The 144179-nt window shown below is 41.2% G+C and overlaps 1 protein-coding gene across 7 annotated transcripts; it reads left to right on the plus strand.

The window, feature by feature from the left end:
- The first annotated feature begins 2568 nt into the window (after positions 1-2568).
- Positions 2569-96138, plus strand: IFT81 (intraflagellar transport 81). Of its 7 annotated transcripts, none has more exons than XM_054526461.2 (20): positions 2610-2721; positions 5691-5855; positions 6377-6480; positions 7272-7452; positions 10850-10939; positions 13244-13309; positions 13623-13733; positions 15065-15149; positions 16737-16859; positions 21521-21684; positions 25082-25177; positions 40593-40739; positions 58027-58176; positions 68523-68651; positions 70228-70317; positions 81509-81595; positions 83100-83171; positions 83252-83337; positions 86855-86900; positions 95391-96138. In XM_054526461.2, exons 2-20 carry the CDS (start codon positions 5712-5714, stop codon positions 95571-95573), a joined length of 2154 nt encoding a protein of 717 aa, XP_054382436.1. In that variant the 5' UTR covers positions 2610-2721; positions 5691-5711; the 3' UTR covers positions 95574-96138.
- The last annotated feature ends 48041 nt before the right edge of the window (positions 96139-144179 follow it).

The following is a 144179-nucleotide window of genomic DNA, read 5'->3' on the forward strand; positions in this document are numbered from 1 at the left end:
CCAAGTAGCTGGGATTACAGGCATGCACCACCACGCTCAGCTAATTTTTGTATTTTTGATAGAGATGAGGTTTCACCTTGTTGGCCAGGCTGGTCTTGAACTCCTGACCTCAAGTGATTGGCCCATCTCAGCCTCCCAAAGTGCTGGGATTACAGGCGTGAGCCATTGTGTCTGGCAAAACATCTTATTTTTAAAGTTTTATTTAAAAATTTTTTTTACTTCTTTTTTTTTTCTTTTTTCTTTTCTTTTTTTAAAGATGGGGTCTCACTATGTTGCTCAGGCTGGACTTGAACTCCTGGGCTCAGGCTATCCTCCCACCTCAGCCTCCCAAAGTGCTGAGATTACAGGCATGAGCCACCATGTACATGCCTCATTTTTTTAAAAAGAAAAAACATAAATGTCTTCAGTGCTTCCCAATGTTGGGCTCTGTTATAATCACTTTACCTGTATCAACTCCCTTAATCCTCATGTCAACCCTATTGAGGAAGGTTTTATTATAGCCACGTTTTACAGATGAGGAACGTTTAGCAAGATAAAGAGAGGGTACACAATGGCAGATGCAGAATTCAAACCCAGGTAGCCAGGGATGTCTCCTAACACACCCAACAGGATCAATGAATTATATAATCCCTTCTACAAATCTTGTATTGTTTCTCTCAGTATTATGTAAGTTATTTAATTTTTTGAGGTTTTGAGTGTTGCCTCCCCTAATTGGTTGTGGGGTGGGGCCAGTTTTAGTTTCTCTCCAAGAGCTCTGCAGGGTACGCTTGATATTTCAACAGTCAGAGGGCAGCCAACAAAGGGACTGGTCTTGGAATGTTGTGTTGCCTCTGCCCAAAACACTCTCCCTTTTCCTGTTTGGCTAATTTTTACTGATCCTTTTTAAGAGATGGGGGTCTCATTCTGTTGCCCAGCCTGGAGTGCAGTGGTGCCACCCCTGACCAATTTTTGCTTTTAATTTTTTGTAGAGAAAGGGTCTTGCTCTGTTACCCAGGCTGATCCTGAACTCCTGGGCTCAAAGTTATCTTGTTGCCTTGGCTTCTCAAAGTGCTGAGATTACAGGTGTGAGCCATGGTGCCAGGCCTAATTTTTACTGATCCTTAAACATCACTCCATTTGACAGAAATTTTCCTGATGGTATGGCCCCTTTGGCATCACCCTCCCCAGATAAACTTGAGGCCCTTAATCTGGGCTCCTAATCATTGGCTTCTCTTGTTACAGCATTTATCTCAATTGTATTGGTGTTGCCCCTTTAATAATCTCTGCCGGCACTAGACTGTCAGCTCCATGAGGGCAGGGGCCAGGTATGTCCTGCCCTTTTGCATTCCCAGCAGCCCGTACAGTACAGGGCATATAGGAAATGCCTAATACGTAATCTGTTATTTTTTGTTGTGGTAAGTCTGATGCTAAAGCTATAGTTGGTTTCTCCTATGCTGTTTGAGCAGGCAACTAAGTTTTCAAGGTATCAATAATTTGATTTTTTTTTCCTTCTCTTTCTTTCATTGCCAGCTGATATCACTAAGTATCGTGGTCTCTAGTCTAATAGGGGTTGGTTCAAAATACCATTTGCCAACTAAGGTCTCCCACAAACCAGCTAGTGCAAATTCCAGTAGACTTTTAAACCTCATCAGTGACTGGGCACAAAGATCTCCCTGCCTCCTGCATGGGATGTGAACTCCATGAAGACCACAAGGAGGATTTAATTTATTTCTGCAGGGACCTAAAGAGAGCCCACTCAGACGCCAACGGAACCTTAGGACACTTAGTTCTCCCACACCCCCTTTCAGGCTCTCAGCATACTCAAAACGTATTGGGTTTAAAAAAATTTAATTCCCAGTACAGGCAATGTGGCCCAGTAATGTGACACAGAAGCTGAAATCTCTATGATGAATGCGTCTTCTTTTAATCCTGCCAGAGCCTCACTACAATTGTTCCTATGCATAACCTAATTTGGAGATACTTATGTCAAAAACCTAAATTTGAAGCACAGGCCAAATGCTTGCTCATCCCAACCCCCCTACCACCCAGCCCTGCCTCAAAAACAAACAAAAATCATCACCCACGTTTGGCGCATGAATGCATGCATGCATGCATGAATGAATGAATGAATGAAACATCACACGCATTTAACATAGGTTAATCATGCAGACAGTATTTTGTAAACTGCGAAGTGCAGGACTTTCGGGAAGGTTATTGTAGCGCGTCTAAGTCGGAATAACAGTCCCAAATGCCCTCGGCTCTCTGCAGTAGCTCAGCACGTGGGCCCGCTTTGCAAGTAAGCCCGGCACCCTTCCGCGCCGCCCCGCCCCGTCCGCGCCGCCCCGCCCCGTCCGCGCCGCCCCGCCCCGTCCGCGCCGCCCCGCCCCGTCCGCGCCGCCCCGCCCCGTCCGCACCGCCCCCGCCCCGTCCGCCCCGCCCCCGCCCCGTCCGCCCCGCCCCCGCCCCGTCCGCCCCGCCCCCGCCCCGTCCGCCCCGCCCCCGCCCCGCCCGCCCCGCCCCGCCCCGCCCCGTCCGCCCCGCCCCGCCCCGTCCGCCCCGCCCCGCCCCGCCCCGCCCCGCCCCGCCCCCAGCTCATGCGCGCGCGCGCGCGCGCGCCCGCTCCCCCGGAAGTTACGTGACCACGGCCTAGCAACCGTTGCCAAGGAGCTCGACTCTAGGAGCGGTCTAGAGCCCGGGCGCCTCCTGGGGGGTGGGGAAACGGTTTCGTGAGGAGAATTTGAGGTAACCTCGCCAACTCGCGGTCGGAAGCTCCTCTGAACCCCGAAATAGGAGAGAGCTCCCGTCCTCTCTCGGTCCTGATGCAGCACCTCGCAAGTGGAAGGGGTCTTCGCGGTTAAGCCTCCGGATAGGGGATCGGGCCCCTGCTGGGATTCGCGGGCATCCAGGCCGCTCCCTGGCGGGATGAACTGTCGAGGGGCCCAGGGCAGCCCCCGCTAGAGGCCTGGTCGGGTGTGGGGTCCCCTGTCCCCTGTCCCGAGCCCGGGGAGGGGGACACTATTTCTGGTACTCCCAGGAGGCTGCGGGTCGACGCTCGTGCCAGCCTGGGACCCAGGCAGCACGGTTTCTGTCCCAAATTGTGCCAGAGAACACGCACGTCCTGGTTTTCATTGTTCCCCGCCCCCTGCGACTCGTTTGTGGGTGAGTGCTTGGGAATTAGCGCGGCGACTTCGCGCTAGAAGAGGGACAGTAATTGCTTTTGCTAATTTTAGAGCGCAGAGCCCGCTGGGCACAGACAGCCTGCCTGTTCAGTACATCTTTGTCCTTATCGAGTGACCATTTTTGCAGGCTGGTGGGCGACTTGGGGGGAACCCAACTAGTTTATTTTGCCTTCCTGGAAACGTTGTACTAGTTTATCCAGATTTTTTTTTTAAGGGAAAAAAGAATAGACCTATAGATAATTTCTAAATCATTTAAAATGAAATATATATTTCTGCACGCAAAGGTTATGACGTGGACTTTTACTTAAAATACTTTAAACAATGGAAAACTTGCACTTCCAATATGGATTTAAAAAAAAAAACTTACGTAAAGGTTTTCCTTTTATAGCTTAAAGGAAACCTCAGATTTATTATAAGCCATGGTGGTTATCCTTCCTATCCTCTTTTGACTTATTTCTTAGCAATAATAATTATTTGTGCATAACTTTTCATCATTGTGGAGAAATTATCATATATATATATATATATATATATTTTTTTTTTTTTTTTTTTTCTTCTGTTGAGACGGAGTCTCTCTCTGTCCCCAGGCTGGATGGAGTGCAGTGGCACGATCTCGGCTCACTGCAACCTCCGCCTCCCGGGTTCAAGCAATTCTCCTGCCTCAGCCTCCCGAGTAGCTGGGACTACCGGCGCCCACCACCACACCTGGCTAATTTTTGTATTTTTAGTAGAGACCGGGTTTCACCATGTTGGCCAGGCTGGCTTCGAACTCCTGACCTCAAGTGATCTGCCTGCCTCGGCCTCCCAAAGTACTGGGATTACAGGAGAGAACGACAGCTCCCGGCAGCAATTCACTTTTTAATTCATTTTTAATCCTTAAAGTTAAAGCATTTACCTAGGTAAAGCTGTTTCAGCAGTTAAGAAATCAGATATTCAATTTTTTAAAAAGTTATGATCTTTCTCACTGCCAGCCTGATTTCCTTTAGATTTAGGCTTATGTTGTACTTGTGCCTGTGGACAAGTTCATTCAACCTAGTGGAAGGAATCACTGTTTTAGCCACAATGGATGTTCAAAAATGGAATTGGACACAGATACGGAATTTACAGTTTAGCAGGGAAGAGAAGATGCATACCTAAAGAACTAGCACAAGATCGGCCGGGCGCGGTGGCTCACGCCTGTAATTCCAGCACTTTGGGAGGCCAAGGCGGGCGGATCACAATGTCAGGAGATCAAGACCATCCTGGCTAACACGGTGAAACCCCGTCTCTACTAAAAATACAAAAAATTAGCCAGGCGTGGTGGCAGGCGCCTGTAGTCCCAGCTACTTGGGAGGCTGAGGCAGAATGGCGTGAACCCGGGAGGCGGAGCTTGCATGCAGTGAGCCAAGATCGCGCCACTGCACTCCAGCCTGGGCGACAGGGCAAAGCTCCGTCTCAAAACAAAAACAAAAACACAAGATCAAAAGTAGTGCTAGGAGAGAAGCACAGATAAAGTGTGGTCACCTATGAAGGACAGGTGTTGGCACTGCTGCAGAACTTGGAGGATAGCTTGAGAAAGGTTTCCTGGAGGAACTGGCATTTGGTGGGCATGGCTTGAAAGATGGTTGGGGGGTTTGCACCTCTTGAGATAAAGGAGCGGTGCACAGTCATTTTAGGCAGAGAAAGCAACATTAACTAAAGGCAGAGTGATAGAAAAACTAAGGAGCAGTGACTGTTTCAATAGGCTGAAGTTTGAAGGGGTAGAAAGGTGACAATTTGGAAATAAAGTTGGAAAGGGATAAGTTGTGCCAGGTCATAAAGAGTCTGGAAATCCAAGAAGTTTGAGCTGTATTTTGTGCGCAATAAGGAGCCTACAGATGATTTGGAATGGGGAGAGGTGGAGACCAGAGAACAGGAGGCTGTGGCCTCATTGAAGGCCAAAGGAAATGAAGGCCTGAATTACTGTACGGCGGCAGAGTGGATGCCTACCGGCTACACCAATAACAGAAATGGAAGAAGGATACTTGAAGTGTGCAGCCTCTACTCAGCTGCAGTTGGTTGTGGGCATGCACAAATGTGGGCCCACGGTTGCCAGATCTGATTTTCAAGAGAAACTGGAAATATAGATTTTAAAGTAAAAATCTCTCAATGTTTTTTGGGAGATTTGGGAGAAACATCTGTTAGGCTTGCAGACAGGCTCCTAAAAATTAGGAGCATGTTTAATTCCTGGGTAGAAATTATGCACTGGCATGGGAGAGATGTTAATGTAGGGAGGATTTATTATTCATTTGTCCACATTAATTCAGATGATTACTGTTACACCAGATGCATATACAAAGCATTTGACGTTAAAATTAACAGTATATACTGCAGTTTTCATAATAAAGCCATTATACTTGGATTTCTTTCAACAAAATAACCCTTTTCACAGCATTTTGTATGCCATGTAAAATTATGCTTTTCATGCCCACGTTGTATGAACTTAATTCTGGTTTTTACCCAGGACTTTTGTTGCCAGTATTAAGGATTTTTTTTTCTATTTTTACTCTTTAGTTAAAATTATAAGACCTAATTATGAGTGATCAAATTAAATTCATTATGGACAGTCTCAATAAGGAGCCCTTTAGGAAGAACTATAATTTAATCACGTTTGATTCCTTGGAGCCAATGCAACTATTACAAGTTCTCAGTGATGTTCTGGCTGAGATTGACCCAAAGGTAAGAGTTTTCTCTTTCTTTTTCATGGGTAGCAGAAAGCCAGTTTCTGCCTCTAAATAGCTGTGAGTCTTGGGCACATTATTTAACCTCTCTGAGCCTTATTTTCCATGTCTGTAAAGTAATAGTAAATGATGCATAACATTTCTCTGCTAGCCCAAAAATAAATTATCTATTAGTACCTTATTTAGAAATTATTTCTCCACTTCCAGACATAAATAGGTTTGGTGAGGGAATGAAAATTCTTTTACAAAAAGTTTTATTGTATTGCGAGTTAGTTCATGTCTCTCATACACTGGTCCATTCCACTGGATACTTTTTTTGAAGCTTAATATTCTTAATATGAATCTTGATCTGACTTGGGTGTACCCTTACTTGGAATCTGGGGGCCTCCATCCTTAATCTGTTTTATGAAGAGACCATTGTGCTGTTAAGCTCTAGCAGAACAATTTTGTCAGTGAGTTTAAATATTGTCCTTTGTTACATATACAACAATAACATGTTTTTTTCAATTTCTTTGTTAGCAACTTGTGGATATCAGAGAGGAGATGCCAGAGCAGACAGCCAAACGAATGTTGAGCCTTCTTGGTATTCTTAAGTACAAACCTTCAGGAAATGCCACAGATATGTAAGAATCTGATCACGTATTGAGTTTTTAAACTTATGCTTTAATATCCAAACCTTCATATACTGCAATCAATCTTTTTAGGTAATACCTGGTTTCCCTCATTTGATGGCCTGAGAACATCACTGAGTTTCAAAATAATCTTAAACCTTCTATAAACAAACTCAGAAGTCTTAAGTGGGTCAGTTCTTTGCCTTAATCAAACTGTCTGGTAAATCCACTATACCATTTTATCCTTTATCTGTCATCCTAGATAAAAACAGCTTAAACACAACTTCCTTGGATATGCCAATGATATACTGAGGGCCTAATTTTTCTAATTTTCTAACTAATGTACAGACTGACTTTAGAATAGCCTTGGGGCCAGGCATGGTAGCTCACGCCTGTAATCCTAGCACTTTGAGATGCCAAGGTGAGAGGATCGCTTGAGCTCAGGAGTTTGAGACCAGCCAGGGCAACATGGTGAAACGCTGCCTCTACAAAAAATACAAAAACAAAAAATCAGCTGGGCATGGTGGTCGGTGCCTCTAGTCCCAGCTACTTGGGAGGCTAAGGTGGGAGGATCACCTGAGCCAGGAGGTTAAGGCTTTGGTGAGCTGTGTTGTGCTCAAGCCTGGGCGATAAAGTGAGACCCTGTCTCAAAAAAAAAAAAAAAAAGATTCCTTGGGTTTATCTTTTTTAAAAAGTTATAGAAAGCAATTTGGACATTGTAAATCAGATTTTGAGAAAATGCTGTCTCTCTTCAAAGTTTACCGTTAAGTGCGTGTGTGTTTGTGTGTGTGTTTCTCTCTTAGGAGTACTTTTCGTCAGGGTTTGGTGATTGGAAGTAAACCTGTAATTTACCCAGTGCTCCACTGGCTTCTTCAGAGGACTAATGAACTGAAGAAAAGAGCATATTTAGCTCGTTTTTTAATAAAACTTGAGGTACCAAGTGAGTTTCTTCAGGATGAAACTGTGGCTGACACCAATAAACAGGTAAACAATACATAAATGGTACATTGAAACTGTAATGGATTTCAAGGTGTATATATTCAAATACATGTTACTCTTTTTTTATTTGCTGTCTTTGTAGTTCCAAGTGGCACAAGAAGATAAAACTGTATCAGCTAATGTTCAGCTATGGCCACATCTCAAGATAATGGCTTTTGCACACAAATACTATTTTAGTGATAGGAGTATGTGAATAGAAAAAAAAAAACCTGATACTAAGATTTTAGAATAATTTATTACTTAGCAATTGTGGGTAAATAGAATCCTGGGTTAAGTCTGCACAGCACTTTGTTCATCAGTTAGGTGACTACATAGTTTTTTATCCAAATTTGAGAGAAACAGACTATCATAACATTTAAACACCAAGACAAATGGTTTAAATTGACACTATCCCAGGCAAATTGGGACATGTGAGGTCCTGGAAAGAAGCAGGCAAAGAACCTAGACTTGCAGTCTCAAAGGACTTCCCAATCAGACAAAGGGTAGAGATAGATTCCGGAGTTTGAAATCTCAGTGCACCTTTCTTGCCAGGGTTTTGGAGTAACATTGGGCTCTGGCATAAGGTCTTAAAGCTCTTGAGTACTGAGGATTCTGGCTGGTCTGGCTTCTGATCCTGAGATCCCTAAGCACATTGCTGGCCAAAGACTGGAGAGAAAGAAACTAGACTCGGATTTAAAAGGACTTTGAATTTTTTTTTTTAAAAAGTGCTTCTGTTCAGTGTCTCACACTTTTATTCCATAGCACTTACATAGACTGATTTGTGCCAAATTGTGAATAGTTTGTCAATCTGTCTTTCCCAATAAATTCTGAGGCCCATAGAGACAGGTGTCATGTCTTATCAATCTTTATTTTCTTCCAGATTTTGTATAGTCACTTCTAATGTTAGCTAAATATTTGGATTGAATCGCAGTAACCAACTGAATATTTTTATTTTTATCCATATATTTTGCTATTTGGGGTAGACATGGCAGTAACTCAAAATAGAGTCAATATTGATCTCTTAAGACAGTATTTATGCAAATAATTATGTCAGATGTCATAGTAGATGCCATCGGAGAAGCACAGCAGAATGAGACCACCTGTCCTTACCTTTGAATATTTTACACAATGTGGGAAATAGAGAAGTGTAAATGTGTACTTTCTCCTTCCTAGGCTCCCACCATCAATAAATCTGATAAAAATTAATTTATCTAGAGGAAGTTGATTAAGTCTTTTTTTTTTTTTTCTGAGACAGAGTCTTGCTCTGTTGCCCAGGCTGGATGGAGTGCAGTGGTGCAATCTCGGCTCACTGCAACCTCCGCCTCCTGGGTTCAAGTGATTCTCCTGCCTCAGCCTCCCGAGTAGCTGGGATTACAGGTGCCCACCACCACACCCAGCTAATTTTTGTATTTTTAGCAGAGATGGGGTTTCATGATGTTGGCCAGGCTAGTCTCGAACTCCTGACCTCATGATCCACCCACCTCGGGTTCCAAAGTGCTGGGATTACAGGCGTGAGCCACGGTGCCTGACCTGATTAAGTCTTTGCTAAATATGCTCAGCTAGTTAATGAAAGAATTAATGGTAATTAAGACATACTTGTTCTTGAAGCATATCTGACAGGTATCTCTCTCTCTCTATATATATATACACATATACATATATATATAAAAAATGAGAAAGAGATATACACACACACAATGATTTACATTATATAATGATTTACACATTTAGCCAGTCATTTCAGGAATCCTAATAAAAATACATATTATCTTTCAGAATGAAGAGTCTTATAATTAATAATTTGTAGATTTAAGATATGATCAATCAAGAAAAATATTATTCTGTCATTCCCCATCAAAATAACTTTTTGGCCAGGCACAGTGTCTCATGCCTTTAATCCTAGCACTTTGGGAGGCCAAGGTGGGCAGATTGCTTGAGCTCATGAGTTCGAGACCAGCCTGGGCAACATGGTGAAACCCATCTCTACAAAAAATAAAAAAATTAGCCCAGCATGGTGACATAAGCTTGTAGTCCCAATTACTTGGGAAGCTGAGGTGGGAGGATCACCTAAGCCCAGGGAGGTCGAGGCTGCAATGAGCGGTGATCACACCACTGCACTCCAGCCAGGGTGACAGAGTGAGACCCTGTCTCAAAAACAACAACAAAAAACTATTTAAAAAAATTTTTAGGTAACAGGATTTTTTTCATTCATTCAATTACTTTTTTTTTGTTTGAGACAGAGTCTCGCTTTGTCACCCAGGCTGGAGTGCAGTGGTGTGATCTCGGCTCACTGGAACCTCCACTTCCCAGGTTCAAGCAATTCTCCTGCCTCAGGCTCCTGAGTAGCTGGGATTACAGGTGTGCGCCACCATGCCCAGCTAATTTTTTGTATTTTTAGTAGAGACAGGGTTTCACCATGTTGGCCAGGCTGGTCTCGAACTCCTGACCTCAAGTGATCCATCTGCCTCAGCATCCCAAAGTGCTAGGATTACAGGTGTGAGCCACCGCACCTGGCCCATTCAACTACTTTATATTAAACATCTCCATGGGTTATGCACTGTGCTAGGCCCCAGGGATACAAGGGTGTACACAATGAATATGATTCTTTTCCTCTTGGCTCTCACTATATGATGGAGGGAGACAGACAGGAAATTATAATAGTCAGTTATAATTGTACATGATATCTACTCTGATAGGATAGATAAAGGGCCAGAGAAGGCTTCTCTGAGAATAGTAGAATCTATGTGAAGACTTGAAGGATGAATAGGAGTTGCTTAAGTTACGGGTGAGGGAGTCACAGATTTATAAGCTGGATGCAAGAGCATGGAATGTTCAGGAACTCAGACATCAACATAGCTAGAGTGTAGAGTGTGAAGTAGGAAAGTAACCAGAAATGAAGATAGAGAAGTATTTAGTGTTAAGATGGTAGAGATGTACTTTTTTGTACCCTATATAAATGTATAAGGATGTGTTTTTGTGTTTTTAATGCTGTTCTTACAATGACTTAAGTAATCGCTGTAAGTTAATAGATAACCTGATTAAGAAAACTCTATGGCTAGGCGCGGTGGCTCACGCCTGTAATCCCAGCACTTTGGAAGGCCAAAGCGGATGGATCATGAGGTCAGGAGTTTGAGACCAGCCTGACCAACATGGCGAAACCCTGTCTCTACTAAAAATACAAAAATTAGCCAGGCGTGGTGGCGTGCGCATGTAATCCCAGGTACTCAGGAGGCTGAGGCAGGAGAATCGCTTGAACCCGGGAGGCGGAAGTTGTAGTGAGCCGAGATCGTGCCACTGCATTCCAGGCTGGGCGACAGAGCAAGAGTCTGTCTCAAAAAAAAAAAAAAAGAAAACTCTACTGGATCTAGTTATTAGTTTATAATTTATTAACTTATTCTTCTAGTATGAAGAGTTAATGGAAGCCTTTAAAACTTTGCATAAAGAATATGAGCAGCTCAAGACATCTGGATTTTCTACAGCAGAAATAAGAAAGGTAAAGGAAAGAAAACATAGTAACAATTTTTTTGGGATTTGAATAATATTGGATTTAGCATTTTATTAATTCAGTATGAGTCTTAAGACTATATGGAGATTAGTGATAGCAAATGGCACATTTTACTTTGTTGGACCTTTGGTAGTTCCTTACTGATGAAACTGATGAGACTGGGGTAAATTCACAATGAGTAGTTACTTATAGTACGGAAGAAGAGAAGAGTGATATATGTCCGTCTACTATTCCTCCATTATGTCCTGTAAGTAAACCAGAATAATGACAAAAACCTAGAGTCTATATTTTAATTTCATTCATTATTACTAAACCTTTCTCTCTCTTTTTTTTTTTTTTTTTTTTGAGACAGGGTCTCACTCTGTCATCCAGACTGAGTGATCACAGCTCACTGCAGTCTTGGCATCCCAGGTTCAAATGATCCACATGCCTGAGCCTCCTGAGTAGCTGGGACTACAGGCATGCACCACCATGCCCAGCTAATTTTTGTATTTTTTTGTAGAGACAGGATTTTGCCATGTTGCCCGGGTTGGTCTTGACCTCCTGCGCTCAAGCTATCCTCCCACCTTGGCCTCTCAAAGTACTGGGATTATAGGCATGAGCCACTGCTGCACCTAGCCTTTATTTCTTGTTTAATCATATTTTCTAAATTTTCTACAAAGCATGTGTTCAAGAATACTTTAGTAGGCCAGGCATGGTAGCTCACGCCTGTAATCCAAACACTTTGGGTGGCTGAGGCTGGAGGATCATTTGAGCCCACGAGTTTGAGACCAGCCCGGGCAAGATGGCAAGATTCTGTCTCCAGAAAAAAAAAACAGATTAGCCAGGCATGGTGGTGCACGCCTGTAGCCCCAGCCACTTAGGAAGCTGAGGCAGGAGGATCACTTGAGCCTGAGAGTTCAAGGCTGCAGTGAGCTGTGATCATACCATTGCACTCTAGCTGGGTGACAGAGTGAGAACTTGTCTCAAAAAAATAAAAGAAAAGAAAAAATAATTCACTCATAATCTCGTTCTCTAGAGAAAACTATGGTTGACATTTTGATAAATATATTTAAATCATTTTCTTGGTATTCTGTAGATAAATGTTGTAATCTGCCTCTTTCAATTAATGTCATATCATGACTTTTTCTCATGTCATTAAACATTCTTCTGCATAATTTTTAATGACTTTCATTGTATTATGTGGTGATTTATTTAACAATCCTTATACATTTTGGTCATTTCCAAATTGTAGATGTAACTTGCATTGATGAGAATCTTTACAGAGGATGTCTTTTCATGAATGTTTTATTCGGACAAATCATCAGATATAAAATTACTGGGCTAGAAGGGATGAGCATTTATTTTAAGATTTTTTTTTTTGAGACGGAGTCTCACTTTGTCGCCCAGGGTGGAGTGCAATGGCACAATCTTGGCTCACTGCAACCTCCACCTCCTGGGTTCAAGCAATTCTCCTGCCTTAGCCTCCCAAGTAGCTGGGATTACAGGCACTTGCCACCACGCCTGGCTAGTTTTGTATTTTTAGTAGAGACAAAATTTCAACATGTTGGCCAGGCTATATTTTAAGACTTTTGATATTGTTCTTCAGTACAGTGCTATCGGTAATGAGTAAGAGTGCCCATTTTTCCAAATTCTATCAATACTGACTACCATGTATATTTTACCTTTACTATTACTGTGATAATTAAGCTATTAGTTTTTTAGATTTAGGAGGGAGTTTTTTTTATTTGTTTGTTTTTATAACAAAATACTATGAAGCTGGTTAACAGGAAGGAAGTTTATTTTTGAAGTCTTTATTTTCAGAGAGGGAATTGGTTCATTGGAAAAACCAGGCACAAACTTATGTCATGAAAATACCATAGCCTTAAAAACAATTTTGATGGAAAATTGGCAAAATATATGACTTGGTATTTAACAGAACAGATGGGATGTCAGCAGCTGTTGTTCATGTATTTAGACCTGCACACTTTCCATTATAGAAAATTTTTCAAAAATCATGTGCCCATATTTGGAATCAGAACACAAATGTGCTGGTTGGCAGCTTTACCTTGCTGCATTATAACTGGTTTTTGTTGCATTTTTGGATGAACACCAAGCTGCCAAAAAAATTACCCTGCATAAGAAGCCCTGGGGGAAAAATAGAAATGACCTTCATCCAAAAGAGGATCTTGGTTGTTAATGCTGTGGTTATAAATGATGAAAATGTTAGATGCATAATGAAAATAAAACCTTATCTGTTTCCTACAGACTGAGAATACTTTTTCTTATAAGGTCTTCTTTGCCACTTTTTAGGATATCAGTGCAATGGAAGAAGAAAAGGATCAGCTCATTAAGAGAGTTGAACATTTGAAGAAAAGGGTAAGGCAGAATTAGTACTGTAAGACTTTGGCCCCAAGTCCCAAGGACTTGCAAAGATTTAGGAATGCAAATAAAGATTCAGCCAAGCATGAGTGTACATCTGAGGATGGACTCAAATAACATTGACGAAAAGGGAGTCTCTCTAGGCAGTAGCCCAGCACTTTCAAGGACCTGGAGCCTAGAGCTTTACTGTCATCTCTAGGGAGTACTGTTTACCAAAAGGAAATGATAAGTGGATGTCTGAGTCACATGACATGCTAATTTTTTTCTTCAAACCTGACAGTAACATGTGCTACTTATTCCCTTACTGTAGGTGGAGACAGCCCAGAATCATCAATGGATGCTTAAAATAGCAAGGCAACTTCGAGTTGAAAAAGAGAAAGAAGAATATCTTGCACAACAGAAACAGGAACAAAAGAATCAGGTATCCACATAAGAGTTTATATTCTCAGTATGAAGGAAATAGTTCCTTCTTATAATCCAAATGTAAAGAAAAGAGTTTTAAAATTGTAGACGTTCACGTTCCTTTTGCTAACATAATGGAATACTCTTTTAATTAAGATAAATATTTCAGGCTGGGTGCGGTGGCTAATGCCTGTAATCCCAGCACTTTGGGAGGCTGAGGCAGGCGGATCAGGAGGTCAGGAGTTCAAGACCAGCCTGGCCAGCACAGTGAAACCCTGTCTGTACTAAAAATACAAAAATTAGCTGGGCATGGTGGCACATGCCTGTAGTCCCAGCTACTCGGGAGGCTGAGGCAATCACTTGAACCCAGGAGGTGGAGGTTGAGGTGAGCTGAGATCACGCCATCGCACTCCAGCTTAGGCAACAGAGTGAGACTTTGTCTGGAAAAAAAAAAAAAAAAAGATAAATATTTTGTGGCAACAACAGTACAACTTTTTGGGTTTTATACTCTGAATTGTATCTATACACTGTCTTTTGGCCTATGCTGACCTCATGTTGTTCCAACATTACAGAAGAGTCATTGTAATGTTAACAGTAAGATTAACTGCTAATAAAACTTCTAGAATCTCTACAGGATGCCTTTAGATTCCAGGGCTATGAGACCATTCTTTTTATTCCAGTGATCACAGTACCCTCTGCAGTTTACTACAATGGCAAATAAGTCATGAAAAGGCTCAAAATCACCTATACTCCATGTTTTTAAACTTTGCCTTAAAGAAAAAATAATTTGCTCAGAAATTATTACTTTTACTTATTAAAAATCTATTTTAAAATCTGAGTAGACTTATACATTAAAATATATTTCACATAAGCTTCATTTACTACTAAATCAGCAGTTTAAATGTTTGATTCTGCTGGCACTTGACTTGGCATTGAAGTAGTTTCACTGCAGCAGTAAGCTGCATCACCTAAGCCCTGAATGGTTACTTGGCGTTGGTTTGTGATTCTGAAACATCACTGTATCAATGTTAACATTACTTGGCCTTAAGAAAACCATGTATAACAAGAAAAATCTGGTGTGTGTGTTTCTTTGATAAGTATTTTTCCTTAAACCGCAAATTCAGTAAATAACTAAAGAAAAATTTCTGAAAACTTCCTTAAAAAATGTATGTGAAAAGGTATTGAGAGACAGTTACATTTTGGGTTTAATATGGGAATTTTCTGAGTTCTTATTATTTGTTCCTTTTATATCATAAGAATTATATGGAACTTGTATTTTCCATTGCTTGCCTAAGTAACAGGTAAGCTTTGGTAGACTAAGCAAGTAATCTGTTTAATTGTATTTTAAAGCTATTTCATGCAGTGCAAAGATTGCAAAGAGTAGAAAACCAGCTGAAAAGCATGCGCCAAGCTGCAGCAGATGCAAAGCCTGAAAGTAAGTGGAAATTATTATATGGTATAGGTGATTAGAAAATATTGATTTAAATCAAGATCTTCCTAAAAAATCAATTTGTGAGAATTAGTTATCATCAAGTGATGTCTCAGCATTTTGGAACATCATTTCCTAGCTGGAGAAGGAGAGCCCTGATGAAGACATCCCTGGGTTTTCACCAGATGTTTTTAAAAATTCCTAACCAGATGGCCGGGTGCAGTGGCTCATGCCTATAATCCTAGCACTTTGGGAGCCCGAGGTGGTGAGAGGTCAGGAGTTCGAGACCAGCCTAGCCAACATGGCGAAACCCCATCTCTACTAAACATACAAAAATTAGCAGAGCGTGGTGGTGGACGCCTGTAATCCCAGCTACTCAGGAGGCTGAGGCAGGAGAATCGCTTGAATCTGGGAGGCGGAGGTTGCGGTGAGCCGAGACCACGCCACTGCAGCCCAGCCTGGGCGACAGAGTAAGACTCCATCTTAACAGCAACAACAAACAATTCCTAACCAGTTTTTCACGTCAGAGAGTGAAGATAATGAAAACAATTGTGGAGGGAGGCTATCTGGTTTGTGCTTGTATAAAGGACTTAGCATGGCTGGGCGTGGTAGCTCACACTTATAATCCCAGCACTTTAGGAGGCTGAGGCGGGTGGATCACTTGAGGTCAGGAGTTCGAGACCAACCTGGCCAACATGGTGAAACCCTGTTTCTACTAAAAGTACAAAAAAATTAGCTGGGCGTGATGGCGTGTGCCTATAATCTCAGCTACTCGGGATGCTGTGGCAGGAGAATTGCTTGAACCTGGAAGGCAGAGGTTGCAGTGAGCCGAGATTGCGCCATTGTACTGCAGCCTGGGCGACAGACCAAGACTCTGTCTCAAGAAAATAAATAAATAAATAAATAAAGGACTTAGCATGGATGTCGTGAAAATAATGGTTGGAAAAATTATGAATCATTGTTTTAAAGCCAGGGCTATAAAGAAAAACAATAGAATGCTGGATCCTTAAAACCGAGTGTTTTTCATATTTTGATTTGTAGAATAACAGTGCTAATGACGTAGGTATCTCTGGCTCTGTTCTTACATTAGCTTAACACAGAGGATAAACTGTCCTAACAGCCCAGATTACACCACCAGATCCATCCTAGGCATTTTACAAAGCATTTTTACTTGTCAGAAGAAAGACCATGCAAACTGAAAGAGCAGCGGAAAGCTCTCACTTGTACTGGAGAACTATCCCAAGGTAAATAGCTGATAGAGGGTTAATTCATCTTTCTGTAGTAATCTATGAAATTCTACAAGAGCAGGGAGCAGGAGGTTAAGGAGTTCCTACTTCGTTGACATCTTTCTGGGAAGTGGAAAGTGATCTGTTCACAGCCTAGGAAAAGGGTAGATTAAACATATTTAATTGATCCAGGTATTTTAGTTTAATAAGCTCTAACTTTTCCGTAACAAAAAAGGCTTACAAAAGCTAATGTTTACTTAAATAACAAAAAGTACTTTTAGTATGACAGTGTAATTTGTCTTTTTGCAGAGTAACAGCTATATTATAAAACATGCACTGAGGTTAATCTTTTTTTTTTTTTTTTGAGATGGAGTTCCACTCTTGTTGCCCAGGCTGGAGTGCAGTGGCGCAATCTCAGCTCACTGCAGCCTCCGCCTCCCGGGTTCAAGCGATTCTCCTGCCTCAGCCTCTGGAGTAGCTGGGATTACAGGTATGCGCCACCACACCCGGCTAATTTTTGTGTTTTTAGTAGAGACGGGGTTTCTCCATGTTGGTCAGGCTGGTCTTGAACTCCCGACCTCAGGTGATCCGCCCGCCTCAGCCTCCCAAAGTGTTAGGATTATAGGCATAAGCCACTGGGCCCGACTGAGGCTAATCATCGTTATACTCCACACGTTTGTGAGATTTATTACATAAAAGAAGACACTCATTTGATTATAGTAGGATCAGTGAGATGTTTTCAAAGGGTTTTTAATATAAAAGTTTGCTGACATCTTAGTGACCTTGTATTTAATTTACCCAGGATTTTGAAAGATAATGCTTTTAAAACTTTTCATAGAAACATATGACTAGGTTTCAAGGTCTAAGTTAAATTTTTTAAGAGAGTAATTTAAAATTTGATGGAAACTTGTTTTTTATGTTTTAAACAGCTTTATTGAGGTAAAATCGACATATAATAAACCACACAAACCCTGGGGCAGTGGTTCACGCCTGTAATCCCAACATTTTAGGAGGCAAAGGCGAGCAGATCACTTGATCCCAGGAGTTCAAGACCAGCCTGGGCAACATGGCAAAACCCTGTCTCTACAAAGAAATACAAAAATTAGCCAGGTGTGGTGGTGCATGCTTGTAGTCCCAGCTACTTTGGGAGGCTGAGGTGGGAGGATCACTTGAGCTCGGGAGGTGGAAGTTGCAGTGAACTGAGATTGTGCCACTGCACTCCAGCCTGGACAACAGAGGGAGACTCTGTCTCAAAAAAAAAAAAGAAAAAAGAAAAGAAAAAGCTGCATATATTTGGTGCGGTTCAGCGACTCACACCTATAATCATACTCGTTTGGGAGGCCAAGGTAAGAGGATCACTTGAGCCCAGGAGTTTGAGACCAGCCTGGGCAACATAGCAAGACCCTATCTCTACAAAAAATAAAAAATTATTTGGGAGGCCAAGGCGGGTGGATCACAAGGTCAGGAGAGCAAGACCATCCTGGCTAACATGGTGAAACCCTGTCTCTACTAAAAAAATATAAAAAATTAGCCGGGCATGGTGGCGGGTGCCTGTAGTCCCAGCTACTCGGGAGGCTGAGGCAGGAGAATGGTGTGAACCCGGGAGGCAGAGCTTGCAGTGAGCTGAGATCGCGCCACTGCACTCCAGCCTAGGCGACAGAGCGAGACTCCATCTCCAAATACATACATACATACATACATACATAAAATAAAAAATAAAAAATTAGCTGGGCATGGTGGTACATGCCTATATTCCTAGCTATCCAGGAGCCTGAAGCAGGAAGATCACTTGAGCCCAAGAATTTGAGGTTAAAGTGAGCTATGATGGTGCCACTGCACTCCAGCCTAGGTGACAGAGTAAGACTTTGTCTCAATAAATAAATAAATAGCACATATTTAAAATGTGTTTAAAAAATTTTTTTTTTAATTTTACTTTAAGTTTTGGGTTACATGTGCTGAATGTGCAGGTTTGCTACATAAGTATACATGTGCCATGGTGGTTTGCTGCACCTATCAACCTGTCATCTAGGTTTTAAGCTCCGCATGCATTAAGTATTTGTCCAAATGCTCTTCTTCCCCTTTCCTCCCATGCCCTAAAGTGTATTCTTGATTACTTTTGACATACACTTGCACTGGTGAAACCATCAGCTTTTAATCAAGATCACAGACCTATCCATCACCCCCAAACATTTCCAGTGACTCTTTTTAATGTCTCACTCTTGCCCCATTCTGCCTTTCTGTCCCTCCCCAGGCAGCTATGGATTTGCTTTCTGTCACTATAAATCAGTTTATATTTTCTAGAATTAGAAACTTTTTTTTAAATAGAGAAAATATTATTGGATAATTTTAAATCTTTAAAAACATTTTAGTCTTTGATTCCATGCATCTCTAATTACATGGGGTACGTTTAAGAACCTGAGGATAGAAAAGCTGGTCATCTAACAGACAAAGAAGCCAGGATGTAGATTTAATCGAAAATCACATAGGAATGACTGACTAATTACAGTGTGATTTATTTATTTTTATTATTTATTTACTTATTTATTTTTTTTTTTTTTTGAGATGGAGTTTTGCTCCTGTTGCCCAGGCTGGAGTGCAATGGCGTGATCTTGGCTCACTACAACCTCCGCCTCCCAGGTTCAAGCCATTCTGCTGCCTCAGCCTCCCAAGTAGCTGGGATTACAGGCATATGCCACCATGCCCAGCTAATTTTGTATTTTTTTTTAGTAGAGACGGGGTTTCTCCATGTTGGTCAAGCTGGTCTCAAACTCCCGACCTCAAGTGATCTGCCCACCTCAGCCTCCCAAAGTGCTGGGATTACAGGCGTGAGCTACCACGCCTGGCCTATTTTTTATTTTCTGAGATGGAGTTTTGCTCTTGTTGCCCAGGCTAGAGTGCAATGGCATGATCTCGGCTCACCGCAACCTCTACCTCCCGGGTTCAAGCGATTCTCCTGCCTCAAGCATCTCTACAGCCTCCGGAGTAGCTGGGATTACAGGCATGAGTCACCATGCCCAGCTAATTTTTTGTATATTTAGTAGAGATGGGGTTTCTCCATGTTGGTCAGACTGGTCTCAAACTCCCAACCTCAGGTGATTCACCTGCCTTGGCCTCTCAAAGTGCTGGGATTACAGATGTGAGGCACCACGCCCAGCCTACAGTGTGATTTATTAAACACTTTCTCTTCTCTTCCTTTCTCTAATCCTGAAAAAAGAAGGAATAGTGAAGTAATGAATGGAAAACTTAGAATTTGCAGTTAATAAAATTTTACATGTTAATATATGGTTAGCACAATGGAACTAAAAATAGTTTTAAGGCTTTGGGCCAGATGTATTATGCAATTTATGTACACAGATTACTTAAACCAGAAACCCCGTGTGTTAAAAATTCGAGCCAGGCCAGACGCAGTGGCTCACGCATGTAATCCCAGCACTTTGGGAGGCCCAGGCAGGCGGATCACTTGAGGTCAGGTGTTGCAGACCAGCCTGGCCTTAACATGATGAAACCCTGTCTCTACTAAAAATACAAAAAATTAGCCGAGCTGGTAGTGTGTGACTAATTCCAGCTACTCAGGAGGCTGAGGCAGCAGAATTGCTTGAACCCAGGAGGCAGACAGAGGATGCAGTGAACCCACAATGCACACTGCACTCCAGCCTGAGTGACAGAGCAAGATTTCATCTAAAACAAAAAACAAAAAACATTCAAGTCAGAATTTATAAATGTGTGAATGGAAAGATCTGAAATAAACTTTGTAGATCTCTCTAGGCTGGGAATTTAAAACAAGACCGTTATTCACTGAAAATCTGTATGTATAGTTGCCCATCTGCAAAAATAAGAAAACTAAAATCTTGAAAATATAAATTGCCACTTAACTGTAAACTAATAATACTTTACAAAATAAAAAATACCAAAACATGGAAAACTTAAAACATTTATGTGTAGGTAGATACTTTGTTTCTTTTTTCTTTTCTTTTTTTGAGACAGAGTCTCCCTCTGTCCCCCAGGCTGAAGTGCAGTGAGGGTGACACGATCTTGGCTCACTGCATCCTCTTCCTCCCAGGTTCAAGCGATCCTTGTTCCTCAGCCTCCCAAGTAGCTGGGACTACAGGCATGTGCCACCATGCCCGGCTAATTTTTGTATTGTTAGTAGAGACAGGGTTTTGCCATGTTGCCCAGGCTGCTCTCGAACTCTTGACCTAGGTGGTCCACCCACCTCGGCCTCCCAAAGTGCTGGAATTACAGGCGTGAGCCACTGCACCTGGCCTGTTACTCTTTTTTTGGATTTTAACTTGTGGTGCTTTTAGTAATGTCTTCATTGGCTTGAAGCTGACAAATGATAATGAATTACCTTTTATGAACTGTTACAATAGAAATATAAATTGTTCTGGGTACAGTGGCTCACACCTGTAATCCCAGCACTTTGAGAGGCTGAGGCGGGTGACTGCTCAAGCCCAGGAGTTAGAGACCAACCTGGGCAACATGGCAAAACCTCGTCTCTACAAAAAAATACAAAAATTACCTAGGCGTGGTGACGTACACCTGTGGTGCCAGCTACTTCCAGTTACTCAGGAGGCTAAGGTGGGAGGATCACTTGAGCTGTGGAGGTTTAGGTTGCAGTGAGCTGAGATAGTGCCACTGCACTCTAGCCTGAGTGACACAGCAAGACCCTGTCTCAAAAAAAAAATATATATATATATATATATATCATCAAAAGTATTCCAAAAGAAAAAAAATACATGATCATCTGTATAAAAGAGCACCTGGGTTAGATTTTATTTGTGTTATCATTTGGTTCATGGGTCTCTTAAATGCTTAGAAGGTAAAATATGACCCAACAATATATCTGGCTCTGCACATGTTATTTTTGCATATTGTAGGATATAAAAGAATTAGGTTATAATTTGAAAAGGTCATAATAACACTTTTTCTATAATTATTTAAATATTCTTCCATGTAAATTATGTTTCTTCATTTTCATTGTAATTAACAATAAAATATTTCAATGGCCAATCTTTTATTGTACTATGCTAGATATTATACAGATTGTTTTCAACAGATATGCCCTATCCAGGTCTTATATTTAAAATAGTATACAGAATATCACTGTACCTACTCTTTTGGGCTGAATATTTATTTATTTTATTTTTAAAGGTTTAATGAAGAGGCTAGAGGAGGAGATAAAATTTAATTTATATATGGTAACTGAAAAATTTCCTAAAGAATTAGAAAATAAGAAAAAGGAATTACATTTTTTACAAAAAGTAGTTTCAGAGCCAGCTATGGGCCATTCTGATCTTCTTGAACTTGAATCTAAAGTAAGTGAGAATCATCTTTTTATAGCTCTCAATTTTATCTGATCCCCAGTCCTATAAAATTATGTGAACTGCTTTCTGTAGTATCCTCTATTGACTCTTAAATTAACCTGTGCTAAGAGTTGACAACTCTTATGAGGAATTGTCTTTTATGAGGAATTATAGAATGTTATGCTATTACTTAATACACATGATGTTATGAAAACATAATCAATTGATTAGCAAATGAAGTAACTGAAATATGTAAATTAATGCATATGAATTGACCAGTGGGTTTATGTCTTCATAATATAAGGATTTAGATGGGAAATTTAAAAATATTTTAATTGTCATTATTTTTTATTTCCAAGCAAAATATTATAGCAATTTTATATTTAAAGCTAATATTTTTATTAACCTTGTATACCTGCCTTGGAATTACTAAATGTTGTAATGCTTATTGAAAGCTGGTATCAGGTTATACCTTTTTTTTTTTTTTTTTTTTTGAGACAGTACTTGCACTGTTGCCCAGGCTAGAGTACAGTGGCACAATCTTCTCAGCTCACTGCAACCTCCGCCTCCTGGGTTCAAGTGATTCTCCAGCCTCAGCCTCCCAACTAGCTGGGACTACAGGCACGAACCACCATGCCCGGCTAATTTTTTGGGTTTTTTGTTTTGTTTTGTTTTTTGTTTTTTTTGAGACAGAGTCTTGTTCTGTTGTCCAGGCTGGAGTGCAGTGGTGTGATCTCGGCTCACTGCAACCTCCGCTTCCCAAGTTCAAGCGATTCTCCTGCCTCAGCCTCCTGAGTAGCTGGGATTACAGGCACGCGCCACCACACCTGGCTAATTTTTGTATTTGTAGTAGAGACAGGGTTTCACCATGTTGGTCACGCTGGTCTCGAACTCCTGACCTTGTGATCCACCCATCTCACCCTCCCAGAGTGCTGGGATTACAGGCGTGAGCCACCGCACCAGGCCTTGTTTTGTTTTTTGAGACGGAGTCTTGCTCTGTTGCCTAGACTGGAGTGCAGTGGTGAGATCTCGGCTCCCTGCAGCCTCCACCTCCCGGTTTCAAGCCATTCTCCTGCCTCAGCCTCCCAAGTAGCTGGGACTGCAGATATGTGCCACCATGCCTGGCCAATTTTTTAATTTTTAGTAGAGACGGGGTTTTGCCATTTGTCCAGGGTGGTCTCAAACTTCTGACCTCAGGTGATCTGCCCGCCTCAGCCTCCCAAAGTGCTGGGATTACAGGTGTGAGCCACTGTGCTTGGCCTGATTATACCGTTTTTGTTCCCTAGAATTAAAACGCTAGGTCAGGTGTAGTGCCTTTTTTTTTTTTTTTTTTTTTTTTTGACGGAACTTGCTCTGTTGCCCAGGCTGGAGTGCAGTGGCACAATCTCAGCTCACTGCAATCTCCACCTTCTGGGTTCAAGCGATTCTTCTGCCTCAGCCTCTCGACTAGCTGGGATTACAGGCACATGCCACTATGCCTGTCTAATTTTTTTTTTTTTTTTTTTGACATGGAGTCTCACACTGTTGCCTAGGCTGGAGTTCAGTGACATGATCACAGCTCACTGCAGCCTCCATCTCCCAGGCTCAAGTGATCCTCCCACCTCAGCTTCCCAAGTAGCTGGGACTACAAGGTGCATGCCACCAGTTCTGGCCAATTTTTGAATTTTTTGTACAGACAGGGTCTGGCCATGTTGCCCAGCATGGTCTTGACCTCCCAGATTCAAGAGATCTGCCTGCCTCCGTCCGCCTCAGTCTCCCAAAGTGCAGGAATTACAGGTGTGAGCCATTGCACTCAGCCTAATTGAAATGTTTTGACTTGCTAATTCTTTAATGTGCTTACTATGTGGTTAATAGCCACTACAATTAAATACATAATTCTGACTGGGTTTTTTGTTTTTTTGTTTTTTTGGTTTTTTTTTTGAGATGGAGCGTAGCTCTGTTGCCCAGGCTGGAGTACAGTGGCGCGATCCCGGCTCACTGCAACCTCCGCCTCCTGGATTCAAGTGAATTTTGCCTCAGCCTCCCCAGTAGCTGGAATTACAGGCACCCGCCACCACGCCCAGCTAATTTTTGTATTTTTAGTAGAGATGGGGTTTCACTGTGTTGGCCAGGCTAGTCTCTAACTTCTGACCTTGTGATCCACCCACCTCAGCCTCCCAAAGTGCTGGGATTACAGGTGTGAGCCACCGCGCCCAGGCCTGACTGTTTTATTCTTTTAATTTACTTAGAAAAATTAAATGCCCGAGTCAGATCTGGCTAAAATTTTGTTTTGTTTTGTTTTGTTTTTGAGATGGAGTCTCACTCTGTCACCCAGGCTGGAGTCCAGTGGTGCTATCTCGGCTCACTGCAACCTCCACCTCCTGGGTTCAAGTGATTCTCCTGTCTCAGCCCCTGGAGTAGCCAGGACTACAGGTGCATGCCACCAAGCCCAGTTAATTTTTTGTATTTTTAGTAGAGATGGGGTTTCACCATGTTGGCCAGGCTGGTCTCGACCTCCTGACCTCAGATGATCCACCCGCCTCAGCCTCCCAAAGTGCTTCAATTACAGGCGTGAGCCACTGTGCCTGGCCTAATCTGGCTAAAATTTAATGTCACAGAATTAGGGTTAGGGTTAGAGAGAACTCTAATCTTTCAAAGGATGGATACACTGAAAACCATGGTTTTGATTTGTTGAGGAACTATATGCTTCTGTCAGATTTATTCAGTTTTATTACATTTTGGAAAGATTTAGATTAATGATTAGAATAAATGATAGCTATCGAAGGATCACAGATTATTAGCACAGGAAGGGTGTTATCCCTGTCAACTGTCAGCTGGGTTCATGAATCCTTGTAATAAATCCCTGGTGCATATTTGTTCACATTTGCTTTATCACTTGCAGTGACTTGAAGTCACAACCTAGGTGAGGGGATAACTTCAGATTTTTAGAAAGCATCTTTGTGGTAATGTATAAATATTTCATGTAAAATACTTTAGGATAATTTAGACATAGATGATTAAATCTATATAAGTAATCAAACTGTGTAACTATATATCATGAAATGTAAATTGTTTCTAAAGGTAATCATAACAGGCTCCCCATAACATTAATGGAACTGTTTTGCCAATCAGAGACTTAATGTTAAGAACTGTAAATTCCGGATGGATACCATGGCTCACGTCTGTAATCCCAGCACTTTGGGAGGCCAAGGTGGGAGGATCACTTGAGCCCAGGAATTCAAAATCAGTCTGGGCAACGTAGCAAGACCCCATCTCTTAAAAAAAAATTAGTCTAGGTGAAACTGAGACCTTGTCTCTAAAAAAAAAGAATCATAAATTCAAAGCTGGTTTGGCCAGATGTCACTTAGTTTGTGTACTTATAGGGAAAGTTTTAACTTTTTTTTTTTTTTTTGCTTTCATGCTATTTTAGATAAATGAAATAAACACAGAAATTAACCAGTTGATTGAAAAGAAAATGATGAGAAATGAGCCCATTGAAGGCAAACTCTCACTGTATAGGCAACAGGTAAGAACATTCTTTTGGCTCACATATTTAGATCTGTAAGCATATTCATGAACCACTGGCTGTGTTATCTATAGTCTTAAAGTGAGAAGGAAGTAGAGAATAAATGTTGTTTTGTCACTGCTAATCTCCAGAGTATATCAAAGAATTAGTGGAAAAGCCACAAAAGATGCTTATTCAAGTTTGAAGTTACGATACCCCTAATAATGCTTAGTTTCCTTAGCATGTACAAACTGTGGTAATAGAGTTATTTGTGTTTGTATCTGTGACTGTGGAATTTATTTTTAAAATGAAAACTTACCTTAGGTGGTATAAATAAAAATATTTATAATTTTTAATGAGTTAATAACAGTATGCTTTTTCAAGTTTAAAGTTAGTTTGCAAGTGTAGAATAAATTAAATTTTAGTGCTAAAGCATTTATTATTTTACCCACAACTAAATTGTCACTTAGTTTTTGAGGGTACTTATTTTGTTTTATATTTCTATAAAATATTCAAATGAAGGCCATGGGTTATCTGAAAAGAACTCAGGCAGGAGTTTAGTGTGAAGAGCATTCTACAACCTCAGAAAATACTAAGCTACATAACAAAGCATTATTTAAGGACATTAGAATTTTTTAAAACCTTTATAATGGAAAATTTCAATCAATTACAAAGGTAGAGGCAAATTGTTCAATAAACCCTCATGTGTCCCTGAGCTACAGGACTCATGGCCATTCTTGTTTCCTCTATACTACCAACCCCAACTGTATTATTTTGAAGCATATCTTAGACTTCATCATATCATTTCATCTATAAATGTTTCAGAATATATATCTAAAAGATAAAGGCTTTTTAACTTAACCACAACATACCACATCTGAAAATTTTAATAATTCCTTAATATCAGAAAATATTCAGTTAGCCAGAAAATTAATGACATTTCCTTGTCTCTCTTTTTTTCAATTAAGATCCATATAGGATTCATATATTGCATTTGGCTGATAAGTTATTATTATTATTATTTTTTGCTGTCACCTATCTGTCCCAGAAAGTTTGTCTCTTTTAATCCATATGTTCTCTTCTCATCGATTTATCTATTTAGTGCTTTTTGGCAATATATGTGTTGACAAAACTGGTTCATTTTTCCCATGATATCTCCAACAGTTTGTATTTTACTGATTGCAACCCTATGGTGTTGTTTTACCATGTTCATTTGTTTCCTGTATTTCCTATAAATTAGAACTAGGAGCTTGAACAGATTCTGGTTTGATATTTTTTTGGCAAGAAAAGTTTCTAGGTGGTATTACATACTTTTATTTGGAAGTGATAATGCTTGGTTGTCTCTTATTGTGACATGAGCAGTCACTTACTATTATTACTCATTGTTTATCCATTAATTTTATTATAAATTATAAAATGTTCATATTTTGATTCCTTCTTCCTTTATTAGCTGGACTACTTTTTTTTCTTTTTGAGATGGAGTCTCACTGTCACCCAGGCTGGAGTGCAGTGGTGCGATCTCGGCTCACTGCAACCTCTGCCTCCCAGGTTCAAGCAATTCCCTGCCTCATCCTCCCGAGTAGCTGGGATTACAGGTGCCCGCCACCATGCCTGGCTAATTTTTGTATATTTAGTAGAGATAGGGTTTCACCATCTTGGCCAGGCTGGTCTTGAACTCCTGACCTCATGATCCACCCGCCTTGGCCTCCCAAAGTGCTGGGATTACAGGTGTGAGCCACTGTGCCCGGCCCTGGACTACTTTTATAAAGAGAAAACCTCTCATCAGCTATTTGGTTATCCTGAGTTATAGTTCATATAGGATAGGCAGGGTACATGCTTGGTTTTTATCATTATTTACCAGTTTTCATAATGAATTTGTTTCCTCTAACTCATTTGCATCCTCCAACAGTGAAGTGATCAATTAGGGCTATTTTTTGTTGTTTTTTGTTTATTCAATCTCATTATGAATCCTAGATATTATCATATAAGTTTTAAACAGTATCCTTAATGATGCTCAAATTGTCCCAGTTTTGGCTAATGGGAGGCTTTTCAAGTTAACTTTTGACTTCTTTCCAGATTCTAGTGGTCTTCGATAATTTCCTTGCTTTCGGCATTATTTAAGTCATTTCTAGGCTCATCGTTTACATTTCCTACTCTAGACCTGGAATTAGACTTTCTTCTATGAACCTGATTTGTTTTAGCAGGAAATGGTATTTAGACACTGAAACAGGGAAAGTTCCCTTGTCCCCATCACAGGGCATGCGACAGGGGGAGTGGCTCGCTTCTTCAGTGCCCCACTGCTCAAACCTCTAGAGGAGCGTATAGACAGGCAGGTTGTGGGGCTCTGTCCCCACAGCAGTGTCTAGGGGTGAATGTTTACAGCTGAAGCCCCAGTGGGCATATGTTACAGTGTGCTCTTTTAGTTTAGCCATCCATAGGCAGCTTGTGTTAGTCAGCTCAATTAGACCCCTACCTTATCACAAGGACAGAGGGCTTTCTTTATCCTGGGGTTCTTGTCTTGGTGTACCGGAAGAATCGGATCACGTGTGCTCTTGGAGAATGGGTGTAGGGTTTTATCGAGTGGAAGTAGCTTTCAGCAGATAGGGGAGCCCGAAGGGAGATGGTTTTCCCTTGGAGTCAGGCCGCCGAGTGGCCTGACTCTTCTTCGACCACCCTGACTCTTCTCCCGCTGCCCCATCCTAACTCTGCATCGTTCTGCCAGTCAATGGCCTAGGTCAGTCAGTGGCCTGCTGGTGCCTGTAGGTGTCTCTAGGTGTCAAGCCACTTGTGTCTTCTTCAGCCGATCTGCTCCTCTTGATGTCCAGCCATTTGTGTGTCTGCCTGCTAGGGTCTCGGGGGTTTTTATAGGCACAGGATGGGGGCATGGCAGAACAGGGTGGTCTCAGGAAATGCAACATTTGGGCATGAAGGCAGCAGTGCCTGTCCTCACCTAGGTCCATGGGGACAGACCTGGGGGTAGAGCCCTCACCAGAGACCATGCCCTCCTCTACCCAGCACTTCCCTGCCCCACTTCTGTATCAAAACCACAGTCTGGGTGTTAGGAGTTCTTGTTGATTTTTTGTTTGTTTGTTTTCTTTTCTTTTCTTTTTGAGACAGGGTCTTGCTTTGTCACTCAGCCTGGAGTGCAATGGCACGATCTTGGCTCACTACAACCTCCGCCTCCTGGGTTCAAGCGATTCTCCTGCCTCAGCTTCCCAAGTAGCTGGGATTACAGGCACATGCCACCACGTGCGGCTCATTTTGTATTTTTAGTAGAGACAGGATTTCACCATGTTGGTCAGGCTGGTCTTGAACTCCTGACCTCAAGTGATACACCTGCCTTGGCCTCCCAAAGTGCTAGAATTACAGGTGTGAGCCACCGCACCCCGCCATGTTTTTAGGTAGCCATTGTTTTTAGGTCTTTTCAGTGGACCAGGCTAGGAGGTATTTCTTTCTCTTTCTTTTTCATAAAGTACACCATCAGTGCATACTAATCCTTCCAGTTCAGATTCAGGACTACTTGGTTTTGCTTAGTCTCGTCAATCTCACATCTTTTTCCTTATCCCACGTTGAAAATCTTGGTTCTTAGTAACATCAACATAATTTAATTCATAATTTGCTTTTGTCCAGTGGAACTAACATAAATTTATCATTTGTATAATATTAATCCACATTTTACACAGAACAGTCTCAGAATAAAAGTACCAGTAATACCATCAAGAATATGATTACTACTGAAAATTGGTTTTTAGTTCATTTTGTCTTTGGGGTATATATTCAAATAAGTTTCTAGCATCTATCCCTGTGCTTCCACCCTGTTCTTTCCTTCCCACATAGGTATTTTTTAAATTTCACACTTTATTATTCCATTAGAAATATTATATAGACGTATATACTCATATCTCACTTCCTAGGGAAAGAAGAACATATTAAACACACTCTTCTTCTCCTTGCATTTTTTCTTCTTAACAATATATGCTGGTGATCATTCCATAGTAGAAAAAATTTTGTTCCTTTTTAAAAATACCTTGACTGAGATATAATTCACATACCATATAATTCACCCATTTAAAGTGTACACTTCAATGGTATTTTAGTGTATTTATAGAGTTTGTGCAACCATCACCACAATCAATTTTAGAATGATTTTATCACCCCTAAAATAAACCCCAAACCCATTAGCACCCACTTTCTGTTTCTCCCCTAAACCCCCAATTTCAACTGATTTGAGACAAAATCAGTCTCTATAGATTTGCCTGTCATGCACATTTCATATAAATGGAATATTTTAATATGTTATTCCTTGTCATTGGCTTCTTTCACTTAGCATAACATTTTTAAAGTCCATCCATGTTGTAGTATATGTATCAGTACATCATTCCTTTTTAGTTGCTGACTAATACTCCATTGTATAGCTACATCATGTTTTGTTTATCCATTCATTGGTTGATGGACATTTAGGTTGTTTTCACTTTTTGGCTATTATGAGTAATGCTACTGTGAACATTCTTACACAAGTTTTTGTGTGGATATATGGGATTTTAAAATTATTTTCTAAATTGACAAATACAAATTGTTTATATTTATGGTATACAACATGATGTTTTGAAATATGTATACATCATGGAATGGCTAAATCAAACTAATAAACATATTCATTACCTCACATACTTATTGTTTTGTGGTGAGAACACTTAACATCTATCCTCTTAACAATTTTCAAGTGTTAAGATACATTAACTATAATTATGTTATTAGACAAAGATCTCTTGAATTTATTCCCCCAACTGAAATTTTATATCCTTTGACCAGTATCTTTCCAATCTGTATACCTCCCTAATCCCCTGATAACCACCATTCTACTCTTCTGCTTCCATGAGCTCAACTTTTTAAGATTCCACATATGAGTGAGATCATGCACTATTTGTCTTTCTGTGCCTGGCTTATTTCATTTAACATAGTGTCCTTCAGGCTTATCCATGTTGTTGTAAATGACAGGATTTCCTTCTTTTTTAAGGCTGTATAGTATTCCATTATACATATACCACATTTTCTTTATCTATTCATTCACTGATAGATACATGGGTTGATTCCATATGTTGACCATTGAAATTAATGCTGCAATGACCATGTAAATGCAGATAGCTCTTCAATATACTGATTTTTATTTCCCTTGGATATATACACACTAGTGGGATTGCTGGATTATATGCTAGCTCTATTTTTAATTTTTGAGGAACCTCCATACTGTTTTCTATAATGGCTATACTAATTTACATTCCCATCCACAGTGTACCAGAGTTCCCTTTTCTTCACATCGTCACCACCACTTGTTATCTTGTGTCGTTTTGATAATAGCCATTCTAACAGTTGTGAGGTGATAGCTCATTTTTAAATTTACATTTCCTTGATGATTAGGGATGCTGAGCATTTTTTCACATACCCATTGGCCATTTGTATGTCTTTAATAAATGTCTCTTTAGGTTCTTTGCCCATTGTTTAATCAGGTTATCTGTTTTTTTGATATTGAGTTGAGTTCCTTATGTATTTTGGATATTAACCCCATTTTTGAATTGGGTTGTTTGGTTTTTTGTTGTTGGGTTTTAGGAGTTCTCTGTATATTCTGGATTTTTTTTTTTTTCTTAGAGATAGGATCTCACTCTGTTGCCCAGGCTGGAGTGTGTCATCATAGCTCACTGCAGCCTTGAACTCCTGGGCCCAAGTGATTCTCCCTCCTCAGCCTCCCAAGTAGCTGAGACTACAGGTACCTGCCACTGCACCTGGCTAATTTTTTGTAGAGATGGGATCTTCCTACAGTGCCCAGTCTGGTCTGCAATCCCTTCAAGAGGTCCTCCCGCCTGGACTTCCCAAAGTACTGGGATTACAAGCATCAGCCACCATGCCTGGCTTATTCGGGATGTTAATCCCTTATCAGATATATGATTTGCAAATATTTTCTCCTATTCTGTGTGTTGCCTTTTTACTCTGTTGACAGTGTCTTTTGATGCACAAAAGTTTTAAATTCTCATGAAGTCCAATTTGTCTAATTTTTTCTTTTGTTGCCTGTGCTTTTGGTGTCATATCCAATAAATCATCGCTAAATCCAGTGTTGTGAAACATTTGCCCTATGTTTCCTTCTAACAGTCTTATGCTGTTCCCTAATACTGGCCTCAGAGAATGAGTTAGGAAGTTATGCTACTCTTCAACTTATTGTAAAAGTTTGAGAAAGATTTGGTGTTTTTTCTACTGTTTTATTTTTGAGATGAAGTTTCGCTCTTGTTGCCCAGGCTGGAGTGCAATGGCATGATCTCGGCTCACCGCAACCTCCGCCTCCCGGGTTTAAGTGATTCTCCTGCCTCAGCCTCCCGAGTAGCTGGGATTACAGGCATGCACCACCATGCCAGCTAATTTTTTATTTTTAGTAGACAGGGTTTCTCCATGTCTCTACTAAAGGTCAGGGTGGTCTTGAACTCCCGACCTCAGATGATCCATCTGCCTCGGCCTCCCAAAGTGCTGAGATTACAGGCATGAGCCACCGCGCCCAGCCTGGTATTCGTTAATTTAAGTGTTGGGTGGAATTCACCAGTGAGGCCATCAGGACCAGGGCTTTTCTTTGTTGGGATATTTTCTTTTTTTTTAGATGAAGTCTCACTCTGTCACCTAGGCTGGAGTGCAGTGGCATGATCTCAGCTCACTGCAACCTCCACCTCCTGGGATCAAGCAATTCTCTGCCTCAGCCTTCCAAGTAGCTGAGATTACAGGTGCCTGCCACCACCCTTAGCTAATTTTTCTGTATTTTTAGTAGAGACGGGGTTTCACCATCTTGGCCAGTCTGGTCTTGAACTACTGACCTCATGATACACCTGCCTTGGCCTCCCAAAGTGCTAGGATTACAGAGCTTGCAATGAGCCGAGATCACACCATTGCATTCCAGCCCAGGCAACAGTATGAGACACTATCTCAAAAAAAAAAAAAAAAAAAAAAAGTATTTTTGGCTGGGGGCGGTGACTCACGCCTGTAATCCCAGCACTTTGGGAGGCTGAGGCAGGCAGATCACATGAGGCTAGGAGTTCAAGACCAGCCTGGCCAACATGGTGAAACCCTGTCTCTGTTAAAAACTCGAAAATTAGCCGGGCATGATGGTGCATGTCTGTAATCCCAGCTACTCAGGAGGCTGAGATGGAAAAATCGAACCCAGGAGGTAGAGGTTGCAGTGAGCCAAGATCGTGCCTCTGCATTACAGCCTGGGTGACAGAGCAAGACGCTGTCTCACAAAAAAAAAAAGAAAAAGAAAGAAAAAAAATGTATTTTTAATTTCCACAAATTTGTGAATTTACCAGTTTTATTTCTGTTGATGATTTCTAACTTCATCCTGTTGTAGTCAAATAAGATACTCTGTATGATATCTATCTTTTAAAATCTATTGAAACTTTTTTTTTTGGACACAGTCTCACTCCATCACGCAGGCTGGAGTGCAGTGGCGAGATCTCAGCCTCTACATGTCTCAGTTTTCTCTATGTCTGCTAAATCTAGTTGATTTATTTTGTTGCTTAAGTCTTGTATTTTCTAACTTATATTCTGTTTGTTCTATCCATTATTGAGACTGAATGTTGAAGTCTCAAGCTATTATTATACAATTGTCTTTTTCTGTGTTCAATTCTGTCAGTTTTTGCTTCATATATTTTGATGGTCTGTCATTAGATGTGAAAATGTTTATAATTGCTTATAATCTTGCTGTATTGAACCTTTTATTAATAATGTCCTTCTTTGTCTCGTACTCTTTGAAAATTTAAAGTTATTTCATCTGTTATTAATATAGTCACCCTGTTGTCTTTTGTTTACTATTTGAATGGAGTATCTTCTTCCATCCTTTCACTTTCAGTTTAGTTATGTCTTTGGATCTAAAATGAGTCTCCTGTAGACAGCATTACTTGGATCATGTGGTTTCTTGGGGGGTTTTTTTTTTGAGATGGAGTTTCGCTCCTGTTGCCCATGCTGGAGTACAATGGCGCGATCTCAGCTCACTGCAACCTCCACCTCCCTAGTTCAAGTGATTCTCCTGCCTCAGCCTCCCGAGTAGCTGGGATTACAGGCACTTGCCACCATGCCCAGCTAATTTTTTGTATTTTCAGTAGAGACGGGGTTTCACCACGTTGACCAGGCTGGTCTTGAACTCCTGACCTCAGGTGATCTGCCCACTTCGGCCTCCCAAAGTTCTGGGATTACAGGCGTGAGCCACCGCGCCTGGCCTGGATCACATGTTTTTTGTCCATTCTGCCAATCACTGTTTTTTGATTAGATAGTCAATCTATTTATATTTAAAGTAATTACTGATAAACAGCAACTTCTATCATTTTGCTGTTTGCTTTCTATATGCATTATAGCTTTTTTGTTCCTAATTTCCTGCTTTACTGTCTTTTGTGTTTAGTTGATTTTTTTATGGTGAAATGTTTAAATTCCTTTCTCATTTCCTTTGTGTATATTCTATAGCTATTTTCTTTGTGGTTACCATGGGGATTACATCCTAAAGTTATATCACTGTAATTTGAATTTATACAAGTTTAATTTCAATAACATATAAAAACTCTGCTCCCTTACAGCTCCATCCCCACCCCTTTCAGTTGTTCATGTCACAAAATGACATCTTTACACATTGTGTGCCCCAAAACATAAACTAACAATTCTTTTAAATGCATTAATCTCTTAAATTATATCTTTTACACATTGTATGCCTAAAACATAAACTAATAATTCTTTTAAATGTGTTAATCTCTTAAATTATATACAAAACAAAATGTGGAGATATAAACCAAATTTACAGTAATACTAGCCATTCAGCTATTAATAATAATTGTGTTGTTTTAAATGTATAGTCTCTTAAATTATGTAGAGAACAAAAAGTGTATTTACAGACCATTGTTACACTAATACTAGCTTTCATAATTGCTCATGTATTTGCGTTTATTGAGATCTTTCTTTCTTATACAGCTTTGAGTTACTACCTAGTATCATTTCATTTCACCTTGCAGGACTTATTTGAACATTTCTTCCAAGGCAAGTCTAGTTGTAACAAACTCCCTTAGCTTTTGCTTATCTGGGAATGTAGCTTTTGTTTATCTGGGAATGTCTTAATTTATTCCTTACTTTTTTTTTTTTTTTTTGGAGATGGAGTCTCACTTCATCACCCAGGATGGAATGCAGTGGCATGATCTCCACTCACTGCAATCTCCACCTCCTGGGTTCAAGCAGTTCTCCTGCCTCAGCCTCCCGAGTAGCTGGGACGACAGGTGTACACCACCACGCCCAGCTAATTTTTGTATTTTTAGTAGAGATGGGGTTTTGCCATGTTGGCCAGGCTGGTCTAGAACTCCTGACTTCAAGTGATCTGCCTGCCCCAGCCTCCCAAAGTACCGAGATTATAGGTGTGAGCCACCACACCCAGCCTCTCCCTTACTTTTGAAGGACAATTTTGCCAGATATATGATTCTTGGTTGACAGTTCTTTCTCTCAGCATCTTGATATATTATCCCACTACTTTCTGGCCTCCAAAGTTTCTGATTAGAAATTTGCTGATGATCTTATTGAGGATCTCTTATATGTGACTAGTCAGTCTGTTGATGCCTTCAGAATGTTCTCTTTGCCTTTGGCTTTTGACAGTTTGATTTTTTTTTTTTTTTTTTCAGAGCAGTAGAAGTTTATTTTAAAAGGCCTTAGAGGCCAGGCATGGTGGCTCATGCCTGTAATCCCAGCACTTTGGGAGGCCGAGGCAGGCAGATCATGTGGTCAGGAGCTTGAGACCAGCCTGGCCAATATGGTGAAACAGCATCTCTACCAAAAAATACAAAAATTAGCCGGGGGTGGTGGCGTGTGCCTGTAGTTCCAGCTACTCGGGAGGCTGAGGCAGGAGAATTGCTTGAACCTGGGAGGTGGAGGTTGCCGTGAGCCAAGATCATGCCATTGCACTTCAGCCTGGGCAACAGAATGAGACCCTGTCTCAAAAAAATAAATAACTAAATAAATAATAATCATCATAATAAAAGGCTTTAGAAAAGAAAGGAAGTGCACTTGGAAGAAACCCAAGCAGGCACATGAAGTTTAAAGAGAGAAGATCAAGTGCCAACAGTTTGATTTTAATATGTCTTAGTGTATGTCTCTTTCAGTTCATCTTTCTTGGAGTTTATTCTTCTTCTTAGATGTTTATATTTGTATTTAATCAAATTGATGAAGTTTTCATACATTATTTCTTCATATATTCTATCTGTCCCTTTCTCTTTGTCTTTTCCTTCTGGGACTCCCACAGTGCATATACTGGCCTGCTTAATGGTATCCCACATGTCCCTTAGGCTCTGTTCACTTTTCTTCAATATTTTTCTCTTTCTATTTCTCAGACTTGATAATTTCCATTGTCCTGTCTTCAAGTTCATGGATTCTTTTGTCTGCCTTCCCAAATCTGCCTTTGAATCCCTCTAGTGAATTTTTAATTTCAATATTGCACTTTTTAGCTCCAGGATTTCTTTTTGCTTTCTTTTTAGGTTTTCTCTGTATTGGCATTTCCATTTTGTTAATACATTGTTTTCTTGATGTTCTCCACATCTTCGTGAGTTCTTTGAGCATCTTTAAGACAGTAGTTTTAAAGTCTTTATCTAGTTGATCTGCCATCAGGTCTCTTTCAGAGAATCTCTATTCATTCATTTTTTTCTTTTGTTTTTATTTTTACTTTTATTTTATTTTATTTTTGAGACAGAGTATCACTCCATTGTCCAGGTGGAATGCAGTGGCACGATCTCAATTCACTGCAACCTCCACCTCCTGGGTTCATGCAATTCTCCTGCCTCAGCCTCCTGAGTAGCTGGGATTACAGGCTAATACAAAAATTAGCCATCACACCTGGCTAATTTTTGTATTTTTAGTAGAGACAGGTTTCACCATGTTGGCCAGACTGGTCTTGGAACTCCTGACCTCAAGTGATCCACCTGCTTTGGCCTCCCAAAGTGGTAGGATTACAGGCATGAGCCACTGTGCCTGGCCTGTTTTCAAATTTTTTAAACAATTTTATTCTAAAAAATAGAAACAGGGTCTCATTATGCTGCTCAAACTGGTTTCAAACTCTTGGCCTTAAGGGATCCTTCTGCCTTAGCTTCCCAAAGTGTTGGGATTATAGGTGTGAGCCACTGTGCCTGGCCTCATATTTTTCCTTTAGATGTGTCATATTTTATTGTTTCTTTGTATGCTTTGTGATTTTTTTTTTCTTTTTGAGATGGAGTCTCGCTCTTTCGCCCAGGCCGGACTGCAGTGGCACTATCTCGGCTCACTGCAAGCTCCCCCTCCCAGGTTCACGCCATTCTCCTGCCTCAGCCTCCCGAGCAGCTGGGACTACAGGTGCCCGCCACCACGCCCAGCTAATTTTTTGTATTTTAATTAGAGACAGGGTTTCACCTGTTAGCCAGGATGGTCTCGATCTCCTGACCTCGTGATCCGCCCACCTCGGCCTCCCAAAGTGCTGGCATTACAGGTGTGAGCCACCGCACCTGGCTGTGATTTTTTTGATTGAAAAGTGGACATTGGAATCTCATAATGTAGTAACTCTGGAAATTAGGTTCTCTCTTTTCCCAGGGGTTTACTGTTTTTTGTTATTGTTTTTGTTTTTTTGATTGGTGTAGACTGCACCAAAGAATAGGCTAAAGTGTAAAGTTAAGATAGGCTGGGCACAGTGGCTTATGCCTATAATCTCAGCACTTTGGGAGGCTAAGATGAGTGGTTGAGCTCAGGAGTTTGAGACTAACCTGGGCAACATGGCAAGACCCTGTCTCTACTAAAAATACAGAAATATACCTGGGCGTGATGGTGTGTACCTGTGGTCTCAGCTACTCAGGAGGCTGAGGTGGGCAGATTGCTTGAGCCTGGTAGGTGGAGGTTACAGTGAGCCAAGATTGGGCCACTGCACTCCAGCCTGAGTGACGGAGCCAGACCCTGTCTCAAAAAAATCTCAGGTCTTTTCTGAGCCAGTGCATTTCCCTGGACATGTGTGATCACTTTCTAAATTTTCCCATATATGCAGTTGCTTTTTAATGTCTTAATCTTAAATGTCTGGCTTCCAAAAGGGGAGAATGAGAAAAATTAAAGGGACAGAAAAAAGGATCCGGACCTATAATTCCTCTAGAAGTCACTTCAGTCAGAGGGGGAGGGACTTGCAATAATGGTGGGAGATGCAACAATGGCCTCCCTCTCTTTGTCTGCACCTCTGTGATCAGAAGCAGCACTCAGGGCACAGATCCCCAGTATTGGAGGACTAGGTCTTTTCTGTTCACCCTTGCTCCAGCAAGCTGTGTGCATGCTGCACCAGGAACATGTGTTTGGGGCTGGAGGTGGGGGATGGGACCTGCTATTGTGCTAAGGGCTGAAATTGATTGAAATTAGCCTCACTTTACTGTCCAAGCTTTCCACTGGATGTTGCAAGCACTCAGTATTCCAACAATTACACTGGTAGAATCTGTGTGATGTAATTATTTTGGAACACCAGAGAAACTGTTCACTAGGTGAGGAGACAGATTTCAGGTGCTTACTACTCCACCACCTTCTCAGAATCTCGCCTCCTCAAACGGTTTCGAAACTCTTTTTGTAAAATTTATGCCTACCTATTGTATTAGTCAGGGTTATCCTAATCAACCATATATCCTATTGGTTAGTCAGAAGTAATAGGATATAGGTATATATAAAAGGGAATTTATTATGGAGAATTGGCTCACACAATTACAAGGCAAAGTCTCATGATAGACCATCTGCAAGCTGGAGAAAGAGAAAATCCAGTAGCGGCTCAGTCCAAGGCCAAAAGCCTCAAAACCAAGGAAGACGACAGTGCAGCCTTCAGCCTGCAGCCGAAAGGCCTAAAGCCCCAGGAAGCTGTTGGTGTAAGTCCCAAAAGCTGAAAAACCTGGAGTCTGTTGTCCAAGGACAGGAGGAGAGGAAGCATCCAACATGGGAGGAAGAAAGAGAGCCAGTAGACTCAGCGAGCAAAGCTATCCTACCTTCCTCCCCCTGCCTTGTTCTAGCAGCACTGGAAGCTGATTGGATGGTGCCCACCACATTGAGAGTGGGTCTTTGTCTTCCAGTCCACTGACTCAAATGTCAGTCTCCTCTGGCAATACCCTCACAGACACACCCAGAAAAAATGCTTCACCAGCCACCTAGGCATCCCTCAATCCAGTCAAGTTGACACCTAATAGTAACCATCACACATATTTACTTTCATTTTTGCTTTTATAAATGAGGGCTTTTCTTTCCTTATGTCTTCCGACTGATTTTGTCTATGAAAGCTATTGATTTGGTTTCTGTAGTTTTTCTATTTTGATCTTTTGGAAGCATAATTATATAAACATGCAAATTCCAATTTTTCCTTTCAAATTTTTATGCTTCTAATTGCTTTCTCATGTCTATTAGCTAATACTTTCAATACAGTAATTAAACTATAGTAAAGGTAGTGGGCATTTTTTTCTTGTTTCTGAGTTTAGTGGGAAATACCCTCATATTTCCCTATTAAATAAGACCCTGGTTTGGGGATGAAGTTTATATTTATTTTATCATGTTATTTATTTTATTATTGAAGTATACTATCAATTCTTATAGAGTCTGGTATTCTATCATTCCTTCTTCACCACTTTTTTTTTTTTTTTTTCCTTTTGAGATGGAGTCTCACTCTGTCACCCAGGCTGGAGGGCAGTGGTACAATCTCGGCTCACTGCAGCCTCCGCCTCCCAGGTTCAAGGAATTCTCCTGCCTCAGCCTCTCAAGTATCTAGGACTACAGGTACACGCCACCATGACTGGCTTGGTGTATTTTTTTGTATTTTTAATAGAAACAGCATTTCACTGTGTTGGCCAGGCTGGTCTTGAACTCCTGACCTCAGGTAATCCACCCACCTTAGCCTCCCAAAGTGCTGGGATTACAGGTGTGAGCCACCACGCCTGACCCACTTTTTTTTTTTTTCTTTGAGACAGGGTCTCTGTCACCCAGGCTGGAGTGTAGTGGCATGATCATAGCTCACTACAGCCTCAACCTCTTAAGTTCAAGTGATCCTCCTATCTCAGCCTGCCAAGTAGCTGGGACCACAGGTGTGCATCACAACACCCAGCTATTTTTTTTTTATTTTTATTTTTTGTAGAGTCAGGATCTCACTATGTTGCCTAGGCTGGTCTTGAACTCCTGGGCTCAAGTGATTCTCCCACCTTGGCCTCCCAAAGTGCTGGGATTACAGATGTAAGCCACTGCACCCAGCCTCCTTCATTTTTTAAGCTAGAATAGTTCTATGGAGTAAAACATTCCTTCATGATCACCTGTCTTTTCATTTTCTTAAAAAAAGGACAATAGAATTTTTTTGAGGATTTGTGCTAGAGATTTCGCTCTCCTGTCAAATTTGCTTGAAAAATTATTTGTATCATTTCTCTTAAGACAGTTTGACTAATGTTTTTCTTAAACTAGTACAGCTATGGTTCATTTAAGGAAATCTCCCAAGAGTTACTAGCTAATATAAAATGCTGCTAAGAGTAGCCATTTGCATTTTGTAAACATTTGCCTAATTCTGGTGAGTCAGATGTTTGATTTTGAAACTGCATTTTATTTATTAGAATGGCCCAAATATGATAGATGTTTTAACATTTCATTTTAAAAGTATGGATATTGAATTTAGTAAGATGACCCGTGTTGTAGTTTTGAGAGAAAAGCATTTTTTTTTCTTCCAATAAAGGGAAACCCACCATGTAAAAATACGGTAGACTTGGTGTTACCTTCTATTGACTTGAACTAAGATGTATTTTCATTAGCATTTGAGTGTTATTTGAGAAGACTTTAATATTTTTCTTTTTTTTTTTTTTTTTCCGAGACAGAGTCTTTCTCTGTCACCCAGGCTGGAGTGCAGTGGCGTGATCTCGGCTCACTGCAACCTCCACCTCCCGGGTTCAAGCGATTCTCCTGCCTTAGCCTCCTGAGTAGCTGGGATTACAGGCACACACCACCACACCCAGCTAATTTTTGTATTTCTAGTAGAGATAGGGTTTCACCATGTTGGTCAGGCTGGTCTCGAACTCCTGACCTCATGATCCGCCTGCCTCGGCCTCCCAAAGTGCTGAGATTACAGGTTTGAGCCACCGCGCCTGGCCTAATATTTTTCTTATTAGCACATTTTTGTTTCTCTGCTGATATGTCTTACATTTTCAGAGCTTTGTCTTCCAAAGTGTTTGTAGGTTGGTATTTAATATACATTGTATGTTCATATTCAATATAATTGGTGATGATGACTAGTAGGGCAAGGAGTATTGGTTAGGAGAGGCCAAGTTGATATTGAAAATATAACTTGGTAAAATCTAAAAAATAGATAATTTCACAAGATAATAGAAAGTTGATTGTATATCTTATTATACATTCATATTTAATGCTCAATCAGGCATCTATCATTTCCCGTAAAAAAGAAGCCAAAGCTGAGGAACTTCAGGAGACCAAGGAGAAGTTAGCCAGCCTAGAGAGAGAAGCATCAGTAAAGAGAAATCAGACCCGTGAATTCGATGGTACTGAAGTTTTAAAGGGAGATGAGGTAAGCTGAGCCATCTCATGGGACAAGGGTATGAGTATTGTTTTTATGTGAAACTATTACTGTGTTTGACTTTCTTAGTGTGAATGTTAATATTGGGAAGTTAATCTTATTTTATAAAACATATTTAAAACTGAATAGTCTTTTTGCAATAATACTGAGATTATTTTTTTCTTTTTCTTTTTTTTTCTTTTTGAGATGGAGTTTCACTCTTGTCACCCAGGCTGGGGTGCAATGGCAGGATCTCTGCTCACTGCAACCTTTGCCTACCAGGTTCAAGTGATTCTTCTGTCTCAGCCTCCCACATAGCTGGGATTACAGGTGCCTGCCACCATGCCCAGCTAATTTTTGTATTTTTAGTAGAGACAGGGTTTTACCATGTTGGCCAGGCTGGTCTTGAACTCCCAACCTTGGGTGATCTGCCTACCTTGGCCTCCCAAAGTGCTGGGATTACAGGCGTGAGCCACCACACCTGGCCATACTGAGAATTTCTTGATGTAAAATGGCAGATATGTTAATGATTTTACGAGATATTATATTCCAAATTTTCACTGTTTTTTTTGAGATGGAGTCTTGCTCCATCACCCAGGCTAGAGTGCAGTGGTGCGATCTTGGCTCCCTGCAACCTCTGCCTTTTGGGTTCAAGTGATTCTCCTACCTCAGCCTCCTGAGTAGCTGGGATTACAGGTGGACACCACCAGGCCTGGCTAATTTTTGTATTTTTAGTAGAGACGGGGTTTCACCATGTTGGTCAGGCTGGTCTCAAACTCCTGACCTCATGATCTGCCCACCTCGGCCTCCCAGAGTGCTGGGATTACAGGTGTGAGCCACCACACCCGGCCCCAAATTTTCACTTCTTAATTAAGTGAATTTATATTGGATTTAATTATTTATAAATATTAAATTATAAAAGTGAAAAACATTAGTAGCAAACAGATAATACAAAAATCTATATTTGTTGGTAAATGCATTTCCATAAAGGGCTAAGAAAATACCATTAAGTTATTTTGTCAGTAATGTATACTTGTCTGGTGGGACTGACATGATTAAAATGACCTCATCATAGAAGCTTACAACTTTAAAAAAATATAATTGTATCTCACATTGCTATATACTTTAAATTTTGAACAATGCTTTAACAGCTTTTGTTTCATTTACCCTTCTGTCAGATTCATAAGATTAGTGGGACAAATAATATTTTTTATAGATGGCTAAACTCAAGCACCAAAAATATAATTTTCCATCCTCTTTTCATAAAATTAGCCCAGGAATGAATGAATAAATGAAGTCAAATATCTTAGTTTAGTGCTTTTTTAGCAAAATAAAGTGATAGGTCATATTTTAATTCCTAAACATTGCTTGGACTTTACCAATTTTTACAGGCTTTTAAATTTTGTATTAGCTACTAGATCTCAGCAAAAGCTATCGTGGAAAGCTACTCTTGTCCAAACCTCATTTTTGGCTTTGAAAAGTTATTGAATCCATACTGTTACAAATTGGCAGTGAACCTTCACTGTGCCAAACAAATGAATTGCTCCCATAGTACCACTTTTCTCTGTGGTACTTCAGATTGTACCCTCCCAATGTGCCTTTTAGCTTGTTGGGGAAGTGGTAGATTCAGGAAGTCAACATGTGATTGAAAAATTCCCTTGGCTTTTAACATCCACTTCCAAATTGGTTTAAGACATGGGAGTGTTTTAAACGATATCTGGAAGTCAACAGTGTTATGCTTCATGACATCTTTGCTGTCTGCAGAAAAAAAAAAAAAGATTAATTATGCAGCAGTTTCGCTTTACAAGAGACTATGCCACCTCCTAGCATTTTTATCTTTTCTTAAGAAAATGCTGCCTAAATGACAGGAAATACTAATTGTTACGGCCGTATTTGGCATAAATAGTACTTACAATTCAGTGTTAGATGTTCCCTCTATGCAAATGTGAGGGAAAAAACGTAGTGCCAGGTTATTAGCCTTTATTTTTGAGAAATCATGGTGAATAGGAGAAGGATCTAATGACAGGGAAAAAAAAAAAGTCTTTTTTTTAAGGGGAAAAAGATATCATTTGGAAATGATAACTTAATTTTTGAACAATGTCTGGTTGGAAAAGAACAAATCAAGTAAGGTATTTGGCAGTTACCTAAAAGAACAGAAGGTATCGGAGAACATTAAGCATAATTTTATAAAGAACAAATCTTGGTATACTAATTTTATTTTCTACTATGATAAAGTGATAGGCCATATGGACAAAAGAGAAGAAGTTTCTTATATTTAAAATTATATAATACAGCTGGAGGTATAATTCACTGAGGTATCTGATTTAGTATCACATGGTTCACTGAGGTTTCTGGTTTGATATCACATAGTAATCTCCAAAAAGTCATGCCCTTTGCCCCCCATCTGTTAAACAGGTGGTGAGAAGGTATTGATAATTAGTGGCGTGGTGTTTGGAAAGAACACTATGCCAGGAATCACATGCAAAATGAGGAAAGGGGGACTCACATTTATTGAGCACTTTTTATACAAAGCTCTGTTCCAGGTACTTTGCAAACAGATACTTTTTTACTTCTTGTAAAAGGTGTTGTTATCATTTCCCTTTCACAGTTGAGTGATGCTCGAGGAGATTGCAGTTTCACACAGCTAGTAAGTGGCCAGGCTAAGACCCAGGACCTCTCTAAGGTCTGTTGACCTTGAAGAAATTACTTGACCTCCCTGAGGCTTCTCTGACTGTAAAATGGGGCTGATTGCTCTTTATTATCTCTAGGAAAGGCACATGAAATAATAGATGCTAAAGCTTCTGAGAAACTCAAAGGCTCAGTCAACGTATAACACCTGGCATCTGAAAGTAATCATTCGCATGGGTAGTATGTTAACTATGTGTGTCAGAGGCAGCATGGTGGAGTGTTTAAGAGTGGCTCTAGAACTTGGTTGTTTGAGTGCAAATCCTGGTTTTGCCGCTTACCAGCTGGATGACCTTGGACGAGTTCCTTACCCTCTTTATACTCAGCTGTAAAATGTGAATGTTTGTAGTATGTAACTCCTAGAATTATTTTGAGGATTAATTGAACATGCTTAGAACAGCACTAGGCACATAGTAAATGCTGTGTGTTAGTTCTTAGTATTTGTATATTTTTGTCATTCACTTGGAAGAAGAATTTGAAAGCTAGAAATATAGTTTACAGCTTAAAAGTTGAAACTAGTATTTCCCAGACTGGGAGCAATTTAGTGGAAATAAATATGAAATAGTTTCTGTTTAGGAATAAATAATTTACACAAATTTAAAATGGAATAAGAGCACTAATGAGAATAATTTTAGCTGCCATTCTCTGAGCAGTTACTGCATGCTCAGTCTTGAGCACCTAAAAAATATAGCTTTAGTAATGGTTATACAACAGCAATGTGAATGTACTTAAAGCCGCAGAACTGTATACTTAAAAATGGTTTAAGTGGTAAATTTTATGTTATCTCACAATATACCCTAATTCATCCTCTCAGAAAGCCTCTGAAGTAAATATTACCTCCATTTTTTAACTTAAGAAACAGAGAAATTGAAATAATTTGCCCAAAGTCACACAGTTAGCATGTAAGAGACTATTGCCATCAAATATGAATCCTAAAATTTACCCGTTCCAATAGTGCCTTGGAGATGGCACTATTAGAATGGGTAAATTTTAGGATTCATATTTGACTCTACAGAGGACTACACTGTGAACAATCATTAATTGGAAGTGTATATTTGCCAGAAATTATATGACAGCCATTTGTTTGGATGTAAAACTTTATTCCTTGATTGTCCATATGTAGTTGTTTGATTGATCTTATCTTGGAAAAATTTAGGAACATAATGTGTTAATAAGCATAAATGTAACAAGTTCTAGACATATACAGTGATTTATATTCTTTTGTCATTTTCTTTTTAGAGGTCCATTAGCAATTTTTAGTTTGGTGGTGAAGTATACATTTTGATGCTTCCTACTGCCATTAAAGTTAATATTCCAGATGTTACATACTGTCTAAGAGTTTTAGCTCTTCTGATTGCAGATGCTACAGACATTTTTTCTTTACTAGGCCTTTTTATTGGTATTTCATTGGTTTTCCTTATTAGTAAAAGACGAAGTTTCTGGAAGTACTTCCCCCCATTGTACTTTATCATTTTAACATTTTATTTTCATAAAGTAAGGCAGTACACAGGAATAAGCACAGGCATGTATTTATCTCTTACTCTGCCAGAGTTCTGACATAAGTAGAAATTGCTTGAACAGTTGAAATGATCTTCTCAGTGATAAAAGATACATTTTCCTACCCATCTAGTCAATCTTGATTTCTTTCTCTTCATACCAGTATTTGAAAGATGATAGAAACTACACTCTATTAAATGACTACATTTAGTTTAGAGATTACACCCTGCTAACATAACTGAAAATAAATAGTAATGAATATTTTACTGTTTTTATATCTCAAAGGTTTTTATATTGAATTTTAAGTATATCTTAATATAAATCTGGTTGAATTGATAGTCTCAAAATATTTTGATTGCTGTCATCTCTGAGGAAATGTACACACAAAAAATGCCATGGAGATTTGCCCTTTATCCTGATTTGTTTATTATTATCAATACTTTAGATAAATAATAATTTTTTAATTAGGCAATTACAATGTGCCAGATATCATACTAGGCTTCTTATATACATTATTCTCATTTTTGTCACTGTACAACTCTGTAAGTACAATTTTTTTTTTTAATTTAGGTTTCTTTTTTTTTTTTTTTTTTTTTCAGAGACAGGATCTCACTCTGTCACCCAGGCTGGAGTGCAGTGGTGTGATCATGGCTCACTGCAGCCTGAAACTCCTAGGCTCAAGTGATCCTCTCACCTCAGCCTCCTGAGAAGCTTGGACTACAGGCACGAGCCACCATGCCCAGCTAATTTTCTTTTTTTTGTTTTGTTTTGTAGAGATGTGGTCTCACTGTGTTTCCCAGGCTGGTCTTAAACTCCTGGCCTCAAACAGTCCTCCCACTTCGGCCTCCTGAAGTGTTAGGATTACAGGCGTGAGCCTGCGCCTGGCTGTAATTACTATTCCCAGTTTTTACAGATAAAGGATCTGAGATACGCAGAGGGTTTAAGCTGACTTGCCTGACACCCCATTTAGTAAGTAGTAGAACCAGCAGTTGGATTTAGCAGTCTGGCTGTAGAGTCATCAATAGTTTGCACTTGACAGAAAGCTAGAAGAAATAGTCAACCTGAAACACATGATGGAATTATAATTCAGAATCATCTTGGTAGATAGGGGCACTGTGCTTAAACAAAATGCCGTTAATGGGATTATAATAAATATAATGTGGTAGAATTCAAGTTTTGTTTGCCAATTCAACACATCATCTGTTACTAACGCAGCTTTAAAAAATGCATAAACAATTATACTACATTAATTTTTTAAAAAGTATCCTATTTATGGTCTGATTATGCCTGGAGTATTATTTTATATTTTTGACTTCATGTTTTAAGAGACAGTCATGCCAGAGTCCCACATGAGGGTGACTAAAATGGACAAAAAGTCTGGAAACTTTCATATCAATAATTGATTATATATTAACTGAAACAAAAGACTAGAGAAAGACACAGTGGGAATTGATTATGTATTAACTGAGGAATAAAAGACTGAAGAAAGACATAATAAATAGTTAAAGGATTATGGAAAAGATGGTGTTCAGAAAAAAATTAACATGCAGGCCTGAGACTGCTATCCCTAGAAAGGTCTGCTTGCAAAGTTGGCCCTTGGCTGGCATCTGGGGGAACTTGGTTCTTGGATGGATTCCTGCCATTCACTGATAAGAATGGCTCATCTTGCCTAAAGTATATGAAGAGTGTGCTTTATGTCGAGCTCCTGCTTGCTTGCCTCTTTCTTTCTCTTTCTTTCTTTTCCTTCCTTCTCCTTCCTTCCTTCCTTCCTCTCTTTCTCTCTCTCTCTCTCTCTTTCTTTCTTCTTTCTGGAATTTTGGTACAGGCTAGGCAGAATGTGTCTAGAAGATCAACTCCTAGTAAAAACCTTGGGAACTAAGTCTCTAATGAGCCTCCCTGATCATTTCATGCGTGTTGTTACAACTCATCACTGAAGGAATTAATTATGCCCTCTGTGACTGCAGTGGGAGACAACTTTTAGAAGTTTGCACCTGGTTTCCTCCAAACTTCACCCCATGTGCCTTTTCCCTCTGCTGATTTTGCTTGATATTCAGTGTAATAAATCATAGCTAAGAGTATGACTGTATACTTTGAGTCCTCCCAGTGAATCACTGAATCTAGAGATGGTCTTGGGGACACCTGACACAGATGGATTAGTGTTTTTTTTTGTTTATGAGAAAGCCAAATTAGGACCAATGAATGGTGATTAGAATGAAATATTTGATTGACTTTAGAGAAAAATGTCTACCACTTGAGCTTTCTTCAGTAATGGAGCAGACTGACAGTCTCACTCTGTCACTCAGGCTGGAGTGCACTGACATGATCTCAGCTCACTGCAACCTCCGCCTCCTAGGTTCAAGCGATTCTCATGCCTCAGCCTCCCAAGTGGCTGGGATTACAGGTGCCCACCACCATGCCCGACTAATTTTTGTATGTTTAGTACAGACAGAGTTTCACCATGTTAGCCAGGCTGGTCTTGAACTCCTGACCTCAAGTGATCCACCCACCTCGGCTTCCCAAAGTCCTGGGATCACAGGCTTGAGCCACCTCACCCAGCCCAGATAAGGGACATTTTTGAAGTAATGTGTGCACTAAGTAGAAGAACATTGGATCAGTATTTGGGGTTGGGTTTTTTAATCTTTATTTATTTTATTTATTTATTTTTTGAGATGGAGTCTTGCTCTGTTGCCCAGGCTGGAGTGCAGTGGTGCGATCTTGGCTCACTGCAAGCTCTGCCTCCCGGGTTCACGCCATTCTCCTGCCTCAGCCTCCCGAGTAGCTGGGACTACAGGCGCCCGCCACCATGCCCGGCTAATTTTTTTGTATTTTTAGTAGAGACGGGGTTTCACCATGTTAGCCAGGATGGTCTCGATCTCCTGACCTTGTGATCCGCCCGCCTCAGCCTCCCAAAGTGCTGGGATTACAGGCGTGAGCCACCATGCCTGGCCAGGTTTTTTAATCTTAAAAAATCTGATTATGCCAGGCATGGTGGTTCATGCCTGTATTATTTTTTAAATACCTGGTGAGAAACTTAAATTTGCCATTTAATCTGGTAGCCTTCAGCTACCTCTTTTGGCATGATTTTTGCTGTTTCATAGGCAGCAATCTCAGCTTGAAGACTTTCTCTCATTTACTGGAAGGACAAAGAATAGAACATGTGCCTCTTGTAAGTAGTGCCAGTAGCTAGTGATTTTACCATCTTAGTCACCTTGATCTCTCTGATTCTCTGCTTTCATAATTTGAAAGAGCAAACAAAAAATCAGTCCCAATGATATGCAGTACTAGTACCCTTCCCAGAGTGGTCATTCAGATGAATGCATGCCTTTGGGATCCGAATTTTTTTTATAGCAACAAATGAACCTCCGGTTAAGTTTCCACTGGAACTCATGCAATGAAAGGTCATCCTTGGTTTATGGTGTATGGGTGTATTATAGTCCATTGTGTTTTCTCCCCTGACCATCACAAGAAGCTCAGCTGTTTTGTAGTTACAGCTACTTTTAAAATATGCTTGGTCAAATAATATTTATAAGCAGCTTTAGAAAGGGCCAGCCAATTCATTCTACAGCTACTGACAAATCTTAGAGCTAAATTGGAAAGATTATGAAATCTTCTTTAAATACTTCAAAGAGAAGCACAATGAAGATAAGGGAATCCTGGCAAGATGTGCTGCAGCTGTCAGGTCCTGAAAAATTAGGAATCAAATTTTGACACTTGTAATTGAATCATCCACCCTTCTAAGTGAGCCCAGGCAAACCTGTGATATTTTTAGAACCTTTCAAATCACATTGTACTCTTTAGAGTTCATAGCAGGACCTGAGGCCCCTAAAATTTCCCGAGAAAGAACAAAACAGAATCAAATAAATTGGGCTCAGTTCACTGTAATAGAAGTGTAGTGTATTATGCATGCAATCTAGGTAATGCCACACTTTTAACCCCAAATTTTAAAAGTTTTCATGGATTTTTTTTTTTCTGGAGAATTAACTGCTTGGACAGCAGTGGAAGCACCCGTTAGAGATAGTAACAGCTGTGTGGTGGTGATTTGATTTATAATAGAAGCACAGAGACCTTGGATGGTGTGATTAACTGTGTTCCACAGATGGATGTTCCTGTGTCACAAATTTCATTTAATACAGATTTCTACCCACATATATCATATTGATTATTACAGACTCTCTTAAAAGACTGAGCAGTTAACTAGCCACTACCATATGTAGATAATTACATTGCTTATGCTTGACTTGGTGAGATTTTCTAATTTACAGTTGAAAATGTGCCACTAACAAACAGGTTAGAAAAGGTTAGAATAGTATTTGTAAGTGTATTTATATGGCACTAGTTATGATGCGTGATTTAAAAAGACTGTCATTTTAGCAGATAACAAAGGCTGCTTTGAACATTTTCTTTTGCCTTAAAACAAAGAGCAATTCTGAGACCAGACTTCAGGGAATCCAAATAATTTATTGGAGCGTGACATGATGGCCTTTTCAGGTTTTCTTCAAGTCTGAAGTTCTGTCTAGAGCACAAGACACTGACAAATGAGCAGAAAGACTGTGGGCTTTGTGTATATTCATGCCACTCCTAAACAGTTGGTTCTATCTCATCTCATGCCTAACTCCCTTGGGCCAATTCCTGTAGTTGTCTATGCTTATACATCGTTTGATGAAATAACTGACAAAGATGTGATTTAATTAATAAATGGAAAATAGCATGGATGTTGGACTAGCAGGATTTGAAGACAAAAGTGTTCATTCTAGTTATTTTTTCTAACTTACTCAACTTTGGTAAGTAGTATTAATTTCTCTGTAGGTTTCCTAGTGCTTTTTTATTTTAAAAAATGGTTCTGGCCGGACGCAGTGGCTCACGCCTGTAATCTCAGCACTTTGGGAGGCTGAGGCAGGAGGATCACCTGAGGTCAGGCGTTCTAGACCAGCCTGGCCAACGTGGTGAAACCCTGTCTCCACTAAAAATACAAAAATTAGGCCGGGCACGGTGGCTCACGCCTGTAATCCCAGCACTTCGGGAGGCTGAGGCAGGCGGATCACAAGGTCAGGAGATCGAGACCATCCTGGCTAACACGGTGAAACCCCCTCTCTACTAAAAATACAAAAAAATTAGCCGGGCATGGTGGCGGATGCCTATAGTCCCAGCTACTCGGGAGGCTGAGGCAGGAGAATGGCGTGAACCCGGGAGGCGGGGGCTTGCAGTGAGCCAAGATCGCGCCACTGCACTCCAGCCTGGGCGACAGAGCAAGACTCCATCTCAAAAAAAAAAAAAAAAAAAAAAAAAAAATTCGCCGGTTGTGGTGGCATGCCTGTAATCTCAGCTACTCAGGACGCTGAGGCCAGAGAATCACTTGAACCTGGGAGGCGGAGGTTGCAGTGACCCGAGATTGCGCCATTGCATTCCAGCCTGGGAGACAAGAGCAAGACTCCGTCTCAGAAAAAAAAAAAAAAAATGGCTTTGTGGTTCTTAAACAATGTAAAGTGCTTATTATATGATAGTCTTGTCAAGTCTTCACAGCTAATTACTTTGAAAATCATTTTCATGCCAGATATTGAGGGAGAAAATTTGCAGCAGGAGCAGTAATTCTTGTTTCACATAAATATCTAGAATGATGCCTGGAATCCAATAATTCTTTTGAGTTCCTGATAAGCGAAAAGCATTTATAAATGGTTACATTCTTAGAGAAATAAACTGCCTATCCATTACAAAAGCTAGCCCAGATTCTGATCATTACTGTTAAAGGTTGTAAAACATAGTAAATACGCAAAAGGAAAAAGAACATCTGTCAATTTCCATTTTGATCACAAGGGAGCCGAGTCTTTAAAATTGGTCCTGAAGCCAGAAGCTAGCACTATAAAGCATTAGTCCATTACAAAACCCAAATGCACGCAGAGATAAAGATTAGAGTTTCACACAACTAAGTACTCTCTCAGCACCTGCTGGCATAAACCGTGAAGTATTAATCTTATTTGATCTCAGCATCTAAAATGATAGCTGCTCTTTCATAGAAGACTAATTTAGATTACAAATGTATATGGGTACAAATGATTAGTAATAGCTGCTATAATGGGCTTTCCTGCCCAGTGGCAAGCTTTGTAGTTCACTTTACTGACAAATCCATTTGGTTTACTTGTTATGATACACTATGGGAAGCTTTTTCCTTAATGTTCTAAGGATTTGTTGCTTACCTCCTATGCCTTTAAAAATTATTTTTTTCCTTTATAGCTAAAGATGACTGGCTGAGAGTTCTTTATAATATCTTGCCCAGCTACTGCAAAGGCTGAGTGGATTAATATTTTGGCACACTCACAATATTTGTGGCACGTGTGTGTACCAGAGCATACCCCATTTAGGAAGGTCTGCTCTGGAGCAGTGCTACTCAAAGTGTGGTCTGAAGACTAGTTTCAGTCCAGAGACTGTTAGTTTCTTCTAATCTGCAGCCATATAAATTGAGAGGAAACATTTAGAAACCCTTATAGTCATTTGATCTCAGTATTTTCATTATTTTACAAAAGTATCCGATGCACAAATGTTTAGAAATTTTTTTAAAAACTGGTCCTTTAACAGATAGTTTGAAAAGTCCTGCTACTTGTAAAAGTGGAGTTGGTGAGCCATAGAATATGTACAGTGTCTGCTTCAGTAGACAAGCCAAGTTGTTTTCCAGACCGTTGCTCTAAATTATATATCTCCCTCTCTACTTCCTCCACATCATCACCAACACTTGGTATTGAAAGATTTTTTATTTTTGCCAATTGGGTAGGTGTGAAAATGGTATCTCATTGTTTTATTTATTTATTTATTTTTAGACAGAGTCTCTCTCTGTTGCCCAGTATCTTCTCCGGCTTTGAGAAATTTGGCTCTCTTTTTCTATATTGCATTTATTTATTTGCTCAATCAATAAACTTGCTTGTTTGCTCAATTTAAATAATCTATCAACTACTCCAGCCTCCTTCTTTACACACCAATCCTGTGTCCCCATCCCACCAACCACATTTTCACCCTCTGTGTCTATGTTTCCATGACTCCTCACTCACCCCTCTGTGTCCTCAACTGCCAGGCCTGCTAGCCTATGTCTCTGTGTGTTTCCTCAGCCCCTAATCCCATCATTGCATATCCTTGGCCATTCAGCCTGTTGATCTGTACCTCCATTAACTTCCCCTACTACCCTGTGTCCCCAGTCACCAGCCTCCTGGTCCACACTTCTAATACAACTTCCCAAGCCCCCTCATTTCCCAGTATCCTCGACCTCCGGACCCTGTACCCTGCCATGCCTCTATGCAACCTTACTGGCACCTCCATGCAGCTCTCTATCTACTGCCTACCTCTCCAGCCACCATTTTGACCCCTGTAAACCAGGAATGGAAGGGAAAAGGAGGGCAATTTTTACTCTTATTCTCATCTGAGTGTACAGCAGAGTTTACCAGAGGCTTCACAAATGATCAGGCCATTGCTCTGGCAGCTAATGGAATGAGTACTTGTGTTTTATAAGTCTGAAGATTTAGCTTCAATGTGTTCATCAGTTTTGGTTTTTGTATGACATTGAAGATTCAAAAATAACCTAAAATCGAAATGATAATTAAAAGAAACCACCAATGGAAGAAAAAACATTGATAATGTGTTTTCTTTTTTCTAATTAATTCTGGAATAGTAGAGCCCTTAGAATGCTTTGATGGCCACCTGTTGCTTAATCGTATGTAACTGTGATTGATCTGACCCAGACTACTCTTCCATTAGGTATTATATATAATGAATATCAAATAATAACCAATCAGCATAGAGCACACTCAGTAATTTGTAGGTTTGTTCTTTCATCAAAAACATTTATAGCTTTCAGCTTTTAAAAATAGTTCTGGAGCACAGCAAGATAGAGAAGGGGAAAATTGGCCTCTATATTACAGAGGATAGCAGATGAACAGGGTTGATTTCATTTTGGGCACTTTGCCCAGGACACTTTTAATAGCATATATAGTTACTCTAGGGATTCTGAATCTGTGGTTATGTCAGGCTTACACATTTATTCTTTAAAAGGAAAATTTGCAAGTTATTAGACTTCAGGTACATTAGTATGACTTAAATTTTTAATTTTTAAAGAAGTTTCTATAATGCAGTCATTGAAAATTTGTGGTGTGAGGGCTGGATTCCTTAATATTAAAACTAACCTAATCATGGATAGAAAAATATTTTAAACTGTCTTCTTCTAAAACACAGTGTGTTCCTCAGTTCTTTCAAAGTTTGTTTTTTTTGTTTTGTTTTGTTTTGTTTGAGACAGAATCTCGCTCTGTCACCCAGGCTGGAGTGCAGTGGCACAATCTCGGCTCACCGCAACCTCTGCTTCCCAGATTCAAGCGATTCTCATGCCTCAGCCTCCCTAGTAGCTGGGATTACAGGCACACACCACCACGCCCGGCTAATTTTTTGTATTTTTAGTTGAGACGAGGTTTTGTCATGTTGCCCAGGCTGGTCTCAAACTCCTGAGCTCACGCAGTCCCCCCACCTCAGCCTCCCAAAGTGCTAGGATTACAGGTATGAGCCACCGCACCTGACCAGCTCTTTCAAAGTTTAAGTCAAATTTTAAAAGATGTCTAAACTAGGAATTGGAAGTTTATTTTAACGTGAAGAATTTTTAATCTTAGTATTTTAAAGGAATTTTTGTATACTCAGGAGTCAGGTATTTTAGAAAAAAATTAAATTTTAGAGATGGTGTACTTTCTATTTCACTACTTTATAATTTAGAATTATTAACCTTAGAATTTGCTTTCAAAATTGGAAGGAAAAGCTGGACGCCGTGGCTCATGCCTGTAATCCTAGCACTTTGGGAGGCCAAGGTGGGAGGATCACCTGAGGTCAGGAGTTCGAGACCAGCCTGGCCAACATGGTGAAACCCCATCTCTACTAAAAATACAAAAATTAGCCAGGCATGGTGGTGTGTGCCTGTAATCCCAGCTACCCGGGAGGCTGAGGCAGGAAAATCGCTGGACCGCTGGAGGCAGAGGCTGCAGTGAGCCAAGATCACGCACTGTACTCCAGCCTGGGTGACAGAGCGAGACTCTGTCTCAAAGAAAAAAAAAATTGGAAGGAAAAATATCAATGTGGGCTGGGCACAGTTGCTCATGCCTATAATCCCAGCACTTTGGGAGGCCAAGGTGGGCAGATCACCTGACGTCAGGAGTTCAAGACCAGCCTGGCCAACATGGTGAAACCCCGTCTCTACTAAAAATACAAAAATTAGCCTGGCATGGTAGCAGGCACCTGTAATCCCAGCTACTTGGGAGGCTGAGGCAGGAGATTCGCTTGAACCTGTGAGGTGGAGGTTGCAGTGAGGGGAGATTGTGCAGCTGCACTCCAGCCTTAGAGACAAGAGCAAGACTCCATCTCAAAAAAAAAAAAAGAAAAATACCAATATGGTAATAGAGCTTGTGTTGAGATAGTGGCTTTGAGTGAACTTTTCCTTTTTTCCATTTTCCGAAATTTCAACAATATGTTCATTACTTTTATTATTTATAAAATTATTTATTAACTATCCCCCAAAATTAGCTTTAAGAAGCACTGGACATTAAAAAGGCTAAGATTCTTTTTTTTTTTTGAGACGGAGTCTCACTCTGTCGCCCAGGCTGGAGTGCAGTGGCGCAATCTCGGCTCACTGCAACCTCCACCTCCCGGGTTCAAGCAATTCTCCTACCTCAGCCTCCTGAGTATCTGGGACTACAGGCACATGCCACTACGCCCAGCTAATTTTTTGTATTTTTAGTAGAGATGGGGTTTCACCATGTTAGCCAGGATGGTCTCAATCTCCTGACCTTGTGATCTGCCTGCCTGGGCCTCCCAAAGTGCTGGGATTACAGGTGTGAGCCACTGTGCCCGGGGTAAAAAGGCTGAGATTCTTAAAGAATTATCTCACATTAGGTAATATGGAAGCTTCCCTTTGTTTTGGAGTGATATGTTTAAATATGGTAGGCCAAGTTCTTACTATAGACATTTTCTTTATAATGTATTTAATAAAAAGATTATTAGAGCAGAGAAAATAATTTTATTTTTTGAGACAAGGTCTTGCTTTGTCACCCAGGCTGGAGTACAGTGGCATGATCATAGCTTACTGCAGCCTTGACCTCCTGTGTTTGAGCGCTCCTCCCACCTCAGCCTCTCAAGTAGCTGGGACCACAGGCACGTGCCACCATACCCTACTAATTTTTAAATTTTTTTTGTAGAGATGGAGTTTTGCCATGTTTCCCAGGCTGGTCTTGAATTCCTGGACTCAAGCAATCCCCTGCCTCGGCCTCCCAAAGTGCTGGGATTATAGGCATGAGCCAACTTGCCCAGCCAAAATTATTTTATATAGTACAAAAATCTGGAAATTATTAGTACTCTTAATACATAAGAGGAGGTGATTTTTTAAGTATTATGTTCTGTTTCAGAAATATCAGAAATTTCTGGCATTTTCTTCTGGCATTTGCTTCTTACATTGAGCAATACTGTACAGTCATACATTGCTTAATGACAAGATACATTTTGAGAAATGCACTGTTAGGCAGTTTTGTTGTGTGAACATCATAGACCTTACACAAACCTTGATGATATAGCCTACTACACAACTAGGCTGTATGCCATAGCCTATTGCTCCTAGGCTACAAACTTGTACAGCATGTTACTATACTAAATACTGTAGGCAACTGTAACAGAGTGGTAGGTATTTGTGTATCTAAACATATCTAAACTTAGAAAAGGTACAGTAAAAGTATGGTATTGTAGGCCAGGTACGGTGGGTGGCTCACGCCTGTAATCCCAGCACTTTGGGAGGCCGAGGTGGGTGGATCACTTGAGGCCAGGAGTTCAACACCAGCCTGGCCAACATAGTGAAACCCCATCTCTACTAAAAATACAAAAATTAGCCAGGCGTGGTGGCAGGTGCCCATAATCCGAGCTACTCAGGAAGCTGAGGCAGGAGAATCACTTGAACCTGGGAGGCGGAGGTTGCAGTGAGCCAAGATGATGTCATTGCACTCCAGCCTGGGCAACAGAGTGAGACTCCATCTCAAAATATATATATATGATATTGTAATCTTATGAGACTGCCATCCTATATGCAGTCCATCATTGACTGAAGCATTGTTATACAGCAAATGACTATACTTTCATCGAGTCAGTGCTTCAGGACCTTTACACGTGCTGTTCTCTCCTCCTAGAATGTTGCTCCTTGCCTCTTCTTCCTTCCTCTAACACATTCCTACTTCTTCAGTCTTGGCTTAAATATACCTTCTTCCAAGAAGCTTGCCATATCCCACCTCCCCTACTTCCCAACCCTCGCCTTCCTGTCTTCATCCCTACCCAGGTTAAACTGTTACTTATTTGTAGGGCCTATTCAGTTCTGTGTAATGTTTGCCATCATCTTAAACTTCAGTTCAATATTTGTTTTCCCCACTGTTCCTTAAGCTTGATGAGGGCAGGACCTGCAAGTATCTTGCTCTAAGCAACTCTACGTTGTATCCTGGCCAACACAGTGAAATCCCAGCCTCATCCTCCTGAGTAGCTGGGATTACAGGCGAGCGCGACCATGCCAGGCTAATTTTTGTATTTTTAGTAGAGACGGGGTTTCACCATGTTGGCCAGGCTGGTTTGGAACTCCTGACCTCAAGTGATCCAACTGTCTTGGCCTCCCAAAGTGTTAGGATTACACGCGTGAGCCACCACATCCAGCCTTGAATTCCTTTAAATATTATGCTACTTTGTTTGCTCTTCCAAACTCTAGTTGGTATTACTTAATAATGGGGTCTTTCCATTCGAGTTGTAACTTTTTTCCATTATTAGTTATAACTTTGATACGATGGGTAGGTAAATAGATAAATTAGATAACTATGAGTCTTCACTAACTTGGGATATTCTTAGCTTTTTAACATTTGGGATGGGTACCATCCCAGTGTCTCAGATGCTTGATAGCAATATATAGTCACAGTACATTTCTTAAGTGATAAATAATAGCTACAAGTGTTGATGGTTCTGGTTGGCTATATTAGTCCCAGTAGTCCAATGGACTACTACCAAAATAGTACAGTACATGAGATATACCATGATAAAAACCACAACCAGAATTGTGGTCATTAATCTCCTACTTTTTCTTCTTTTTTAGACCTTTTTATTTTTATAAGGTTGTGTTTCTGTTTTCCTAATCTTTATTTGTAAAGTCTAAAATGAATAGCTTTTATATAAGGATTTAGAATATTTAAGGCCAGGCACGGTGACTCATGCCTGTAATCCCAGCACTTTGGGAGGCCAAGGCGGGTGAATCACTTGAGCTGAGGGGTTCAAAACCAGCCTGGGCAACATAGGGAAACCCCATCTTTACAAAAAATGCAAAAATTAGCCAGGTGTGGTGCTCTGCACCTGTGGCCTCCTACTCTGGAGGCTGAGGCAGGAGAATTGCTTGAGCCCAGGAGGTTAAGGCTGCAATGAACTGTTATCACACCACTGCACTCCAGCCTGGGCAACAGAGCAAACCCTATCTCGAAATATATATACATATTTTATACATATACACATAATATATACATATATAATATATGTACATATAATGGGTCAAAAAATTAAAAACACAAAATATTTAAACATTCTGGGTGACAGTGAGATTTGGTCTCAAACAAATAAATAAGTAAATAAAGGAATTCATTTGGTAAGTACTATTTATTATCTGTTATGTATTAGGCACTGTGCCAGACACAGAGGATACAACGTAGAGTTGCTTAGAGCAAGATACTTGCAGGTCCTGCCCTCATCAAGCTTAAGGAATAGTGGGGAAAACAAATACTGAACTGAAGTTTAAAATGATGGCAAACATTACACATAACTGAATAAGCCCTACAAATAAGTAACAGGAGTTTAACCTGGGTAGGGATGAAGACAGGAAGGCGGGGGTTGGGAAGTTTTCTAATAAAACTAAATTATTAAGTTATTATATAATATATAATTATTATATAAAGTTTTCTAATAAAACGAAATTATTATATACATCTGACATGTTGGGAAGCAGAGAAGAAAAAATGTTAATATATTGAGTTTATACAAATGTATGATATTTAGCTACTACTTTTCTCCTTATTAGATTACATATTGTGTTTTTTTACAGTTCAAACGATATGTCAATAAACTTCGAAGCAAGAGTACAGATTTCAAAAAGAAGCATCAGATAATAGCTGAACTTAATGCTGAATTCGGTCTTTTGCAGAGGACTGAAGAACTTCTTAAGCAACGTCATGAAAATATTCAACAACAACTGGTAATACGGTATTATCTTGGGCTACTGTAAATACAAATGCCAGGAGGTTTATGGGTTACAGCTTTATACTGAAGTCATTGTTTTTACTGGAAAAATCATAAAAGTATTACTTTTCTCTGATTAATTACAGACATGTCATATAAGTTGATTCATTTATTTTTAATGTAGCAGTAAGCACTGGCTTTTGTGTGTGTGCTGACTTCGGGGTTATTAATAGAATAACTTGAATTCCAAGTAGGTTTTTTCTTTTGGTTAGTTAGTTAATATGAGTAAAATTATCATACCAAGAGAGTGACTGTAAAATATTTTTTTATCATGGCCTGCTGGGCAGAAATTTCTAAGCAGCCACTTCCAAGAAGCTTTGAAAAGAAATATCCAGGGAAGTGCTGTGTGGAAGTCTGCCTCCAGGCTTATTCCTTATGTGTTTGTGCCTTGGTTGTCTGAAAAGAGTTAAACCCAAAGCAGTCCCACAGCAAAGTTGTTCTCATTGCGGATGCCAGTTCCTCAGGGTTTTCTTCATTTGGCTTTTTTTTTTTCTTTCACCAACGAGGAAACTGTTTCATCTGGGTGCTGGTTTACCAGCTAGCAATAATCTGGTAGAAGTAAGTGGAATTTCAACCAGTTGTGTTTCCTTTTAACTGGCAATATGAACTGTCTCATGCTGATGAATATTATTTGCTTTTAGGGAACTTAAGACTGAAAATTTACTGTGAATCAAGATGGATTCTAACAGCACTAACTTTAAAACTGACAGTAGTAACTGCATTATTGTTTACTTCAAAATATCTTCTAATTTCTATTGTGATTTCTTTGACCTTTTGGTCATGGCTTAAAATCAAATATTTGGGGGATTTTCTAGTTACCTTTGTATTATGAATTTCTAGGTTATTTCCACTGTGACCAGAGAGCACACTCTGATTTCAGTGAAATTTGTAGTCTTGCATTATGGCCCAGCGTATGGTCTGTTTTGGTAATTATTTCATGTGCAATGAAAAGAATGTATATTCTGCAGTTGTTGGGAATAGTATTCTAAGTATGTCAATTCAGTCTGTATGTTAGCCATGATATTCACATCTTCTATATCCCTGTTGATTTTTTGTCTGCCTGTTCCATCAGTTACTGAGAGAAGTGTGTTAAAAATCTCTAACTATAATTATTGCTTTGTTGCTTTTTTTAGTTCCATCAGTTTTTGCTTCAAATTTTTTTCTTAAGTTGGGTCCCTAGAAGCAGAGCTCGAGAAGGGAATTCTTTGTGCTAGTGATTTGTTGAGGGAGTACCTTCAGGAGGAGGGGAGTGAGGGAAGCAGATGAGGCAGCAGAAAAAAGCCAAGCAAGAAAAGGACATGGTCTCAACTGGAGTTGGCTTCATTCTGATCCCATGATCAGCTTTGGAACAAATTGCACCAGAGTTGATTCCACCTTGATGCAAGGGGGCTGGCCTTTTTTACCCCATGGCAGTCAGTCATTTGGCTGTGGTCAAGTGTAACCTCTTAGGTGAGACACCTCCCATTTGGCTGAGGGCACTCTGGAGAAGGGGGTAACTATGAGCTATTTAGCAGTCAACACTCATAACAGTTTGCAAATGAGGTCTGAGTGGGGCACCAGCAACATCTACTACAGTTCACCCCTTGCACTAGTAGGATCTACTTGTTTGTCACCTTAAATTTACTCCACCCAGCTATAGCTTCTATAGGATTCTAGTTGATCGCAATTTCTAGGAAAACTTATAGGAGAAAGATTAGTGGGACAAATGGAAACTCTCATTGCTACATTTGGTTCCAAGGACATAACTGATATTCAACATCTCCTTCCTTTACTATCCATTCTAGAGTTCCTTCACCTCAGCTAGCACCTCCTCTGGTTTAGATGACTTGGTGGGATGACCCAGTTCCTCATCCTTGAGAAGTGTGAGACTCTAGTAATCATGCCCTTACCAGGCCATGGTTGCTATACTTCCCCATTTTTACAGTTAAAATTGGGCATGGGAGTACCAAGATATGCCCTAATGGATCATTGAGTCCTAAATATATTTCTTTCCGTCCCTGTTATATAGCAGCATCTATATAGCCTTATGCTACCCTGCTTTCTTTGCCTGCTGATCTATTGACATGAGAAGCCCAAGTGACCAGATGGTAATCAGAACATTAAGTGTCAAGGGCCTCTTAATGTGCCTTCTGATAGAAGCATGCCCACTCTGGCAACCAGAACATCTATACCCACAGAGCCTACAGTTGTCTGGAAGGGAAGCATAATTCCCTAAAGTGGATCATTGGAGATCATGGTTAGTGGTGACACCTATACTTTCATCTCATGGTTCTGAGACCTGTGCTTTCTATTGGGAACATAGCACCATATCATGGGCATTGGTTTAAGGTGTACACCCCATCCTAAAGGTAGAACTCATTTTCATAGGCCATCCAGTTCCAACTGGGGCCTTACGTTTAAGACACTGTTCCACTATTCTGTCAGGCCATCAGCTTTCCAGATAGTGTAGTATGTGGTAAAATTACTGAATTATATGGTCATATGAATGCTATCATACTTCCTTTGCTGTAAAGTGTGTCCCTTGGTTTGAGGTGATATTATGTGAGATTCCACATCAGTAGACTGCATGCTGTTAGCCCTTGGGTAGTAGTGCTGGCTGAAGTACAATGGGCAAGAAAGGCAAACCTATACCCAGAATATGAATCAGTCCCATTAACGATGAAATGTCACCTTTTTCAGGGCAGAAAGGGTCTGATGTTATTAAATTGCCACAAAATAGGGGGTTGGTTTCCTCAAGGGATGATTCCATACCCAGAGCTCAGGAATGGTCTCTGTTGCTGGCAGGTCAGACGTTTGATATTGGCAGTAGCTAGATGAGCATTGATGAGAGAGAGCCCATGCTATTTGGCTCATACATAACTTCCATCTCTACCAACAAAGCCATTCTGTTTGTGAGTCCATTGTTTAAGCACTGTGTGGGCCAATGTCAGAGGCTGGCTGACATCTGCTGGCCAAATCATCCTTTCCACTTGGTGGGTCAGTGCCTCTTCTGCAGTGGACATTTTCCGGTTTCCATGTAATGAAAAGATCATTATACTTAGTGCCTACTCCCATAGGTTCAAACACATGCCTCTTTCCTAGACCTCTTTGTCCTTGCTGTCTTGCATCTTCCAGGGCCTTGACCAACAAGCTGAGCCATTTGCCACTGCCCAGAGGATACAGGATAATCTGGGGATTCAAGGTTCTCAAGTGGGTCTATCCAGATACCCCCATCCCAGACTCAGCACCCTTTTTCTTCTCTGTCAGGGCCCTGACTTTGGCATAGAATATTTGCCTAGACTAAGAATTCAACTTTTTCTGGAGTTTTGCCAGTCTTAAAATTAAGTCCTGTGCCTGGTTTTCAGCTCCCTGTGCCCTTTAGCCAGGGGAAATGAGAGTTCCTTTAAAGCCCTTAAGGAGGTTCTCTAACTTGATCACTTTGCTTTAAATTACAAATTAGGCCGGGTGTGGTGGCTCACGCCTGTAATCCCAGCACTTTGGGAGGCCAGGGCGGGCGGATCACAAGGTCAGGAGATCGAGACCATCCTGGCTAACACAGTGAAACCCCGTCTCTACTAAAAATGCAAAAAAATTAGCCGGGCGTGGTGGCAGGCACCTGTAGTCCCAGCCACTCGGGAGGCTGAGGCAGGAGAATGGCGTGATCCTGGGAGGCAGAGCTTGCAGTGAGCCGAGATCGTGCCACTGGACTCCAGCCTGGGTGACAGAGCGAGACTCCATCTCAAAAAAATAAATAAATAAATTACAAATTAATGAATTTGAGCCTATTTTATCTCTTCAACCATCAGTGGAGTTTAGTGATAGCCAACCCAATTCCATAGTCCTTATAGTTACTATTTCTCCTCAAATGCCAGAAACATTACACCGTCTTTGTAGTAATTATTGCACTTTGAACCAAAGTTCAATTATTACATACAAAGTGCATCTTTGTATCAGTTCAGATCCTCCAAGAAGCAGACACTGAGATGGGATTACATGTACAAGAGATTTATTGAAGGACACACTTATGAAGGATAAAGGGAAGGGAGCAGGAGGAGGCAGGGAAAGCCTTTAGGCTCTGATACAGGTCTGACACCTGTGAAAGGAGAGGGCAAAGGAAGATTGGATAGAAATAGCCTCAAACTTCAACACAACTCTGAGAAAGTTTTGGTCAGGTTGATGGAGAGTTCCTGAGCCAGTCACCTATTAGAGGAGTCCCTTGTCAGGCAGGACTGGGCCAACACTAGTACTACTGCCGTGCTCAGTCATTGGCTAAGAGCAGCTCCAGGGAAGCATAGCGTTGGTACAAACATGATGATGGACCCAGAGGGGCAGCAGCTATGGATGTCAGTCATCTCTGTTCCTCTCAGCCAACTCTCTTGAATGCAATCTGAGCCATAAATTTTGTTGGCCACCACAATCCCCATCCACCTGTATTCTTCTTCCCCAATTCACCACAAGTGAAGGTCTTATTAATTGCAGTGCTGCAACATGCCTGGGACTGTCAGTACTCTACCTACCACAGTGATAGAGTCCTTAGTTCCATTTAGCCAGTGAGTGATTGCACTCTAGTGCTTATGCCAGAGATTACGATATACACCCTTGACTGATTACAGTCTTCACTAAATTTTTTTTCTTTTTTTTGAGACAGAGTCTCTCTCTATTGCCCAAACAGGAGTGCAGTGGCACGATCTCGGCTCACTGCAACCTCCGCCCCCCAGGTTCAAGTGATTCTCCTGCCTCAGCCTCCCAAGTAGCTGGGACTACAGGAGTGTGCCACCACGCCCAACTATTTTTTTGTATTTTTTTTTAGTAGAGACAGGTTTTCACCGTGTTAGTCAGGATGGTCTCAATCTCCCGACCTCATGATCCGCCATCCTCGGCCTCCCGAAGCACTGGGATTACAGGTGTGAGCCACTGCACCCAGCCAGTCTTCACTAAATTTTTACTTTTGCCATGTCCTGGGCAATGCAAGAACCTAAAACACTTTAACTTTGTTTACCTCCTTCTCATATTTAGTGCTATTGTTGGTAATATTTTTTTAATTCTAAATATAATTTTCTTGAGAAGGGGTCTTGTTCTGTTGCCCAGGCTGGAATGTAGTGGTACAGTCAGAGCTCACTGCAGCCTCAACCTCCTGGGCTCAAGTGATCCTCCCAAGTACCTGGGACTACAGGCGTGCACTACCACACCCAGCTAATTTTTATGTGTATTTTTTTTTCAGACATGGGGTCTCACTACGTTGTCCAGGCTGGCCTCAAACTCAGGGGCTCAGGCAATCCTCCTGCCTCAGCCTCCCAAAGTGCTAGGATTACAGGTGTGAGCCACTGTGCCGGGGCCTAGATAGAATTTAAATCGTACATGATATTATGTTCAATATTATTCTAGATTATCTACCTGTTTACTCTTTTCATGGTTCTTCTTTTCTTCCTTCATCATTGTTCTTCTATTGGTATCTGTCTAATGAGCTCACCTTAAGTATTTTATTTAGTTCAGGTCTGCTGAAATCTCAGTTTTTGTTTTTCTTAAGATACCTGTATTCTACCTTCATTTTGAAGCACATTTTTACTGAATGTAGAATTTTTGGTTGGCAGCTATTTTCTTTCAGCACTTTAAAGATTTAATTCCATTGTCTTCTGACTTCCATTATTTATTTCATAACATCAACTGTACATCTTGTTTGTTTGTTTGTTTTAAGGTAGTCTGTTATTCTCTGGTTGTTTTTAAGATCTTCTGTGTTTGGTTGTTCAGTGGTTTTACTATGACTTTTCTAGGTGTGATTTTCTTTTTTATTCACCTGGCTTAAGGTCTGTAAAGCTTCTTGAATATGTGGCTTGATGTCTTTGTTCATTTTTGAAAAGTTCTCAGCCAATGTTTATTTATTTATTTATTTATGTCTTTCTTTCCTTTCTTTCTTTCTTTTTTTATTTGTTTGTTTTTGTTTTGTTTTCTTAAGACAGGATCTCACTCTGTTGCCCAGGCTGGAGTGCAGTGGTGTGATCTTGGCTCATTGCAGCCTCTACTTCCTGGGCTCAGGCGATTCTCCCACCTCAGCCTCCTAAGCAGCTGGGACCACAGGCCCAAGCCACCATGCTCAGCCATTTTGTGTGTGTGTGTATTTTTGGTAGTTTTTTTAGAGACAGGGTTTTGCCATGATGCCCAGGCTGGTCTTGAACTCCTGGGTCCAAACATTCCACCTGCCTCGCCTCCCAAGGCTGGGCTTACAGGCATGAGCCACCATGCCCAGCCCAGTATTTCTTCAATTATTACTACAATCTCATTCTGTCCTCTTTTACTTTAACTCCAACTACATGCATGTTGGACATTTTCACCATTTTCCATGTATTTCTTATGGGCTTTGTGTTTTTCTTTTTCTTTTTTTCATTTTCTGTAATTTTTTTCCTCTCTGTGTTTCAATCTATTTTTTTCTACTGTGCTATTTTTCCAGTTGATTAATCTTCTTCTTTTTTGTTTGTCTAGTCTGTTATGTAATTCATTTGTTGAATTCTTAATATCAGTTATTATATTTCTCAGTTTTAGAATTTCCACGATTCAATTTTATAGATTGCAGTTATTTGTAACATTCTTCAACTTTTTGTTTATTTTCTTGAATATATTAATCTCAGCTATTTTAAAGTTCATGTCTGAAATTTATTTGAGCACCTATTCCTGTTGTCTGTTTTTGTTTGTTTGTTTGTTTGTTTGTTTTTTGAGACAGAGTTTCACTCTATCACCCAGGCTAGAGTGCAGTGGTGTGATCTTGGCTCACTGCAACCTGCACCTCCTGGGTTCAAGTGATTTTCCCACCTCAGCCTCCTGAGTAGCTGGGACTACAGGCACCCACCACCACACCCAGCTAATTTTTTGTATTTTTAGTAAAGACAGAATTTCACCATGTTGGCCAGGCTGGTCTTGAACTCCTGACTTCAAGTGATCTGCCCTTCTCGGCCTCCCAAAGTAATGGGATTACGTGCATAAGCCACTGTTCCTGGCCATGTATTTTTTTTCTCTTGATTTTCATTCATTTGGACCTATTACTTTGCTTACTTGGTAATTTTTTATTGAATGTTGGGTGTAAAGTGTCATTAAATTTTAGAAGCTCTGACTATATTTGTTTTTCTATAAGGAGGATTTAATTTTTTTTCTGGAAAGTTACCTTGATCAAGTTGAGGGTAGGTTTTTTTGTTTTGTTTTGTTTTTTGTTTTTCTTAAGCTGGTATTTCTCCAGTTTTCTCTTAATCCAAAGATACAGTTCTTGTACCTGTGGTAGAGACTTTAGGAAGTGGTCCTTACTCCAAGGATGTAGGTCTTACTCCTAGGTTATAGACCTTCTAAGGAGTAGACCTTCTAGGTTTTCAGCTGATAATGTGAGGCATTTACCAAAGCCTGTGCACCCTGGAAAGTCTTGAATTCCTACCTTTATCTCCCTAGTACTGTGAGACTGCTACAATCTTTGCTCAGCTCTTTAATAACCCATCTGCTCGGCCGGGCGTGGTGGCTCACACCTGTAATCCCAGCACTTTGGGAGGCCGAGGTGGGTGGATCACGAGGTCAGGAGATCAAGACCGTCCTGGCTAATACGGTGAAACCCCATCTCTACTAAAAATACAAAAATGTCTCTGGGCGTGGAGGTGGGCGTCTGGAGTCCCAGCTGCTCGGGAGGCTGAGGCAGGAGAATGGCATGAACCTGGGAGGCGGAGGTTGCAGGTTGCAGTGAGCCGAGATCGCGCCACTGCACTCCAGCCTGGGTGACAGAGAAAGACTCCGTCTCAAAATAAATAAATAAATAAATAAATAAAAAATAACCCATCTGCTGATTTCCACTTGGTTTTTGAGAGTCTTACTCTGCTTGTGCATATCCTAAGATTTGGTAATGCCTAAAGAGGAAACTGCATACAGAATTTGGGGCTAATTCTCTGTAGTTCCCTCTACTAGACCCTTTAGGTCCCAGTCCTATTGACAGGCCAGAATCTTAACTCTTCTTCCATTCTGTCTTTCCTTGTCTTTCTTTCCTTTTGGTTCTTTCATTCTTTTTTGAACTCTCTTCGATACAGTTTTCGCACTTACCATTCCACTAAAATGCCTTTTGTCAGGCTGGGCACAGTGGCTCACACCTATAATCCCAGCACTTTGAGAAGCCAAGGTGGGTGGATCACGAGGTCAGGAGATCAAGACCATCCTGGCTAACAAAGTGAAACCCCGTCTCCACCAAAAATACAAAAAAAAAAAAAAAATAGGCATAGTGGCACGCGCCTGTAATCCCAGCTACTTGGGAGGCTGAGGCAGGAGAATCGCTTGAACCCGGGAGTCGGAGGTTGCAGTGAGCCAAGATTGCACCACTGCACTCCACCCTGGGTGACAGAGCGAGACTCCGTCTCAAAAAAAAAAAAAAGTCTTTTGTCAGGTTACCAATACCTTCACATTGCCAAATCCAATGATTAATTATTAGTCCTTTTCTTACTTGACCTAGTAGCAGCATTTAGCATAGTTGATCACTCCATCTTCTTCTGTCTTCTAAGACACTACACTTTCCTGGTTTTTCTTCCAAACTAACACTCCTATTCCTATTCTATTGCTGATTTCTTATCATTTCTTTAAAGTTTAAATGTTGGGGTTCCCTAGGCTTAGCCCTTGGATCTCCTTTCTATCTTGACTTCCTTGGTGATCTTATCCTGTCTCATGGTTGTAAAGGCCCCCTCTTATGTTATGACAACTCACCAATTTATATCTCCAGCCTAGATTTCTCCTCTAATTCTAGTCCTTTTTTTAATTTTATTTATTTATTTATTTTTTGAGACAGAGTCTCACTCTGTTGCCCAGGCCAGAGTGCAGTGGTGCAATCTCGGCTCACTGTAACCTCCACCTCCCGGGTTCAAGTGATTCTCCTGCCTCAGCCTCCCAAGTAGCTGGGATTACAGGTGCCCACAACCACATCTGGCTAGTTTTTGTATTTTTAGTAGAGACAAGGTTTCGCCATGTTGGCCAGTCTGGTCTCAAACTCCTGATCTTAGGGGATCCACCTGCCTCAGCCTCCCAAAGTGGTGGGATTACAGGCGTGAGCCACCACACCTGGCCTAATTCCAGTCTTACACATATAACATCTTGACCTCTCCATTTGGATATCTAATATATATTTCAAATTTTTAACATGTCCAAAAATAAACTTCTGATCTGCACCACCTCCTCAAACTAGTGTTCCCCATTCTTCTTCATCTCAACAAATGGAAACTTCATCCTGTTAGTCTCTCAAGTCAGAAACCTTGAACTCATTCTTTATCCCTTATTTGTGTTCACATCCCTACATCTAATTTGTCACATTATCTTGTTGGATCTGCCTTCAAAATATACACAGAACCATTTCTCATTATTTCTGTCACCACCATCCTGATTCATGCTACCATTTTCTTTAACTTGAACTATTGAGACGGTCTTCTAATTGGCCTCTCTGTTCCTACCTTGCCTGATCTCAGCACAGGTGTTAAAGTGATCATTTTAAAATTGCCCTAACTCTGAACCTTTCAACAGCTGCCCATCTCATTTTAAATAAAACAAAGCTCTTTCATCAGCTTAAAAATAAGATAACAATAACTTATTATCTAAAGTAGGATACTTTTTGAGAGTGCAAGGGACAATAGATATACACTGAGACCTAGCAAACCAGCTGAGCCCTATGTAACCCCTCCTTCACCCCCACCTTATTCTCACTGCACCTCCTTATTGTTTCTTGAACTGGTCAAGTTTGCTCCCAGCTTTTGCGCTTGCTGATTCCCTCACTTCCTATGGGGCTTTGCTCAGATGTCATCTTCTCAGGATCATCTTCTCTAACCACCTTCTGTTTATACTGTATTTATTTATTTACTTATTTACATATTGCTTATTTATTCCCACTAGTAGTAAGCTCTGTGAGGGAAGGGATTTTTTTTCCTGTTCTATTCACTGCCGTATACCTGGTGCCTAGAACTGTGATTGGCACATTTACATATATAATAAATATTAGATGAGTGAACATATCATTTGAGAATTCATTCTTTCATCAAATGTTTATTGAATGTATCCTATGTTTTAGGTTCTGTGCTAAGTACATAACATTATTATAAAGTCTGTGATTAGAAATACTTCCTACGTACCTGAAGATACCATGTTTATAATATACAAAGGCATATAATTGAATGAAATAATAATTGAAGTCAACGAAGATTGTCCTTTAGGATTCTAAACTAATTAATTCTATTTACAATTTTTTGTTATGTATGAAATTTGTACATTTCTTATGGGAGCCAGCAAGATTTTGACATGTTTTGTGGCCTTTTTATTTTTTACTTATAGCAAACTATAGAGGAGAAAAAGGGTATATCTGGATATAGTTACACCCAAGAAGAGCTAGAAAGAGTATCTGCACTGAAGAGTGAAGTTGATGAAATGAAAGGACGAACATTGGATGATATGTCTGAAATGGTGATGATACTTTTATTTAAATTTTCTTTTATTGTGTAGCTAGAAGGCAGGTGTTTTGTGTTAGTTTTATTTTCAGTGAAACATTTACCTGTTAATTTCTGCATATTATATTCTTTCATCTTTTTTTTTTTTTTTTTTTTTGAGGCAGAGTCTCACTCTATTGCCCAGGCTAGAGTGCAGTAGCATGAATTTGGCTCACTGTAACGTCCACCTCTGGGGTTCAAGTGATTCTCATGCCTCAGCCTCCCAAGTAGCTGGGACTACAGGTGTGTGCCACCATGCCCAGCTAATTTTTGTATTTTTAGTAGAGACAGGGTTTCACCATGTTGGGCAGGCTGGTCTCTACCTCCCGACCTCAGGTGATCCACCTGCCTCAGCCTCCCAAAGTGCTGGGATTACAGGCATGAGCCACTCACCTGGTCTCATCTGTCTTTATCAATCTCTTTTGAATTTTTTCATTCTAGTAAGGTTGTTCAAATTCTAATCGTTTATGCATTTTCTGTTTTTTTAATGTGCAAAAGTTATATAACATTAAAGAAATATTTAAGAAGAAAAATAAGTTTTCCCAGATCATACCACCCTAATAGAATTATTTCATTGTTGTGTATGTTCTTAGAATCTTTCCATTTTCAGGACTGGTATTCAATCAGATTGCACTAGTACACTTTCACCAGGCATTAAAATGTTGAAATCTTATATTACTTGTTGGTAAATAGCTGCCCCAAACCCCCAGAGTACCCCCCTCCAGTTGCCTTGTCCACATTGGCCATTCCCCCAAAACCCTCTGGATCTCATCACAATCTAACTCCTAAAAAGGTTAGCATGTAAGACCCTGTTCAGGCCGGGCGCGGTGGCTCACACCTGTAATCCCAGCACTTTGGGAGGCCAAGGCGGGCGAATCACTTGAGGTCAGGAGTTCGAGACCAGCCTGGCCAACGTGGTGAAACCCCGTCTCTACTAAAAATACAAAAATTAGTCAGGCGTGGTGTCGCACGCCTGTAGTTCCAGCTTCTCAGGAGGCTGAGGCATGAGAATCACTTTAACCTGGGAAGCAGAGGTTGCAGTAAGCTCAGATCACACCATTGCACTTCAGCCTGGGCAACCAAGCAAGACTGTCTCAAAAAAAAAAGTCTCAAAAAAAAAAAGACCCCATTCATCTCTCTGACTGGTGTCCATTCTGATGGATCATTACTTATGCTATTTGGACTATACTGTAGTATTTTGAATATCACTCCATCTATATTTATGTATATTTTATATGCCTACATAAATAATACATCATGATTATAGTTGTATAAGGCAATTTTGTAATATATTTATTCAATGTTAAATTATAAAGATTTTCCCATAATGGTTTACAGTCTTGAGAACTGACATTTTGAATGATTAAATAGTATAGTATTCCACCTTGCTGAGGAATCAGGATTTTCTAAAGCACTTCTCTGTTGTTTGGGACTGAAGTAATTTACAGTTTTTTGCTCTTATATTTAACACTGAAATTAATATCTTTATGCATGTAGTATTTTTCTTCTTTTGAATTCTTTTTTAGGTGTTATATTTTTTGTTTAAATAACAGGTGAAAAAACTGTATTCATTGGTATCTGAAAAGAAGTCAGCTCTTGCCTCAGTTATAAAAGAGCTACGACAGTTGCGTCAAAAATGTCAAGTAAGTTTTTTATTTTATTAAGTAATTTGATTTTATGATACTTTTAGTATTCTATCTTATTCACATGTGCTAGTTAGAACCCCGAATATTTTACTTGGGTAATATAGGAAACAATTTATCATTATTACCTTATTGATACAATTCTTCAAAAGAGAATTAAAACATGACATACAGGCCAGGTGTGGTGGCTTATGCCTGTAATCCCAGCACTTTGGGAGGTTGAGACAGAAGGGTGATCGCTTAAGCCCAGGAATTCGAGACCAGCCTGGCTAACAACAAGACCTTGTCTCTACAAAAAATAAAAAAATCAGCTGAGCTTGGTGGCATGCACCTGTAGCCCCAGATTCTCGGGAGGCTGAGGTGGGAGGATTGCTTGAACCCAGAAGGTCAGGATTGCAGTGAGTCATGATCATGCCACTGTACTCCAGCTTGGGTGACAGAGTGAGACCTGTCTTCCACCCCTCCCCCCAAAAATGACCTGCAAAAGTTTTTGTTTAATTTATGCTGCTTATTTAGCCATAAATTATTGGAGGCAGAGGAGATGGAGAAAAAGCAGTTTAAGCTGAAATGCACAAATTCAGCCAGAGGAGATTTTTTTCTTTAAATCATATGGACCTTAAAGCTGTAAATATGAAGTCACATTCTTCTGTGTCCAGGTAAAAGCTCAGAGTCTGCCCACAAGTGGTGACAGGTTAACTTTAGATTAATGAACTTGCACTGCTAGGAGGCACGGTGCACAGCAAACTATGATAGATTATGAGAAGTGATGAAATACCATTACTTGGAAACTAGTTCTAACCACTGCTTTAAAGATAAATTGTCAGAAGGTAAATGCCCTCTACAAATCCAGATCAGGCGGCCTCCACCATTTGACGTTCACTGTTCTCTATTTTTAATACTATTTTTTTAACTTGTTTAACTATATTTAATACTTGAAACTACAAAAATACATTATGACACTTTTAAAGAGCAGGAATACTTAAAAATACATAACTTACTTTAATGGACAACCCTGAACTATTAGGAAATTTTACAGGGAAGTGTTAATATATTTCCTTTGTGTGATACTTGCATTTTTTTCTAAATTTGAATATTAACAGCTGTTTGAATATTAGAACATCACAACTGGATTAGTCTTTTCTCTCATTGCTGTAAATAAATACCTGAGACTAAGTAATTTCTAAAGAAAAAAGGCTTAATTGGCTCATGGTTCTACAGGCTATACAGGAAGCATGATGCAGGCATCTACTCACCCTCTAGGGAGGCCTCAGGAAGCTTACAATCATGACAGAAGGCAAAGAGAAAGCAGGCATATCACATGGCTAGAGCAGCAAGGGGGTGGGGGGAGGGGCCTCACACTTTTAAACAACGAGATCTTATGAGAACTCACTCACTATCATGAAAACAGCACCAAGAGAATGGTGCTAAACCATTCATAAGAATTTCACCCCCACGATCCAATCACCTCCTACCAGGCCCCACCTCCAACATTGGAGGTAACAGTTTGACGTGAGATTTGGGCAGGGGCAGAGACCCAAACCATATCAACAATGAAAGATATCTAACTTATATTTATCTAGATCTATTATAGTCATCTAGAATTAGAATAGCGTTTTGAAAAGTTTTATGTTTATTTTCTTGGGAGCAGTTCTATAAATTATGTGTAATTAAATGGAATAATTATATATAATTGCTAATATGTAGGAAAAAACTGAAATATTCATTTTTTTTTATTCATTTAATTTTTTTAAGTAGAGATGGGGTCTACTGTTGCCAGGCTAGTCTCGAACTCCTGGGCTCAAGCAGTCCTCCCACCTCAGGCTTCCAAAATGCTGGGATTATAGGTGTGAGCCACCACACCCAGCCTGTTTATATTTTAGAGTATGCAATCTGATAATTTTTATTTTCAATGAAATATCTATTATTTATTGATTACTTTTTCATATAAAAGTAAAATCATGTTCTTAGCAATAATTAAAGCTATACAGAGTTATTTAAGGAAAAGAATAAAAATTATTTCTTTCAGCATCCCCAGCACATGACTTAACAGCTCCATATGTATTTTCCAGAAATTTTCTGAGAATTAATGAACAGATAATTATTTAGTAACTACCTTAAATTTGTTCTCCACACTTCTGTTCTACTTTCTAAAAACAAAAGCTTTTTTCAGGAAGTGGGAGGACTGAAATCAACCGTGACTGATACCAAGATCAAATTATCTGCTTTCTTTTTTTTTAACATTTGGTTGCTGTACTTTTTTTGCCCACCTTATACTTTCCACTTTTAAAAAAAGTATTTTGTTTCTGATATGTCTCTTGAATAGATCTTGAATTAGGTTTTGCTGTGTCATATCATCTGAAAGGTTTATTTTAATAGGTAAATTTATATATTTATTAATATGCAGATACATTTGTTTGGGTGGTATTACTTTATGTTTGGCTTTCAATTTTAAAGCCTATAAAAAATCTCCTTCTCCTCCTTTTTCCTCTCCTCACTCATCCCCTGACTTCTCTCCCTCATGTGTGTGTGTTCTGGCTTATGGTTTAGTTTTAGCCTTTTAACTCTACTATTCATTATTTATTTCTTTAGATGGCATCTATTAATCCCCACTGTGAGAAGTCATGAAATTGATATATTTCTTGTTCCTCCTCCCTTCCTTCCCTCTCCTCTAGCACCTGATTTTAGTAGATTGTATTGTCTTAGTGTTTGCCGTTATACCTTGAATACACTTATAGTATGACTTGTTAGCTTTAAACGATATTCTTTGACATTCCCCCACCCACCTCTAGCAATTAAAAAAATGAGGAAACCAGCTTACTTACTCTGCCTTCTACCTTCTTTTCCCTTTCTCCTTCCTGAAGGCTTTGTTTTATCATTTCTATCTTGTTACTGCATATAACATTTACATTCTCCTCTATTACCCTACTTCTCACTTTGGTTTTCAGCTCTAGACCTGTAATTATTAGATCCAGTGCTCGTTACCAATCCACTGACTGCCCTTTGTCTCACTTCTCTTTTGATTGCCTGGAACTTGTCCTCTAGTTGAGTCCTCCAAAAAGACTCATAAGAACAATATTCCCTGATGAGTTCTTGCATGTTCTAGTTTATTGCCTAAACATTTCAACAGCCGTTTGACTATTAGATCATGCTTTCTTTCCTTGAGGATTTTTTTTTAAGTGTAGCTCCACAATCTTCTAGGGTTAAATGTAGCTATGGAGAGATCTGAGGCCAACTTAATTTTTTTGGTAACTCGATCTTGAAAAGAATGTCTATTTTCCAGTTGTTGAGTACAGGGTTCTCCATGTGTTCATCAGATCAAGCTTATAAAAGTGGTGTTCTAAACTTCCTAGTGAATGGGTAAAATGTTTCACAGAAACTTTTTCAGGTGAAAAGAGTTGTGTAGATGGATGGTGGTAATGGTTGCCCAACATTATGAATGTGCTTAATGCCAACTGAATTGTACACTTAAAAAATGGTTAAAATGGCAAATTTTGTTATGTGTATTTTATTACACCAAAAAAACAAAACAGACCAGGTGTGGTGGCTCATGCCTGTAATCCTAGCACTTTGGGATGCAAAGGTGGGTAGATCACTTGAGGTCAGGAGTTCGAGACCAGCCTGGCCAACATGGCGAAACTCCGTCTCTACCAGAAAATACAAAAATTAGCCAGCTGTGGTGGCACACACCTGTAGTCCCAGCTACTCGGGAGGCTGAGGTGGCAGAATCGCTTGAACCTGAGAGGCGGAGGTTGCAGTGAGCTGAGATTATGCCACTGTGCTCCATCCTGGGTGACAGAGCGAGACTCCATCTCAAAGAAAGAGAAAACAAACAAAATCTTCCCGGTTAAAAAACAAAAACCAGCCCAGGGTAATGGCACATGCTTATATTCCTAGCTACTCAGGGGGCCAAGGCAGGAGGATGACTTGAGCCTAGGAGTTCGAGACCAGCCTGGACAACACAGTAAAACCTTGTCTTTAAAAAAAGAAAGAAGGAAAAAAAACTTCCTGTTGAATTTTATGTTCTGTCTTTATTTTTAAACTTTATTCCTTATTATGGTACATAATGGTTTTTGCCTTAGAGTATTATTTTGTCTACTATTAAAGCGTATATGCCAGCTTTCTTATGATTAGTATTGCTTCTTATTTCTGTTTGCTTTCAGCTTCCTATGTCCTTATTTTTGTCTTACATATGTCTCATAAATAGCATGTAGGGCCAGGCAGCAGTTGCTCATGACTGTAATCCTAGCACTTTGGGAGGCTGAGTTAGGAGACTCTGGAGCCCAGGATTTCAATACCAGCCTGGGCAACATAGCAAGACTCCATCTCTACAAAAAGTAAAAAAATTAGCTGAGCATGGGAGCACACACCTATAGTCTTAGCTATTGGGAGGCTGAGGCAGAAGGATAGCTGGAGCCCAGGAGTTCAAGGTTGCAGTGAGACGTGATAGCACCACTGCATCCAGCCTGGGTGAAAGAGTAAGACCTGCACTCTAGGTAGATAGATAGATAGGTGGGTGGGTAGATAAGTAGATAGATAGGTAGGTAGGTAGATAGACAGACAGATAGATAGATAGATAGATAGATAGATAGATAGATACATGTATTTTGTGTGGGTATAGTTTCTTACCTCCAGTTTGAGAATCTGTCTTTTAAGTGGTAAGTTTAATCTCATTTATGTTTACTCTAATTTTTGAAGCATTTGAATTTTTTTCTATTTTGTACATCCTATTATTTACTGTGTTTTCTCTTTGCTTTTTTTTTTTAACCATCCATTGTACCAATCCTGTTTTCTTTTCTCTTTTTTCTGTTTTTTTATCTTCTATTCTGATATTATTTACTCTTAGGTTTTTATCATATATATATATATATATTCCTCACTTAACAAAGTCTAAAGTTGTTAACATCTCCACAATACAGGAACCTTAGAATAATTTGACACCCTCTTCTACCTTACGTGTGCGTTGTTATCCTCCGGCATTTTATTTATTTATTTGTTTGTTTTGTTTATTTATTTATTGAGATGGAGTTTCGCTCTTGTTGCCCAGGCTGGAGTGCAATGGCGCAACCTTGGCTCACCGCAACTTCCACCTCCCGGGTTCAAGCGATTCTCCTGCCTCAGCCTCCCGAGTACCTGGAATTACAGGCATGCACCACCACACCCGGCTAATTTTGTATTTTTAGTAGAGATGGGGTTTCTCCATGTTGGTCAGGCTGGTCTCGAACTCCTGACCTCAGGTGATCTGCCCGCCTCAGCCTCCCAAAGTACTGGCATTACAGGCATGAGCCACCGCGCCCAGCCCTTATTTCTTTATTTGTACATCTCTAAAAGTAGTTGTCATGGTGGTTGTTAGCATTATAATTACAACTTTATATAATCATTTCCTGTTTAGATTTACCTATATATTTAGCAGTTTTCACCATCACTGCTTGTATTTTACTCCTTATTTCTGGATTCAGTTTTCTTTTTCCTGAAATACAATTTCCTTGTTTTGTGTGTGTGCGTATGTGTGTGTTTAGTGTTCTCAGTGACGAATCATTACAATAAGTAAACCATCTTTTTTTTTTCTTCTTTTAAATAATGGCTTGGTCAGAAAAAAAATATTTTCATGTTTTCTTTTATTTTGTTGAAGGGTTGGCTATCAGTTTATCATTTATTTTTAGGTAATATCTTCCCTATAACTGGTTTTCATATTTTTATCTTTTTCTTTGGTGTTGTCCAAATTTCAGTATCATGTTTTGAGTGTATATTTAGTTTTATTTACTTTTCTGAATTTGTGTTTTGTGTCTTCCATGAATTCTGGAAAAAGTCTACATAATACTTTCAGATAGTTTCTCTCCCATTTTTTGCGGTCTGTTTTCCAGCTACTCATATTAGAGATATGTTAGAGATATTTATTCTGTTCCCTGTTACTTAATCTCACTTTCATATTTTTTTCTCTCTGTGTTGAATTCTAGATAATTTCTTCAGCTCTGTGTTTTAGTTTATTCTTTTATTTACTCAGAGGTGTCGAATATTGTTTATTTCATCCACTTAACTTTTAATTTCAATGACTGTCTTTTTCATTTTTATTTTTTCTCACTTTTTCTTTCTTTCTTTCTTTCTTTTTTTTTCTTGAGACAGAGTCTTGCTCTTCGCCCAGTCTGGAGTGCAGTGTTGCAGTCTTAACTCACTGCAACCTCCGTGTCCCAGGTTCAAGCCATTCTTCTGCCTCAGCTTCCTGAGTAGCTGGGACTACAGGCATGCGCACCACGCCTGGCTAATTTTTGTATTTTTTGTAGGGACAGGGTTTCACCATGTTGGCCAGGATGGTCTCAAACTCCTGACCTCAAGTGATCTGGCCACCTCCGCCTCCCAAAATGCTGGGATTATAGGCATGAGCCACTGCACCTGGCCTCACTCTTTGTAATCTTTTGTTTTCAGTTCCTCCTTTATAGTTTTTATTATTTTAAATATACTTATTTAGTTGGCTTAGTTCTAGTATCCAAAGTTCCTTTAGGTATAGTCCTGTTATTTATATCTTCTGATTCTCACTCCTAATGAATTGATTTTTCCCTTACATGTTTTATACTTTGGAACTGTGAGCTTTCATTAACAGAGCTTTGTCTCTTGAATCCTGGCAGCCAGGATGGAGGATGTATACCTCTACAGTGGTTTTGCAGTTTTTCTGTTTTAGAAATATCACAAACTTGGAGCTAATATTGAGTTAATTTCTCAGCTTGAAAGTTCCTAGACCATGTAGATAGGGTAAATTCAAACTCCAAAGCTGCCTGAGGACAGCTCTGATCACTGTCACAGCTGCATAATGATCCGTTTGACCGTAAGACTTGCGACCAAAAAAGGATTTTATCAACTATAGCACCTTCATCTCGAGAGACCAGCAGCTACCTAAGTATGTAGGCTCTGCAGCCCCTTTTCCCACTTTGGATGTGACTTTCACCTTTGAGAGCCTTGGGTGTCTGTAGGTCACTTTGATACATAGAAGCTACATCCCCTTTCTTCCAGCAATCTTTTATTCTGTACTAGTGACCCCAGCCCAGATACAGTCCCACACAACAAAGGCAGCATACACATTACTCATCTGTGCTAACTATCCTGTTTCTAAGGAAACCGTGCCGCAGGAAACCACGGTCATGAAACCAAGGTCATTCTCAGGATGGTGTTAACCCTTTACTCAGAGGTTCACAAGTTGAAAACAACTTAAGATTTACTATGGGGTCCTCAGTTCTAACTTCCCGCTCTGCACAGACCTAAGGCTTTACATCTGCTCTGCCTGAACATTAAAATCACTGTGTTACCAAGACTGGCCATTCCCAATTCCTTTCACCAAGGGTAGCCATAATGTTACCCTTTCTTTTTGGTCCTGTTAATTTCTTTTATTTCTTTGAGAGTTCAGTTCAGCTTGGGATTTGAAAGGATGTTGCTCTATCTTACCAAGCATTTGTAGATGCAGGCATGCATCACTTAATTATGAAGATACGTTCTAAGAAATGCATAATTGAGAATTGAGTGATTTCATCATTGTGCAAACACCATAGAGTGTACTTACACAAACCTAGATGGTATAGTCTACTCATATCTAGGCTATATGGTAGATAGCCTATTGCTCCTAGGCTACAAACCTGTACAGCATGTGACTATACTGAATACTGTAGGCAATTATTACACAGTGATAAGTATTTGTGTATCTACACCTATCTAAACATAGAAAAGGTACAGTAAAATTATGGTATAAAAGATTTAAAATGGTATGCCTTTATAGGGAACTTACCATGAATGGAGCTTGCAGGACTGGAAGTTTCTCTGGTTGAGTCAATGAGTGAGTGGTAAGTGAATGTGAAGGTCTAGGACATTACTGTACACTATGATAGACTTTGGAAACAATGTACACTTAGGCTACTCTAAATTTGTGTAAAATACTTTTTTAAAAAAATAAAGTAACCTTAGCTTACTGTAGCTTTCTTGGCCGGGCATGGTGGCTCACGCTTGTAATCCCAACACTTTGGGAGGCTGAGGCAGGTGGATGACGAGGTCAGGAGTTCCAGACCAGCCTGGACAACATAGTGAAACCCCATCTCTACTAAAAAACACAAAAAAATTAGCTGGGTGTGGTGGCACATGCCTGTAATCCTAGCTACTCGGGAGGTTGAGGCAGGAGAATTGCTTGAACCTGGGAGGCGGAGGTTGTGGTGAGCCAAGATCCCGCGACTGCACTCCAGCCTGGGCGACAGAGCAAGACTCTGTCTTGAAAAAAATTAAAAAAAACCTTTCTTACTTTATAAACTTCTAATGTAAAAAAAAAAAAAATTGACTTTTTTGTAATAACAGCTTAAAACACAAGCACATTGTATAGTGGTATGAAAATGTTTTATTTCTTTATATCCTTCTTTTATATGCTTTTCTCTATTCAAAAAAATTTTTTGGCCAGGTGCAGTGGCTCATGCCTGTAATCCCAGCACTTTGGGAGGCCAAGGCAAGCAGATCACCTGAAGTCAGGAGTTCAAGACCATCCTGGCCAACATGGTGAAACCTTGTCTCTACTAAAAATACGAAATTATCTAGGCGTGGTGGCACATGTCTGTAGTCCCAGCTACTCGGGAAGCTGAGGCAGGAGAATCGCTTGAACCCGGGAGGCAGAGGTTGCAGTGAGCCAAAATCGTACCATTGCATTTCAGCCTGGGCGACAAGAGAAAGCTCTGTCTCCAAAAAAACAAAGGTGAAAAAATTTTTGTTTTTTGTTTTTTTTTTTTTGAGACGGGGTCTTGCTCTTGTCACCCAGGCTGAGTGCAGTGGCGCCATCACGGCTCACTGCAGCCTCAACCTCCCGGCCTCAAGCAGCTCTCTCACTTCATCCTAAGGAGTAGCTGGGACCACAGGCACATACCACCAAGTCTGGCTAATTTTTATTTATTTATTAATTTATTTTGTAGAGGTGGGGTCTTGTTGTGTTGCCTGTGCTTGTCTCAAACTCCTGGGCTCAAGCGATCCACCCGCCTTGGCCTCCCACAGTGCTGGAATTACAAGAATGTGCCACCACACCCAGCCTTTTTTCACTTTTTAAACTTTTTTGTTAAAAACTAAGACATACACACCTAGGCCTACACAGCGTCAGGGTAATCAATATCACTGTCTTCCACCTTGAAACATCTTGTCCCACTGAAAGGTCTTCAAGAGCAATAACACACATGAAGCTGTCATCTCCTATAACAATGCCTTCTTCTGGATGCCTTCTTCTGGATGCCTCCTGAAGGACTTGCCTGAGGCTGTTTCAAAGTTTACTTTTTATAAGTAAAAGCAGTACACTCTAAAATAACAATAAAAAATATAGCATAGTAAATACATAAACCGGTAACATAGTGGTTTATTATCATCATCAAGTATTATATACAGTACATAATTGTATTGCTGTACTTCTATACAACTGACAGTAGATTGGTTTACACCAGCATCACCACAAACACATGAGTAATTTGTTGCACTATGGCATTATGATGCCTATGATATCACTAAGGTGAAAGGATTTTTTCAGCTCCATTATAATCATATGGGACTGCCATCATATATGTGGTCCGTTGTGACTGAAACATCATCCCATGCATGACTGTACTTTTAGCATTTCTAGGTGTTTGTAGCAGGAGATTTTCAAATTATCCCATTCAAAATACTACATTAGAAGAAACTTTGAAACAAAGAAAACAAAATTTAAATTTCCTCCCTGCCCCCTCTCAATCTCGCAATAAAGAAACTACTTAACCTGAATTCAAATTGTGATTCCACCTATTTTTTTTTTTTTTTTTTTTGAGACAGAGTCTCACTCTGTCGCCAGGCTGGAGTGCAGTGGTGTGATCTCGGCTCACTGCAACCTCCACCTCCCAGGTTCAAGTAATTCTCCTGCCTCAGCCTCCTGAGTAGCTGGAACTACAGGCACGTGCCACCATGCCCAGCTAATTTTTTGTGTGTTTTTAGTAGAGATGGGGTTTTACCATGTTGGCCAGGATGGTCTCAATCTCTTGACCTCATGATCCGCCCACCTGGGCCTCCCAAAGTGCTGGGATTACAGGCGTGAGCCACTGCGCCCGGCAGACTCCACCTTTTCTTAGCAGTATAATCTTTGGCAAGGTACTTGGTCTCCCTGAGCTTTCTCCAAGCATTATATGGTGGTATTAATATCTCTTTTGAGGTGCCGTTTTGAGATTTAGTTATTGTCAGTGGTACATTTCAAACACCCTAGAATGTTTTACGAAGTCCTCCTAATTAAGCCCCTGCCTAGGTCTTCAGCCTCCCCTCACCACTTCCCAGAAATAAACCAGCATAGGCTGGGTGCGGTGGCTCATGCTTGTAATCCCAGCACTTTGGGAGGCCGAGGCAGGTGGATCACCTGAGATCAGGAGTTCAAGACCAGCCTGACCAACATAGTGAAACCCCATCTCTACTAAAAATATAAAAATTAGCAAGGCATGGTGGCACATGCCTGTAATCCCAGCTACTTTGGAGTCTGAGGCAGGAGAGTCGCTTGAACCCAGGAGGCGGAGGTTGTAGTGAGCCAAGATCGCACCATTGCACTCCAGCCTAGGCAATAGAGTGAGACTCTGTCTCAAGAAAACAAACAAACAAAAAGAAATAAATAAACCAGCATGGTAAACTACTTATAAGTTTCTTAATTGTTCTTGTTCTCTGTAGCTTTCAATCCTTTATACATAGTGTTCCTTTTTTTAAATACTCTCTTCCCCTTGTTCATCTTCCACCTAACTGTTCTTACTAATCCTTCATGATTAGCTTAGATATCAATTTCTCCAGGAAGTTGTCCCCACTGATCCCCAAGCCTGGGTTAGGTTCCCGGGAGTCCTGTGTGCCTTCTGTAACACCTTGTGTTTTCCTATCATAGCTCTCAGCAGCCTGTTTACTTGTCTGAACGTTACTTGAGAGGAAGAATTTTTGGCTGTTTTATTTACTATTGTCTCCCCAGCTCCTAACAAAGAACCTGGCACACAGCTCAATACATGGTAGCTATTATTATTATCAGCACCTTCATCTATCATAATTCTCAAATGTCTGGTTGTTGCATAAATAACTCTTAAGTATGCCAAGAAGCTTAGAGTTAAGTTACAAGACTGACAAGGGCATGCATTGTTTCAGAGCCATGTTTGGGACCTTTGTTTTTCACTTATTCAATCATTTTCCCTTTTTATACTAGGAACTGACCCAGGAGTGTGATGAAAAGAAATCCCAGTATGATAGCTGTGCAGCAGGCCTCGAAAGCAATCGGTCCAAATTAGAACAGGTAAGAAGAGAGTTTTTATTTTAACAATTTAGCAAAAACTACCTGTGTGTATACCTGTAGTCCCAGCTACTCTGGAGGCTGAAGCAGGAGGATTGCTTGAGCCCAGGAGTTTGAGGCTACAGTGAGCTATGATCACACCACTGCATTCTAGCCTGGGCCACAGAGCAAGACTCTCTCTCTAAAAAAAATGTTTTAAATACTGCCTGTGTACGCACATTTTCACTATATCAATGTCAAAAGTTTCCCAAATCTTTATCATCATCTCCCAAGCCTGTCTCCTAAGCTCCAGAGATCTTTATTTCTTTAATTTGTACACACTTAATTTCCCATCTGTACCACTCCCAGCAAAGTACAAGGCTCATTATCTACTGCCTGGCCTCCCACAGTAAACTTTTACCTATTCTCTTGCTTCTACTCTTGCTCTCCTAAGGTTTATTCTTCGTAGGGCAGCCTAAGAAACCTGTTTAAAATTTTATCACCCTTCATTGGCTTCCTGTTGCACTTAAAATAAAATCTAACCACCAAATTATGGTCTACAAGACCCCACCTGCCTTATGAACTTCATGTCCATGTGCTCTACTCCTCATCCATGGAGCTTCAGCCACTCTGACCTTCTTCCTGAACTTTAAACGGACCAAGCTTGTTTTCACTTTGGGATTTTGCATGTACTCTTCCCTTCTGCGTGATATACTCTGCTCCTAACTCTTTGCCCTCCTTTCTCCTTTTCATTACTAGGTCTCAGCCTTAGTGTCACTGCCTCTCAGAGATCTCTGATCACCTGATGTTACCCACTCTCCTTCCCAACCTGGCCCACCAGTCCCTCTATCACATTCTACTGATGGATTTCCTTCATAGCGCTTATCCCCATCTCAAATATCCTTCATTATGTTTCCTTGTTTATGTTGGTTTCTTCTACTTCAGTGAAAGCAGGGAACCTGCCTGTTCACTTCTGTGTCCTCAGCACTTAGAACAGTGCTGGACACACAGTAGGTACTTAATAAATGTATGATTGGGCCAGGTGCAGTCACTCATGCCTGTAATCCCAGCACTTTGGGAGTCCAGGGCGGGAGGATCACTTGAGGCCAGGAGTTCGAGATCAGCCTGGCCAACATGGTGAAACCCTATCTCTACTAAAAATACAAAAATTAGCCAGGCATGGTGGCACGTGCCTGTAGTCTCAGCTCCTCAGGAGGCTGAGGCATGAGAATCGCTTGAACCTGCGAGGAGGAGGTTGCAGTGAGCCAAGACTGCACCACTGCACTCCATCCTGAGTGACAGAGCGAGACTCTGTCTCAAAAAATGCAATTGAACTTGCAGGTTATAGAGTGGTATGAGTATTCTCTAGAAAAAGATTATCTCTTATTGTGCTAGAATAAACAAAGTTAAAATTGCAGAAGAGGAAATGACTCTGATGGTAGTCCTTTGTTGTACATCTAAAGTCATTGTCGCCGTTATCTGTCTCATTCTTTCGATAATGTCACCTATCTAAAATTATATATTATAGGAAGTTAGAAGACTCCGTGAAGAATGTCTTCAAGAAGAAAGTAGATACCATTATACAAATTGTATGATTAAGGTAAGACAAAATAGATCAAAAACATTTCTGAGTTTTTTCTATATCAAAGTCTTCCCTAAAACTTATGTCTTTCTATTTAGAACCTAGAAGTTCAACTTCATCGTGCTACTGAGGAGATGAAGGCATATATCTCTTCTGATCAACAAGAAAAAAGAAAGGCAATTAGGCAAGTAATTTTGTTGTTTTATATTGAGATACTTAATATTTTCACCAATAAAAGTTTTATAAATAAGATAGAATTATACAAATTTAACATATTTAAGTAAGTAGACACTAAGATATTATTTAATACTAAATCTTACTAAACATCTAGATATTTTAGCCCTGCTACGTAGGAATACATATGATTTTATTTCTTGCTTGCTTACTTTTTGATTGTGATAAAATATATAAAATTTGCCACTTTACCCATTTTTAAGTGTACAGTTCATTGGCATTGATTACATTCACAATATTGTATAGCCATCACCACTGTATATTTACAAAATTTTTTCATTATCCCGAACAAAAACTCTTGTAACCATTAAGGAATAACTCTTCATTCTCCGCCACCCAGGAATATATATAATTTCATAATTGCTTTGTCATAAGCAGTGAAGTTGGTCTCTTTTTAAAGTCCCACATGGCCTAGACTCTATCATCTGCCTGCTAATTGTGCAGTGTGATGACTGCATTTTAGCTGGAAATTGTGTGATTGCAGTGTACCCGTCTTCAAGAAGGATATATAAATACTGCTTAGTCCTTATATGGTGCTTTTTTTGCAATCCCAGCTTGTGGCGTACTGTAATAAATCAAATCCTGCCTTAAAAAAAAAATACATTTATGATTGAATTGCTAGCTGTGATAAAATGCAGTCATTGAACAACATAAGCCTTCTTGCTCCTCATCACAATTCAAATGTTAAATGTTTTGCTATTACTATTCAGTAAAAATTCAGATAAAATGTAGGACTCACATTTATTCTAGATTGCATTGAGATTTTGAGTGGCATGTACATTAATGTTATAAAAAGAGGCCGGGCATGGTGGTGGGCGCCCGTAGTCCCAGCTACTCAGGAGGCTGAGGCATGGGAATCGCTTGAACCCGGGGAGCAGGGGCTGCAGTAAGCCGAAATCATGCCACTGCGTTCCAGCCTGAGTGACAGAGGGAGACTCTGTCTTTAAAAAAAAAAAAAAAAAAAATCTAAGAAATAGAGTGTCTTGCAGAATCTGAATTTTTTTTCAATGTAATGCACTAGAATGCAAGCCAGACAGAAAATACTGTATAAATGGAGCAGTGTTTTTTCTAATACTCTAACATATTAAACTAAAAATGTACTTATTCATATTCTTTCATTGTATGTAAACTTTGTTCATATAGATCTATATGGCTAATGATAAGAAATGAGAAAAATTAAATTTGTTCTTATAAAAATTTTTATAAATTAAGTTCTATTTCTTCCAAAGTTATCGATATAAATAGTAAAGAAGGAAATAATTGCTCTTGAACTATTCATTTTCTGATCTGTCTTCTAGCCAGATTTTTTTTTTTTTTTTTGAGACGGAGTCTTGCTCTGTCACCCAGGCTGGATTGCAGTGGCGCGATCTCGGCTCACTGCAACCTTGGCCTCCCAGGTTCAAGCATATTCTCCTGCCTCAGCCTCCCAAGTAGCTGGGATTACAGGCACACGCCACCGCGTTTGGCTAATTTTTGTTATTTGTATTTTTGTGGTTTATATTTTTGTAGAAATGGGGTTTCACCATGTTAGCCAGGTTGGTCTCAAACTCCTGACCTCAAGTGAACCGCCCTCCTCAGCCTCCCAGAGTGCTGGGATTACAGGCATGAGCCACCACGCCCCACTGAAAATGAGGATTCATCAGGACTAATTGCAAAATTTTCCTTTACTTAGACTGCTATATTTTCTCTTTTTATGGCTTAGGATTTCTTGGAGTCCCAATTTTATATTGTTTAATTTTTTCTTAAATACTGCAGTGTAGCTTCACACACAAAAACAATCTCTTCTTTGTTGTGTGTTCCTTTACCCCTCATCCTTCAGTCCTTCAGTCTTCTTTTTTTTTTTTTTTTTTGAGACGGAGTCTCGCTCTGTCGCCCAGGCTGGAGTGCAGTGGCATGATATTGGCTCACTGCAACCTCCCCCTCCTGGGTTCACGCCATTCTCCTGCCTCAGCCTCCTGAGTAGCAGGGACTACAGGTGCCCGCCACCACGTCTGGCTAATTTTTTTGTATTTTTAGTAGAGACAGGGTTTCACCATGTTAGCCAGGATGGTCTCAATCTCCTGACCTTGTGATCCACCCGCCTTGGCCTCCCAAAGTGCTGGGATTACAGGCGTGAGCCACCGCGCCCGGCCCCAGCCTTCAGTCTTTATCCTTAACATGTCACCTGCTTTAAATCTCACATTTTGTCTTAAATAGTATTGAAATATAATTTTGTTTAGAAATAAAATACAATGTTATTATGTTTTTAATTTTTACATTAAAAATTTTTTTTAGCTTACAAAAGAAACACTTGTAAAAACAACAGTAACCATTATGAAGTAGTGTGCACAGAAGTTGAATGCTGTCCATATTGCCATGTCTCAGAAATGTCTACTGCTAATACTTTGGTGTACATTAAGCCATATTCTTTTCCCATGCGTTTGCTGATACATCTGTATATATGTGTGTTAGTTAATGCATGGGAAATGTTATATGTATGTGTGTATACACACACATATACATACATATGTATATAAAAATAAGATTAAACTGCACCTGGGTGTGGTGGCTCACACCTGTAATCCCAGCATTTGGGAGGCTGAGATGAGCCAATTGCTTGAGCCCCAGAGTTCAAGACCAGCCTGGGCAACGTGGCAAAACCCTGTGTCTACCAAAAAAATACAAAAAAATTAGCCCAATATAGTGACACATGTCTGTAATCCCAGTACCTGGGAGGCTGAAATGGAAGATTCACTTGGGCCAGGGAGGTGGAGGCTACAATGAGGTGTGATCATGCCACTGCACTCCAACCTGGGCAACAGAGTGAGACCTTGTCTCAAAGGAAAAAAAAAAGATTAAACTACATATGCTGTTTTTCTCTTGATCTAGAATATTTTCCACTTCAGTATTTATAGATTTACCTCATTCTTTTGTATAACTCCTTATTATTTGTTTGAATAGCTTAAACATTTTCCCATCTATAGACATTTAGTTTGTTTGCATATTTTCACTATTATAAGCATTGATGAAATAAATAGTCTGCTTTTATGTTTTTTTAAGTTATGGGATATTTTTGTAGGATGACTTCCTAGAAGTAGAATTGCAAGATTACGTGCTACTTAATGTTTATTTAAAATGTATATCCTTTCTCCTTTCTACAAACCTCTTCAAAAACAATGTGTAATTTAAGCAAATGGGTTGCCATTGTTTTGAGGGTAGATTAACCAGAAATAGTATTTAACATTTTAATTATCTTAATTTCCTATGAAATGTTTTGCTTTCTTTTTTTTCCTTAAATTACTATTTACTTGAAGAACTAACTAAAGATGGGGAAAGACAAAGAATTTGATAATGGGTTTCATTCTGACTCCAGTACCCTAAACTATATTGCCTAGTGTATTTTAGATAGATATATTAATTTATAATTCACTTGTATGATCAAATCATTTGAAGTAAATTGAAAGTAAATCATTATGTTGAATCCCTAGGGAACAGTATACCAAAAATACTGCTGAACAAGAAAACCTTGGAAAGGTAAGAATTATTATTTATTTTTTTAAGTGTGTCTAACTGATTCAGGCTTTCAGTACTGTACATAGTTTATGACTGTCATTGTTTTCAAAAGGTCATAGTACAGTTTTTGAGGGGAAATTGTTCATTCTTTTTAAAGATGGAAGACTTCCTTAAGAATTTAGTTTTACAGAAATAAAGGCACAATGGATTTTCGAAAGAAAAAATTATCTATTTTTAAATCACAGAGTTCATGATAATGTTCTGCATTACAGTTTTCAGATTATCCTCAGGCTGGGTGCGGTGGCTCACGCCTGTAATCCCAGCACTTTGGAAGGCCAAGGCCGGTGGATCAGTTGAGGTCAGGAACTCAAGACCAGCCTGGCCAACATGGTGAAACCCCGTCTCTATGAAAAATACAAAAATTAGCCAGGCATGGTGGCAGGCGCCTGTAATCCCAGCCACTCTGGAGCCTGAGGCAGGAGAATCGCTTGAACCAGGGAGGCAAATGTTGCAGTGAGCCGAGATTGTGCCATTGCACTCTAGCCTGGGTGACAGAGCGATACTCCATCTCAAAAAAAAAAAAAAAAAATTATTCTCAGTTATCTCTTTATGAGATAGGTGTAAATTTATTCATTTACTTTATTTAATAAACACAAAGTTCTAGGCCCTAGTCTAAGCCTTTTACAAACATTGATTTATTTAATACAAACAACTGAAAAACCTTGCTTGAGATGCTCAGCTCCCTCCTGCCAGAGTTATCTGATGGCAACTGAAATAGAACTGTATAATTATTGTTCTTAGTTCTCTGAGCCACTCCTAGAAGTGGTAGAGAGTAAGTTATAGCCTTGACCATCAGGACTTAAATGACCAACTGATTAGTTATTCTAGCTGACTTCATAAAGCAACCAATTTAACAAAGACACCAACTTTGCATTCTTAGGAGAAAAAAAGAAAAAACATATACTTATAATTCAGAGGAAAGATGACCAGTCATCAAATGACTTGGCTTCACTCTTAGGCTTGTGATTCTAAACAAGCCCTCTAATCTCTTTAGAGTTCATTTCCTCATATTTAAACTGAAATATGTAGATGAGAAATTTAAAAATTAAATTACCTAGATTGATTTAGATGAGTTATAAAATCATCTTCATTGATTTTAAGTCTATATTGCATAATGAAGACTAACTGTGTTTCACTATACAACATTTTTTCTGTTTCTTTAGTTTCACTATTGAAAATAATGTTTTCTGGCCAGGCAAAGTGACCCATACCTATTTGTAATCCCAGCATTTTGGGAGGCTGAGGTGGGAGGATTGTTTGAACCCAGGAGTTTGAGATCAGCCTGGGCAACATGGCAAGACCCCATCTCTACAAAAAATACAAAAATTAGCCAGGCAAGGTGGCATGCACCTGTAGTTGCAGCTACTCGGGAGGCTAAGGTGGGAGGATTGCTTCAGCCTATGGAGACAATGCTGCAGTGAGCCGAGATCATGCCACTGCACTCCAGCCAGCCTGGATGACAGAATGAAAAAAAAATGTTTCCTACCACTATCATACCAAAATATCATGCCAAAAATAATTTAACAATAAGTATGTTGTTAAACAATAACAATTGGATGTTAACATCCGATACCTAGTGTTCAAAATCTTTTTCTTTTTTTTTTTGAGACAGAGTCTCACTCTGTCACCTAGGCTGGCTGGAGTGCAGTGGCACGATCTCGGCTCACTGCAGCCTTGGCCTCCCCACGCTCAAGCGATCCTCCCACCTCAACCTCCTGAATAGCTGGGACTACAGGAGCATGCCACCATGCCCAGCTAATTTTTGTATTTTTTTTTTTTTGTAGAGATGGGGTTTCACCATATTGCCCAGGCTCTTAAACTCCTGGGCTCAAGCGATCCTCCCACCTTGGCCTCCCAAAGTGCTGGGATTACATGCACGAGCCACGACACCTGGACTTCGTATTAGGTTTTCTTTTTTTTTTTTTTGGCAATATATTAGGGAAGGGTCTCACTCTGTTACCCAGGCTGGAGTGCAGTGGTGCAATCTCGGCTCACTGCATCCTCTGCCTCCCAGGCTCAAGCGATCCTCCCGCCTCAGCATCCCCAGTAGCTGGGACTACAGGAGTGCACTACCACACCTGGCTAATTTTTTTGTATTTTTTGTAGAGATGGGGTTTTGCCATGTTGCCCAGGCTGGTCTCAAACTCCTGAGCCCAAGCAGTCCATCCACCTTGGCCTCCCAGAGTGCTGGGATTACAGGCACAAGCCACTGCGCCCAGCCTTCTTACTAGGTTTTCTAAGTTTGTAGCATCATAGGTAAGGATTGTTTAGCTGCAATTTTTCTTTTAAAATACTGACTATATATGGATGTCTAATTTCATTGTTCAAATATTCTGAAACCTGTAAATGATTATATATTTATTGAAGCTTGTCCATTCTTAAAATACAAATGAAAAAATATGGCTTCATTTCCATCTTAATATGTATTTGTACAGTTTAGCTACTGGTATGACTCAATAAATTGGTGATGGCAAAGTTATTCACTCTTATTTACGTTTTCCTGGTTTGAATCATTATTAAAAACATATGTGTGTCTATCTATGCTTGTACTTGAAAGATGAATTAGCTCCTAGAAACCTATAAGTAAACTTAAGAAAACAAATGGTATAGAAAACAATGGAGTAATTGGTAAATAAGGGTGATATGTTCCTTACTTAAAAAAAAAAAAAAAAAAAAAAAAAACTTGGCTGGGTGCAGTGGCTCATGACTATAACCCAGCACTTTGGGAGGCCAAGGCAGGCAGATCACTTGAGGTCAGGAGTTTGAGACCAGTCTGGCCAACATGGCGAAACCTCATCTCTACTAATAATACAAAAATTAGCCAGGCGTGGTGGCATGTGCCTGTGATCCTAGCTACTTGGGAGGCTGAGGCATGAGAATCACTTGAACCCAGAGGTTGCAGTGAGCCAAGATCATGCCACTGCACTCCAGCCTGTGCGACACAGTGAAACTGTGTCTTTAAAAAAAAAAAAAGCATCCCAGGTGCAGTGGCTCATGCCTGTAATCCCAGCACTTTGGGAGGCCAAGGTGGGTGGGTCACCTGAGGTCAGGAGTTCAAGACCAGCCTGGCCAACATAGTGAAACCCCGTCTCTACTAAAAATACAAAAAACTAGCTGGCATGGTGGCAGGCACCTGTAATCCCAGCTACTCAGGAGGCTGAGGCAGGAGAATTACTTGAACCCAGGAGGTGGAGGTTGCAGTGAGCAGAGATCGCACCATTCCACACCAGCCTGGGAAACAAGAGCAAAACTCCATTTCAAAGAAAAAAAAATGATAGCCTTTATTATGGAAATTTTCAAAGCTATATTTTAATCAATCCATATATATCCATCATCCAACTCTAATCATTAAATTCGTGGCCAGCCTTATTTTGTCTATAATCTCATCCAGTACCTGCCCCAAATTTTTTTTCTAAATTATTTTTAAGCACATCTCAGACTTCTTATTATTTTATCTCATCACATTTCAGTATGTATCATAAACACTCTTTTTGAACATAACCACAATACCATTATCCTACCGAAAAGAATTTAAAATAATTACATAACATCCAATACCCAATGTTCAAACTTCACCATGATTTATTTGTTTGAATCAGGATCCTAATAAGAGTCCATACATTGTTATTAGCTTATATATCTCTTAAGTCTCTCTTTCTCTAGGTTACTCCCCCATCATTTTTTCCTTACAATTTATTTGTTGAAAAGAAAAAAAAAACCTGGTAATTTGTCCTAGTGGGTTTTCAACATTTTGAACTTTGCTGTTGGTAACCCTTTGGTGTCAATTAGCATGTTCTTCTGTCCCCAGTATATCTTGTGAATTGGTAGTTAGATCTAGAAGCTTGATTAAATATGTTTTGATATTTGGCAAGAATACTTCATAGATGGTGGTATGTGCTTCTATCAGGAGGCTTTCTTCTTATGATGTAGACAGCCATTGATAATCATTTCCTAGATCCTTAATTCATTAGAAGTTGCACAGTGGTAACATTCTGATTATGTCATTCATTCTTCATTTATTGGCTGGAATAATTCTGTAAAGAGCAACTTCTCCTTGTCTTCTGTTTACTTACCCTGAGTTACATTCATATAAGAAAGGTAGAATAACTGCTTGATTCACTATTTACTGGTTTTCAAAATGATGAGTTGGTTCTTTATCATCCTTCAAAAGTAATCTTATGACTTTTAGATTGAACACATTTGATATGTTTCAATCTATTGTGATTATTAGTCCCATTCATACTCAAATTTGGCCAGTGGAAGCCTCTTGAAGTCAGCTTTTGAATCCTTTTGAAAAAATCCTAGTAGACTTTGATGGCTTCTTTGTTTTCTGGTGTGACAAAATGTTCTAATTTCATACTGTACATTTTCTGTCTCAAACCTGTAATTAGCCATTTCTCTAAAAAGTGTTCACCTGTGATTTGTGAATAAATTACCATTATATCAATGAAAATAAATAAAAAATAAAAGGAAGCCTTCTTGAAGCTGATTCCTCCATTTACTGGGAGAATAGTGAATTCTGTGTACCTTATTTCACTTATGGGATGACACACCGTACTTAAAAGGAAAAAAAGAAATAATTTTCATATTTGAAAGCACATATTTGAATCAAATTATAAACATTCATTTGTATAATATTTTAACTAGAGATTTTTGGATTTGTAGGATTTTATATGATTGTCAAAATTGACCTTTTTTTTTTTTGAGATAGAGTCTCAAAATATATCAAGTATATTTAAGCAAGTGAACCAATGACTAGCTTATTCCCCAAATGTCAGACTGTATCATTTAAGAAGCAAAGCTTCTTAATCCTCAAACTTCTAGAGTAGATCTAAATTTTCAAGGCAAACAGAACAAACCTAGCCTTTCAAAGTGATGGTAGTCTAAGCCCTCTAAGCCAATATAAACTGGACATCCATAGACCTCCTCAGGCCAACTGAGCTTCCCCCCCTTCTATACCACCACCTCCTCCTTTAAAGAACAGTGAAATCCGTGATTAGTAATTTTTGTACATTGCAACTGTAAACAAATGTAAATGATAATAAGATTTAAAATATATACATACTAACATCAGTTGTATTCATAAAGTTAAAGGTTTCAAACACACATGGTTATGAAGCAAATTAAATTTAATATTTCTGACACAGACAGTGCCCACATCCTGTCTTTGGTTCTTTAAATAACTTTTATAGGTTGTTAGGATTTTTTGACAAGGAAATTATTCCAATGATATAAGAAAAGTTACAGGTTAAGTAGTGCCTTAATTTAAAATCATGTGCAGAAGTCTTAAAATTCTTGGTCTGCCTTAATGGCCTTTCTAAATACTTTTTAGTTTATAAGGATAAAATATTTGTTGTAAGATACATTATTTGTAACATAAACTTAAATAGATGTATTAATATGCCAGGTATTGCATCAAAAAATTTACCGGTTATATTTATATTTTTTAAATTCTGTGTTGTTTTCTATTCCTGTTTGCTGTTAACTTTGCTTTCATTATGCATAACTGGGTGGGCAGTATTTAATGGGTGGTTTGAATCTGGTCCTCAGCTTAGTTAATCCTCTTATTTGGGCAAGCACCAACTACTAGCATTCTCATTTGTGTCTCAGATCAACTAGTATATTGACCGTATGTTAAAAGAGGAAAGGATGAGGTTGTTCCTTTGCACTCTGCCTCTGTGTCTCTGCTTGCTTTTCTGTCCCTCTTGGTGATTTTCTCACACTCGGTGTCAGTACAGGTATTTCTGACACACTGCATTTCCTTCTATGTGCACTTTCACCTTCTCTACCAAACTGTCAACTGTAGTTGTCTCTAGCACATGGGATTATGAATGAATAATGAATTCCTTTCTTTTCTTTTTCTTCTCTTCTTTTTTTTTTTTTTTTTTTTTTTTGAGACAGAGTCTCACTCTGTCACCTGGGCTGGAGTGTAATGGCACAGTCACAGCTCACTTCAGCCTTGAGTTCCCAGGCTCAAGTGATCTTCTTACCTCAGCCTCCTGAGTAGCTGGGACCACAGGCATGTGCCACCATACACAGCTAATTTAAAAAAAAATTTTTTTTTTGTAGAGATGGGGGGGTCTCACTTTGTTGCTCAGGCTGGATTCTCTCTCTCTTTTTTCCTACCGTGTCACTTATTGTCTCTGATTTTGTGTCTACTCTTGCTTTCAGTCACCCTTCCTTAATTTGCCAAAATATAGAACCAAAGTATATTTTTGTAATTTATTGAAGATTCTTTTATTCCTGTTCAAAATTTTAGAGTCAGTGAGTAAAACAGTTTTGGCAGGTGGACCGTCTAAGATGTTAGTAACAAAAACAATTCTGAGAAGGATTTCGGCTTATTTAATAGTGTACTATTTTTGTAATCACTGGGCCTGCTCCCTGAAGTATATGTGCATACAATTTGATTTATTTGGACATAAATAGAGTATACACTGTTTCAGGATAAGATAGAATATAACATTTAATAACAAGAATATATATAATACATGATAATTTCTCAAGTATTTCAATATCTATTATGTCACTTGAAAACATAATCTTACCAAGTAAGTAGTTTTATTTTCCCCTATTATTAGCCTTGGTTTGGTTTTTTTGTTTTGTTTTGTTTTTAAGAGACAGGGTCTCGCTCTGTTGCCCAGGCTGGCGTGCAGTGGTGAGAGCATAGCTCACTGCAGCCTCAAATTCCTGGCTCAAGTGATCCTTCCACCTCAGCCTCCCAACTAGCTAGGACTACAGGCACGTGCCACCACCATGCCCAGCTAATTTTTTAATTTTTATTTTTGTAGAGACAGAGTATCATGTTACCCAGGCAGGCCTTGAACTCCCCAGCTCAAGCAATCCTCCTGCCTTGGCCTCCCAAAGTGCTGGGATTACAGGTGTGAGCCACTGTGCCCAGCCCCCAGCCTCCTATTATTCACCTTAATTTTTTTTTTTTTTCTAGAGATGGAATCTCACTCTGTTTCCCAGGCTGGAGTGCAGTGGCACGATCTTGGCTCACTCCGCCTTCCAGGTCCAAGCAATTCGCCTGCCTCAGCCTTCTGAGTAGCTGGAATTACAGGCACATGCCACCATGTCCGGCTAATTTTTGTATTTCGTATTTTTGTATTTTTAGTACAGATGGGATTTCACCATGTTGGCCAGGCTGGTCTCGAACTCCTGACTTCAGGTGATCTGCCCACCTATATAGCATGAGTCCTGTTTTCCACTTGAAACTCCAAGCATACCTGACATATAACAGGTGCTCCATAATTATATCTTGAATAAATAAGTATTAGGTTTTAGTATATAGAATATACTGATCCTGTTGGTTTCTTGAGAAATTTTTATGTAAATGGAAATTCTAAAACAAAATGTGGACATTTCTCAGGCTTAGACTAATAAATGAATTATTTTAAAGCTATCTGAGCTATAACTATACATTCTTGAGTAATATGTCATGTATATCCTCCTAGCTGGTTTTCGTTGGAGAACTAGAAAGGCAAGCAGTTTGACTTAGAGTTTCATAGTGGCGTGATTGCAGCTCACTGCAACTTCCACCTCCCAGATTCAAGCCATTCTCCTGTTTCAGCCTCCTGAGTAGCAGGGACTACAGGCACATGCCACCATGCCCTGCTAATTTTTGTATTTTTAGTAGAGATAGGGTTTCACCATGTTGATCAGGCTGATCTTGAACTCCTAAACTCAAGTGATCTATCCACCTCAGCCTCCCAAAGTGCTGGGATTACAGTCGTGAGCCACCACACCTGGTCCATTAACCTTAATTGATAATTGAGAAAACTGAAGTCCCAAGAAATTAAGTGCCTTGCTTACCACTAGAGGAGACAAAACCAGATTAAAACTGAAGTCTTCTGACTTCCAAACTCTACTTTCTTCTTTTCACACCATGATACTGTTCCACTTTCCTAACTATCTTTTTCTCTCACTTCCTTTTATAGTTTTGTGTGGCTTTTTTTGTTTGTTTTTGTTTTTTGTATTTTCTTTGAGACAGAGTCTTGCTCTGTTGCCAAGCTGGAGTGTAGTGGCGTGATCTCGGCTCACTGCAAACTCCGCCTCCCGGGTTCAAGAGATTCTCCTGCCTCAGCCTCCTGAGTAGCTGGGACTACAGGCGTGCGCCCCCACGCCTGGCTAATTTTTTTTTTTTTTGTATTTTTTCAGAGAACTAGAAAGGCAAACAGTTTGACTTAGTGTCAGGTTTAGTAGAGCTCTTGATCTCCTAACCTCGTGATCTGCCCGCCTCAGCCTCCCAAAGTGCTAGGATTACAGACATGAGCCACCGCGTCTGGCCTTAGTTAACTTTTATAATCTTAGTTTTGATACATTATAGAGTATGTGGTTTAGCTAACTATTATTTATCTACTGTAGAAAACATACCATATTCCTCTGACTATAGCAATAGAAATAAACCCCTGTAACTGAGATTTAATTATTATTGGTTTTTTTAAATGATAGAAACTTCGGGAAAAACAAAAAGTTGTACGAGAAAGTCATGGTCCAAATATGAAACAAGCAAAAATGTGGCGTGATTTGGAACAATTAATGGAATGTAAGAAACAGTGCTTTCTGAAACAACAAAGCCAAACCTCCATTGGTCAGGTAATTCAGGAGGGAGGAGAGGACCGGCTAATACTGTGAATTCTTGTGTCATCATTTGGGGTTTTACTTGATACCACTAGCTATAAGCCTAATCTCATAACGTATTTCTTTTTTGAAACTGATTTGTATAGCATTTTGTTTTCAGATGAGCCATTCTTTATTAAGTTTTCATAGAAAATAATGTTAAGGTAGATTTAGTTTGAATGTTTTTTCATATGAAAAAGAGGCTTTTATTATTTTCCATAGCTTAGACATCACTGGCGTCTTCTGAGTTTTATGAGACAGGAAACTAAGTTTACTATCTGTAAATGTAAACATATGTCCATTAAAAAACATGTAGTTTTTTTAGAATGTGATAACCCAATGGCTTACTGTTTTTCTTAATTTCTTTTAAAAAAACTTTAGAAGAACCTTTTAGGAACTAATATCTCTTGTTTTGAAGAAACATTTATCTGAAGTTCAGCAATTCCTACAGTTTCACTTCAGTTTATTTTTCTTCTGTAAAATGCAAGAAAATTTAATATTTTGACTAACATGTTTATTCTGTTTGTATAATTTAAAGGCAAATAAACTTGGTACATATTTCGTGTCTATTTAAAAAATGTATAGTTGTCTTGTGTCAAAATTTATTCTTTTTAAAGTATTAACATCTAATATTAAATTGAAGGATTATTACTTCTTTTCTTTTTTTTTTTCTTTTTTTTTTTTTCTTTTTTGAGACGGAGTCTCACTCTTTTGCCCAGGCTGGAGTGCAGTGTCATGATCTCGGCTAACTACAAGCTCCACCTCCCGGGTTCATGCCATACTCCTGCCTCACCTTCCTGAGTAGCTAGGACTACAGGCGCCTGCCACCATGCCCGGCTAACTTTTTGTATTTTTAGTAGAGACAGGGTTTCACCGTGTTAGCCAGGATGGTCTCGATCTCCTGACCTCGTGATCTGCCCGCCTCAGCCTCCCAAAGTGCTGGGATTACAGGCATGAGCCTCCACGCCTGGCCACATTATTACTTATTTTCACCAAAAATCTATTACAGATTTTTTTTTCTTTTTTTTTGAGGTGGAGTCTCACTCTGTTGCCCAGGCTGGAGTGCAGTGGTGTGATGTCAGCTCACTGCAACCTCCGCTTCTGGGATTCAAGCAATCCTCCTGCCTCCACCTCCCAAGTAGCTGAGATTACAGGCGCCCGCCATCACACCTGGCCAACTTTTGTATTTTTAGTGGAAACAGGGTTTCACCATGTTGACCAGGCTGGTCTTGAACTCCCAACCAACCTCAGGTGATCTGCCCACCTCAGCCTCCCAAAGTGTTGGGATTACAAGCATGAGCCACTCATGCCTGGCCTATTACAGATTTAATAATATAATAACCAGGCTGGGCACAGTGGCTCATGCCTGTAATTCCACTACTTTGGGAGGCTGAGGCAAGCAGATCATTTGAGATCAGGGGTTCGAGACCAGCCTGGGCAACATGACAAAACCCTGTCTCTACAAAAAGTACAAAAATTAGCCGGGTGTGGTGGCACACCTGTGGTCCCAGCTACTTGGAAGGCTGAGGCTAGAGAATCACTTGAACCTGGGATGTGGAGTTTGCAGTGAGCCAAGATCACGCCACTGTACTCCAGCCTGGGCAATAGAGCAAGACTCTGTCTCAAAAAATAATAATAATAATATAATAATAATCTGATAGTTGTGGGAACTGTTATTTTATTTTATTTTATTTTTTCTTTGAGACAGTCTCTTGCTCTGTTGCCCAGGCTGGAGTATAGTGGCGCAATCTCAGCTCACTGCAACCTCTGCCTCCCAGATTCAAGCAATTCTCCTGCCTCAGCCTTGCGAGTAGCTGGGATTACAGGCATGCACCACCACACCTGGCTAGTTTTTATATTTTTAGTAGAGATGCGGTTTCACCGTGTTGGCCAGGCTGGTCTCGAACTCCTAAGCTCAAGTGATCCACCCGCCTCAGCCTCCTAAAGTGCTGGGATTACAGTTACAGGCATGAGCCACCACGCCCAGCATGATATTTTAAATATAAAAAAATTCTCATAGAATATAGATATCACATATTAAATGTAGCACAAGACTCAAAGTAAAATTCAAGAGTTCAAAGTGCTTCCAATCTCTGCTTCATTTGGACAAGGTACTTGAAGATTTCTTTGGTTTCCCTTAGAAAGATACCAAATTCATGTGCCATGCTTTACTTCATTTCAATTTCAGTACTTTTTCAAAATATCTTGCCTTTAGATTTGAAAACTCAAATTTCAAATTGTTAGCATGTCCATCTTAGGCTAGTTCTTTTCAGCTGTCTTTAAAAAAATTTTTTTTTTTTTTTTTTTAGAGACGAGATCTTGCTCTGTTGCCCGGGCTGGAAGGCAGTGGTATGATCATAGCCCAGTGCAGCCTCAAACTTCTGGGGTCAAGTGATCTTCCTGCTTCAGCCTCCTGAGTAGCTGGGACTATAGGCACATGCCACCATGCCTGGCTAATTTTTTTTTTTTTTTTTTGTAGAGATGCCATGTAAGCTGTTTTTGTGTCAGTATAAACAAATACCTGAGGCTGGCTAATTTATAAAGAAAAGAGGTTTAATTGGCTCATGGTTCTGCAGGCTGTACAGGAAGCATGGTGATGGCATCTCCTCTTGGCCAGGGCCTCAGGAAGCTTCCAGCCATGGTGAAAGCTTCATGGTGAAAGGGGAACCAGCACATCATATGGAAAGAGCAGAAGCAAGAGGTCAGAGGCAGGTGTCACTTTTAAAGAACCAGATCTTGTGTGAACTCAGAGCTAGAAATCACTAATCACCGCGGGGATGACACTAAGTTATTCACAAGGATCCACCTCCATGATCTAAACACCTCCCACCAGGCCTCACCTCCAACACTGGAGATTACATTTCAACATGAGATTTGAAGGGAACAAATATCCAAACCATATTAGATGGGGTCCCCTTTTGTTGCCCAGGCTAGTCTTGAACTTGTGGCTTCAAGTGATCCTCCCACCTTGGCCTCCCAAAGTGCTAGGATTAGGCATAAGCTACCATACTTGGCCCAAAACTTTTTTTTTTTTTTTTTTTTTTTTGAGATGGAGTTTCGCTCTTGTTGCCCAAGCTGGAGTGCAATGGCACAATCTCGGCTCACTGCAACCTCCATCTCCCAGGTTCAAGCCATTCTCCTGCCTCAGCCTCCCAAGTAGCTGGGATTACAGGCATGTACCACCATCAAAAATATTTTTTAAAGAAGAAAATTGTTTCTACCCTGTAAAAAATATGGATCTCTTTGTTCCCATGTGTGTCCTACTCTTAATTTTTGTTTGAAAGGTTTTTTATTGGTAATCAAAGAGCCTCACTAGCTAGAGATAATTGGTAATTCTAGGAGCTGTAGCAAGAAGAGATGGGGTCCATCAGAATAAGGAAGAACTGGACTTACCAGGAAAGTATGGAGAGAAATATCTTTTAAATTTTTATAAGGAAAACAGAAGCATTTCAGTGTTCATAAGTGATTTGAATTGGTCCTCTGCTTGTTTTATCCTCTTATTTGGGCAAGTATCAGCTGCCAGCATTGTCATTTGTGCCTTTAGATCAACTAGTAGATCAGCAATCCCCTAAAAGAGGAAAAGCTGTGTCTTAGTGTGTAGAAACAAATCCTTAATTCAATCATCATTTTTTAGATAGTGACATAGATATATTTGTGTGGTGTTGGCTACTGGCATGTTGTTTTTAAGCCAATAGTAAGTGATGCTCCTTTAAACAGAATATGAATTCCTTTGCAAGTATTTGAAAAAGACTAGATGCCCTTTATAGAAACAGCATTTTATTCCTCCAGAGGAAAGTCAGTTCACAAAATTATTAAGCCTAGTGATTAATTATTTTTAGCCCTTCACTGTCTTTGGTACTCCTCTTGATTTTTAAAATGGTTAATGACAGATACTCCACAGAATCCTTAGAATTCTACTGATTTGATTATTACTTGCCATCTTTACTCCATACAGAAAGAATATGTGGATTAAACACAAAGGCAGCTCCAAAATTACTTTATTCACTGAAGCAGAACATCATTATTACTTCAAGAAAAGCAAACTGAAAAAATAAAACTCTAAAAGTACAAAGTTATTTATAGATTGTATGTAACATTGGACATTTAGTAATGCAGCTTAATGGGTTTAGTGCAGTGACTTTCCATTCATTTCATGATTTGATTGGAACATTAAAAAACTTTAACTAACCTTGACAGTCTTTGACAGCTGGCACTTACTAAAGAGCTTATTACATTTTGCTTCAGGATTGATACTCAGGCTAGCTAATTGATCAGAGTACTTAATCATTTCAGAAACTAATTTGTCTTTCATGTGATGGCCCAAATAAAGGAGAAGAATGCAGCCTGTGAAATCTACCTCTGTGTTCACAGATTTCCTTCTTCTAGTTGCCAACTGTTGCATGGGACTGACTGTATGATTGTAAATTTCAAAAGGCCACTGCTTATCTTGCTTTCTGTATTAATTCAGGAAACAATCCAACTTTAAATGGTGCCCTTTAAGAAGAATCTTATAATAGGATAATGTGCTTTCTGTTATAAATCTATTAACAACTGAATTCCAAAGCCATGTATTTTCTAGGTCTGGAGAATGTACCAGAAGGGTCTTAGAACACTGTTCAAATCCATATGGAAACAAAACCAGAAATTGCAGAACACCTACATTTTTCTTTAGATTAATAGTTTCCCTTATTTTGCTCTAATTCAGGAGACAATAATAAAAGAAGGAATTTCATTTAAACTATCAAATAAATGTAAATATGTTATTCTGCCTAATTAACATTTATAAATTTTTAAGGTCTATGCACTTTCCAAGTCCGTTTCTTTTTTTTTTTTTTTTGAGACAGAGTTTTGCTCTTTTTGCCCAGGCTGGAGTGCAATGGCAGGATCTTGGCTCACTGCAACCTCCGCCTCCCGTGTTCAAGCAATTCTCCTACCTCAGCCTCCCAAGTAGCTGGGATTACAGGCATGTGCTACCACGGCCAGCTAACTTTTTGTATTTTTAGTAGAGATGGAGTTTCACCATATTGGTCAGCTGGTGTTGAACTCCAGACCTCAGGGATTCACCCGCCTCGGCCTCCCAAAGTGCTGAGATTACAGGCATGAGCCACCGCGCCCGGCCCCAAGTATGTTTCTTAACTTTTTAAGGTAACACAATACAGAGCACTTTTTAGTAATTTGAGTAAAATAAAAGACTAAATATATTGCTGAAACTAAAAATATACAAATTTGCAGAATTCTTCTGAATTGAATATGAAAAATGGCAAATTGGTAACTCGTCAAAGCTGTCTCTACAAAGGCAAAGTCAAAGTTTGCATTGAAAAATGACTCTGTAGCTGGGCACAGTGGCTCACGCTTGTAATTCCAGCACTTTGGGAGGCCAAGGCGGGCAGATCACCTGAGGTCAAGAGTTCATGACCAGCCTGACCAGCAAGGAGAAATCCCGTCTCTGCTAAAAATACAAAATTAGCCAGGCGTGGTGGTGTATGCCTGTAATCCCAGCTACTCGGGAGGCTGAGGCAGGAGAATCGCTTGAACCTGGGAGGTGGAGGTTGCAGCGAGCCAAGATTGCTCCATTGCACTCCAGCCTGGGCAACAACAGCAAAACTCCATCTCAAAAAAAAAAAAAGAAAAGAAAAAGAAAAATGACTTTGTATGCAGGTGTGTCTTATACACCTTGTCTTACGCAGGCATTCTACCTTATATTAGTGACTAAAGAGTGTGAGTAAATGACTTGTTTCTACAAAGAATTCTAGGTGCTTACATCATTCATCTTGTCTGGCATGAAGGAGTCTTTAGCCCCAGGGAACGGGTAAGATAGCATCCTGATGATTAACTTTCTTTAAACTTTGTTTTATCAGTAACGTCATTGTTACTGACGTTACTCACCTACAGGTGAGGAGTAGATTACATATGCAACAGATCTTTCTTTTTTAGACAATTCATGGCAGCCAGGAGAGAAATAAAGCTGTATCTTTATTAAATATGTAAATTATTCCTCACTCATACTGGCTTAGCTCCTCTTCCTCTTCCTTTTAATGAGAGCAGTTTGAATTAGAGCTGCTTGGCGTATGGCAGCCAGGCCTGGGATGAGTGTTTTGTCTTGGGGGATGGAGAGGGATCATTAAAAGTTATCTATGTATTTTTTATCTTTGACCCTACTGTCTTAAGATAATCTTAAAAAGAGAGAGTTGACTGTAAATATTGTTTGGCCCCACCCCATCCTTGCAAAAGAGATCAAAAAATAAAACACAGATCCCAAATAAGTATTTTTAAGAGACTTGGACAAACATATGCTTTCTGCTCCTATGCTCCCTCTTTTGGCAAACTGGAAGTACTTTCTTGGCAAACATCGATATTTTCACAATTTCCTTTCTAGAATTGCTGAGAGGCTTGAGTCACCAAACTTGGTTTACTGCTATGGAAATTCACTATTCCGAGCACAGGAAGAAATTGAAGATTTTTGTTTTTCAGTGAAAGTATGTGTTTCCACCTCAGTTCAGAGTGTAACAGCAGGTTCCTGGCTTGGCTTCTTAATGCTGCACGCGATATCCTGGTAAACAGTCATAGAATTTTGGAGCTTGAAAGGAACCTCAGAATGGTTCATATAATCATTTATTAGATCAGGAGCTTTGAGGGATCTCTTCCAACCTCTCTCCAGTGTGGAAGTCAGTTCTGTAGCGCATGTAGCGAATCACTTTCCAGCCATAGTAGTGTACCCGCAATGCGGCTCACTCCTCATGAGGGAGCCTGTTTCATTGTTAGAGCACAACCTAATTAAGTTATTGGTTCTGAAACTGAAGCAGACTTACAAAGGACTTTTTATGAACATCAGTTATGCAAAGCAAGATTTAACAAATTTTATTCTCTGAAGCTCTAATCACGACCATGATCATGAGTGTTTCAAGCAAATAACCTGGTACTGAGCACTCCATTTGTACCAGGCACTGTCCTAAGTGCTTTACATGTGTAGAACTAAAATAACTCTCACAATAACCTTATGAGGCAGCTGCAATTATCCCCATTTTATAGATAAGGAAACTGAAGCACAGAGAGACTTTCACAATATTATACAACTAATGATTGTGGCAGAGCCAGGATCCAAAACCTGTGCTCTTAAGTACTTATATTGCAGTGTGACCCATGTATATACCTATTGTATATAAGCAAACAGATTGATGTCTATTTATGAGTTATGGTATGAAATAATTTTTAGTGCTTATTATAAAATTATAGTACCTTTTTTAAAAAAATGTGTTTGCTTACTATACCTAAAGAACAAACTTTACTAAATGGTTAAAAGTAACCTCAACCAACCAGATGAGGGAATTATACTGAAAATAAATGTCCAGTAAATGAATGAAAGAAATGAGTAGTAGTTTTAAATACAGAGCAAACTGAAACTTTATAGAGTTATCATTTAAATCTATCTGTGAGTGTGTTAAAATCATGCTTGTCTCCAATTGCTGGACATTTAGATCAACTCCAGTTTTTCACTTTATGAACAATGCTGGAATGAAACTTAAAGATTGAAATACAGCTGGGTGGCCAGGCACGGTGGCTCACGCTTGTAATCCCAGCACTTTGGGAGGCCGAGGTGGGCGGATCATGAGGTCAGAAGTTCCAGACCAGCCTGGCCAACCCAGTGAAACCCCGTCTCTACTAAAAACACAAAAATTAGCTGGGCGTGGTGGCAGGTGCCTATAATCCCAGCTGCTTGGGAGGCTGAGGCAGGAGAATCTTGAACCCAGGAGGCGGAGGTTGCAGTGAGTCGAGGTTGCACCACTGCACTCCAGCCTGGGCGACAGAGCTAGACTCCATCTGGAGAAAAAAAAAAAAGAAAGACAGAAATACAGCTGGGTGCGGTGCTCATGCCTTATCCTAGCACTTCGGGAGGCTACGGCAAGAAGATTGCTTGAGCCCAGGAGTTTGAGGCCAGCCTGGCCAACATGGTGAAACCCTGTCTCTACTAAAAATACAAAAAATTAGCCGAGTGTGGTGGTGCACACCTGTAGTCCCAGCTACTTGGGAGGCTGAGGCAGGAGAACCGCTTGAACCCTGGAGGCAGAGGTTGCAGTGAACCAAGATTGTGCCATTGCACTCCAGTCTGGGCGACAGAGCGAGATTCTGTCTCAAAAAATAAAAATTAAAAAAATTAAAAAAGAAGATTAAAATACAATAAATTAAGCAAAACCACAAAATTTATCAAATTTGGTTAAATCCAGAATCTGTTGAACAGTTTTATAGATATTTCTTGTCTTTTTCTGTGAAAATACCAACAGGCAATTTCTTTCTTAACCAAAGAAATTAACAAGATAATACTTGATTAATAGGAGAATGAAATTAAAAGTCCCCTCATTTATTTTGATGCAAATATTTGTTATCTTGTGTGCCTGACACTGTGCTAAGTGCTAAAATAGAAATTGAACATGACCTAGTTTTTGCTCTCAAAGACCTCACAGTTTGAAGACTCAAATATTATGCAGCAAAATAAGTGCTGTGTGTACAAAGAACAGGGAGCTCAGAGGAAGCAGCAATTAGTACTGATGGGGGATTGTGGAAAGATTAACAGAGGAGATGGAACTTGAGCTGATTTGTAAGGATGAGTTAAGATGTTGATAGGCATGGGAAAAGTGAAGACATAAAGGCATTTAAGGATACAGCATGTGAAGGAAAGGACAAGAAGTCTAGTATGGCTCAGTAAGTTACACAGGTGCATGGGGGATGGGGAAAGAATTCATATTATGTATCAAGCTCTTGAGTTCTGTAATGTGCTGGACACTCAGCTAGACTGAATGAAAAGGTGCAGTAAAAATATAAATGTGGCCCCTGTTGTTAACACGACTATACATTAAACAACAGTAAACACATCAAGAAGTAATAACCAAGTACTAAATTTTGTAGAGCAATAGAAATTCAATCAAATTGGAGCTATAGGGAAGACCAGAAGGTCAAAGAAGAGTAGAGTCAAGGAGGCTTTATCAAAGAGGTAGGAACTGATCTGGGCCTGGAAGGATGGGTAAGATGTGGACAGATGAATGGGAGAGCATGGCAGAACAGCAGGAGTGAAACCAGCAAGTATTCATCACCTACCACTCCCTTATCCAGCTCTAGCAAGTATATTGAGCAAGAAAAGCATGGCTGTCACTTTTAAGCAGCTTAAAGTCCAGTTATCAAGATAAGCGATGTAACCAACAAATCAGTGCCAGATTAGCCAGTAGGCAAACATGCACTACAGATTTTCTGAAAGTATTTGATATTTCAAAAATCAAAGAAGTTTCCATTAGAAAAAGCAAAACTCAGCTGGGCACGGTGGCTCACACCTGCAATCTCAGCACTTTGGGAGGCCAACGCCGGGCAGATCACTTGAGGTCAGGGGTTTGAGACCAAACTGGCCAACATGGCAAAACCCCTGTCTCTACTAAAAATACAAAAATTACCCAGAGTAGTGACGTGCGCCTGTAATTCTAGCTACTCGGGAGGCTGAGACACGAGAATCGCTTGAACCCAGAAGGCAGAGGTTGCAGTGAGCTGAGATTGCACCACTACACTCCAACTTGGGTGATGGAGTGAAAAAAAAAAAAGGAAAAGAGAAAGAAAGAGAGAGAGAGAGAAAGGAAGGAGGGAAGGAAGGAAGGAAGAGAGGGAAAGAAAGAAAGAAAGAGAGCAGAATTCTGTTAGATTTCCTTATATTCGTATTATGGTTTAGTCTTTGTTTCTTCTCATTGCATATAGTGGGGAGGAGAACTATAAATTTTTGGAAGTTGGAGTCTCTAAAAATTTTAGTTCAGCTTCCTGGAATGGGATAAAAACCACATAGATAGTAGAGTTAATAATCCCCACAGAACTCAAAGTGGGAGAAAATACAGGCCGGAGCAATCTGGTCAGGCTAGAGGAGAAAACATTCAAGTTAAACCTCTTATGGAAGCTTGAGTAGAAATTGGCTCCAAGAGGGAGCAAGAGCTCCGTGGAGAAAAGGAAGCCCCAAAGGGAATGCCCTGAGGTATGAGCCAGACCCGGCTGGAGGGAACAGAGAAGATGAAGCTGGAAAGGGAGTGAGAGATTGAAGCTGAAGGTTTCTAGTTGGTGGGATTATCAGCCATGGTCTGTTGGTAATAACGATAGGAGTTTTTCTTAATATCCTTTTGGACTGTTGATGAAATGAGATTCACTGCATTGTAGGGAATGACAAATTATCATCTTCCACGAAAGACTGCCATCATGGACTAAGTTTGGTTTATTTTTTGTGACAGAGAAGAGCAATACAGGTGGTAAGCCAGTTAATTTGTTTCATTGTGTTTTGGGGGTTATTTTTTACACTAATTGAAAGATTCGGCATTTTATTCTTTTTTTTTTTTTTTTTTTTTTTAGAGAGAGATGGGGTCTCACTATGTTGGCCAGGTTGGTCTTGAACTCCTGGCCTCAAGTGATCCTTCCACCTCGGCCTCCCAAAGTGCCGGGATTATAGGCATGAGCCACCACACCCAGCCTCATTTTATTATTTGATTCAGTTTACAATTCTATATCATCTATGCCATCACTTCTTTGTTACATTTAACAATTTCAGATTTGTGAAAAAGATTTGGTAATTCCAAGGAATTAAGCTGAGAAACGGAATATTTAGAAGTTATATTTTTATTGGGAGACACTTTTATAAATTTATGTGATTTCCCATATTTTAAAAAATGTGAGAAAAATTCAAAGCTGGTTTTTCACAGTGCTTGATTTTTTTTTTTTCTAAAGAGGAGGAAAAAGAACTTTTTACAGAATAATTGCCAAGTCGGCAAGGAGAGCCTCAGCCGTTGAAGAGACCCACTTGCTAGTGACTTGGCAGTGTCAAACAAATGTTCAACTTTTATTCTGACACTTCTTGAAGAATTTGATTGAAACTATATATGTCCAGATAACACTCAGCAAAGTGCCCTTCTTGCATTTGTTTCAAGATATATTTGGAAACAAAGAGATGACCTTGGACTCAGCTGCTTTTCCAATTTAGGACTTCTCTCTAGGTCTACTGAATAATAATATTCCCCAACACTGAAAATTCAACAAATGGAAAAACATTTTAGTTACTATATGCCATAAGTCCTATGATAGAGGACTTTTTCTCCCAGCAATATGTTCTGCTTCTAAAAGAAACGATATATTTAGCCCACAAACTCTATATTAGCTTTCTAACCATCTACTTCGACATACATTTAGGAACACATTTGCTTTTCATCAGAGTGCCTTTTTGTAATCTAAATTGAGCTATCCTTGCTTTTTAAAATATTTTAGCATCTAAGAAATAAAAAAACAACCCGCAGTTAACTCTTCGCCTTTGCTTTCTGGCATTCATATTTTCATTTGAAGCCAGGGTTCATTGTAGCTTGATGTAAGATCTAAAAGAAGACTTTGGAGGCCCTGACATCCCCTTCTAAGGCTATTGCCACCTGTCCAGATGACAATGGAAGTCCTGCTGGTCTAACCTCAAGCCTGAATGCCAAGGTTAGCTTCCAATTGTGTCTACATTTAGCCCATGGAGATAGATGTTTTAACTATCATTAAAGTGACATCCTTTCAGTTACCATTTTGCATATTTTGGAGGTTTCAGCAGTTCCATTTTTAATTTGTTGTCATGGCCACAGGATGAGACATAGGTAACCTTCCTGATAAGGTGGCTTTACTTTTAAGCAATTAAATAAGAATTTTAGTCTGATCATCATCCTACATGGCGTATTACCAGGGATAGCCACATTTTCTATTTTCATATGGTTTCCTAATATGTTATAAGCAATTAGAGCATTTATAGAGATTAATATGTTGTTAGCTACAGTCTCCAGTATGTGCAATACATTAATTCCCAATAAAATGCTGCATTACAGACCAGGCGCCGTGGCTCACGCCTGTAATCCCAGCACTTTAGGAGGCCGAGGCGGGCGGATCACGAGGTCAGGAGATCCAGACCATCCTGGCTAACACGGTAAAACCCCATCTCTACTAAAAATAAAAATACAAAAAATTAGCCAGGCGTGGTGGCAGGCACCTATAGTCCCAGCTACTTGGGAGGCTGAGGCAGGAGAATGGCGTGAATCTGGGAGGCAGAACTTGCAGTAAGACGAGATCGCACCACTGCACTCCAGCCTGGGCTACAGAGCGAGACTCCGTCTCAAAAAAAAAAAAAAAAAAAAAAAAAAAAATCCTGCATTACACATAGGCACATGCAAACACGCACATGTGGAAATAGATACACCATATTATAACACTTTATTAAAGGATAGCTTGTTCTCAAGGATTCCTTCTTGCTTGATTTGGAATCAAATATTAATCATGTGTTAGCCACAAGGTGAGTGATTTTGAAAAGATAGTCGAGAGATTTTTAAACTATTACCACAAAGTAAATAAAAAATAAAAAATAAACTATTACCACTTAAGATACTATTAAAGATGACCCATCTCATCAGATGACAGACTGATCTTAAATTTTGGTTATACATTATTGCACCAGCATTACTTTGCAGTCTCCTAACTCAAAAACTAGTGACTTTTAGTTTTAATCTAACATTTACTCCTTTATAAAAACAGGTTTTGCATGGGAGTGGCTATCCTGTGTACATTTCCATTATTGTAGTGAAGTTGAACTAGAGCAACTGCTAAAGTCACCACACTGCCCTAATTAAGTAAATAAGATCATGTACTACTCAAGCTAATTGATTTTACGGAATACACAGGAAAAGTAAAGTTTGCTTTTCCTGGTGTCAGAGATGCCTCCAGCTACACAACTTTTGAACTGTGCTTTTTAAAGGCTTGAAAAAACAAAATAAGATGATCCACAGAATGTTCCTAAGATCTGTAGTGCTCAAGGACAATTTTAATGAGGAAAATGTCTCAGAGAAAAGGTAATTTTATTTCAAGTAATAGATTAAATCTGAGTTTTGCTGAATGTTTTCATAGAACACTGTGTGTTTTCAAGAGTAAGTTTTCTCATCCTTCTTCTAAAAACATAGACAAAAGTTTGAGCCAAAAGGTCAGAATATTCCTGCATGGTTTGTGGTTATTAAGTTTGTCAGTATGTTTCAGGAGTCTTTTTCTCTCTATCCATCTCTCCTTATATTTTCAGATACACTTAACCAAATCAGCATTATTGATGTTCAGTGAGTATTCATTGCTTGAGAGTAAGAACCTCTCTGTCAGCCTTCCTAAGACAGGAGAGATTTCTGGAAATTACAGAATAACATGGTTCTTTAAACTCTTTTTATGTGTCTTCCATAGATGGAATTCATATCCAGCTGTCTGCACATTTATATGGAATCTGATTTATCCAAATACTGTATTTGCAGTCCCATCAAATCAAAGGTTTCTTTTTCTTATTGTGCCCAAATGTCTACCTTGATCTTTTAGTTACAAAATCCAGATGTGTTTATTTAAGGATGCAGATCTAACATGCTTTTAGTTAAAACTCATTTAAAAATCTTTCTTTAGCCAGGCATGGTGGCGCATGCCTGTAGTCCCAGCTACCCAGGAGGGTGAAGCAGGAGGATCTCTTGAGCCAGGGAGTTGTTCAAGGCTGCAGTGAGCTATGATTGCGCTACTGCCCTCCAGCCTGGGCAACAGAGTGAGACCCTGACTCTAAAAAAAGAAAAAAAATCTTTCTTTGTTTTCTGTCTCTGACCTTCTCCATCTTTTTTTGTTCATATATATTTTTCCTCCCTGTTTATGAGTGTTATACTATTCAAATTTTTTCTGATTTTCTCTCACACAAATTATCTTGTCAGTAGTAGGTTCACTTTTGAAGCATCTTTCAAAAATATATTTTCATTTTAAAAAATATATGCCGTAGGTATGATTGCATAACTCTGAAGATACTAAAAACCACTGAATGTGTAAATACACAAAAGTCTTCTTTAAATTGGTGAATTGTATGATGTATGAATTATGTCCCAATAAAACTGTTAAAAATTAAAATGCATGCTCAATGTAACAAAATTCAAATAATATCAAAGAATATTAGATTAAAAAATAAAAAGCCCTCACCTGCCCCAGTCTTCTCACTCCTCAGAGGTATTTCCACAATTCGGTTTTTAAATGCTCTTCCAGATGCTGTAATTATATGCACAAGCACATAAATGCATTTACATCCTTTTAAAATTTTATACCAGGGCTGGGGCATGGTGGCTCATGCCTGTAATCCCAGCACTTTGGGAGGCTGAGGCAGGCAGATCACTTGAGGTCAAGAGTTCAAGACCAGCCTGGCCAACATGATGAAACCCCATCTCTACTAAAAATACAAAAATTACCTGGGTGTGGTGGTGTGTGCCTGTAATCCCAGCTGTTTTACTCGGGAGGCTGAGGCAGGAGAATCTCTTGAACCCAGGAGGCGGAGGTTGCAGTGAGCCGAGATTGCGCCACTGCACTCCAGTCTGGGCAACAGCGAGACTGTGTCTCAAAAAAAAAAAAGTTATATTCACTGTTCTACAAATGGATTTTTGAATTTAACCATAAATTCTAATCATAGGTATAGAGTTGTCTCAATAGTTGCAAATATTATTCTATGTAGATACAGCACAATTAATAAGTTCCTTAGTGAATGTCCTTCTACATATATCTTTGCACCCTTATACAAGTATATCTCTAAGAAAAATATTAGAATTGTTGGGTTCAGAAGTATGTGCATTTAAAATTTTAATAGATACTGCCAAATTGCCCTCCAAAAATCTGGTGCCAATTTGTACACTCATCAGCTGGATATGAGCATGCCTAGTTTGCTGTCCCTTTGCCTATACTAGGTATACTAGCTTTATAATAGTCTTGCCAATATGATAGGTATAAAGAATCATTTTGATTTATATTTTAAAAATTATGAGTGTGGTTGAGTTTTTTATGGCCCAGTTTTAATTTCTTACGTAACATTTTTCTGTAATTGAAAAAGAAGTCCATATAATTATTGTAGAAATTTTGAATGATACAGGAGATAATTGAGATCACCCAGAGATTATTACCATTTACAATTTTCCTTTAGGCTTCTTTCTATGAAATTCATCTTGTGATTATTTTTAACAAAAAATGAAGGTTGGTAAAGGAGCTTTTTAAAAAATATGCAATTTATCAAATGAAGTTATAATTTAGCTACTTAGAGTACTACTTCGAGCTCTTTTAATCAAGGTGCTATATAAATATTCAGTGGACTGAGCTCCCCTCTGCCAAGCTTTTGGGATCAGCTAGTGGAAAAATCATTAACATTCTTTCCTTGACACTGTCCTGTCACTACCAAGTCTCAAACTGAATGAGATTTCCTCAGAGCCAATAGGTCTGTTAGAGGCGGAGATGCAGCTCTATGATCCCTTAATGGCAGGGAAGATAGAGGAATCTTTACCTTTAAAATCTATACCTTTAAAAAGGAGCATACACATTTCCTTAAATATATGTGTGTGTGTGTTTACATACACATATATGTTTATGTTTGTGTGTATATAATAATTACACGTACATAATATGTAAACAGGAGATGAGGTCAGTGAGCCAGGACAAGAACATAAAGAAGGTGTGGTGAACCCTGGGGGACAGTAAATGATTAGCATGTAGGGTCAGCCATTCAAAGACACACGCCCTGGATGCTTCCGTGTCTGTTTCTCCTTTTGGACTGTAAGAGCATGGAATGCAGGATTGGTTTCTGTTGACAGTTGTATTCCCTGCGCCTCCTTAGGCAGATAGGCAGGATTGATGAATAAATATTAGTTAAATGAAGAATGAATGAAAGGGAAAGAGTATGCCTGGAGCAAATCACTTAATTGCTCTTAACCTCGATTTCTTTCCCTACAACTTCCAAGAATTATTGAAAGGATCAAATCAGGTAAGGTATGAAAATGGTAGATGAGACTGGGAACCCTCTCCAAGGAGATTGTCTCCTCATTCTTTTCACAGAGCTCAATATGGTTCCCATTCAGGCCCCAGTCTAGCAGGTCTTAGTATATAGCAACTGCCCAAGCATTCAATTTTTTTGACTAAACAAATAGAGAATAAAGTAAATGTAATATCACTTTATAATTACAAATAACCATCCCCAGTGTCTCCAGTATACCTTACATGGAAACACACTTGTGTCCTCTTATACAGAAAGAAGCAGCCAGTGATATTGTCACAAAATTTACTAGAGAACAATTTAAGGGATCCTGATTATAATGAGAAAACTTGATATAGTATGTCCTGGGGACTTTGACATCTTAGTCATGGCTGCTTTCTTAGTAGTTCTAAGTACATAAATTTAATAATAGAGCACCCACAAGGCTTAGGATGAAGTTCATAGCAAATGGGTGCTATTGTGGCTTTAAGACACTTAGAAATGCATCTGTGTATTATTGTTGAAAGGCGGAGATGCTAACTTGGGAAATCACATGATGCACGTATGGAATAGTAGCTATTCTCGGAGCTGGCCTTTTGCATGTGATTGTAATGAACATCTGTCCTTTTTAGCATATCTTCTATCAAATTGTCAAAGACAAGCAGTAGTTACATTTTGAAGTTGTGATGAAATTTTCAAAAGCTATGCAACATTTTCTGTATTACTCAAGATAGATTCTATAACCTTTTAAGTTTGTTGAAAGAGGAAGCAACTGTATTATAAAATCAGTTAAAATAAGAATGAATTTAGAATATAAAATAGCATTGGCTCATAGACCTTAGAGAAGATTTAAGTTTTTATTAAAACTTGATATAAATAGAAACATGTATCAGTCTTCTTTCATGTAATGACATAAATATAATAGACTGGCACATAAACTTTCCGCTCTCTATTTGTAACTAAAAGAATTGCATAATCAGGCAGGAACCAGGAAGTAAAAATAATCAAAGTTAAACCAAGTGGTCTGTTTTCATTATTCTAAGAAGAGTAAAAAATAAAGGCAAACACAGCCAGCAAGTTCCTTTATCAAATTTGAAAATTCTTTCCATGTCAGTTATACTTTAATAGCATGATAAAAATGAATTTTTATTAAGATTTTTTACTCAACACTGTGCTTGTAAAAAATTTTTTAATTTTAAATTGTGGTTAAAAAAACAGAACATAAAATTTACCATTTAACCATTTTTATGTGTGACTTACAGTGAACTATGCACATTGTTGTACAACACATCTCCAGAATGCTTTTCATCTTGCAAAACTGAAACTCTAGACCCATGAAATAACAACTCCCCATTTTTCTTTCCTTCCAGCCCCTGGCATCTGCCATTCTGCTTTCTATCTCTATGAATTTGACTACTCTAGATATTTCCTGTAAGTGGAATTATGCAGTATTTGTCTTTTTGTGACTGGCTTATTTCACTTGGCATAATGTCCTCAAGAACACTGCTATCCGTGTCATCCATGTGTAGGATGTGTCAGAATTTCCTTCCTACTTTATTCCTTTTTATGATTGAATAATATTCCATTGTAGAGATATACTGCATTTTGTTTATTCATTCATCTGTTGACATTTGGGTGGTTTCCACTTTTTGGCTCTTACGTATAATGCTGCTGTGAACATTCATGTACAAGTTTTTGTGTGGACATGTTTTCAGTTCTTGGATTGATTCCACATGACAGAGTGGAATTAATGGGTCATATGGTAACTCCATATAGTAACTTTTTAAGGAACTGTAAAAACTTTTTCAAAGCGATTATATCATTTTATATTCCCAACAGCAAAGTATGAAGTTTCCAATTTCTCCACATCCATCACCAATCCTTGTTATTGTCCATCTATCTGTCTATTTATTTGTTTATTTGTTTTTTTGTTTGTTTGTTTTTGAAATGGAGTCTCACTCTGTAGCCCAGGCTGAAGTGCAATGATGCCATCTTGTCTCACTGCAACCTCCACTTCCTGGGTTTTTTGTTTGTTTGTTTTCTGGTTTGTTTTTTTTTTGAGACGGAGTTTCACTCTTGTTGCCCAGGCTGGAGTGCAGTGGCATGATCTCGGCTCACCGCAACCTCCGCCTCCCGGGTTCAAGCAATTCTCCTGCCTCAGCCTCCCGAGTAGCTGGGATTACAGGCATGCACCGCTATGCCTGGCTAATTTTGTATTTTTAGTAGAGACGGGGTTTCTCCATGTTGGTCAGGCTGGTCTCGAACACCTGACCTCAGATGATCCACCTGCCTCGGCCTCCCAAAGTGCTGGGATTAAGTCGTGAGCCACCACGCCCAGCCAGCCTCCTGGGTTTAAGCGATTCTCCTGCCTCAGCCTCCTGAGTAGCTGGGGTTTTTTTGTTGTTGTTTGTTTTGTTTTTTGTTTTTATTTTTTTTTTTCGAGACGGAGTTTCCCTCTTATTCCCCAGGCTGGAGTGCAGTAGCATGATCTTGGGTCACTGCAACCTCTGCCTCCCAGGTTCAAGCAATTCTCCTGTCTCAGCCTCCTTAGTAGCTGGGACTACAGGCACACGCCACCACACCTGGCTAATTTTCGTATTTTTAGTAGAGATAGGGTTTTACCATGTTGGCCAGGCTGGTCTCGAACTCCTGACCTCAGGTGATCCGCCTGTCTTGGCCTCCCAAAGTGCTGGGATTACAGGCATGAGCCACCGTGCCTGGACTGTTTGTTTTTGAGACAAAGTCTCGCTCTGTCACCCAGGCTTGAGTGTAGTGGCACAAACAGGGCTTATGGCAGCCTTGACCTCCTGGGCTCAAGCAGTCCTCCTGCCTTGGCATCCCATGTAGCTGAGACCACAGGCACGTGCCACCACACTCAGCTAATTTTTTAATCTTTTGTAGAGACAGAGTTTTGCTATGTTACCCAGGCTGGTCTTGAACTCCCGAGCTCAAGCAGTCCTTCTGCATCAGCCTCCCAAAGTTCTGGGATTACCGGCATGAGCCATCACACCTAGCCCCCATTTTTTCTATTACAGCCAACCTAATAGATGTGAAGTAGTAGTTCACTGTGGTTTTGATTTGCATTTCCCTAATGGCTGATTTTCTTGTGTTTATTGGCCATTTAAATATCTTCTTTGGCAATATGTCTATTTAAGTCTGTTGCGTGCTTTTTTTTTTTTTGGAGACAGAGTCTTGCTCTGTCGCCCAGGCTGGAGTGCACTGGCGCAGTCTCGGCTCACTGCAACCTCTGCCTCCTGGGTTCAAGCAATTCTCGTGCTACAGCCTCCCGAGCAGCTGGGACTACAGGTGCGCACCACCACACGTGGCTAATTAATTTTATATTTTTAGTAGAGATGGAGTTCACCATGTTGGCCAGGCTGGTCTGGAACTTCTGGCCTCAGGTGATTCACCCACCTCAGCCTCCCAAAGTGCTGGGATTACAGGTGTAAGCCACCATGCCTGGCCTACTTTGCCTACTTTTAAAAATATATATTTAATTTTATTAAAAAATATAAATTTTTGGCCGGGTGCAGTGGCTCATGCCTGCAATCCCAACACTTTGGAGGCTGAGGCAGGCAGGTCACCCGAGGTCAGGAGTTCGAGACCAGCCTGGTTAACATGGCAAAACCCTGTCTCTACTAAAAATACAAAAATTAGCCAGGCACAGTGGCACGCACCTATAATCCCAGCTACTTGGGAGGCTGAGGCAGGAGAATCACTTGAACCCAGGAGGCAGAGGGTGCAGTGAGCTGACATCAGGCCACTACACTCCAGCCTGGGTGACAGAGTGAGACTTCTTCTCAAAAAAAGAGAAAAATTGTGAGAGTTTATTTCTGAACTTCCCATTCTTTTCCATTGATGTATATATCTCTATCCTCATGGCAGTACCACACTGTCTTCATTACCTTCGCTTTGGAGTAAGTTTTGAAATTGGGAAAGTTTCAGTCTTCCAACTTTGTTCTTCTTTCTCAGGATTTTTTTTTTTTCCCCTATTCTGGGTCCTGTGCATTTCCACATGAATTTTAAGAGCAGTTGGTCAGTTTCTGCAAAATGTTAGGGACGAATTGAATCTATAGGTCAGTTTGGGGAATGTTGTCATCTTAACAGTACTAAGAAGTCTTCCAAACCATTAACATAGGATGTCTTTCCATTTATTTAGATCTTCTTTTTTTTTTTTTTTTTTTTTTTGAGATGGAGTTTTACTCTTGTTGCCCAGGCTAGAGTGCAATGGCGCAATCTCGGCTCACCACAACCTCCACCTCCCAGGTTCAAGCAATTCTCCTGCCTCAGCCTCCCAAGTAGCTGGGATTACAGGAATTCACCACCACGCCCAGCTAATTTTGTATTTTAAGTAGAGATCGGGTTTCTCCATGTTGGTCAGGCTGGTCTCAAACTCCTGACCTCAGGTGATCCACCCACCTCAGCCTCCCAAAGTGCTGGGATTACAGGTGTGAGCCAGCGTGCCCAACTTTAGGTCTTCTTTCATTTATTTATTTTTATTTTTTTTGAGACACAGTCTCACTCTGTTGCCCAGGCTGGAGTGCAGTGGCGCGATCTTGGCTCACTGCAAGCTCCGCCTCCTGGGTTCATGCCATTCTCCTGCCTCAGCCTCCCAAGTAGCTGGGATTACAGATGCCCGCCACCACGCCCGGCTAATTTTTTATATTTTTAATAGAGACGGGATTTCACTGTGTTAGCAAGGATGGTCTCGATCTCCTGACCTCGTGATCCACCCGCCTCGGCTTCCCAAAGTGCTGGGATTACAGGCGTGAGCCACCGCGCCCAGCCCTTGCATTTATTTTTGACAATTTGTATAGTTTTCAGTTTTCAAGTCTTATATTTATTTTGTTAAATTTATTTCTAAGTATTTTATTCCCTTTGATGCTACTATAAATATAATTATTCCCTTAATTTCATTTTCAGATTACCATTGCTAATGAACAAAAAATGGATTTTGTATATTGATCTTGTATCTTGCAATCTTGCTGAACTCATTTATTCGTTCTAACAGTTTTTTAATATAGAAAATACTATTTCTATATACAATACTATTTCTATATGCAAGATTACACCATCTGCAAATAGAGAGAGTTTTACTTTTTCCTTTCCAATCTAGATGCCATTTCTTTTTCTTGCCTAATTGCCTTAGCTAGAACTTCCAGTACAATGTTGAATAGAAGTGATGACAGTGGACATCCTTGTCTCGTTCCTGATCTTCAGGAGACAGTATTCAGTCTCTCACCATTAAGTATTATTTTAGCTGTGGGTTTTAAGTGGATGCCTTTTATCAGATTGAGGAAGTTCCCTTCTATTCCTAGTTTGTTGAGTGTCTTTATCATAAAAGGGTGTTGCGTTTTGTTCGGTGTTTTTTCTGCATCTATTGAGAAGATCATAGATGGGTCTTGTCTTTTATTCTATTATTATGTTGTATATATTAATTGGTTTTCAAGTGTTAAACCAACCTTTCATTCCTAGGATAAATCCCACTTGGTTATGGTGTATTATTGCTTTTATATGTGCTGGGTTCAGTTTGCTAGGTTTTGTTTTTTGTTTTTTGTTTTGTTTTTGTTTTGTTTTGTTTTGTTTGAGATGGAGTCTCACTCTATCACTCAGGCTGGAGTACAGTGGCACAATCTCAGCTTACTGCAACCTCCGCCTCCCAGATTCAAGTGATCTCCTTCCTCAGCTTCCCGAGTAGCTGGGATTACAGACGCACACCACCACGCCCGGCTAATTTTTGTATTTTTAGGACAAGATGGGGTTTTGCCATGTTGCCCAGGCTGGTCTCTAACTCCTGACCTCAAGTGATTCACCCACCTTGGCCTCCCAAAGTGCTGAGACTACAGGTGTGAGCCACCATGCCAGGCCTCAGTTTGCTAATATTTTCATGAGGGTGTTTTACTTCAATGTATAAGATACATTGGTCTGTAGTTTTCTTATGTCTTTGTCTACTTTCCTACCTTACTTTTTATCTTTGCTTTGTTCCTTTTGATCATTTATTGCATAGAATGATCATAATTTTTTACTTATTCATCCAACTTTCTTTATGGAATACCTGTTCTATGCCAAACACTATTTTAGGCACTGGGGATCCCTTATAGAAAAGACAAGGTCCTTCTCTTATGGAGTTTATATTCTATGGGGTAAGACACAAAAAATTAAATGAGCCAGAAAATATCACATAGTAGTAAATTAACGTCTTGCCCACTTTAGATGAGACGCATAGGGCAAGTTTCTCTGAAGATGTGTCCTTTAAGCTGAGGTATGATAAGAAGGAGCCATCCATAGACAGATATGTGAGAGAAGCATTCCAGACATAACATGCTATTAACTCATACAGAGTCCACCAGGTAGGAAGAAGTTCTTTGTGTTTGAGAACCAGCAGGATGGCCAGTGTGGCCATGGCAGAGTCAGGGAAAAAATGATATGAAGTGAGGTAGAAAGCCAGGCTCAGTGTCTCACGCCTGTAATCCTAGCACTTTGGGAAGCCGAGGCAGGTGGATTACCTGATGTCAGGAGTTTCAGACCAGCCTGGCCAACATGGTAAAACCCCGTCTCTACTAAAAACACAAAAAACTAGCTGGGCGTGCTGGCGGGCACCTGTAATCCCAGCTACTTGGGAGGCTGGGGCAGGAGAATCGCTTGAACTCGGGTGGTAGAGGTTGCAGTAAGCTGAGATCGTGCCATTGCACTCCAGCCTGGAGAACAAGAGCGAAACTCTGTCTCAAAAAAAAAAAAAAAAAAAAAAAAAAAAAAAAAAGTCAGGTAGGAAAAATGTGCAGAGTCCAGCTTATGGAGGGCTTTGTAGCTAGGATAAGGAAATTGGATTTTATTTTTATTTATTTATTTTTTTTTTTTTTTTTGAGAAGAAGTCTCACTCTGTCACCCAGGCTGGAGTGCAGTGGCATGATCTCAGCTCATTGCAACCTCCGCCTCCCAGGTTCAAGTGATTCTCCTGCCTCAGCCTCCCGCATAGCTGGGATTACAGGCATGCGCCACCACGCCAGCTAATTTTTGTATTTTTAGTAGAGACAGAGTTTCACCATGTTGGCCAGTCTGGTATTGAAGTCCTGACCTCACGTGAGCCACCTGCCTGGGCCTCCCAAAGTGCTGGGATTACAGGCATGAGCCACCGTGCCCAGCCTGTATTTTATTCTTAAAATACTGAGAAGACCTTGAAAGCTATTAAGCAAGGAAGGTGACATGAGCTGATCTGAATTTTAAAAGATCACTAACTTTGAGTAGAAAATGGATGGTGTAGGGTCATAGAATGGAAGTGGGCAGGTCAGTTGAGGAGGTCATTGTAGAGAGATGTTCGATGATGATGGCTTAGACTAGAACAATTGAAGTAGAAATAGAGAGAAGTGGACACCTACATGGTGTTTTTTGTGGAAATAGAGTCAATAAGACTTTCTGCAGGGTTAGGGGGAGTCACAGAAAGGGCTATCAGCAATGACTTTCAGATTTTTTTCATGAATTGAGTTAGAAAAGATTAAGGGAGAAGCAGACTTAGGTAGGGCAGGTCAAATGAAGACTTTTGCTTTGTCCATGTTAAGTACCCGTTGGACATCCAAGAGGAATTGTCAGGTAGGAGCTACATTTATGAGTCTGGCATTCCAGAGAGAGGTCAGGGCTAGAGATAAAGATAAATAAAGATTTTGGAATCAATAACGTATAGGTCTCACCACCCCTTTCCACTCACACCTCCATCCCTCTGTGCTCTCTTGCGTTTCCCCCAACAGTCCTTTCTCAAGCTATTTTCTTACAGCTTCACATTTCTTCCAGACCAGGGAGTCTTCCCCCATTTTGTCACTCTCTGGAAACCTCTCTGTTATGGAACCTGCCCATACCACCTTTACTCCTCAGCCTTGCAATTGTTGCTTTTCATTTATGTATGAAAACATGCAATTACCCAGATAAACTAAAAGGGATGAGCAGGGGTGGGGGCAGATTTGGATACTAAAAGGAGCTGATGAAGCTCCTCTTCAGATTTGGATTGACTCTGAAGTCACTGCTAAGTGGTGGGGATGGTGGAGCCTGAAAAGAAAATGGAATGGGGAGTTAGCACACGAGTGAGTTTGTTGCTACTCTCTTTGAGGCCAAAAGGATTTTTTGGTACCTTTCTTAGGGATATCATATTTTGAGATACCATGAAAGATGTTCAGGCAGAGCCTTTTCAAGGAAATCACCTTGCTGTGGTCTTCACAGAGTCTAGTTAATAGAAGTTTTTCACTGGCTGGGTGTGGTGGCTCACTCCTGTAATCCCAGCACTTTGGGAGGCTGAGGTGGGAGGATCACTTGAGCCCAGGAGTTCAAGACCAGCCCTAGCAATATGGTGAGTTCTTGTCTCTACAGAAAACAACAATTTAAAAAAATAAATAGGCATGGTGGCACACCCCTGTAGTCCCAGCTACTTGGGAAGCTATGGTGGGAGGATCGCTTGAGCCTGGGAGGTCAGTGAGCCATGATGGTGCAACTGCACTCCAGCCTGGGTGACAGAAAGAGGCCATGTCTCACACACACACTAAAAAAGTTTTATACTATCTAGGGCCGGGCACACTGGCTTTCGCCTGTAATCACAGCACTTTGTGAGGCCAAGGTGGGTGGATTACTTGAGGCCAGGAATTCGAGACAAGCCTGGCCAACATGGTGAAACCCGTCTCTACTAAAAATACAAAAAGTTAGCCAGGAGTGGTGGCGGGTGTCTATAATCCCAACTGCTCAGGAGGCTGAGGCAGGAGAATCACTTGAACCCGGGAGGTGGAGGTTGCAGTGAGCCGAGATCACGCCACTGCACTCCAACTTGGGCAACACAGTAAGACTCCATCTCAAAAAAAAAAAAAAAGTTTTGTACTATCTAGGATGGTGGTTATAGTAGCACAACAGTGTGAATGTACTTAATGCCACTGAACTTACATTTTAAATGGTAATTTTATATTATGCTTCTTTTTCTGAGACAGAGTTTCACTCTTGTTGCCCAGGCTGGAGTGCAATGGCGTGATCTTGGCTCACCGCAACCTCCACCTCCTAGGTTCAAGCGATTCTCCTGCCTCAGCCTCCTGAGTAGCTGGGATTGCAGGCATGCACCACCACTCCCGGCTAGTTTTGTATTTTTAGTAGAGACAGGGTGTCTCCATGTTGGTCAGGCTGGTCTTGAACTCCCAACCTCATGTGATCTGCCTGCCTTGGCCTCCCAAAGTGCTGGAATTACAGGCATGAGACACCACGCCTGGCCTATTATGCATATTTTTACAATTAAAAAAATTTGAAGATCTGGAAACTGGATCCGAGGACCTAGAATATTTCTCTGGCCCCCAAACTACCTGTTTTTCTGTTATCAAGGGATCCAGAAGACCCAGATGCTAGTCAGGAGCTCTTATGGGAGCCTGGAAAGCAGCTGCAGACTCTAAGGGTATCTTGACTTCTACCTGTGTAAGTACAGTTTTGTGTGGCCAGCTAACTGGCCAGGAGACTGTGTCTCTGTTCTTGTCTGTGTAATGCTACATAAGTACTGCCAAATTCTTGGGCGGGGGGGTTTCTCCTTGTGTCAGTATCTTGCAGACCATTTCCCCATTTGTTGATACTCATTCTTTAGTCTAATTAGAGGACAGTTGAGTGTTGCACAGTTTTCTCAGATTGCCCACGGTGGAGGAGGTGCGCTGGCTGTGGTGATGCAAGAGCAGCAGTTATCATGTAGGATGGGCAGAAGGTCCCCAGTGGTTGAAAGCTCACAGTTGCCTCAGCTACACACTTTTCTTTTTTGAAACAGGGTCTCACTCTGTCATCCAGGGTGGAGTTCAGTGGCGTGATCATGGCTCTCTGCAGCCTCAAACTCCTGGGTTCAAATGATGCTTCTGCCACAGCCTCCTGAGTAGCCGGGACTACAGGCACACGCCACCATGCCCAGCTCATTTTTTAAATTTTTTGTAGAGATGGGGCCCCACTGTGTTACCCAGGCTTGTTGTACTTTTAAAATACTTAAGACCTGACAATATCATTTGAAACCAAATCACTCCATTTCCCTCTCTTTATATCTTAAGGAAAACAGAGGCATCCTTTCATAGTCTTTGAGAGTCACAAAATTTGGGTGGCAAGAAATGAAGGTTGGCTGGACATGGTGGCTCACACCTCTAATCCCAGCACTTTAGGAGGCCGAGGAGGGTGGATCACTTGAGGTCAGGAGTTAAAGACCAGCCTGGCCAACATGGTCAAACCCCATCTGGCCAGGCGCAGTGGCTTACGTGTATAATCCCAGCACTTTGGGAGGCCTAGGCGGGTGGATCACCTGAGATCAAGAGTTTGAAACCAGCCTGGCCAACATGGCGAAACTCTGTCTCTACTAAAAATACAAAAATTAGCCAGGTGCGGCGGTGCACACCTGTAATCCCAGCTACTCAGGAGGCTGAGGCAGGAGAATCACTTGAAACCGGGAGGCAGAGGTTGTGGTGAGTCAAGATCGCACCACTGCACTCCAACCTGGGCAACAGAGTGAGACTCCGTTTCAAAAAAAAAAAAAAGAAACCCCATCTCTACTAAAAATACAAAATCAACCAGGCATGGTGGCACACACCTGTAGTCCCAGCTACTTGGGAGGCTGAGGCACGAGAATCACTGCAACCCAGGAGGCAGAGGTTGCTGTGAGCCGCGATCACGCCTCTGCACTCTGGCCTGGGCAACAGAGAGAAACACTGTCTCAAAAAAAAAAGAAAGAAAGAAATGAGGGTGGCTCTGCAGAAGCCCCTCTGTGTGAAAGGGCAGTGGAGATCGCCCACAGTGTGTGGAGCTGCTGGCGTTCATGCCGAGCCGTGGGCCCTCATAGAGCTGGTCCTGAAGGTTCAGCAGCTGTTCGGCATAAGCCACTTCAATCCCCTGGCAGTGAGTTTGGAGAATCTTTTAGCTTTGCTCCTAAAGGTAGATTCCAGGCGGTCTCAGAAGAATGATAAAGGGAGGGAGAAACAGGGCAGATGAATAAGAAAAAAGCTAGAAAAAGATTTGTATTGATGCTAGAAAAAAATGAAAGCTCTTTGTGGGTTTATTTATGCAAAATAGAGTGCAAATACCTTGACTTGGCTGTTATTTAGGACCTTCCCTCCTCCCCTGATTACCTTCCAAACTGACACACACACCCCAGAGCAATTCAGAGCTCTGGTCTGGAAAATCTTCCCACTGAGGTGTCAGTAGCTTGCCCTGTGATGACAGGTTTAATGGTTTTCTATCTCTGCATTCCACTAGGACCACCTACCCAGAGGCCACGCCCTATTGACCGGGTTAGCCAGAGCCTGAGACTAAGCGTGAGCACACAGAGGGCAGTACCAGTTCAGGCGCCGGGAAAGCTGCGTTTTGCTTTGAGTGAATCGCTCTGGTTGGCTGTGTGGGCATGTCCATGTTGCTTGCCCTCTCTGTAATTCAGGATCCCAAATTATATAATGGGACTGGTGGTTCTTGTCTCCTAGAAATGTCATGAGAACAGAGTAAATTATTGGTCTTCACCCTTTTTTTTTTTTTTTTTTTTTGAGGTAGGATTTCCTAGGCTCTGTTATACCAGAGAAGAAAATGTCCTTAGAAGACATTTAATCAGAGAATAGACAGAGAGAAGGCAAACTTGCTCACAATCTGCCTTGAAGTCTCTTACATGTCTCCTTCCAGAGAAGTCCAAGGGAATCTTCAGTAATTTCTGGATAGCAACCTGGAGTAGGGGGTGGAGGTGATGTATTTTTCTTTCTTCCAGTTTCCCTTTCCAGTCTGATCTCTCTTTGAGTGACACTGATTGGGGTGGGCCAAGGGTCATGGGTGAAAACGTCCCCGCTGCTCAGGTCTGCCTATTGGATAATACACCCATCAGCCTGCCCTCTCCGTGGGCAAAGCCCCAGCCTTTGTATTGATGTGTGTTTGATTGTTTAAAGGCAGCCCTGCTGGCTCAGTGCCCCCTGCTGGCCTCCATCTGTGGCAAAGAGCACACAGCCAGAGAGCAGCAGTCACTGAGGGCCAGGGCCAGGGCAGCACCAGGCTTCCCAGTCACCTGCCTGCAGTGCCCAGGAACTCACTGTCAACTCCTTGTCCTTATGAAAGTTCCTCGGGTTCTCCTTTTCATGATTGTATTAATCTCCTGTTGTAACAAATCACCACAAATCCAGTAGCTTAAAACAACACAAATGCATGATATTCCATCTCTGGAGGCCAGAAGTGCAAAGTGGGTCGCACAAGGCTAAAATCAAGGTGCTGGCTTGGCCGTGTTCCTTCTGGAAGCTCTAGAGGAGAAGCCATTTCCTTTTCTTTCCCAGCTTCTAGGGGCTGCCCATATTCCTTGGCTTGTGGCCTCTTCCTCGTCTTCAAAGCCCGTCGCTCCAGCCTATTTCTGTCCTCACGTGTCCTCCCCAACTCTGACCCTCCTGCCTTCTTCCTGTAAGAACCTTATGATTAAGTTGGGCCCCAGCCCTGTCTGTCCTTGGGTTTCTAAGGATTTCTCAGGAATGGGAGTGCTGTTCCTTGTCAGCTGGGAGCCAGTGGGATAAGTGCATTGATTAGGAAGTTTCCTGAGGACAGGAGGCACCCAACCTTACAGGCCTTTGACACCCTCCCTCCCAAAGCAGTTGATGACCAGTGAGAGGACTGAGAGTCCAGAAATAAAAAGAAGTGGGACCCCATATGTCTGGATTATAAGAAACTCAATTGATAAGGATGAGAGCAGGCAAACGGGCTGACATCACACACAAGCAGCCTGATCAACGACCTTCTCCCTTGCCCCAATTCTGGAATCACTTCACCAAAGCGCCACCATGCTTTCCATCTCTTAATGCCTTTATTTTTAGTTTGGGGTATTTTCTATTGTTTGAAGGTTGCCTTGCAACCCTTTCGCCTGGAGGGTTTAAACAATAGAGTTTCTTTGCTGAGCAGCAACAGTAGCCAAGAGAGACTGAATATAAACTTTTAAGTCTATTTTCTCAGGGTTCCTCCATCAGGAATGGCTTTAAACAGAAGAGCGCACGCCCCTGGCTTGCCTCTCCCTGGGGGAGGGGAGAAGGGTAGCTGATGGAGAACATTTTGTGTTCTCTTATCTTTCATCCTAGTGGAAGGGGATAAGCACCAGAATAGGAAAACAAAATATCTGGCTATTAATATACCCTAAGTCCTCCAGCACATGGATTGGGTTTGTTTATTTGTGAAAGGGAAGGATGCTTTTCTCTGACCTTTGTCAGCGCTTCTGCCAGCTGGGAGGGACCTGGCAGAGGGAGTGCCCTCCATAAGGTGAAGGGGCCAGGGGGCCAGGGCCTAGCTTCCTAGGAAAAGAGAAAACCCTCAGACTTTTCTCAAGAAAAGTTGCTTTTCAGGATCAACGTGCTTCAAGCCCCAGCAGTGTCATCCAGGAAAAAAAGAGAGAGAGAGCAAGCAGGAGGATTTCTCACGCAAGAGCCAGAGTGTCCCCACCTCCCCACCAGACGTGTATCTCTGTCACCCTGTTTGTACCTAACCTGGGGAACCAGAGAACTGGGCAGCCTTGCCAGAAGAAAGAACACACAGGTTCCTCAAGACACCCACTTATATGGCAGTGAGCAAGGCTGAAAAAGGAGTGTTTCCCTGCCCCAGAGGACAAAGGCTGGCAAGAGGAAGGCACGCAACACCGCCCAGCTCAGGCTCTGCACCGTCATTCTGTGTTTCCCTCGGACCCTGTAGTGGATTGAACCAAGGAGTGCCCTGGGGTAGGTCATCATTTTCTGGGTGGCTAGTTAATGATAAGCTTTCCACTGGGAAGGAGCCAGAAGGAAAGAGGCTTCCTCAGGGGGCAGGAGCACGCAGGCCTCCAAGCCCCACACCTGCTGTGTCATGTCAGAGGTGCCAGAGCACCCTTTGACTGCCTGAAGAGGTCTCGGCTTGCCACCCACCAGGGTCAGGTCATCTCAGGTCCTCAGGGAGGTTTGACCAACGAAGAGCCCCAGGCAGAGGCACCAGGAGAGGAGAGCAGCATTGGCAGGGCCTGCCCTCTCCCAGAGCAAACAGGGACAAAGGTTGGTGTACTCACGGCTGCCTCTCCCATCCTGCCTGTGCCTGCCCGCCACGCCAGATACTCCAGGTTGTCCCAGCGTTGCTACATTAGGCAGGAATCTGTCATCTCTGCCTGCTGGGTCACTCATTACCCCAGATCCAATTCCCAGGCAGGGAAGTTTGGAGCATCAGAGCAGCGGAGAAGGCTTTGGCATTCAGGAGCTTTAAAACAGAAAAGCTGTCATGTCTGTACCTGTTCAGTGGGGAGCCAAACGTGTTTATTGCGTGTGTTATGATGCTGTCATGAAAGTATGCATGAAAGGAAATAATTTGTAAGCTCGCTACCCTGCCTTTCTGGAAAAGTGGAGCCCTCTGTGTAAACCCCAGCTCTGCAGGCATTCTGAGAGCTTGAACATTCCTTGTGACTATTTCTTACACTACATTTCACTGCCACCCCACTGTGTTTGAATTTGTCTCTGCGCCAGCAGGTTGGAGTACCCATTGGGATTCTCTGTGAGAATTCAAACAAGTTGGAGGCTGCTGAGGTTGCCAAGTGCAACCAGGTCTGGCACAGACTTGGCGTGAGAGAGAGCAGCAGCAAGAAGGCTTGGACATCATGAATCACTGAAGCCCTGGCCCATAGCCTTCCTGTTTGGGATTAGTATAGAAGTGTTGTTTTTCCTTCTTTATACCTGAGAATGGCCTTCAGCTGCTGAAATGATGATATTTATCAAGGTAGTACTATACTAAGAACTGAATGAATGATCTCATTTACCTCCCACCTCAAACCCATGAGATAGATACAGATGAGGACCCATGCTCAGAGAATTTGAGTAACATGCTTAAGGTGACCTCCTACATTCATCTGCAGTTATTTTGTTTGTTTGTTTGTTTGTTTGTTTATTCATTTGGGATGGAATCTCACTCTGTTGCCCAGGCTGGAGGGCAGTGGCACAATCTCAGCTCGCTACATACTCCGCCTCCCAGGTTCAAGCGATTCTCCTTGCTCAGTCTCCTGAGTAGCTGCGATTACAGGCGTGCACCACCACGCCTGGCTAATTTTTGTAGTTTTAGTGGAGATGGGGTTTCACCATGTTGACCAGCCTGGTCTCAAACTCCTGGCCTCAAGTGATCCACCCACCTCAGCCTCCCAAAGTGCTGGGACTACAAACATGAGCCACCTTGCCTGGCCTCATCTGCAGATAAGACTCACTAGCACCCTATTCTGAAAGCAGAGGAAGAAAGAAGATAAGGATAAGTATTTCTGAGGGCAGTAGTTGTGTACCGGTTTCTTAGAAGCTAGGGCCCTCCTGATTTATATTCCATGGGGCCGTCTGAGGAAGTTGTTTAGCTTTTGAGGTGATAGATGAGGGCTGGGTCACTTCTGTTTGCAGAGTGTGGGCTGAAGGGTAAGTCAGGCCACTTCTCCTCTGGTCCCCATCAGGGACTCACAGGCTGACTCCTGTGGCTGTGTTTATATCATCATTTTTAAGGCATCAGTACCAGCATAGCAGCTCTAAGCTCCCTCTTCCTTTTGCCGTCCTCCATGTGGAAAGAAGCCAAATGGGAGAACTTCCCCAACCATTTCCCCTCAGTGCAGCTGGTACCAGCTTGAAACCTAAGACACGTAGCACTGCAGCCCGGCCGAAGCATGGCTAATCCGTGTTTCTTTAGACACAGCAGGAAGCTGCTCTGTGGCCTGGTGTCAGGAACCATCTCAGGGCCCATGGGTGTTCTGCTTCCTTGGTTTGACCCTGAGGGGTCAGCTGGCAGGTGAAGCCCATCAACACTGACTCTGTAGACAGGGACTGTCATCAGCAGCTTACGGAAGAGAGGGAAGAGGATGTCTGGGATTTGAATATTTTACTCAGGGTCTTTTCTGGAAAAGCGGTCTCTTTGGAAAAGGAGGATGATAGAGGAGTTTCCATAAGGTGGAAACAGCTCCCTCCATGTGTGACTGTGAGAGGGGAGTGTCAGTCCAGTGCCGTGTCCCATTCCGACAGGTGGCCTTCAGTTGCCATCAGTGCCCTTCGCCATGCCTTCATCCTGGAGGTGGCCTGCAGTGTTGGTAGGGGACCCTGCCTTTCCTGGCCATCCCCATAGGCCACAGGCCCCTCCAGTCTGCTGCTCCTGCACGGTGCCCAGAGCCTGGTTCCACCCCGCCAGGCGCCTCTGTCCGTCACGTCGGCTGCACACATCAGCTCTGCCCCACTCTGTGTTTCTGAATTACTCTCACCAGCAGCCAGCACCAGCTCTGCCCTCCCAGTGTCCTGATATCCTCTGGTTAATAAGCAGCTCACATAAAGACACCAAGAGCTGTTGCAAGTGGTAGAGAAAAGCCGCAGCTCTCTGAATACAGTCCAGGAAGCCCTGGACTTGGCCCAGGAACTTGGTGGCTGTTTCTATTCTCTGCCCCTTGGTAGCCTTCGTCACTGGGTATAAAAGGGAGAGAAGCTTGAATCCTCACCCTGAGGCGTAGGAGACTACAAGGCAGTGAGGGGCTTATTAGTCAACGAGAGACTCTTGCTGAAGCCGGACGACCCTTCCTGGAGGAGTCCTCTTTGCTAAAAGAAAACAAATTCCTGCCCTTATTCTTTCAAATCTACTTCTAGAAAAGTCCTAGGGTTCCTGTTAATTCAAACACCAATCTCCCACCTTCCCTTTCTCCTGTCTCTATGAGCTGCCTGGGTGGCACACTTCCTACCCACCCGCTCACTCCCTCCATCTCCTATACTGTTTTATCCCCTGGAGTTTGGAGATGTCCCTGTGGAAGGGGACAGTGAGGAGTGTGTGCCAGATCCCCCCCACCCATTGTCACCTTGGTCTGAATCCAACCCCACAAGGGGAGCTGGAGCCGTCTCCCTGCATCTCCCTGGGCCTGCCCATTGTCAAGGTCCTGGTCACCTTTGAAACCTCCTGCAGGGATCCCCAGTGCCAATGGAGCCTTTTCCAAAGCCCAGTAGCATGACATTTTAGACTTGGAAATCCCTAGACAAATAAATCTCACTTAATCCTCACCAAGTTGGCCCCCAGTGGAGACAATTGCTTAGCCAAGTTTATCAGGTACCACTAGTTCTTGCAGCAAACATTCCTTCTGTTCCAGGCATTGTGCTCGGGTTGGCAATACAGGATAAACAAGACAAGGTCCCTGTCCTTGCGGAGCAACCAGACCATCAGAAGAGACACACATAAAACAGAGGGGCCTGCTCATTTTGCATGTCTTGTACCCAACATTTCTCCACTCTCACAGGCTCTCCAAGTCCCTCTCTCTTGCCATTTCCCAGCTCTGTAATGTAAATGGCTTACTGTATGCCTCAGGCTCCTCATCTGTAAAATGGAGTTATTAATAGTATCTACCTCGCCTGGGGGCGGTGGCTTATGCCTGTAATCCCAGCACTTTAGGAGGCCGAGGTGGGTGGATCACGAGGTCAGGTGTTCGAGACCAGGCTGACCAACATGGTGAAACCCCGTCTCTACTAAAAATACAAAAACTAGCTGGGCATGGTGGCCCGCACCTGTAATCCCAGCTACTCTGGAGACTGAGGCAGGAGAATCACTTGAACCCGAGAGGCAGAGGTTGCAGTGAGCCGAGATCGCGCCATTACACTCCGGTCTGGGCAAGAGAGTGAGACTCCGTCTGAAAAAACTAAAAATAATAGTATCTACCTCATAGGGGCGCTGTGAGGATTTAATGAGATACCGTATTTTAAGGCACATAGCAGTGCCTGGCGAGTAGGGCTAAGTCAGCGTTGGCTGCTGTTATTTTCTCTGGAGGATAATATTTGCCAGGGAGAGCAGTGGAATCAGGCAGAACTGGACTGCAATCCTGTTTTCCCCACACATTAACAACTGTATTCTTTTGGGCAAAACAATCTCTCAGCATCAGCTTCATGGGTAAAGACAAATTACTTCATAAGAATAAACTCAGGTCAGCCAAATCACAGTGGCTCATGCCTGTAATCCCAGCACTTTGGGAGGCTAAGGCTATTGGATCACTTGAGGTCAGGAGTTTGAGACGAGCCTGGCCAACATGGAGAAACCCCGTCTCTACTAAAAATACAAAAAGTAGCCAGGTGTGGTGGCACATGTCTGTAATCCCAGCTACTTGGGAGACTGAGGTGGAATACTTGCTTGAACCCAGGAGGCGGGGGCTTCAGTGAGCCGAGATTGTGCCACAGCACTCCAGCCTGGGTGACAGAGCGAGACCCTGTCTCAAAACAAAACAAAACCAAACAAACAAACAAAAAAGAAGAAATTCAGGCCGAGCGCATTGGCTCATACCTGTAGTCCCAGTACTTTGAGAAGCTGAGGCAGGGGGATTGCTTGAGCCCAGGAGTTCGAGAGCAGCCTAGGCAACATGGTGAAACCCCATCTCTAAAAAAGTACAAAAATTAGCTGGGCATGGTGGTGGGTGCCTGTAGTCCCAGCTACTCGGGAGGCTGAGGCAGGAGGATCGCTTGAACTCAGGAGGCAGAGGGTTGCAGTGAGCCGAGATTGTGCCTCTGCACTCCAGCCTCAGCAACAGAGCAAGACTCTGTCTCAAAAAAAAAAAAAGAATAAATTCAGGCCGAGTGTGGTGGCCTACACCTGTAATTTCAGCACTTTGGGAGGCCAAGGTGGGCTTGAGTCCAGGAGTTCAAAACCAGTCTGGGCAACATAGCAAGACCTCATCCCTACTAAAAAAAAAAAAAAAAAAAAAATTAGCTGAGTGCGATGGTGTGTACTCCCAGCTACTTGGGAGGCTGAGCCATGATTGTGCCACTCCAGCCTGGGCAACAGAGCGAGACCCTGTCTCAAAAAAAAAAAAAGAAAAGAAAGAATACATTCGCTCATCTATATGAATATGTGAAAGTACCAAACACATAGCAAGAGCTCAGCACATGCAGCCTCCTGGGATATTTTTTTTTTTTTTTTTTTTTTTGAGACGGAGTCTTGCTCTGTCGCTCAGGCTGGAGTGCAGTGGCGGGATCTCGGCTCACTGCAAGCTCCGCCTCCCAGGTCACACCATTCTCCTGCCTCAGCCTCCCAAGTAGCTGGGACTACAGGCGTCCGCCACCAAGCCCGGCTAATTTTTTGTATTTTTAGCAGAGACGGGGTTTCACCGTGTTAGCCAGGATGGTCTTGATCTTCTGACCTCGTGATCTGCCTGTCTCAGCCTCCCAAAGTGCTGGGATTACAGGCGTGAGCCACCACGCCCAGCCCTTCTGGCACTTTTTGAGGCTCTGAGGACCCAAGGCTCCAGGAAAGCAGAGGAGACTCAGAATCCAGTGCCTCCTGTAGGAAATGGCCCCCATTCCCCAGATTAGTCCCAGAAGCTGGACCCTCCCTGATTCAGTCCTCATTCTCCCAGAGAAGCGTGTTCCATGGTTGACTGTGTCCCCTCCCTCTGTCCTCAGTGCCTCTGCACTGAGTACCAGGAGGCCCTCGTCCTGTCCACACTCAGCCATCGCTCGGCCGGAGATACACATGCAGCTCCTCTAATCTTTCCCCGCAGCTCAGCCACCCCGCTCCCCTCACCCCCCATTCCATCCCTTGTTCCCCTTGCTCCTTAATCAAATTTAGGAAAAGAAGAGGATTTAGATAGGGTTGCTAAATATATTTCTGTTCAGGGGAGGGAGAAAAAGAGAAGAGTTTGGAGGAGGAGATAGAGTGTGAAATTCCTTAATGGAATGTGCTCTGAGAGCCTACTTTCTCCAGAATAAGCCGTGCAATCACCTATCTGGATAGAGTTTTCTCTTTGGCAAAGTGCTTTCACATATATTATCTCATTAAGATATGGGCCGGGATGGCAGAGTGCCCACTCCCCGGAAAGGTCTGCCGAGGCCACTGGGCCTCATGAGCTGGCCTGACCCTGGTCTATATATTTCACAGGACACCCTGGCCCCAAAGGGGTGACTCGGCTTTCTGTGGAGCATGACACCAGCAGCTGGGCCGCTGACGTCTGGAGGTCACAGTTTCCCTCTGTGTGTTCTCCCGACAGCAGATTCTAGATCTTTTTTAAAGTTTTACTTTTGAAAAACCAGAAGAGTGCTTATTTTAGAAATCTTTGAAAATACATTAAAGAATAAAGGAGAAGAATCACTCATAATCTACAGTTTAACTACTGGTAGTATTTGGGGCAAAACAATCTCTTTGTTTTTGAAATGCACGCATATCTTTATGCATATGTGTGTAAGTTGGAAGATGGGGTTATATGCACACATATTGTTTGTATCTTGCTTTTGAATTTATTATTTTTGTGTTCCAGTTCATCAAAAATTCTTCTGAAATGTTATTTTAAAATAGCATGAATTACAAGGGCTGGGCACAGTAGCTCATCTCTGTAATCCCAGCAATTTGGGAGGCCAAGGCGGGCAGATCACCTGAGGTCAGGAGTTCAAGACCAGCCTGGACAACATGGCGAAACCCCGTCTCTACTAAAAATACAAAAAATTAGCCGGGTGTAGTGGCAGGCGCCTGTAGTCCCAGCTACTCGGGAGGCTGAGGCAGGAGAATGGCATGAATCTGGGAGGCAGAGCTTGCAGTGAGCCGAGATTGCGCCACTGCACTCCAGCCTGGGTGACGGAGCGAGACTCCGTCTCAAAAAAAAAACAAAAAAATTAGCCAGGCGTGGTGGCATGTGCCTGTAGTTCCAGCTACTTGGTAGGCTGAGGCAGGAGAATCACTTATACCTAAGAGGCAGAGTTGCAGTGAGCCAAGAATGTGGCACTGCACTCCAGCCTGGGCAACAAAATGAGACTCTGTCTCAAAAAAAAAAAATTACCTGGGCGTGGTGGTGCACACCTGTAATTCCACCTACTTGGGAGGCTGAGGCACAAAAATCACTTGAACTGGGGAGGTGGAGGTTGCAGTGAGCTGAGATCATGCCACTGCACTCTAGCCTGGGTGACTGAGTGAGACTCTGTCTCAAAAAAAAAAAAAAAAAAAAAGAAAGCATGAACTGGGATTTTTTTCATTATTAAAAATTATACATGCCCACTTCTTTCTTTCCTTTTTTTTTTTTTTTTGAGACGGAGTTTTGCTCTTGTCGCCCAACTGGAGTGCACTGGCGCGATCTCAGCTCACTGCAACCTCTGCCTCCCAGGTTCAAGTGATTCTCCTGCCTCAGCCTCCCAAGTAGCTAGGATTACAGGCACCCGCTACCATGCCCAGCTACTTTTTATATTTTTTAGTAAAGACAGGGTTTCACCATGTTGGCCAGACTGGTCTCGAACTGCTGACCTCAGGTGATCCACCTGCCTCAGCCTCCCAAAGTGCTGGGATTACAGGCATGAGTCACCATGCCTGGCCACATGTCCATTATTAAATAATAATTGCTCATATTTATCTGGTCTTTTTTTTTTGTTTTGAGACAGGGTCAAGTGTAGTGGCATGGTCACAGCTCATTGGAGCCTCAACCTCCTGGGTTCAAGTGATCCTCCTGCCTCAGCCTCCCGAGTAGCTGGGACCACAGACACACACCACAGATAATTTTTGTATTTTTTTGCAGAGACAGGGTTTTGCCATGTTGCCCAGGGTGGTATTGAACTCCTGGCCTCAAGCAATCTGCCCACCTCAGCCTCCCAAAGTGCTAGGATTACAGGCATGAACCACCATGCCCGGCCTTACCTAGTTGTATAATAAACCAGGAACTCTCTACTAAGCAGTTTACATAGATTATCACATGTGATTCTCACAGCGACCCTCCAAGGTAGATCTCCTGGCTTCAAGTGACCTCTCGCCTCAGTCTCTCAAGTGCTGAAATTACAGGCGTGAGCCAGCACACCTGGCCCAATGATTTTTTTTTTTTTTTTTTTTTTTTTTTTTGAGACAATGTCTTGCTCTGCCCAGGCTAAAGTGCAGTGGTGCAGTCACGGCTCACTGCAGCCTCAAGCTCCTGGGCTCAAACAATCCTCTCACCCTTAGCCTCCTGAGTGGCTGGGACTACAGATGTGTGCTACCATGCTCGGAAATTTAATTTTTATGTAGAGACAAAGTCTCACCATGTTGCCTAGACTAGTCTCAAACTCCTGGGTTCAAGCAATCCTCCCACCTTAGCCTCCCAAAATTTTGGGATTATAGGCGTGAACCACTGTGCCTGGCCAGCCCCAATGGCCATTTTTAATGTCTGTAATATTCTCCAGTATGGACTTACTGTAATGAACAGTTAAGGTTGTTGGACATTTAAGGTTTTTTTCTTTTGCTATGATCATGAAGTAATGAGCATCTTTGCATAAAACATCTTTGTTCACATCTCTTATCTCTTATCTTTTTTATTTTTTTGAGACTGAGTTTCATTCTTGTTGCCCAGGCTGGAGTGCAATGGCACAATCTCAGCTCACTGCAACCTCCGCCTCCTGGGTTCAAGTGATTCTCCTGCCTCAACCTCCCGAGTAGCTGGGATTACAGGCATGCACCACCACACCCAGCTAATTTTGTATTTTTAGTAGAGACGGAGTTTCTCCATGTTGGTCAGGCTGGTCTCGAACTCCCAACCTCAGGTGATCCACCCGCCTCAGCCTCCCAAAGTGCTGGGATTACAGGCGTGAGCCACCGCGCCCGGCTTGTCATTTCTTTAGAATCATTCCTATAAGTGAAATTACTGAGTCATTCTTTTTAAAGTATCATTACATGTTATCAAGTGACTTTCCAGAAAGCCAGCATGCAATCCCACCAGCATGCAGAAGAGAAGGCCGTCTTTAAAAACAATTCCATTTGATAGGTAGGAATCCTATCTCTTTGAGTTGATTTACATTTTCTTGATTACTAGTGAGGTTGAATTTTTCTTTCATGCATGTATTAGGCAGTTGTAAATCCATGAGTAATTATCACAGAGAGCAATGTCATCATTCCTGTTAGCACTTGTGTGTGTGTGTGTGTGTGTGTGTGTGTGTGTGTGTTGATTTTTAGTTTCTTTGTTTTTTTTTTTTTTATTTTGAGATGGAGTCTCGCTCTGTCACCCAGGTTGGAGTACAGTGGCATGACCTTGGCTCACTGCAGCCTCCACCTCCCAGCTTCAAGCAATTCTCCTGCCTCAGCCTCCCAAGTAGCTGGGATTACAGGTGCTCACCACCACACCCAGCTAATTTTTGTATTTTTTGTAGAGATGGGATTTTGCCATGTTGGCCGGGCTGGTCTTGAACTCCTGACCTCAGGTGATCCACCCACCTCGGCCTCCCAAAGTGCTGGGATTACAGGGATGAGCCACCGCGCCCAGCCTTGAGTTTCAGTCTGGATGAAGCTACTTTAAGGGTGCATCATGGAGGGGAAGAATGTTTTCAGATTCAGCATTTCCCGCAGAACCTCAGTCTTAATGAGGACTGTGTCCCTGTGGCCCCTCCTTCCTCCCTCTCACCCGCAACCACACTGTGTGGCTCTTGCAGAATTGCCCCACCTCAGAGGAAAGGTCAGAGATTGAAATTTCCCTTAAACGGAAGCTCAAATGTGCACTGTCAGGCTGTCCTGGAGATAGTACAGTTTTATTCAGGAAGTACCAAGCCAAGCCAGCCGGCTCATGCCCTCTGCTTTCTCTTCTCAGGACACTTACATTCCTTTTTTTCCTCAGGGGAGGTGAGAGTGGGACGGGGGCCAGAAGAAGAAACTCGCTTTCTCGTGAGGCTTGTGGCAGAGGCAACGTGGCCTTCCCTGCTGAGCTTCTGACTGGGCTCCCCTGACTGAGGAGCCCTGGGGTCCTTGGAGCCAGCGAGGAATGCACTTTCATCTCCAGGAGGTTACACAATCGCCTTCATGTGCCTGGAGCATCAGGAGGGCAGAAGGTGTAGTCCCCAAGCTGAGGAGAAGCAGGTGCTGGTCGGTTAGTCACTGCACCCTCACTGCTGGCCCCAGCTGCCATCCGGATGGATGGTGCCCACTCCTTTGGGGTGAGGCTCCTGCCCCACTGCGCTGCAGTTACCCCGTCCTGCCAGCTGCTCCAGGAACACCGAATGCCTCCTTCCCAGGCTTCCCATCAGCTTGCACCTCTCCCTGTCACTGGAGAACTTGGGACTCTCCCTTCTAGGGACTCTCTCCAGGGCCAAACTCGCTCCCGTTTCCCTGCTTCCTCCACTTAAGATCTTTCTTTCTCTTGAATCTTTGGCCCACATACTGGATATTCAGTTCTGTCACCCAGGCTGGAGTGCAGTGGTGTGATCTCAGCTCACTGCAGCCTCTGCCTCTTGGGTTCAAGCTATTCTCCTGCCTCAGCCTCCCAAGTAGCTGGGATTATAGGCGTGCACCACACCTGGCTAATTTTTGTATTTTTAGTAGACACAGGGTTTCACATTGTTGGCTAGGCGGGTCTTGAACTCCTGGCCTCAGGTGATCCACCCATCTCAGCCTTCTAAAGTGCTGGGATTATAGGCATGAGCCACCTCGCCCAGCCTGGACATTCAGTTCTATCAGCTCTTCCCTGAGTGGAGGCAGAGGGGACTTCAAATCCCTGCAGGTTGGGCAAATGGAGAAGGTGGAAGCCCAGCCTCGGGAATGGACAGGAGAACCTTTCCTCAGCCCTTGGACATGACTCCTGAGTGTCTTACAGCAGGATCATGTTTTCAACTCTGTCCTCTACTGAGTCCCCTTTCAAAAGGTCCCCTTCCGTTCTTGTGGGGTGTTCCAGCCCAAGGTGGGGTGGGTGTTCCACTCCATAAGAAAGTTGGCCATTTGAAGGGATGGGAATGATGAGGTGCAGCAGGAAGCTAAAGGTGGCCCTCCACTTTTGCTGACAGAGCTTCAGTGGCCTCAAAGCATCAGCCAGGTGCGGTGACTCATGCCTGTAATCCAAGCACTTTGGAAAGCCGAGGCGGGTGGATCACGAGGTCAGGAGTTCCAGACCAGCCTGATCAACTTGGTGAAACCCCATCTCTACTAAAAATACAAAAATTAGATGGGCGTGGTGGCACATGCCTGTAATCCCAGCTACTCAGGAGGTTGAGGCAGGAGAATCGCTTGAACCCAGGAGGCGGAGGTTGCACCGATCCGAGATCACACCATTGCACTCCAGCCTGGGCAATGTGAGTGAAACTCCGTCTCACAAAAAAAAAAAAAGACAAGCATCCAAGGACATTTGCGGTGTAGAGAAGCAGTTAGGATTAGAGAAACAGAGATGTAGAAGCCCTTTTAGGGTCAGAACGAGATAAACCTGGGCTGCAAGCCATGTGAGTGAGCACCCACAGTGCTGTTGAATTTAGAGGCGGGCTACAACAGACCCGAGGCCCCCAGGAAGGCTTCACAGAGACAGCCCCTCGAGGTGAACCTTGAAGGCAAGATGTAAGACATGAACGGTGGCCTCGCAGAAGCGGATATTCCCTCAAGGGGGTGAGAAGCGGGCAACACCACAGACGTGGGAAGGCAGCTGGCGCATTTGGGAATTGCCATATCGTTCTAACTGCTACGGAACACGTGCATAGGGTACGCACCAGGCAGGGCTTCACCAGAGAAACAGAACCAGTAGGAGATGGAGCTATGTGGCAAGAGATTTACTGCAAAGAATTGGCTTATGTGATTGTAGGGGCTGGCTAGGAAAATTCTAAATCCTTGGGGCAGGCCGTTAGGAAGGGCAGACTCGAAACTCAGCCAGGACCTGAAGCTGCCGTCCACAGAGAGAATTTCTTTGGGGAAGCCTCAGCCTTGTTCTTAAAGTCATTCAACTGATTGAATCAGGCCCACCCAGGACATCTCAAATTATTAACTTAAAGTCAACTTTTATTTTTTTAGACAAGGTCTTGCCCTGTCACCTAGGCTGGAGTGCAGTGGCACAATCATGTCTCACTGCAGCGTCAGTCTCCTGGCCTCAAATGATCCTTCCACCTCAGCCTCCTGAGTAGCTGGGATTACAGGTGCACACCACCACACCTGGCTAATTCTTGTATTTTTTATGGAAATGGGGTTTCACCATGTTGCTCAGGTTGGTCTCCAACTCCTGGGCTCAAGCGATCTTCTTGCCTCGGCCTCCCAAAATGCTGGGATTACAGGTGTGAGCCACTGTGCCCAGCCTAACATCCACTGATTATGAATGTTAATCATATCTACAAAATACCTACACAGCTACAACTAGAGTAGCATTTGATTGAATAACTGGACACTATAACCTAGCCAGGTTGACACACAAAACTGACCATCACAAGTACCAATCAGAAAGGACAGAGGAAAGCGAGAAAGGGATCAACAGTGTTTTCCACAACGTGAAATCCTGCTACTAGAGGTCTGTGAGAAGATGGCACACTCAGTGACTGTTGGAGATACAGGAGCTTGGTATTAAGATAACACTGAGTTGAGAAAGGAAAAGACAACTCCTGTTTAAACCCTCTCTCAGCCCTTCTGATTAACTGAGAGAAAGTCCCAGTTTGGTGCTGGCTTGATTTTTTTAACATCTCTAAACTTGTTGATAACCTCCCTTTTTTAGCAAAATGAGCAGAAGCTGTAGTCACCAGTGTTGGACAGTATTTATTAATAAGAACATTTTCACCATATTTATGCATTTATTTATTTACTTTTACAATTATTTTCTACACACGGCAAGTAATCCTGGTTTTCTTTTTTTCATAATTAAATATTTCCTTTTAAAATATATTTATGGCCGGGCATGGTGGCTCACGCCTGTAATCCCAATACTTTGGGAGGCCGAGACTGGTGGATCACCTGAGGTCATGAATTCGAGACCAGCCTGGCCAACATGTCAAAACCCCCTCTCTACCAAAAATACAAAAATTAGCCGGGCGTGGTGGTGCTCACCTGTAATCCCAGCTACTCAGAAGGCTGAGGCAGGAGAATTGCTTGAACCTGGGAGGCGGAGGTTGCAGTGAGCCAAGATCATGCCATTGCATTCCAGCCTGGGGACAGAGCAAGACTCTGTCTCAAAAAATTTATATAAATAAATAAAATATACTTACTTAGGTCAGGGCAAGGTGGCTCATGCCTGTAATCCCAGCACTTTGGGAGGCCAAGGCAGGAGGATCACTTGAGGCCAGGAGTTCAAGACCAGCCTGAACAACTTGGCAAGACCCTGTCTCTATGAAAAATTAGCAAAAATTAGCCAGGTGTGGTTGTGTGCATCTGTAGTCCCAGCTATTTGGAGGCTGAGGTAGGAGGATTGCTTGAGCCCAGGAGGTAGAGGCTACAGTGAGCCATGATCGCACCACTGCACTCCAGCCTGAGCAAAAGAGCAAGATCCAGTCTCAAAAAAAAAAATATATATATATATATATATAAAATATAGGTGTATAAATAACAGAAAGATAACACTTGGATACAGCCAAAATCATGTGGCAAGGACACACAGGGAAACAAGCTTAGAAAGCCCAGTTACAGTCATGAGGGATGACGTGGGATGACTGCAGAATTGCTCATAAGTGCTGAAGCCAGATTATAGTAAATAAGGGTTTATTATACTATTTTTCTCCACTTTTGTTATGTTTGAGGATTTCTATAATAAAAGCTATTTTAAAAAATTAAGACCGGGCGCGGTGGCTCACGCCTATAATCCCAGCACTTGAGGAGGCCGAGGCAGGCGGATCACGAGGTCAGGAGATGAAGACCATCCTGGCTAACACAGTGAAACCCCGTCTCTACTAAAAATACAAAAAAAAATTAGCCAGCGCAGTGACGGGCGCCTGTAGTCCCAGCTACTTGGGAGGCTGAGGCAGGAGAATGGTGTGAACCTGGGAGGTGGAGCTTGCAGTGAGCCGAGATCGCGCCACTGCACTCCAGCCTGGAAGACAGAGTGAGACACAGTCTCAAACAAACAAACAAAAAAAAAACCAGGCGCAATGGGAGGCCGAGGCGGGCGGATCACCTGAGGTTGGGAGTTCGAGACCACCCTGACCAACATGGAGAAACCCCGTCTCTACTAAAAATACAAAATTAGCCAGGTGTGGTGGCACATGCCTGTAATCCCAGCTGCTCGGGAGGCTGAGGCAGGAGAATTGCTTGAACCCAGGAGGCGGAGGTTGCGGTGAGCCGGACATCGCGCCATTGCACTCCAGCCTGGGCAACAAGAGCGAAACTCCGTCTCAAAAAAAAAAAAAAGTTGGCAGGCTGTGTGCAGGATAAACCAAAATGGGGGTAAATTAAGGGCAAAAAAGACCCAATAAATTTGTCATTACCTTCCTGTGGAGTCAGATGCTATTATCTTTGCCTATTCCCAAATTATCCAACTGGGTGTCTTTTTGGTAGAGCCTTAGGCTCCAGAGAGGGAAATTAGGTTCATCATGAACCCCCTTTAGGGATGACACCTCATTTTTCCAGGGCTAATTCAAGATAGGTTAGTTAATTGATATAATTGATACAGGTTCCAGCCTGACCATGTTTCTTTATTTCTTTTTTTGAGACAGGATCTCACTCTGTCGCCCAGGCTAGAGTGCATGGCTCACTGCAGTCTTGACCTCCTGGGCTCAAGCCATCCTCTCACCTCAACCTTCCGAGTAGCTGGGACCACAGGTGTCCACTACCACACCTGGCTAGGTTCTCATATTTTTTGTATACTTGGGAGGCTGAGGTGGGAGTATCTCTTGAGCCTGGGAGGTGGAGGTTGCAATGAGCGAGATTGTACCACAGCACTCCAGCCTGAGTGACAGAGCAAGGCCCTGTCTCAAAAAAGAAGAAAAAAGAAAAGACTGAAACTTTCTGGTCTTATATGGGGCATAGAGGGAAGATCTGAGCAAACACCCATCCTTCTGTGACTTGGAAATTGAATCCTGCCTGACTCGGGGCCTTTCCCTTTTAAAGCTCAGTGATATTAAACCCTTAGAGCGGGTAACCCTGAGGAGCAAGAGCACTGAGAAGTTTCCACCAAAGGTTTGGATTCCATGCACTTGGGCCTCTAAGAGCCGGTTTTATCCCCTTCAGTGGCCTCAAGAACAGAATGACAGAATGAGGTTGATAGACTCCTTCTGACAGTTACATCTCCCTCCTTGGAAGAAAGAGGAGGAAAATAACAAGTAGCAATGCTTCCCAGTTTTAGGAAGTGAAAAATAATGGCCAAGCACGGGTGGCTCACATCTGTAATCCCAGCACTCTGGGAAGCTGAGGCAGGAGGATCGCTTGAGCCCAGGAATTCAAGACCTGCCTGGGTAACATAGTGAGACCCTGTCTCTACACAAAATTTTTAAAAATTAGCTGGGCATGATGGCGCATGCCTTTAGTCCCAGCTACTTGAGAGGCTTTGATAGGCAGATTGCTTGAGCCCAGGAGGTGAGAGGCTTCGATAAGATCGCTTGAGCCTAGGAGGTCAAGGCAGCAGTGAGCTATAATTGCACCACTGCACTCCAGCCTGAGCGACAGACTGAGACTCAGTCTCAAAAAAAAAAAAAAAAAATTACTATTCATCCTTAAAGAAAGAAATCCTGTCATCTGCTAAAACATGGATAAACCTTAAGGACATTTGGCTAAGTGAAGTAAGATAATCACAAAAGAACAAATACAGATACTGCATGATTCCACTTATGAAAGGTATGTAAAGTAGTCAGACTCTTAGAAACAAAGTAGTATGGTGGTTGCCAGGGACCCAAGGGAGGGGGCAATGGGGAGTTGTTCAATAGATAGACAGTTTCAATTTTGCAAGATGGAAAAGTTCCAGAGATCAGTTGCCCAAGGTGTGTATAGTTAACACTACTGTACTACTGTACACTTAAACATGGTTAAGATAGTACATTTTATGCTATGTTTTTGACCACAAAAGAAAAAAGGAGGTGAATCCAATTACACATGTGCCAAGGGCTGGCTCGGTAATGATTCTTGGAGCGGAAGCCTGTTTGTTGTGCAGGTGTACCCCACATGCGTGGCTTGGCAGGCTCCCCTGCCAAACCTCACCAGGCCACCTGGTCCACCTGGAACAGATTATCTGAAAATCTCGAAGCACCATCTTCACACATATTGGCCATTTTCCATGATACCCCAAACCGATTTTGTTCTTCAGTACTTTTGCAAATCAGTTATGCACTTCTACTCTCCAATAATAATGACAAAATTAATAACTAGTATTTACTGAAAACTTACTCCAAAGGAATTACATCATATATGAGTAAGGTGAAAATCAACTGTAGTCAAACAACCTTTGAAAGTACCTTAAATTGCCAACAAAATACAATATAAATGATCTAGTGTGAACAGCAGCCCTATACAGTAATTCCCAAGCAAACTTAAAGCTTTAGAATGATTGAGGTAGCTCAGAGCAAAAACCAAAAGGAAAGGTGATATGTAGATGTCTCGGCATTCACATCATTCTGTCTTTAAGATAACAGAAATATTTTAAATGGGGAATCTGGGAGAGGGGTGGCTGAGTGAAAAATTTCTGCTGACCTGCAGGTTTTACTAAATTCTCTTTTAATATTAAAGCTCTATCAAAAGTCTGACAATTGACCAGGCGCAGTGGTTCACGCCTGTAATCCCAGCACTTTGGGAGGCCGAGGCAGGCGGATCACTTGAGGTCAGGAGTTTGAGACCAGCCTGGCCAACATGGTGAAACCCCGTTTCTACTAAAAATACGAAAATTAGGTGGGCTTGGTGGAGCTGCCTGTAATCCCAGCTACTTGGGAGGCTAAGGCAGGAGAATTGCTTGAACCTGGGAGGCGGAGGTTGCAGTGAGCCGAGATCGCACCACAGCACTCCATCCTGGGCATCAGAGCTAGACTCCATCTCAAAACAAAAAAAAAAGGAAAGGTGGTATGAATGTCTGGGCATTCATACCATTCTATCTTTAAGGTAACGGAAATACTCCAAATGGGGTTTCTGGAAGAGGAGTGGCTGAGTGAAAAATTTCTGCTGACCTGCAGGTTTTACTCAATTCTCTTTTAATATTAAAGCTCTATCAAAAGGCTGACAATTGGCCAGGTGCTGTGGCTCATGCCTGTAGTCTCAGTGCTTTGGGAAGCCGAGGCAGGCAGATCACCTGAGGTCAGGAGTTCAAGACCAGCCTGGCCAACATGAAACCCCGTCCCTACCAAAAACACAAAAATTAGCCAGGTGTGATGTTGCATGCCTGTAATCCCAGCTACTTGGGAGGCTGAGGCAGGAGACTCGCTTGAACTCGGGAGGTGGAGGTTTCAGTGAGCCGAGATTGCGCCACTGCACTCCAGCCTGGGTGATGCAGTGAGACTCCAACTCAAAAAAAAAAAAAAAAAAGTCTGACAGTTGAGGCCAGGCATGATGACTCAAATCTGTAATTCCAGCACCTTGAGAGGCCAAGGTGGGAGCATCACTTGAGCACAAGAGTTCAAGACCAGCCTGGGTAATACAGAGAGACCTCCTCCCCACGATGCCACCATTCTACAAAATATTTTTAAAATTTAGCTGGGCATGGTGCTGTGCACCTGTGGTCCCAGCTACTCGGGAGGCTGAGGTGAGACAATTGCTTGAGCCCCGGAGGTAGAGGCTGCAGTGAGCAATGATCACACCACTGCACTCCAGACTGGGTGACAGAGCAAGACCCTGTTTCAAAACAAAACAAAAAAAACTGACAATTGAGAAATGGTCATCTGCCAGTATCCCTGCAGTGCCAGACCCCATGGCAATGCCAGCCTTCACTGTCTTCAACATGGGAACAGCCTTCACAGTAGGAAAGAGAGCCTGGGACCTGATTATCACGTAAAGATAAATTCTCCACAGTGCAGAGCAGACAGGCAATTTACAGGTACCTGTAGCATAAAATTTAACAGCCATAAAAGAAGCCTTATGCATTTTGGAAACGGGAAAAAAAAAAAAGCTGAGTCTTTTGGAGAAGAAAGATAAAGTGAAATTTCATCTTTGATTTTCTCTGGGAAACATTGTAAACTAGTTAAAAGACAGACTGCAGAGGGAAGGAAACAATGAGAATTTCAGCTTTTTCTCTGTCCTTTTACTTGTTTATTTTAAATATATATGTAACTATTAAGCAAAAAAATGGAAGTCACTAGAGTTACATGTATCTACACTTGTATTTTTAGCTTTATATGAATAAACCTACAAAAAAAAAAAAAAAAAAAAAAAAAAAAAAAAAAAAAAAAAACCCAGGCCAGGCGCACTGGCTCACGCCTGTAATCCCAGTAATTTGGGAGGTCGAAGCCGGCAGATCACCTGAGCTCAGGAGTTCGAGACCAGCCTGAGCAACATGGAGAAGCCCCATCTCTACAAAAAAATACAAAAATTAGCCGGACGTTGTTGCGCATGCCTGTAATCCCAGCTACTTGGGAGGCTGAGGCAATTGCTTGAGCCCGAGGGGCAGAGGTTGCAGTGAACAGAGATCGGTCATGGGTGATAGAGAAGACTCTGTCTCAAAAAAAAACACAATAAATAAAAATTTTAAAAAACGTAATAGTGAGTAAAACAAAACAAGATGCCAGATATGTACAAAATTGGTAAGTTTTGTGTAAACTATGAAAAATACCAAATAATACAGTTTGCATTGTTTTGTTTTGTTTTTGTTTGTTTTGAGACAGACTCTCGCTCTGTCGCCCAGGCTGGAGTGCAGTGGCACTATCTCGGCTCACTGCAACCTCCACCTCCCAGATTCAAGCAATTCTGCCTCAGTCTTCCGACTAGCTGAGATTACATGCAAGCGCCACCACAGTTAGCTAATTTTTGATTTTTTTGGTAGAGATGGGGTCTCACCATGTTGGCCAGGCTGGTCTCGAACTGCTGACCTCGTGTGATCCACGCACCTTGGCCTCCCAAAGTGCTGGGATTACAGGTGTGAGTCACCACACCTAGCCCATTATTGTTTGTGGATATATATATCTATAGTAAAAATACAAGAATATGCATGAGAATGATAAACCCCAAGTTCAGGATAGAGGTTACCACTGGGAAAGAAAGGTCAAGAATCAGTTTCAAGGAACATACAAGGAACTTCAGTTCTACCAATAATGTTTTATTTCTAA

This window comes from Pongo abelii, chromosome 10, assembly GCF_028885655.2.
Source record: "Pongo abelii isolate AG06213 chromosome 10, NHGRI_mPonAbe1-v2.0_pri, whole genome shotgun sequence".
In the NCBI taxonomy this organism is placed as follows: Eukaryota; Metazoa; Chordata; class Mammalia; order Primates; family Hominidae; genus Pongo; species Pongo abelii.

What these genes read in the sequence shown, in the direction of transcription:
- IFT81 (XM_054526461.2), top strand. Translation starts at nt 5,712, where the DNA reads ATGAGTGATCAAATTAAATTCATTATGGACAGTCTCAATAAGGAGCCC. An exon ending in AAGTTTTAAAGGGAGATGAG is followed by an intron (nt 40,740 to 58,026) that starts GTAAGCTGAGCC and finishes GTTTTTTTACAG; the next exon opens with TTCAAACGATATGTCAATAA. An exon ending in AGTTGCGTCAAAAATGTCAA is followed by an intron (nt 70,318 to 81,508) that starts GTAAGTTTTTTA and finishes TTTTTATACTAG; the next exon opens with GAACTGACCCAGGAGTGTGA.